The 121,157-nt window shown below is 42.6% G+C and overlaps 2 protein-coding genes across 6 annotated transcripts; both read right to left on the reverse strand.

The window, feature by feature from the left end:
- Positions 1–44,186: 44,186 nt before the first annotated feature.
- Positions 44,187–61,977, reverse strand: SNRNP48 (small nuclear ribonucleoprotein U11/U12 subunit 48). 2 transcript variants are annotated; one of them, XM_014842672.3, is made up of 9 exons: positions 61,758–61,977; positions 58,685–58,798; positions 58,374–58,434; positions 57,471–57,545; positions 51,895–52,083; positions 51,332–51,453; positions 47,930–48,018; positions 47,438–47,602; positions 44,187–45,369 (listed from the first exon to the last, which is right to left on the reverse strand). In XM_014842672.3, the coding sequence occupies exons 1-9, from the start codon at positions 61,911–61,913 to the stop codon at positions 45,321–45,323; spliced, it is 1,020 nt and encodes a 339-aa protein (XP_014698158.1). In that variant the 5' UTR covers positions 61,914–61,977; the 3' UTR covers positions 44,187–45,320. The 2 variants fall into 2 exon arrangements, with proteins under 2 accessions (XP_014698158.1, XP_070371741.1); XM_070515640.1 differs by lacking the exon at positions 61,758–61,977 and adding an exon at positions 61,299–61,683.
- Positions 61,978–65,763: 3,786 nt separating this feature from the next.
- Positions 65,764–105,987, reverse strand: DSP (desmoplakin). Of its 4 annotated transcripts, none has more exons than XM_014842676.3 (24): positions 105,456–105,987; positions 93,804–93,906; positions 91,707–91,855; positions 90,775–90,949; positions 87,544–87,672; positions 86,580–86,630; positions 85,494–85,655; positions 84,851–84,955; positions 83,876–83,971; positions 83,418–83,543; positions 82,726–82,878; positions 81,230–81,384; positions 80,289–80,415; positions 79,317–79,518; positions 78,844–79,070; positions 77,992–78,158; positions 77,416–77,554; positions 76,689–76,882; positions 75,468–75,630; positions 74,900–74,983; positions 74,367–74,474; positions 73,709–73,807; positions 72,451–72,948; positions 65,764–69,665 (listed from the first exon to the last, which is right to left on the reverse strand). In XM_014842676.3, the coding sequence occupies exons 1-24, from the start codon at positions 105,632–105,634 to the stop codon at positions 66,429–66,431; spliced, it is 6,828 nt and encodes a 2,275-aa protein (XP_014698162.3). In that variant the 5' UTR covers positions 105,635–105,987; the 3' UTR covers positions 65,764–66,428. The 4 variants fall into 4 exon arrangements, with proteins under 4 accessions (XP_014698162.3, XP_014698160.3, XP_070371743.1 ...); XM_014842674.3 differs by having other exon boundaries at positions 70,654–72,948; XM_070515642.1 differs by lacking the exon at positions 105,456–105,987 and adding an exon at positions 103,103–103,920 and having other exon boundaries at positions 70,654–72,948.
- Between the last annotated feature and the right edge of the window lie 15,170 nt (positions 105,988–121,157).

Below are 121,157 nucleotides of genomic sequence, written 5' to 3' on the forward strand. Positions count from 1 at the left end.
GGATGAAAATAATAGTGCCTTCCTCCCAGAGGCTGGGATAGATGAGGACGGGCTGAGTTAATACACGTGAAGCACAGGGAACAGAGACCAACACGTAGCACTCACTCAATGAACGTTAACGATTACTGTTAACATTACTATGACGGTCATTTTTGAGAATCTGCTTTCAATCTACTCATTCTTTTCCTGCTCTAACAGTCTCATGGGGCCTCACAGCTTCTGTTTGTCATCACAAATCAGCTTATGAGGCTGGTGTGCTTCCTGGTTAAATATCAATATCGTGACTAGCCATTTTTAATGACGTCTTAAAGAATATCAAATTATAAACAAATTTGTTCAGGCTATGAATAGTAAGCTTAGTAGTGGATTAAAAGTTATATGTACAGCATAATCTCATTCAAAAATATATTAAATCTATATAAATATATATCATAAAAGTATGCATATTATTTCTTTAAAACACTAGAAGAACAATGGTCCTTGGTTTCTCCCGTGGGCTGATGCAACACCCTCCTGATTTCCTCTGATTCCTCTCTGGCCTTCCCAGAATTTGCTCCTCACTCAGAAACCGAAGGTTTCAAATATCCAATCAAATTCCAGCTCACGGCCCTAGCCTACAAGGTCACCGTCAGCCTACCAAGGCCTGGACCCTCCCAAGAGCTCAGCCCTCACCTCTAGCCCTCTCCCTGGCTTCTAGAGAGCTCCTGACACGTCAGGTCAGCTTTGTTCCTGCCTTGGGGAGTTTCTGCCCGGAACCATCTCCTCGCTCCTCGTCTGCACAGGGCCAGCAGCCCCTTGTCAGTCAGGTCACAGCTTAAATGTCCCCTCCTCAGGGAGGTCTTCCCGACCTCCTGACCACAAGCCATGCCCAGTCAGTCACCATCACAGCACACTACTTTAACTGTGTGCACAGAATGTAGCGCCATCTGAAAGTTTTCTTCTGGGCTCATCTGTTTCTCGCTCCCCTCCACATGTGAGTCCCATGGGAGCAGGGACCTTGTCTGGCTTCTGCTGTCTCCCAGAACAGCGCACGGGCACAGGAGGTGCTCGATGCACGTGTGCTGAATGAGTGACAGAAACCAAACATAAGTCACTGTAGAATCTCTGAGTGGCAGAATTAGTCTACAGGTGATTTTCTTTTTTTTTTTTTTTGCTTGCCTCTATCTCTCAAATTTCCTATAATATGTAGAAAGTATGTTTTTGTAATTTAAAACATTTTTTGTATTAGGCAATCAAAAAGAAGTAGTTTGCGGGGCCAGCCCAGTGGCGCAGCAGTTAAGTTCACACGTTCCACTTCAGCAGCCTGGGGTTCACTGGTTGGAATCCCGGTGCTGACCTACACACCACTTGTCAAGCCATGCTGTGGCAGGCGTCCCACATATAAAGTAGAGGAAGATGGGCATGGATGTTAGCTCTGGGCCAGTCTTCCTCAGGAAAAAAGAAGAGGATTGGTGGCAGATGTTAACTCAGGGCTAATCTTCCCCCAAAAAAAGAAGAAAGAAAAGAAAAGGAAGTAGTTTGCACCAATTAACTGCTCCTGTGGCATAATACAACCGGAATAAGAAGAAAATCTTGAGAAATCGTGCAGCTAGGCCTCACCCACCTCCTTGGTTCCCTTCCTTAGAGTCTGTAACCTCTCCCATTCTCAACATCCGTGGGGCACAAACAGGGGCTTCTGCCTCATCCCAGGGTTCTGAACATCAGCGGGGACACCGCCCATGTCGACAGTCACTCATTCATACAGAAATGTGAACTGAGAATCATCAAAGAGCAAGACAAGAGCACTGGGTCTGTGCAGTGGTCACAACATCTCTGCTGTCTCTCAACAAATAGACATTGAAGACCTGTCATGCGCCTGGCACTGGAGCTGGGGAGGCAGCCCCGAGCACGCCAGCGGGATGAGGACATGTCAGAGATCATCTTCATTTGTGATAATTACAACACAAATATAGTGACCCAGCCAGGAAATGATTCCGGCTGAAATGATCAGGAATCATTTGAGAAGGCCCTTCCAGGATAGGTTATATTTCAATATTGGAGAGGTTTCCTGATTGTAATTTTTATTTAGTCAGATTTAGAGGGAGGTTGAAGAATCATTTTCCCCTGGTCACACCCAACACAATCTGAATATGGAGAATGGTGGGCACAAATGTCCTAGCGGAAGGACTAGAGGCAGGGAGAGACGACTGGCACTCTTAGCAGTCAGAGGGGGAATAGACACGCGTGTTCCCTTATCATGATGTGCCTGGAGCCTTATCAGGAATCCAGTCTAAACCCCTAGCTGTAAGAGTTCAATAAATCTGCCAAAGTAGTGTATGTGAGTGTGTCTATGTGTGTCAGTACACATTTACACATACACACATTGAAATGGTGCCTTGCACTAGGATGGGAAGATGAACTCTGAAAGCAAAGGGGGAAACATTTTGTAACCCTGGGTAATGTGTGTTTTAAATATTAAAATGAAACCAAACAATTACAGAGGTCGAGCCCACTCTGATATATAGGAATAGTGTCAGTAACTGCAGACACCTAAGGGCGGAGGAACAAACCGCGACAGCCCTCCGCCAGGAAGCAACTTGCCTTGTCATTGAAGCTGCCTCAAGAACTGTTTGATATGCCAGGAAGCCAGGAAAGAGATGGCTCATAAATAGAAAAAGTCAATGGTATCACAATCTTTTGCATTTTTTAATATGTGCGAAGAGTCAGACTCTGGCTACAGCTCCTGCTGTAGAACTTAGCGATTCTAGAACTCACGCAGTGAGGACATAATGGGGGAGGTGAGAGGAGAGATAGTAAGGGCGAGTGTAAGAGACAAGCCACATTTCCTCTCGTGTCTCGTCTCTGTTGCCACCACCATGACTCTGACCCCAAGAGACAAAGAATCTCTGGGATCATCGCCTCTGGAGAGAAAATCATTCCATTTTCATTAACCTCCCTCAATCTTATTTATCTTAACAATCTATCTGGAGCAAACCTAAATGGTCCTACCACCAGGATAGGATTGACTCGGGGGCAGATTTGGTGCAAACAGGAAAATATAGGTACAGAAAGTCGACCCTGACAGGCTGCGTTAGAGATCACGGAGCCAGCTTTCAGGTCTGGATTTTCGTTCAGTCATCTGAGACCAGCACAGGACTGTTTTTCCCTAACACAGGCCCAAATGCTAACCCGGGAACAAGACAAGGCAGGGGTGAGGGCCTCCACCACTCAGAAGCCTGCTGGGAGCCAGCCTGCCAAAGGCAGAGAACGCAGCCAGCTCCTGCCTCCTGCGGCAATGTCATCTCTCAGGATGGAGAGACCTCGGACTAGAGCCTGTCTCTGAACAGAATTCAAATCATCGGCTGAGGATCTCGTGATGGGGAAGAGAGGCCGTATCCTGGAGCCCACGGCAACAAAGAAGGGGGTCCTGGGCACAGACTGACACAGAGCCTTCACTTTAGGGACGGAGATTTCAAACACTTCAGAGGAAGAAATGTCACTATAATGTGGCCTGAGAGTTTAAAAATGACTGCAACTCAAGACAAACAGCAAGTTCTAAAAATGCGATTTTCATTTCACAATCACAGCACAAAGGGGCCACAGGCCCCACTCCCGGTGTTTCCTCCTGTGAAGGCACCACAGACTCCTGTCCCCTCCCACCTCCTGGGCGCAGAACTGACTGACAGGTGAATTGGGGAGGAGGACCGGCAGATTCTCACCTGCAGAGAACTGTGTTCTGTGCTTTCCTCTGCCGTGCGGGAGGGGGCCTGAGGGACAGGCACAGGGACACCGCCCAGCTGTGCCAACGCCTTGGGGGAAGCCTGGCCGGTTCTGGGATGAACACTGGGGTCCCTCATACTTCTTAGAGCTTTAGCACTAGTAATGCTGACAGGTCTCCATCTGGCCCCTCTGTCTATCCCATTCTGAATCTGAGTGGGGAATAGGGATATCAAAAATCAAACCAATTATGAAACAATGGAAACCTACAGAGACAGAAAAGCAAGTCAGTGCTTGTCAAGGGTTGGGGGAAGGGAGGAATGGGGAGTACTATTGACTGAACTGTGTCCCCCTAAAATTCACAGGTCAAAGCACTAGCCCCCAACGTGACTCTATTTGGAGATGGGGCCCGTATGGAGGTAATTAAGGTGAAATGAGGTCATAAGAGTGGGGCCCTGATCTGATAGGACTAGTGCCCTTAGAAGAAGAAACAGCAGGGAGCTTGCTCTCTCCTTCTCCCTGAGCATGCACAAAGAAGAGGTCATGTGAGCACACAGCAAGAAAGCGGCCGCCTACAAGCCCAGAGAAGAGGCCTCAGAATGAAACCGACCTTGCCAGCACCTGGATCTTGGACTTCCCAGCTTCTAGAACTGTAGGAAGTAAATTTCTGTGTTTCAGGGGCCAGCCTGGTGGCATAGTGGTTAAGTTCACATCCTCCTCTTCAGCAGCCTGGGGTTCATGGGTTTGGATCCTGGGCACAGACCTACACACCACTCATCAAGCCACGCTGTGGTGGCATCCCACATACAAAATAGAGGAAGATTAGCACAGACATTAGCTCATCAACAATATTCCTTGGGTGAAAAGACGAAGATTGGCAATAGATGTTAGCTCAGGGCCAATCTTCCTCACACATACAAAAAAATGTCTGTGTTTCAGCCACCCAGTCTATGGTATTTTGTTGTGGCAGCCCGAGCACACTAAGCCAGGGGGTGACTGCCGATGGGTACAGGGTTTCTTTGGGGAGTAATGAAAATATTATAAAATTGATTGGTGTAATGGATGCACAAGTCTGAAAATACGCTAAAACCATCAAATTGTACACTTTAAATGAGTGAAATGTATACTATGTGAATTATATCAATAAAGCTGCTTTTTAAAAAAGCAGTGATAATGTTTTATACACAGATCTCCTCTAGAATTTACAAATAGTGAAACGAAGTTGAAGTCAACACAGGGCGGATTCTCCCTGCAAAATGTCAAACGAGGGGGGAGGCACAGCAGTTAGGAGGTCTGGGGCTGTCAGTAACAGGGACTCACACTGAGGACACTTCACCTCACACGTTACGTCCGGAAGTGGGGCTCTTCAACACCGCCACCAGGCAGCGACGTCCTCCCCTGCCGCCTCCCATACTGCCGTCTTCAGCGCACTGCCTCATCTTCTCATGCTGATTCCACTCATGATCACAAACGGCCACCAGCGTTCCAAGCATCTAACTTCACACAGCCACGGCGAGGTACAAACATGGATGGTTCTTTTCTAAAGAACCTGTTTTTAAGAGCAAGGAAAGCCTTTCCCAGGAGTCCGCCCAGGAAACTACATCTCGTAACATTGGCCAGAACTGTGTCACATGGCCACCCCCAAACCAATTGCTGGGAAGGGGGGTGAGATCACGTGATTAGCTTAGACCAATGAGATTGAGCTCTGAGCCCAGGCAGGCCTTTGCCTGAGCATATGGGCTCTGTAAGCAAGAAAGGAAGAGTGAGGAATGGATTTGGATTTGCAACCAGTGGTGTCTGCTAGTGAGCTGAATGATCTCTAAGGGTCCTGCAGCTCGAATACTCGGTCACTATGTGAAAAGCCAACATGAAACCGTGGCTAAGCAGCGCTCCTTACTTCTAACATATGTCATAGGATTTGCCTCTTTGTCCCTTTTACACCAGCTCAGATCTTCCACCAAGAATCTCAAAAGTCATCTGGATTAATTCAAGAGCCCAGCCCAAGAAAGGTATTTAGTGCCATATTAAATGTACCCAGGGTCACTATATAGTTAGGGTAACCTACGATGTGCTGTGGTAACCAATCAGTCCTGAACTATTAATAGTGTAACATAACAAAAATGTATTTCTTCCTCACATTACACATCCAGTGTGGCTGGGCAGAAGGCTCTGCACCCCTCAGGAGCCCAGGCTGACAGGGGCCCCACCATCCTGTGATGCCACCACATCAACACAGCTTCAGGGTTTGATGTGACTTGGAGTATTAACATTTGCTCATAGTGCCTCTGATTGGAAATGACACTTGTCCCTTCTGCTCACAGCCCATTGGCCGAAACTAGTCATATGGTCCCAACAGAATTGCTAGAGATCCAGGAAGGCTTCCCACATGCTCAGGAAGTAGAGAAAAATCGAATATGATGAGCACATCTAGTCTCCATCATAGACACTTTCCTTCTCAAATCATCAGAATACGGGCCTTTACCTGAGCATTTCTAGGTTCCGGTTCTACGTTGCCGTCTGCCATCTGAGTTATCAATTTTGCATTTATACCTGATGATTTAACGAAATTTTTTTAAAAAGCAAAAAAAACCCAAAAAGTACTCCCTCAGTTTTATTTGCTTCTTCTTTTTTAAGGCATGAACGCACCATGTGAATAGAGCAGATGACCAAAATAAGTGGGCAACAAACAGTGAAGGTTAGGTATCCATGAACAGAGTATAGGACTATAATCAAATAATCATATATTAAATAAATACAGGTTGACATCTTCAACTACAAACACAATCATTATTTTGCTGCATGGTAATAAGGCATAATGGGTGAGAAGTCCATATAAAACATGATAATTCATATTCACTCTAGGCAAACAGTGTTCTGATACCAACTGGGTGTCCTGCAACGCAATTCTGACACTAACTACTTGGAGCTGGCATCGCCTAAAGACTCAGCCCTCCACCACAAGACTATCCCCACTTCAGACGCCAGCCACAAGGGGGTCCCCAGGCCACCTGCACTTCTGATCAACTGGCTATACATTTGGGGGCTCCCACAACGCCCTCAGATTCAGTAATTTTCTAGAAGGACTCAGAGAGCTCACTTAGACTTTCCCTCTGACTACAGTTTATTATAAAGGATACAACTCAGAAACAGCCAACTGAAAGATGCACAGGGCAAGGTCTAGGATGGCAGGGGCACAGAGAGCTTCCACGTCCCCTCCTCATGGCATCTGGGCACACCACCCTCCCAACACACCAATGTCTTCACCAACCAGGAAGCTCCACTGAATCTCAGTGTCCAGAGTTTTCCTGGGGTTTCATTACACAGCTGTGATTGGTTAAATCATTGACCACGAGACTGAACTCACTCTCCAGCCCCCTTCTTCTCCCTGGAGGCCAGGTTAGCCCAAAGTTCCAACCCTCTAACCATGTGGTTGGTCTTCCCAGGGACCAGCTCCCAACCTGAAGCTGTCTAGGGACCCTGTATGCGTCACCTCACTGGTATAACAAAGACACCTCTGCCCCTTAGGAAATTCCAAGGGTTTCTGAACCTCTACGCCAGAAACTGGGACAAAAACCAGATAGATTCTTTATCATACTACACAAAAAACCACATTTTCAGTTTTTCTCATTATGCTCTGTTAATTCTATAGTGTTTCTAATCAGTGATGATAATGACCGTTTTCCTACTGGGATCATAGACCCAAACTTATATTATTGGCAAGGATCTTAGAGATTCCCCTTTTGTACAGCTAAGGAAACTAAAACTCACAGAAGTGACATTACTTGCCTAAAGCCACAGCTGGTTGGTGACAGAATTGGGATTAAATCCTGAGTCTTCTGTTCGACCTGAGTACTTTATAGTAAACCATAACATCTCTTAGTGCCATGTAGCTAACACACATTTTTGGAGGGGCTCGAGTCCTCCAATCCTGAGTTCCCTCCAAACCCACTCCCAGAGCCCAAAGCTAAGCTCCTCTTGATCCCATTTGGTACCAGCCCTCTGTCCTCCAGCCCTAACTGGCCTGCAAACCAATTAACGGCACAGTCCCCACCGTTACGCACAGGGTGAGGATGAGATCCAGGCTTAGCTTCAGGGACGACAGAAGGCTGGATTCACAGTGGGTTCTTAGAGCCGAGGAATCATGAGGGAGGGAGGGGACCCTTTGGGCTCAGGCAGGTAGGCTCCAGGTCCCGACTACCTCTCAGAAGAGCTCTCTACTTCCTGATGCTCCAGCAGCCAAGTCAGCCGCCAACTTCTATCCTGGTCCTTTTACAGAAGCAGAGAGATGACCGAGAGAAGAAACCACAGTCCCCCCTCCACCCCTCAATACCCAGAATGTCTAAAGCAGGCTTGGAGCCAGCCTAAGCAAGGGCAGTGTGATTATTACTATGATATCAAAACCACCACCCTGAGAAAAAAAAACCTCCCTCTACCATCATCTGCATTCTGAGACTTTCAGTTCCTTTAAGGTAAACAAATCCTTTCATTTGCTGATGAGAGAGACATTTCAAAATTTCAAAACCCAGCAGAGGGAATACATTTATGCAAACTCTCCCTAGAGTGTGATTGACTGCTATCTGATGATGGGTTTTGTTTTGCATTTTATTTTAAAGTAAGGGAGCATTAACAAACACAAGGGCACTGAGTACATTAAGTGCATCCCATAATTGTACCCTGAGCTCACCTCAGCAACGCTGAACCTGCTTGTACTTCATTTCTAATCCCTTGCCCCTGCTTGTGATGGAAATGTTAATGAGAACGAAGTAGCCTATGGGAAAAGAAGCAGGAAGTGCATATCAACCGTAAATTGACTAATAAGGTCTTGAATTGCCTAATAATCAAGAATCATTGCCCTATTTCCTAATAATCAAGGACAACCAAGAATCCTCTTGAATCATTGCCTTCTTCCCTGGAAAACCAATGAATAAAGAAAGATACGAGCTTCTGACGTGAAAGTAAAACTCAATATTGAAATAACTTAAAAATTAACTCATCTAAACATATTTTTTAAAAACATAAACATATGTTTATTCATCTAGGTCCTTCATCAAGAGAAATCCTTTCTATTCAGTATACATCCCTTCCCCTCTAAGGAATAAATGAAATAATTTTTTTTCCTAGACAATTCTTTCCTCATCTTCCCCCAATCCCTAATCAAACTACTGCCTCAAAGACCACAGTTTTTTAAGGAAGGATGAAACGTTTTAAACCTGATTGCCTGAAGCTGATGGATCCAGGCAGTAGTTCTTCAACCCTGGTCTGTGAACTAGGACCAGGCTGCTTCGTCAGAATCACCTGCAGGCCTTTGTGACAATGAGTTTCTGGGGGTTCATTATATGAACATGTAAATGTGCTGCGCTCCTGTTTGGGGCGCTCAGTTCCATCTGTAATATATATATTAAATATATATAAATATTAAATATATTTTAATTGTTATTAAAAGATAACTGCCCTGCTGAGACAGAAGAGGGACGGGATTCTGCCCCTCATCCTTCACCGCCAGGGCCCCCTCCTCCCAGCCCAGCTATTTTGGAAGTGAGATAAGCAATCTTCCGACCGCAAAACGGCCCGCAGGCAATGGACCCGACTCCCGCATGCGCACAAAGCCTCGAGAGGACCACGGCGCGGCCTTCCTGGGCGGCGGGAGCGAGCAGCCCCGCCCTGTGGGACCGACTGGGCGGGCGCGGGGACCACGACCCCGACGGGGCACGCGAAGACGACACCACCAGGAAGAGGGAAGCGGAACGCCTCTGGAGGCGGAGAGGCATGGCACCAGTCCGCTCCTCTCACCCCGTAAGACTCAGGAGGGCTGCCCTCGGGGAACCAGCCAGAGAGCCTCCTCCTCCGCGCCGTCTCCCGGTGCTGCGGCCTGAGCCCCCAGGAATCCTTGTCGGAGACGTTGGCTGGACCTGTCGTCAGTTTCTGTTGCACGGAGAGTCGAAGAGCCCAGGGTCGGCATCGCTTCAAGTGACACATAGTTCATTTAATCAAAACTGACTTTTATTTCTTTACCTCTCTGCATTTTTTCTCAAAATAGTAAACTCATGTAACACTTGGCCATTATTAAATGGAAAGACCATAAAAAGAAACATTTACTGAGTATCTGTAATATGCCTAAACGCTGCGCCAAAAGGAAAATTCATAACTTTTGACCATGTTGATCTGTAATTCCCAAACGAATGCCTTGTTTCATTGCCAAATAAATATTAAAGAATGTCAGTACATCCAGAGAGTGATTACTTTAAAATGCTAATACTGGGAGTGGAAATAAAAGAGCAAAGACAAGTGCAATTTATCTCCCTTTTTATGTGCTAACGTTCTCTAATGTGAACAAATAGCTCCTTATAGTTATTCGATAAGACCACTAGGCTGTGAGTCATAAGAGCAGAGCAGCCACGTAATTTGCAGGGCCCTGAGCAAAATGAAAATGCAGGGCCCCTTGTTGAAAATGAAGGAAAACAAAAAAGATTTTTCCTTTCTTCCGTGATCTCTCTCTTGACCCATCATGGTGGTTTTCATTTGTTTTTAGTGTCACGCTTTCTCAGGCATGAGGATGGTCACAGGTTAAATGCTGACCTGCACAGAAACTCCACCAGTGAATTCGCCCGAGGTCCCACCAGGCCGGCGTAGGGCGTGGGGGGCTGACAGCCATCCCAGGAGGCGGGAGGTGGAGGGAGGCAGGACCACGCCTGAACCCCAGTACGTGTCCACTGTCCCATCAGACTACACTTATGAGACACAGATTCAAAGATAAAATCATTAAGACTTTCAAGACGGCAAAGGCAGAACCTTGAATCCCAGCCACAGGTTCCCCTTCGGAGCCGAGGGCTCAGTGTGACGTCCATGAAGCCAGCCAGCGCTCGGGTTAGAGGAATGTGCTAATGGTACCAGGACATCCAGAAAGTTGTCAGAATAAAAGCCGGAGGATGCTGTTACATATTTAAAAATACACATACAATTTATCATTCTTTTAGAAAAGATGGTAGAACCTAGTCCTTTTGAACAGGGGTGGGCAAACCTTTTCCGTAAAGGGGCAGATAGTAAACGTTCTAGGCCAGACTGTCTCAGTCACAACTATTCGACTGTGCTGCTGGAGCTCCAAGACAGCCTTAGATAATATGCGAACGAATGGGCAAGATTGTGTTCCAAGAAGCATTTTTCACAGATGTTAAAGTTTGAATTTTATATGATTTTCATGTGTCGTGAAATATTCTTCTTCTTTTGATTTTTTCCCCCAACCATTTAAAAATGCAAAAACCAATCTTAGCTCACCGGCTGAGCAAAAACAGGTGGCCAGCTGGATTTGGCCTGTGGGCAGTAGCGGCCACCCCCTGCCTTAGCACACAGTAGACTCAGTATGGAAAATTGAAGAAGCCTATGATACTCCCTCAAATCTACAACTGCGTCATTTTGGTAGTGTGATCAAGAGAAGCAATGTTTATGAGAATTCAGAAAAGGGAGTGGGAATAAGGGTCAGGAAGCTTAGATTCTGGACCCGGTTCTGTTACACACCAATTGGGTGCTATAGACTGAATTGTGGTCCCCACCCTACAATTCAAATGCTGAAGCCGTAGCCCCCAGTGTGACTGCATTTGGAGACAGAGTCTATAAGGAGGTAATTAAAGTGAAATGAGGGCACAAGGGTGGGGCCCTGATCCAACAGGATTAGCACCCTTATGAGAAGAGACTCGGGAGCTCTCTCTGCCTTGTGAATGAGGATTCAGTGAGAAGGAAGCGTCTGCAAGTCAGGAAGTGGACTCTCACCAGAAACCAGATTGACTAGCACCTTGATCTTGGACCTCTTAGCTTCTAGAACTGTGAGAAAATACTTATCTGTTGGTCGAGTTACCCAGTCTGTGTGTCAGCATCTGGACACACTATTACACTGGGCAGCCTCAGTTCCCTCACCTGTAAAATGAGGGGAGAAAAATAATCACATAAATTCCAAAGGCTTTTCTGGCTCTAAACATTCTAGGATGTAAGAAAGTCTTTAAGTATATATATATATATATATTTTTTTTTTTTTTAAACCCTCCTTTCACTCATCCTTTCCGAGGAAAATCCCTGAGGGTTAAGCACGGGGCACGGCATGTGTTCTCGCCTGCAACACGTGAAGCAGCCAGCTCTTCCTGTTTTTTGCAGTCTTCCCTCCTTACACGTCATTCACTTCTATGATTAGGACACATTGTGTGTGCAGGCAGGAGGGGTGTGTGAATGGTCCAGTAAAATAATCATAACCTTCTCACACCCTACTATCCTCTTTAATTAACTGCTCTTGTTCTCTGTCTGTAATTTCTAAATCCAGTTAGTCTGTAAGCTTAACTGACATGAGAATTATCTGGGAAATTTGTTGGAAGTACAGATTTCTGGTTCCTGTCCCAGACCTGGTGTCTTCAGCAATGGAGCCCCCAAATCTGTACTTTTGATGAGTCTCCCACGTCATCTTGACGCAGCCAGCCCAGGATAGTTTCCTGGGCCAAAATTTGGGAAGCGGCACCAAATCGCACAGGTCCAGTCTTCAGGGACAAGGACCCTAAGACTATACTAGCCTTTCTGTACATTGACACCTTGGATCACAGTAATGACCAAAGGCCATTCATTCAGTATTTACTAACAACCGACTGTTGGATCAGAGCTATGCCAGCCAGCCCACCTCCAGGATCTTGTAGGGAATTCTGGTTCTACCCAGAGATCTAGAACACGATGAGACATAGGCGGGAAGATTGTGGCTCTGCACCTCCATTTTCTCATCAATTAAGCAGAGATACGAACATATAGATGATCACCACACTCCTGCATGCACCCCCCCTGGGTGGGCCTGCCCCCGTGCAGGTGACAGTGCATTTTGGGGGGGAAGGATGGAGGCCCCTTCCTGAGGAGGCAGCTGCTGAGGGTCGAGAACCATGGGTATGTGGTAGGGTAGGTCACATAGGGCAGTGGAGGATGGGCTCAGCCAGGCAGTGAGGTGGAGGTCCAAGAGGGAGACGAGTAGCTCCCACAGCCCCTCTGCTGGGGCTGTGATGTTTCACCCACTTTGGGGCGATCAAGGCCAGGGGCAGAATTGTCTTGAAAAGAGATAGCCCTGAGCAGTGGATGGATGTTGCTGCATCACACAGCCCCCGTGACCATGCAGTGGGCATGCTCAGTGCCTCCCTGGGGGCCCGCAGGGAAAGCTGTGCAGGAGAAATTGATATATTCACATAGGCACCGGTGTTTGACTTTCTCAAGATCAACAAAAGAGGAGAAGTGACCGATGTGCACAGTGACTGAACGGTGGCCACGGCCATTGCATGACCAGCCCCCTCTTCCACTAGCGATGTCACGCTGCTGGCCCGGCCAGTCACAGGCTGTGAGCTGGACCACCAGAGGAGGGGGTCCTGCAAAGAACTTCTCACTAAACAGGCTCCTTTCTTTGACATTCCTCAAGATCCCCATCCACAGTCATAGGAAAAAGCAGCTACACCTGCAGTTTGTCACTGGCTTTACCTTTTTCCTGCAATAGTGTCCCCCTTCAGACACTAGGGGAGACCTCGTCGCCTATTGGAAAAAGTCATGTATCACCTAAGACCTCCAGGAGGTGCAGCAGTGCCCAGGCCCGCCCAGCTGGGGACAGACAGGTGTGCCTGTGTTGAGGCAGAGAGCCAGCCAAGCCCAGCAGGACGGCTCTGCAGACCCGGGAGGGGGGGACTGGAGTGCTGTGGAATACAGCTCAGCGCTGGTCCTGCAAGGCCAATGGCGCCCTCTGAGGCTCAGCAGTAAAAAGTATCGCACTTGTAAGGGCTCAGGGCCTGGAGTCAACGTTGGGGGACTTGTCACATTGGGGAGGGTCCTAGGGCTTCCCCTGCGTGTACCACAAAGCTGAATTCCCAGCTGCTCTAATCTCAATCCAACGTTGTAGCCCCCTCTGCAGCACCCTGGTGGCCCCTGCTCTTCTTGAACACTTACTGCCCGAACTCAGACAGTCCCCGCTGTTGGGGGACATTTTCAACTACGAGGAAGTCCTTCCTTTGTTTGAGCCATGATCTGTCTCCCCATGACGGCCATGCACGGAGCTGTGTACAGTGTGTGCATGTGCGTACCATCAAAATGTGTGGCCACCAAAATGTAAAGCGTGTATGTGTGTATGCCCTGACCAGCAGCCTCACATCCGGGACTCTGTCCCACGGAAAGATGAGCACAGTGTGCAAAACGGAAGCATCCAAGGGTTTTCACAGACCGTTGTGATCGTGCCCCCCTGCTGTTCAGCAGAACAAAGGCTGCTGAGATGGGTGCTGTAGAGGACATCCCTGCATTAAACAGGACAATGAACTCGACAACCCCAAAAGGTCTTCCTGGCCTCACTTTCTGTCTTCTCTACCTCATTTTTTTCTCCTCCCCTTGGGACAAACCAACAGCTCCATGGAGAGGGGATGAAGATTAGGTCATTTCACATGCTCTCCGAGGTGTCTCAGGCCACCTCTTCTGGCTGTGCTGGGGCAGGAGGGTAGGGGCAGGGGAGGGGAATCCACATGCCCCCCACACAGACTCTGCCCATGGAATGCCCTGTCTGTTCCCCCAGGCTCATTCCTTCCGCAGTCCCCGAGTTTGCAGTTGGGTCCAAACGGGCCACAATATGAGCAGCAGCAGCAGGGGTGACAACAGGCCCCAAGCCAGGGCCCTGAGGGCAGCAGCCCCAAGTCTACAGCCCAGGATGGGCAAACGCAGCAAGGACGGGACCCGCCCCCAGGCCCAAGAAGAGGTGGGGTGGGGCAGGAGCTGCTCCAGGTCCTCACTGTGTCCTAACGAGGTCCTGGTGGGTGCTCGCGTGTGGCCGTGGGCTGGACACCAGGCCCTCCACAGAGGGCTGTGGATGTGGTGATTGCAGGTGCAGAGACACCAGCAGGTCCATGGAGGAAACAGCTAAAGGCCCAGAAGCGGAAGCTTCCTCTCATCCTTGCAGAGGGAAGGTGACAGGAGCCATCGCAATGGCAGCCACAGGGCCTCCTGGCCGGTGCCGATGCCCAGGAGGGAAGAAGGCGGAGAAGGGAGAAGTTCCCATCACCATGGAGCAGGGGCTGACGTGTCCACCGCAACCATCCTCCAGCTGTACCCATGAGATGACAAAACTGCCAGCCCCGAGAGAGCCTGGACATTCCCCAGTCAGGGGGAGCCGACACAGCCAGCCCAGGCTCTGCCAGTGACAGCAGCAGGGCCGGCCCGCACTCTGCAACACACCACGGGCCCCCGTGAGCTTGCGGGTGGGCGTCTGTCTGAGGCCTCAGGGGAGCATCGGGCCATCGTGGAGACAGCAGAGGGTGGTGGGGGCCTGAGGTCCCTGCTGCTACTGTGACATCTGGGACCAGGGAGGCAGTAACCTGGGACCTCACTCTCAGCCAGAGCAGGACGCTGCAGCGCTGGGCCCAGGGCCCCGCAGCCTTCTTCTCTGAGGCTCAGTGGAGGAACGGGGACAAAGGAATCTCAGGATCATGCGCATCCTCTGTGGGACTCCACGCCCCACAGCCCAGCAGAGGCCGCACAATGGATTCCGTGGTGTCACCGCGCTGCAGCCCAAGTCTCCAGTCCCCAGAGGGCCCCTCACAACCTCGGTCAAGAGCCAGTGTGAGGACACCCCGCTCCTGCACTCCTGGCTTTGGGTCCCCAGGCTGCCGGTGGGGAAGGACCCCCGTCCCCTCCCTCTGTCCTCCTCGTCTCCCTCCTCTCCTCCAGGGCCCAAATGCAGACAGTCAGTGCAGGCCACAGACTCAGCAAGGACAGGAGTGCTGCCCCCTCGGATGTCAGGGAGGGAGGAGGGACGCATCCATCTTATCGGCAAACAGAAATGGAAAGTCTATCACGTCAACTTAGTGATTCCAGAGGTCGGAGCTCTGGAGAAATGCTCATACCTGCTCCAGGAGAAAAGTGGGGAGTATTCAGAGGAAAGTAGATTATAGCAGCAAACACCGCGAGCCCGAAACATCCCTGAACAGGGGACAGAGCAGGTGTCACACAGCAGGTACAGTCCCAGAGTGAAGACGGGCAGGGGACGGAGCAGGTGTGGACACGCACAGCGGGGACAATCCCAGAGTGAAGATGACCAGGGGTCAGGGCTGCACCTCACATACCACTGAGAGGAAAAGCAAGTCGCAGAAGAATACTTCAAAGACAAGACCAAAAATGTATGTGGAGGGCACTGGTCTGGAATAACAGTAGAGAAACAAGGTCATGAACACGCAGCAGTCAGGAGCGAGGGTGTCCGCATGGTGGGCAGGAGGGAGATGTGATCCTCGAGGCTCCGACAGAGTTGATACATGACCAAAACTTGTTCAGGTTGAAAGAACGCTTCCAATAAGATCAGAAATTCCAGGTGACAAGATAATATACACACTGTGCAGTGCTACTGAGGAGTAGAAATAGTGCACCTAAACAGAGGGACATAAATAGGTGCCCTGTCATGATGCTAATATCATTACTGTTGTCATTATTAATATAATGATTCCTTTCCTCAAAGGGGTTACAATCTAGGAAAAAACACACACATAAAAATATCAACTGGGCCAGCCCAGTGGCACGGTGGTTAAGTGCGCACGTTCCGCTCCGGCGGCCCGGGGTCCACCGTTTCAGATCCCGGGTGCGGACATGGCACCGCTTGGCAAGCCATGCTGTGGCAGGCATCCCACATATAAAGTAGAGGAAGATGGGCATGGATGTTAGCTCAGGGCCAGTCTTCCTCAGCAAAAAGAGGAGGATTGGCAGCAGATGTTAGCTCAGAGCTAATCTTCCTCAAAAAAAATAAAATAAAATATCCACTAAGTGTTCAATGAGATGACAGAGGTGGTGTTTTGAGGGTTCAGTGGAAAGAGAGAGCTGGAGTTAGCAGGGAAGCCCTCTGGGTGGGACTTAAAGAATGAGCGGGATTTAGTTAAAAGGAGAGACAAGAAATTTAATTTGTCAGGAGGAAATGAACATAATGTATTGTGGAGAAGTCAAGAGGCCAGACTGCTCACAGCAGAAAACTAAGAAGAAATGATATTTAAAAGATGCTTTTCAGATGACAACATAAAATGAAGTTAATTTGGAAGATGGATTTACCATATTATTTTTCCCTCACAAATATGTTGTACCAGAAACACACAGGATGGGCAAATAGCCAGGTGACCATGTAGCCCATTCAAGGTTTCCAGATAGGGGGACAAAGTGGAGAGGGTACGTACTGGATTTGCAACCCCCCTCCCCATTGACAAGCTGGTGAACTTGGGCAAGTGGCTCAAGTCATCTGAGTTCCTTTTCTTCAGCGGTGGAACAGGAACCAGTGGTGCCTGCCTCCTGGGGCTTTGCAGGGGTCAAAGGCAGCGTCCATCAGCTACTGCTCAGCTGCCCACAGAAGAAACCACTCTCGCTCCTTTAGGTAGAAAAGTTCCTCGGGAATCTAACCTAAGAAGTCGGTACAAAGTTCTTCATTAATAGAAAGCACTCGATACAGAGAAGCTGCTGTATTTCGAGTCTCAGAGGCATCAGTCATAAGAAGCATGCTATAATCTGAATGTCTGTGTCCTCCCAAAATGCATATGTTGAAACCTAATGCCCAGTGTCAAGGTATGGGGAGGCGGGGCCTTTGGGAGGTGATTAGGTCATGAGGGTGGAGCCTCATGAATGGGATTATAGAAAGAGACCACAGAGAGCTCCTGAGCCCCTTCTGCCATGTGAGGGCACAGCGCCAAGACAGCCGTCTGTCTGTGAACCAGGAAGCAGATCCTGACCAGACACTGAATCTGCTGGCACCTTGATCTTGAACTCGCCAGCCTCCAGAACTGTCAGAAATAAACGTTTGTTGTTTAAACCATCCAATCTATGGTATTCTTTATAGCAGCCCGAATGGACTAAGACAATGCATGTTATTAATTGAGGGATTAGGTGCTCACAAAATCATTGAAAGGGCTGCAGGAGTGGGCCCTGGGCTGGGCTTGCAGAAATAACTCCCAGAACAATACCCCGGAACTGGCCTGCCAAGAGAACTGCCACCTCTGCCACAACCAGGAGTCTGGGACTCAGGAATCTGCCCAGTGACAAAGATCTGAGTCACACAGCTTAGCAAACATCCATGATAAGGCCCTGCCACTGTGGCTCCAGGGACAAATGCCCTCAGCTCAAAGAACACCAGGAAATCTCCCCAAGAACCTCACCCACAAAGTACACGCCCTGCTTCCTGCCTAGGATGTCTGCTCCTGCTGCTGCAGAAAAAACAGCTCCTCCAACCTGGTCGCTACCAGCAGCAGTAGAGGCAGCAGCAGCAAGGCCCCCATGTCACTTCTGCCTGCCACATGGCCACAAGTTCATCTGGCTGACCCACCATCTCATCACAGACTCTTGCTGCAGTGGAACCCAGAAGTGTGGCTTTTGGCCTCCAACCTCTATAGTCCAGGAAAGCAAATGAGAAGGAAGGTAGATTGAGTGCCAACCCAGCACACCTGCCCAGGGAGCTTCCGTAAAGAACCCAGCACCAGGGGCTGGCTCCGTGGCCGAGTGGTTAAGTTCGCGCGCGCCGCTGCAGCAGCCCAGGGTTTGGATCCTGGGCGCGGGCATGGCACCACTCGTCAGGCCACATTGAGGCAGCGTCCCACATCCCACAACGAGAAGGACCTGCAACTAAGATATACAACTATGTACGGGGGTGGTTTGGGGAGATAAAGCAGAAAAAAAAAAACCCAGCACCATGTCTGTTACCTAGTAAGGGCTCCATGCATTCCTAGCAAGAGCAAACAGCCTGAAAAGTGGCGCACACATCAGATAAAAGGGGAAGGATAACCTGTCTCTTTTCTCCTGTGACTTTTGTCCCCAAACGGGAATGTCTCCCACTGTTATCTTCCCAGCAATAACACAGACGGCTTTTAGAAGTGGCTGGTTTGCCAAGTAGCTGAGAAAGTGAAATTCCTAGAAAAAGCAAGAAAAGGACACTCTCTTCAACGGAGACTGCTGCCCTTTACGCCTCCTGTAGCAGGCTCAGTGCAGAACTGTTTCTTTTCCTGCAAATACATTGCTCTTTCTGAATGAATAATTAAACCAATAAAGCCCTAGAAACTTCAGAAATTTTCTGAGATGTTTTACTTCTTGCTTCCCGTGAACAATTTTAAGACTCGTGACGCTCGTCTCTTCAAGAGCGAGGGGACAGGGATTCATCCAACCAACACCTGCCCTGCTCACCCGGAGTCAAAGGCCGGTGGCAGCCCGCTGTCTGTTACGAGGCCTTCCCTGGGATATGTGTGCGGAGCACAGGGATGAGGTGGCATCTCTGTTCTCTGGTCCTCAAGTTACCCCTCTGCATGATCCTGGGGAAATACCGTCTTCCCAGGCCTCAGTGTTCCCACCTCTGCAGTGGGGACTTGGCAGACTTTCTCTACCACCTTCCCTGGATATTAGGGCAAATCACACACCGGGTATAGACTGGACACATTTTAGAGCAGTAGCTAGTTTGCCTTGCCTCCCACTACACCACAGTAGTCTAAATCCTTGCTACCTCCTCAGCATTGTTTTGCTAAAATGCTCTTCTTACTGCTTTTTTCCATTCCAATAGAAAAATTCTGACTACAGCTGGAAACCACACATTGCCTTCTTTCTTCCTTTCTTACCTAACAACATAATATGAGATGCTCGGAGTCCAGCACCATGCCCCCGGCACTGGCAGGGAGGCTCTGTGCTTAAAAGCTGGGTCTTGGTGTCAAGATTGGATCTGAATCCTCTGCAATGGGCTGTGAGATCTCCTATGAGCTGGACAATCTCTCAAGCCTCAACCTCCTCATCTTCCAATTGGGGGTGACCATGACGGTACCTCCCACAGAGTGAAAAGTGAATGAGAAAATAGATTACAGTGCTTGCTGTGCTGTGCCACCCACATCTCCCGTTCAGCATGGAGGTGCTTTTCCCCAGCTGCCAAGCGTGATGGCTGATGACAGCTTCCATCTGAGAATTGCCCTTGGTCAAAGGGAGACCCCACCCAGGGCTACAGCCCATCTGGGTGTTAGCTGGAGGGTGGAGCTTGCCTCTAATGAATGGTTGATGTGGGAGTATAGAGACCTGCTGCCCAATTGCTCCAACTGGGGACAACTTTGAAGGATCATCCCAATCCCAGAATCCCTCCTCCCTATAGGATCAGCTAAGGCCTTTGTCCTGACTGCATTGTAGTTAAATTTCTCCCTCTGGCCAATGCCACTGCCGTCCCCATCTCACAGGTGCAGATCCCGAGAGCACTCCCCAGCAAACTTCCTGTGCCACAGCTTGGGCTCAGAGACTCCTCCCCGGGAACCTGACCTAAGAGGCATATGCAAGGTGCCTCATGAATAGGAAGCACTCAATAAAGGGAAGCTACCATGTGTCATGGAGTCTAAGAGCCATCAATCACAAGATGCCCATTATTTTACCTACCACTGAGAAAGAAAAAGTACCCAAGATGGGAAGTCTAATAGGAGACATCCAAATAGAGCTGGGACACCAACCAAAGGGAGCCCTCCCTGAGAATAGGACAACAAGAAAATGTGTGGGGCTCAACCACAGTTCTGGGTGAAAGAAGGGAGAAAATGGCCTTGATAATCTTCACTGAGCTCGCTTCAAGCAAAGAGTTGAATTTGAAGGATCTCAGGTCAGTAACACCCCCAGGACACTGGCAGATGCAAGCGCAAATCCTTTCTGGAAAAACTCAACTTCTGCTTTCACCAACAGTGATCATAAAACCCGCTCAGATTTCGAAGATGTTAAGATGAGAAGAAAGGTGTGTATGTTAGAATCAATGAAGGACAGCATCATTCTGTTCGCTAAGACATGAGCACTCCCAGCTGTCACTCTGCCGTGGTGGTGACTCCCATCGTCGCCCATGGAGTTGACCATAGTCAAAACTGACCACGGGAAATGACCAGGCTTCCTGTGGACCCGGAAGCTGGTGGATCCAGGTAGAAATAACTGAGATAAAAGCATAACCCACTATGGGCAGAAATAACTTATCCCAGTAAGACTGATAATGGCAGCGAAGAGCTCAGACTAGAAATTGGGAGAGCTGGGCTCCGGTCCATTCCTACTCCTAATTAATTAGCTATTCGAACTAAGGTAACCCACTTAACTTCTCTGAGGCTCATTTTTCTCACACCTTCCCACCAATAAGAGGAAAAAAAATGCTACTCATCCTGTTCAAGGATTATACTGGATGAACTAGAACTTTGAAAAGAAATAAATAATGTTATTATTAAGTATATATTTACTGAACACTTCCTACATGCTTTAGATCCTGGAGATGCAATATTTACAAATAAAACAACATCCCTGCCCTCATGGAGCTTACATTCCAGTGGATTCTAGTGCCATTATTGTAAATTGGTTCTTCCTTCTGTAGTAGGATTTGCCACATTCCTTATGGTTATGATGCCCAGAGAAAGTTCAGTTCCAATAGGCACGGCTTTGAACAACAGGAATATAAAGCACGGAGTATGGTAATCGCTGACTTCCACACATACTATTTAAAAATGTGTAGACCAGCTGCACACCTGAGTTCTGAGAATTTGGGAGGGGTGGAAGCATCCCAGTATACTACTCTGAGCAGGGAACTTCTCTAATCGGCCGTGTCCGGCTGCCCCCATCAGAGGCATCGGGATGAGACACACTCCCCACCCCTGAGCCCCTCTCCCCGGTCCCGTCCCCTCAGCTCACAATCCCTTTGACTCTGGACTGAGCTAAGCAAGGGATGACTTTCAGATAATTGCAACAGGAAGCAGTAGGTGCAGTGGCTGGAGCGGAGCTTCCAAAGGCAGACCCTTCTGGGTTGGGACCCCTTCGCTGAGCCTCAGCAGCTGTGCAGTCCTGGGCAAGCCACTAGAACTCTCTAAGTCTGTTTCTCACCTGTAGAATGAGAATGAGAACAGCTCCAGCTCATAGGTTGTGGAGATTCAGTGAAATAACTCACGTTAAGCGCCCTGTACTCCGACAGAACAAGTGCCCAGTGAGTGAGAGCTCTTATGGTTGCTGTTGTTGCTATGCTGTTGTTACCACCACCCCTCCAGTCTAGATGTGTGTCTCACTGAGGCTCCTGACGCAGTGTTTGGAATGTTCCCACAGCTGGAGAATTTTTAGCAAACTGAAGGTGCCAGAAGTTCTGGCCTTTTTCACGGCACCTTCCTGGCAGAAGCCCCATGGTTAACACTTCCACAGCCCCTGGGAAACACCAGATTCCAAGGCTTACCTGTCCCGCCTGCTCCCCGTGAGGGGGTTGGCCCTTCTCTGCCCACCCTCCCTCCCTCCATCAGTCCCTCAGGCGCCCAGATGACACCCGGTTCCTTCCACTGCCCAGGAAGAGGCTGGGCCCTAGGCCCCGGGTTAACCCGAGGGCTGACAGGTAAGGAAAGGTAAGCACAGGTGAGGCTGGCAAGGTGAGCGCACGCTAGGGGCAGGGATTCTCGTCATCAGAGAATCCAACCCACCAGCTCTCCCCCTTTCAGAAGGCCTGATTCTCTGAAATTGAGACTTGCTTCTCCATTTTGACTTTTAATGTGATTTCATCCAAAGAAGTCAGTTTGGAGCCAGAAAATCGTGGCAAATTGTTCCATTCATGTTTACATATTACCCACAAACCTCTGACCTCCTAGAATCATTTGAAAATTCCAAATTTCGATTCTTCCCCTGTCAAACAAAGCCACTGTCTTTTAATAGACTTTACTTTTAGAAGAGTTTTAGGTTCACAGCAAAATTGAGCAAAGGTACCTAGAGTTCCCATACACACCCTCCCCCCACACGCACAGCCTCCCCCATTAACATCCTGTGTAATGATCACCTCAAATAAAATGAACTATCCAAAGGAGCAGAATCTTTTTCTTATAAACCTCATGGAATAATTTGCCTTGTGTATAAATAAAGTCACATTCTAACATGGCACAAAATTATGGGGAATGTATCTTTTCTTGATAAAACCATAATTCAACAAAGCTATAGTTTTGCCTTCTTGACTCCAAATTCTTTTTCCCCAAAGAAATCAAATCAACTCTTTATACCTATGACAATGGTTTGTTTTTGGGCGGGGGGAGTTGTTGTGGTTTGTTGTTCAGATGGGTTGTCCACATGTATCTCCTGTAACAGAGAAAACTCTGCTTTCCTCCCGCCTCCCAGGACTCAGCATCCATCTCAGATAGGTGCCTCTGCCTTTGCTGCCTCAGAGTCCTTTTCCTTCTGCTTCTCTGGGTTATCATCAGCACTACTAGCTTTGGTACTTCAACTGCAACAGACTGCTACTCAAAACCATGACCCAGGGGCCGGCCCCGTGGCCAAGTGGTTAAGTTCACACGCTCCGCTTTGGCATCCCAGGGTTTCGCCAGTTCGGATCCTGGGCGTGGACATGGCACCGCTCATCAGGCCATGCTGAGGCAGCGTCCCACATGCCACAACCAGAGGGACCCACAACTAAAATATACAACTATGTACTGGGGGGATTTGAGGAGAAAATAAAGCAGAAAAAAAAATTGGCAATAGTTGTTAGCTCAGGTGCCAATCCAAAAAGAAAAAAACCACGACCCTCAGGGATAAGCCCACAAATATTCTTTGGGTGGAATAACCAAATTTTCTATTTATTCACCCTTACCAACTTTCCAGTACTTCTCAAGTGTGGGTTTTTATTCTCCCGATGATTTCCCTAAAGTGTGTTTCTTTCAAGTCCCCAGCACACTCTGGGCACACCGTGTGATTTCCAGCTAAGACACAGCTGCTCTAAACTGCCTCACACAGTCAGAGAAGAATCCAGAGTCCTTCCAGATTGAAAACCAGTGAGGCAGGAAAGCCCATGCTGCTTTGTTAAAAGGAAGGTCTCAGTTTTACACTCTTTCCCCAAAGGAGGCTGGGCTTGCTTCCCCATTCCCAGGGTGTGGCCGAGCATGCCTGGTCGCCAGCCTCGGCATGGCTTACAGCTGCCTGCTGTGGATGCCATACAACATGTTGAAGTGAACCACACCTGACTCCTAGTCACATGTGGCCTTAATTTATTTTTAAAGTTTATCTTGACTCCCTGTGGAGACAGGGAGCTCCTGGAACAGAGAAGCCATCATACTCTTTTTCTTTTTTCATTGCTAAGCATAATTTGAATATAATATAATTCACCAATTTTAAGTGTATGACTCAATAAGTTTTAACAAATGTATCCAGTCATGTAACCAACACCACAGTACTGACACAGAGCACTGCCATCATCCGAAAATGCTACTTTGCAGTCCCATCTCCCCACCCCCACAGCCCCTGGCAACCGCTGACCTGCTTTTACTCATTGTAGTTTCACCTTTTCTAGAATCTCAGACAAGTGGAAATGATGCGGGGTCGGTGAGCCGAGGAGTAGAAAGAAAGATTTCTTGGACTCTCAAGATCTGGCAGTAGTGCTCTTTTATTTAGAGAATAGTGTGGCATGGGGACAGGACCCATGGGCAGGCAGAGCTGGTGCGTGGGGACAGGACCCACGGGCAGTCAGAGCTCCTGCTGCTGCCCCGAGTTGAGGGTTAGGACTAATTTTATAAGGCATGGGTATGTGAGTCATTTCTTTACAAGACAAAGGAAAGAACATGAAAAAAAGTTAAAATGGTATCAGTGCAGGTGGGGTCTGGACATTGGGTGATCCCATGAGTTTTAGATAAGACTCAAATCGGATTAAGTAAAGGTCAGAAGCCACCACCCTAAATCAGTTACGTGAGATTGCCAGACAGTAACCAACTTAAGTTCTTGCCTTCCCCATTAAGAGTTTCTAGGGATAAGGTCATCTCTCTTCTTCTTCCTGGTACAGAGAGGGAGGCATCTACCTTTTACAGATAGAGATTTACCTTACAAATGTAAATGTGTCCCAACAAGGGCAAGTTCCATTCCCCAGAGCCTCCTTCCCTGTCCCAGTTTATCAAAAGCAATCAGCCCAAAACAATCCCGATGCCAAAGAGGCACATCCTGGGGTGGCCAATTTCAGGTCCCTACAAGGTCATCCTCCCTTCCTTCACAAATGCAAATATCTCTCAAAGAGCAAGCAAATTCCAGTCCTCAGAGCCTGCTTCTCATCTGCAGTTTTGTTTTTTTTTTCATTGAATACATATTTGTGTAATTGATTGGGCATCTGTCTCCCCAGCATATTGTAGTTCTCCAAGGTGGGGACTTTGCCATCTTGTCCATCTCGGTGTTCCTAGCACTTGACACAATGTGTCGGAGAAGCTGGGACCCAGGGCAGGGAGTCTGGGGCTTGGTCTGCTGCCACCTCTCTCTCCCCATCCAGAAAAACAGGAAGGCTTTGAGTTCTTCCCTTTAGTCCCTGGTCACAGCCTCAGGAGGTGTCACTTCCGCAACCCAGGGGAGTAGAGACGCCTGAGCCCCACACCATGCCATCCTGCCTGTCCTCGCCACCCCTCCTCTTGTGCAGCTCTTATGCCCTCCTGGCCTGGAACCTTCATCTGCAGTTTTTTAAAATTAACCAGCCTAAAATCCTCATCAGAGTCATATAGTAGGTCATCTCTTATGTGTGGCTTCTTCCACTCGGCGTGCTTTTGCGCGTCGTCCGCATCGCTGCACGTATCAGTAGTCCCCTCCTCTCCATGGCTGGGTGGCATTCGGCTGAATGGACAGATTCATCTATGGTTCCCCAGTTGATGGACATCTGAGTTGTTTCCCATTTGGGGCTACTATGAATAAAGCTGCTATGAATATTTGTGGACAAGTCTGAGGGTGGGCATGTTTTATTTTTGGTAATAGAGGAGCAATCTAAGAGTAGTCTAGGAGAAAGAGTGCTGGATTGTATGGTAAGTTTTTATGTTTAAAAACCAGTTTTCTAAAATAATTGTACAATTATACAGTGCCAACAGCAATAAATGAGAGTTCCAGTTGTTCCACAGTCTCGTCAACACTTGGTATTATCGTTCTTTTTTTTCTTCCCATAGCCCCAGTACATAGGTATGTATCCTAGATGTAGGTCATTCTAGTTCCTCTGTGTGGGATGCCGCCACACCATGGCTTGATGAGCAGTACGTAGATCCGCACCCAGGATCCCAACCAGCGAACCCCAGGCCACCAAAGCGGAGCGTGCGAACTTAACCACTCGGCTATGGGGCCAGCCCCTTATCGGTCTTTTTCTTCCAGCCATTATAAGTTGTCTAGTGTTATTTCATTGTGGTTTTAATTTGCATTTCCCTTACTAATGATGTTGAGCATCTTTCTCATGGGTTTATTTATCATTTGTGTATCTTCTTTTGTGAAGTGTCTACCCAAATCTTTTGTCCATTTTTGGGAGGTTATTTGTTTTAAGAGTTCTTTACATATTCTATATACAAGTCCTTTGTCTGCTATAGGCTTTGTGAAAACTTACTCCCATTCCATGGCTTGCGTTTTAATTTTCTTAAGTGTCTTTGAAGAGTCGAAGTTTAATTTGATGAAATCCAACTTAGTGACTTTCTCTTTTATGGTTTATACTTGTGTCCTATTTAGGAAATCTTTGCCTAATCCAAGGTCACAGAGAATTTCCACTATGTTTTCTTTCAGAAATGTTATGTTTTAGCTCTTACATGCAAGTTGACAATTCACTCCAGGTTGAGGTCTGGTATATGGTATGAGGTAAAATGCAAGTTTCATTGCATTCCATATAGATATCCTGTCGTTCCAGTACCATTTGTTCAAAGTACTGTCTTTTCCTCGTTTACCTTGGTAACTTGTCAAAACTCAACTGATCACATATCTGTGTATCTATTTCTGGATTTCTGTTTTACTCATCTACATGTCTATCCCTATGCCAATACCACAGTGTCTTGCTTACTGTACTTACTACATAATAAATCTTGAAATCGGGTAGTATAAGTCTCCCAACTTTGTTCTTTTGTCCGCCCTAAAGTGTTCTGACTCTTTTAGGTCCACTGCATTTCCATATAAATCTTTAAATCAGTCTGTCAGGGGGCTGGCCCCATAATCAAGTGGTTGAGTTCACGCACTCCCCTTCAGTGGCCCAGGGTTTCACCACTTTGGATCCTGGGCGCAGACCTCACACCGCCATGCTGTGCTCATCAGGCCATGCTGAGGCAGCATCCACATAGCAGAACTAGAATGGCCTACAACTAGAATATACAACTATGTACTGGGGGGCTTTGGGGAAAAGACAAAAAGAGGAAGATTGGCAACAGATTGACTCAGGGCCAATCTTCAAAAAAAAAAATCAGTCTGTCAATTTCTACCAGAAAAAAAAAGCCTGCTGGCATGCCACAAGATGGATGAACCTTGAGGACATTATGCTAGGTGAAATAAGCCAACACAAAAGGACAAATACAGTATGATTCCACTTACATGAGGTGCCTAGAGCAGTCAAATGACAAGAAACAGAAAGTGGAATGTTCATTGTCAGGGGCTGAGGGAGTGGGAATGGGGAGTTGTTTAATGGGCAGAGTTTCAGTCTGGAAAGATGAAAAATTTCTGGAGATGCACAGTGGTGATGGTTGCACAACAATGAGAATGTTCTTAGTGCCACTGAATTGTACACTTAAAAATGGTTAAAATGGTAAATTTTATGTTACGTATATCTTATCACAATAAAAAATGTATCATGCTTATTTTTTAAGAACCCTGCTGGGGGGCCAGCCCAGTGGCACAGCACTTAAGTTCGCATGTTCCGCTTCAGCAGCCGAGGGTTCGCTGGTTCAGATCCCGGATGCAGAGCTGCACACTGCTTATCAAGCCATGCTGTGGCAGGCGTCCCACATACGAAGTAGAGGAAGATGGGCACGGATGTCAGCTCAGGGCCAGTCTTCCTCAGCAAAAAGAGGAGGACTGGCAGCAGATGTTAGCTCAGGAGTAATCTTCCTCAAAAAAATTTAAATAAATAAAAAATTAAAAAGCCTGCTGAGAATTTATTGCAATTGCATTGAATCTGTTGTTCAATCTAGAGAGAACTGTACCTGAAAAATATTGAGTCTTCTGATTTGTGAGCATGGTATACCTCTTCATTTCTTTAAATTTTCTTTAGTTTCTCTCAGCAAGATTTGTAGTTTCCAGTGTACAGGTCTTGCACATATTTTGTTAAATTTATCCCTATGTATTTTATGATTTTTGATGCCATTTCTAATTTTCATTACTAGCATATAAAAATTACAATAGATTTTTGTATATTGACTATGTATCCTGTGGCCTTGCTCAAATTATTTATTAGTCCTAATAACTTTTTTGTAAATTCCTTAGGATTTTCTACATAGATGATTATGTCATCTGCAAATAAAGACAGTATTATTTCATCCTTTCCTATCTGTATACAGTTCTTTTTATCACATTACTGCACCAACTAGGACCTCAACACAATGTTGAACAAAAGTGGCAAGAGCGGACATCTTTGCCTTGCTCCCAATCACAGGAGGAAACTAATCTTTCACCATTGAGGACAGTGTTAGCTCTAGGGTTTTTGTAGACGTCCCTTATTGGGTTGAGGAGGTTTCCTTCCAGTTCTAGTTTTCTGAGAGTGGGGTTTTTTTCTTAACTATGAATAAGTATTGAATCTTATCATATGCATTTTCTGCATCTATGGAGGATCATATGATATTTCTTTTTTAATCTGTCAGTTGGGCAAATTATATTGATTGAGTTTCAATGTTATACTAACCTTAAATTCCTGGGAAAAGTCTCGCACGGTCATAAAATACATTTTAAAAATGTATTGCCTGGATTCATTTGTTTGCAAAAATTGGCCATATTTTTGTTAAGGTGTCTGTGTTCGTGAGATATATTGGTCTGTAGTTTACTTGTAATGTCTTGGGCTGGTTTTGGTATCAGGATAAAAATGGCTGGGAAAGTCTCCTTCCTCTTTTTATGAAGAACGGATATTGTTCTTTCTCAGCTGTTTGGTACAATTTACCAGTGAAGGCATCCGGGACAGGAGTTTTCTTTGTGGGAAAGTTTTTAACTATGAATTCAACATGTTGAATAGATGTAGGGTTGTTTCAAGTTATCTGTTTCTTCTTGAGTAAGCTTAGGTAATTTTTGTTTTTCTTTCTTTTTTTTTTAATTTTAAGTAAATTTATTTTTTAGGTCAAATGGTAAGTTATACTTATTATAGACAAACTGGAAACTATTGAAAGTGTGTAAAAGAAAATAAAAATCACCCATAATTCCACCACTCACAACAGACATTCTTTATATTTTAGTATATTTCCTTCTGCTTATTTAAGCATTTTTTTAATTAATTTATTTATTTTCAGATGTACATTATATTTCAAGTTCTGTGTAGATTACATCGTGTTCACCACCCAAAAACTAATTATAGTCCGTCACCTCACGTGTGAGCCTCATCACCCCTTTTGCCCTCACCCCTCCCCCATTCCCCCATGGTAACCACCACTCCACTCTCCAGTGCTATGTGTTTTTTTTGTTTTTTTGTTTTTTTAAAGATTTTATTTTTTCCTTTTTCTCCCCAAAGCCCCCCAATACATAGTTGTATATTCTTCGTTATGGGTCCTTCTAGTTGTAGCATGTGGGACGCTGCCTCAGCGTGGTTTGATGAGCAGTGCCGTGTCCGTGCCCAGGATTCGAACCAACGAAACACTGGGCCGCCTGCAGCGGAGTGCACAGACTTAACCACTCAGCCACGGGGCCAGCCCCTGTGCTATGTGTTTTTTTGTCATTGTTTTTATCTTCTACTTAAGAGTGAGATCATATGGTATTTGACTTTCTCCCTCTGACTTATTTCACTCAGCATAATACCCTCAAGGTCCATCCATGTTGTCACAAATGGCCAGATTTCATCATTTCTTATGGCTGAGTAGTAGTCCATCGTGTATAAATACCACATCTTCTTTATCCATTCGTCCCTTCATGGGCACCTAGGTTGCTTCCATCTCTTGACTATTGTGAATAATGCTGCAATGAACATAGGGGTGCAAGCATCTTTATGCCTTTGTGGGGTTTTTTTTGTTGTTGTTGTTGTTTTTTAAAGATTTTATTTTTCCTTTTTCTCCCCAAAGCCCCCCAATACATAGTTGTATATTCTTCGTTGTGGGTCCTTCTAGTTGTGGCATGTGGGACGCTGCCTCAGCGTGGTTTGATGAGCAGTGCCATGTCCGTGCCCAGGATTCGAACCAACGAAACACTGGGCCGCCTGCAGCGGAGCGCGCGAACCCAGCCACTCGGCCACAGGGCCAGCCCCTATGCCTTTGTGTTTTCAAGCTCTTTGGATAAATACCCAGCAGTGGGATAGCTGGATCATATGGTAGATCTATTCTTAATTTTCTGAGGATACTCCATACTGCTTTCCATAGTGGCTGTACCAGTTTGCACTCCCACCAGCAGTGAACAAGGGTTCCCTTCTCTCCACATCCTCTCCAACATTTGTTGTTTCCTGTCTTGTTAATTATAGCCATTCTGACCAGAGTGTGGTGATACCTCATTGTAGTTTTGATTTGCATTTCCCTGATAGCTAATGATGTTGAGCGTCTTTGCATATGCCTGTTGGCAATCCGTATATCTTCTTTAGAGAAATCTCTATTCAGATCTTTTGCCCATTTTCTAATTGGATTGTTGGTTTTTTGTTGTTGAGCTGTATGAGTTCTTTGTATATTTTGGATATTAACCCATTATCTGATACATGGTTTGCAAATATCTTCTCCCATTTGTTAGGTTGTCGTTTCATTTTGTTGATGGTTTCCTTTGCTGTGCAGAATCTTTTTAGTTTGATGTAGTCCCATTTGTTCATTTTTTCTTTTGTTTTCCTTGCCCGGTCAGACATGAGACTTGAAAATATGCTGCTCAGACAAATGTCAAAGAGCATACCGCCTATGTTTTCTTCTAGAAGTCTCATGGTTTCGGGTCTTACATTCAAGTCTTTAATCCATTTTGAGTTGATTTTTGTGCATGGTGTAAGGGAATGGTCTACTTTCATTCTTTTGCATGTGGTTGTCCAGTTTTCCCAACACCATTTATTGAAGAGACTCTCTTTTCTCCATCATATGCTCTTGGTTGCCTTGTCGAATATTAGCTGTCCATAAATGTGTGGGTTTAATTCTGGGCTCTCAATTCTGTTCCATTAATCTGTGTGTCTGTTTTTGTGCCAATACCATGCTGTTTTGGCTACTATGGCTTTGTAGTATATTTTGAAATCAGGGAGTGTGATACCTCCAGCTTTGTTCTTTTTTCTCAGGAATCCTTTGGGGTCTTTTGTTGTTCCATATAAATTTTAGGATTCTTTGTTCTATTTCTGTGAAAAATGTTGTTGGAACTTTGATAGGGATTGCATTGAATCTATAGATTGCTTTAGGAAGTATGGACGTTTTAACAATGTTAATTCTTCCAGTCCAAGAGCACAGAATATCTTTCCATTTCTTTGTGTCTTCGATTTCTTTCAACAATGTTTCATAGTTTTCGGTGTACAGACCTTTCACCTCTTTGGTTAAGTTTATTCCTAGGTATTTTATTCTTTTTGTTGCAATTGTAAATGGGATTGTATTCTTAATTTCTCTTTCTGCGACTTCGTTGTTAGTGTATAGAAACCCAACCGATTTTTGTACGTTGATTTTGTATCCCGTGACTTGACTGTATTCCTTTATTGTTTCTAAAAGTTTTTAGTGGAATCTTTAGGGTTTTCTAGATATGAAATCATGTCACCTGCAAAGAGTGATAGTTTCACTTCTTCTTTTCCAATGTGGATCCCTTTTATTTCTTTTTCTTGCCTGATTGCTCTGGCTAGGACTTCCAATACTATGTTAAATAAGAGTGGTGACAGTGGGCATCCTTGTCTGGTTCCTGTTCTTAGAGGGATAGCTTTCAGTTTTTCTCCATTGAGAATGATATTTGCTGTGGGTTTGTCATATATGGCCTTTATTATGTTGAAGTATTTTCCTTCTATATCCATTTTATTTAGAGTTTTTATCATAAATGGATGCTGTATCTTGTCAAATGCTTTCTCTGTATCTATTGAGATGATCATGTGATTTTTATTCTTCATTTTGTGAATGTGGTGTATCACGTTGATAGATTTGCAGATGTTGAACCATCCCTGCATCCCTGAAATGAAACCCACTTGATCGTGATGTATGATCTTTCTAATGTGTTGTTGTATTGGATTTGCTAGTATTTTGTTGAGGATTTTTGCATCGATGTTCATCAGTGATATTGGCCTGTAGTTTTCTTTTTTTTGTGTTGTCCTTGTCTGGTTTTGGTATCAGGATAATGTTTGCTTTGTAGAAGGAGTTAGGAAGCCTCCCCTCGTCTTCAATTTTTTGGAAGAGTTTGAGAAGGATAGGTATTAAGTCTTCTTTGAATGTTTGGTAGAATTCACCAGGGAAGCCATCTGGTCCTGGACGTTTATTTTTTGGGAGGTTTTTGATTGCTGTTTCAATCTCCTTACTGGTGATCAGTCTATTCAAATTTTCTACTTCTTCTTGGTCCAGTTTTGGAAGCTTGTACGTTTCTAAGAATTTATCCATTTCTTCTAGATTATCCAGTTTGATGGTGTATAGCTTTTCGTAGTATTCTCTTATTATCTTTTGTATTTCTGAGGCGTCCGTTGTAATCTCTCCTCTTTCATTTCTGATTTTATTAATTGAGCCTTCTCTTTTTCTTGATGAGTCTAGCTAAGGGTTTGTCAATATTGTTTATCTTTTCAAAGAACCAGCTCTTGTTTTCATTAACTTTTTCTGTTTTTTTAGTTTCTATTTTGTTTATTTCTTCTCTGATTTTTATTATTTCCTTTCTTCTGCTGATTTTGGGCTTTATTTGTTCTTTTTCCAGTACCTTTAGATGCACTTTTAGATCATCTATTTGGGATTTTTCTTTTTTGTTGAGGTAGGTCTGAATTGCTGTAAACTTCCCTCTTAGAACCACTTTTGCTGTATCCCAAAGATTTTGGCATGTCGTGTTTTCATTTTCATTTGTCTCCAGGAATTTTTTGATTTCTTCTTTGATTTCTTCATTGACCCAATCGTTGTTCAGTAGCATTTTGTTTAATCTCTACGTTTTTGTGGTTTTTCCAGTTTCATACCTTTGTGGTCAGAAAAGATGCATGGTATTATTTCGATCTTCGTAAATTTATTAAGACTTGTTTTCTGGCCTAACACATGATCAATCTTGGAGAATGTTCCATGGGCATTTGAAAAGAATGTGTATTCTGTGGCTGTTGGATGGAATGTTCTGTATATATCTACTAAGTCCATCTGGTCTAATGTGTCCTTTAAGGCCAGTGTTTCCTTATTGATCTTCTGTTTGGATGATCTATCCATTGGTTTAAGTGGAGTGTTAAAGTCCCCTACCATTATTGTGTTACTGTCTGTTTCTCCTTTTATGCCTGTTAATAATTGCTTTATATATTTAGGTGCTCCTATGTTGGGTGCATAGATATTTACAAGTGTTATATTTTCTTGTTGGATTGTTCCCTTTATCATTATGTAGTTCCCTTCTTTGTCTCTTATTACAGTTTTTGTTTTAAAGTCTACTTTGTCTGATATAAGAATTGCTACCCCTGCTTTCTTTTCTTTGCCATTTGCATGGAATATCTTTTTCCATCCTTTCACTTTCAGTTTGTGAGTGTCTTTAGGTCTGAAGTGTGTCTCTCACATGCAGCATATACATGGGTCTTGTTTTTTTATCCAATTGGCCACCCTATGGCATTTGATTGGAGCATTTAGTCCATTGACATTTAAAGTAGCTATTGATAGGTATGTATTTATTGCCATTTTGTCACTTTTTTTTTCTGGGTGCTTTAGTAGTTCCTCTCAGTTCCTTTCTTTTTCTCCTGCTCTCTTCCCTTGTGGTTTGATAACTATCTTTAGTAATATGTTTGAGGGGCTGGCCCCGTGGCCGAGTGGTTAAGTTCACGTGCTCCGCTACAGGCGGCCCAGTGTTTCGTTGGTTTGAATCCTGGGCGCGGACATGGCACTGCTCATCAGACCACGCTGAGGCAGCGTTCCGCATGCGACAACTAGAAGGACCCACAACGAAGAATATACAACTATGTACCAGGGGGCTTTGGGGAGAAAAGGGGAAAAAATAAAATCTTAAAAAAAAATAAATAAATAAGAAAGTAATATGTTTGATTTCTTTTGTCTTACTTTTTTTCTTGCTTGTTATAGGTTTCTGATTTGTGGTTACCATGAGGATCCTATTTAATATACTATGCATATAACAGTCTATATTGAGTAGATAGACTCTTTAGTTTGACCTCTTTCTAAAAGCTCTACTTTTTCACGCCCCTCCTCCCACATTATATGTTTTTCAAATCATATATAGTCTCTTATTTAGTGTGTGTCTATCCATTACCCTCTTATCATTGAAATAGGTGATTTTAGTACATTTGTCTTTTAACCTTCATATTATCTTCACAGGTAGTTGATCTGCTGCCTTTACTATATTCTTACCTTTACAAGTGATCTTATTGCCTGGTTTTTTGTTGTTGTTTTGTTTTTTTGATAATTTTTTTAAATCTCTGTGGTCATTGCTTTCCCACTTAAACAAGTCCGTTCAGCATTTCTTGCAGAACTGGTTTCTTGGTGATAAACTCCTTTAGTTTTTGCTTGTCTGGGAAGCTCTTTACCTCTCCTTCCATTCTGAATGACAACCTTGATGGATAGAGTATTCTTGGCTCTAGGTTTTTTCCTTTTAGCACTTTAAATATGTCATGCTATTCTCTTCTCGCCTGTAGGGTCTCGGCTGAGAAGTCCACTGATAGCCTGATGGGCTTCCCTTTATATGTCACTTGTGGCCTTTCTCTTGCTGCTTTTAGGATTCTCTGTATTTAATTTTGGACATTTTGATTATAATATGTCTTGGTGTGGGCCTCTTTGGGCTTATCTTGTTTGGAACTCTCTGTTCTTCCTGAATTTGGATGTCTGTTTCCTTCCTCAGGTTAGGAAAATTTTCCTCTACTATTTCTACAAATAAATTTTCTGTCCCTTTCTCTCTTTCTTCTCCTTCTGGGACCCCTATAATCCGAATGTTAGCATGCTTGATGTTGTCCTAGAGTTCCCTTACAGTGTTCTCATTCTGTCTAATTCTTTTTTCTCTTTTCTGTTCTGCTTGGGTGATTTCCTCTAATCTTTCATCTAGCTCGCTGATCTGTTCTTCTGCTTCCTCTACTCTGCTATTGAGTCCCTCTAGTGAATTTCTCATTTTGAGTATTGTGTTGTTCATTTCTGATTAGTTTTTTTTTATATCTTCCAGTTCTTTGCTGATGTGCTCACTGTGTTCATCCATTCTTCTCACCAATACTGTGAGCATCCTCATGATATTTTGTTTGAACTCTTTGTCAAGTAGGTCACTAGTTTCTGTTTCATTTAGTCCTTTTTCTGGGGTTTTGTACTGTTCCCTTGCTTGGAAAGTATTCCTTTGCCTCCTCGTCATACCTTTCTCTGTGCTATTTTCTTTATATTAGGTGAGTTGGCTACGTGTCCTGATCTTGGAGAAGTGGCCTTATGTATGAGATGCCTTATGAGGCCCAGCAGTGTGCTTCCCTCTCATCACCAGTCCATAAGAACCAGGAGTGACCCCGTTGTGGGCTACTTGTGTCCTTCTGCTGTGGCAGGGTTGCTCCCACTGCAGGTACCTAGGGAGTCTAATCTTTCCTTCCCTGGCCAGCTGTTTGTAAATCTGGTTTGGGGAGCCTCAGCACTGTTGGCTACAAAGACTATCAGCACACTCCTATTGCAGTTTTCCTCTTAATTGGGTTGGTACCCATTATAGCTGGTTGCTAGGCTCAGGGGCTTACAGTTGTGATAGGCCTCAGGCCTACAAGGCTGTTGTCAGTTCTCTTAGGAGTGCAGCTGAGTGGGGCTGGCCCTTGGCACAGGGACACTCAATTGTTTCAGGTTTTAGAAGGTGGGGCTGATCCTTTTATGGCTATTTGTGAAGCACAGGTCTTCTGCTACTGATTAGCCTCAACCCCCACAGGACCACATACACCGTCAACACAGTCCTCATCTGTGCATACTTCTCAACCCCCTGGAGCATACCCTGATGCCACACTGCAGAGACCCCCACCTCTCCACCAATGTCCCTCCACAGTTCACCTGCTCCTCACACAGGCCCTGCCCCACAGAGGCAGACACCCTTGCGTGCCTGTAGAGGATCAAGACACCAGTCAATGCAGGCTGAAAAGTAGCCTGAGAGCTTGCTGCTAGGTGGGGCCAGTCCCTAGGGCAGGTTGCCTGCCCTGGCTGAACTGGATTAAATCTGTGCTCTAGTGGGTGTGGCAGACCCCTGGGCTAACAGGCCAAGGGATGAACCTCAATGGCCCCCACTAGGGTCTGTGCTCTAGTGGGTGTGGCAGACCCCTGGGCTAACAGGCCAAGGGATGAACCTCAATGGCCCCCACTAGGGTCTGTGTCAGCACACCTGAGCCAGCTCAGAACAATGGCCCCCACCAATGTCTCAGCCTCCTGAGAGGTCCCTCCTCTCACCAAGATGCCCCCAGAGCCCACCAGGTAAGTCTTGTTTCACCAAAGGACTGTCAGCCTTCTCTCTGGTGATTTTAGGTTGCTGCAACGAGTGAGTTTGTGCACAGGCCCTTTAAGACCTGGGTCTTTTTGACTTTCTGTCGATAGCTTTTCTGGGGGTGTCCTCGCTGCAGTCAATAGCCAGCAAAGCCAGACAGTAAGACCCCCGTCTCAGTTTAGCTGAGTCTGAAGGATGCTTATAGCAGTATCGCCCCCACTCCGGACCTCACTCCTCCAGGGAGGGCTGCGTACCTTAGGGTGGCTCCCACCTGGCCAGGTGAGAAGCTCTGCTGCTCCCGAAGGTGGCTTTTTTCCTCTCCAGCAGGAATTTCTGCCTTTGTCAGGACTGTCCCTTGTTGTGGGGTTCTTTTTATCCAATTTTCGGTTCTCAATCCGGGGTAATTTTTCCAAAAATTGTGGTAACCTGGTTGTGTTCGCGGGAGGAGACGAGTTCAATGTCTGCTCACACCGCCATCTTGACAAAATCTTAGTTTTTGTTTTTCAAGGAATTTATCCATTTCATCTAAGTAGTTGAATTTATTGGCATAATATTACTCATAATATTCCCTTTTTATCATTTTAAAGTCTGTAGAATCTTTAGCAACATCTCCATATTCATTTTTTCCCCAAAAGATTGGCACCTGAGCTAACTGTTGCCAATCTTCTTTTTTTTAATTTAATTTTTTTCTGCTTTTCTCCCAAAATCCCCCAGTACAAAGCTGCATATTTCAGTTGGGGGTCCTTCTAGTTGTAGCATGTGGGACACCACCCCAGTGTGGCCCGACAAGCAGTGCCATGTCCATGCCCAGGATCTGAACCGGTGAAACCCTGGGCTGCTGAAGTGGAGTACGCAAACTTAACCACTCTGCCATGGGTCTGGTCCCATATTCATTCTTGATATCAGTAATTTCTATGTTCTTTTTTTTTTTTTTCCTCCTGGCTAGAGTCTGGTTACATCCATCTGCCTGGAAGCTTGTCAATTTTATTCATCACTTTTAAGGAATCAGCTTTTGGTTTCATTTATTTTCTCTATCGTTTTTCAGTTTTCTATTTCATTGATTTCTGTTCTTTACTGTTTCCTTCTTTCTGCTTAATTTGGGCTTAATTTTATCTTCTTTTTCTAGTGTTTTAGGGTGGAAGCTCAGATCCTTAATGTGAGACTTTTCTCTTTTCTAGTACCAGCATTTAATGCTACAAATTTCCTTCTAACCACTGCTTTGGCTGCGTCCCACAACTTCTGATATAGTGTGTCTTCATTTTATTTCAGTTTAAAATATTTCCTGATTTGCCTTATGATTTGCTTATTATTTTGAGGAAGATTAGCCCTGAGCTAACATCTGCCACCAATCCTCCTCTTTTTGCTGAGAAAGATTGTCGCTGAGCTAACATCTGTGCCCATCTTCCTCTATTTTATACGTGGGATGCCTGCCACAACATGGCTTAATGAGCAGCATGTAGGTCCACACCCGGGATCCGAACTGGCACCCGGGCCGCCAAAGCAGGGTGTGCAAAGTTAACTGCTACACCACTGGGCCAGCCCCACCTTATGATTTATTTTTGACCCCATGAGTTCTGTAAGCTGTTTAATTTCTAAATATTTGAGGATTTTCCAGATATGTTATTGATTTCTAGTTTAATTGTGTTGTGGTCGGAGTACATACATTGTATGATTTCAATCTCAAATGTAGTGAGAGTTGTTTAATGGCCCAGAATATGATCTATCTTAGTGAATATCACAGGTGCATTTGAAAAGAAGGTATTCTGCTGGTTGTCTGGGTGGAGTATTCTATAGTGCCAGTTAGGTCAAACTGGTTGATAGTGCTGTTCAAGTCTTCTGTCTCTTCACTGATTTGCTGTCTACTTGTGCTATGAAATATTGATGGAGGAGTGTTGAAACCTCCACCTATAACTGAATTTGCATATTTCTCCCTTCGGTCCTGCCAATCTTTGTTTCCTGTATTTTGAACCTCTTATCAGATATGCATACATGTTTAGGATTGCTCTGCCCTCTTGATCAATTGAATTCTTTGACATTTTGAAATGTCCTTCTTTATCTCAGGTAATATTCATTGTTCTGAAATCTACTTTGATAGTAATAGAGTTTTCTTTTGATTAATGTTAGCATGAAAAATTTTCCCCCATCTTGATTTTAACCTATTTGTATCCTATATTTAAAGTGGGTTTCTTGTAGACAACATATAACTTGGTCTCGCCTTTTTATCCAATTTGACAATCTCTGCCCTTTGAGTGTTTAGAACATTTACATTTAATGTTTAGTAAGGTCAATACAGGTGGGTTTAAATCTACCTTCTTGCAATTTGTTTTCTATTTGTCCTGTCCTTTTCTTCTCTTTTTCCTGCTTTCTTGTCTTCTTTTGGATTATTTTTAATGATTCCATTTCCTCTCTACTATGGCTCACTAGCTGTACTTCTCTTTTATTTACTTAATGGCTTCTCTAGGGTTTATCATATACACTCCTAATTTACTATAGTCTATACTCAAATATTATACCATTGCATGTATGGTGTGAGACCCTTACCACAACATACTTCCAATTCCCCCTTCCACACTTGTGCTACTGTTGTCTACAGAGAGCTCTGGTGGATTCAAGTGTGTATAACCACGGATTTTTATATCTTCCTCTGGAATCTTGCTACATAAAGTTGATCAATGCAATGAACTTTGGTGCATAACTAAATGGTATCAAGATACAATGCAAGTTCATTTGTGGATCAGTTGAACAAAATGGCAGGTGGTAAAATGTTCACTTTTTTGGATTTTATAAAGGAGTTCAGAGCACTCTGGCAGATATGAAGAGGCTGTTACAAAATGATGTAACCATCTCCATGACCAGTATTCCCACAATACAGCAACCTGCACACCGGGCCCCTCTATACAACAAAGCAAGAAGTGGAATAATATGTCCCATGTTAACAATGACATCATTACTTGGGAGAGAGGGTGACTGCATAGTCACCAATTAATCAGAACAGCCATCAACCAGCCTTAGCCTGGAGCAGGGTGCTCCCAGGACCCCAGCTGCACCAGTCGTTGGCCCTTTATTTGCTGGATCATGGTGGTGCCTAGGATGGGGTGATTTCCAGGGCAGATGGGAAGAAGGGAGGTAGGGCTTGGGACAGCACTTATTTACCAATGAGTTCAGGAGTATTTCAGTATTTCTACACTGGTAATGTGATGCACCCCCTATACTCTTCCTTATGGAGTCTTCAATAATGCATGGCATGTTTGCTAATACCATAGTATGAGAGAATTCTCTGAGGGCATGAGAGAGCTATCTAGGTTGGTCCATAAGCAAAGCCAGATATAGGAAGCAGAACAGAAAGGAAAAGCTTACAACTGTGTTACACCTCATAATAATGGCAAGTATTTCGGACTTTCCATCCATCAGACACTATGTGAGGCAAGTCACATTCATTCTCTCTAAACCTCACCGCTACCCTTTGAGGGTGTATTGTTATTTTCAATCCACAGATGAGGAATAGGAGGCATGGAAAGATTAAGAATTTGCCCAGGGTCACATTGTGAAGAAGAGGCAGACCTGCATTATCTGACTCATCCTGCCTCCTTTGATCAAGGCCACTCCTTTCAGTAGGTGAAGAATTTATTATTTAAAAGTATTTCATTTGTATTAAATTGTGTAATACCAAATAAAGCCCAAGCTCATGCTTCATCTCTCCGTGTTCTTGAAGCTCCTTTAATTGCCTTTCTCATTCTAGAAGAGGAATCATGGCTTGGAGCTGGAGCAACATGGGTTAGAGAGCTCCACGATTATGGGAAGTTAGCCTCATAAACATAGTACTCAAGCAACCCAACCCCATATCCTCGAACTGATGCCACAAGGTGTGATGCTCCTAAGGCAGGACTTGCCGGCACCCACAGCCTTTCTTAATCTAACACTGTTCAGATGGTGTGTGTAGCAACTCTTCAAACTGGAAGTGCCTCCTGCCTTGTATTACTAAACCAAAGGACCAAAAATAAGCTTAGTTTATATTCTATTTCAAGGCAGCATCCTTTCTCTTAGGAAGCCTTGTTTTTAGAATGGGAAAGTGGCTCAGCTTGCTCAGTAAGGATGCATCTGGCTTGCAACAACTCCAGTCTGACAAATCTTATTTTTTCTTTCCTGAAAAGGAGCGCTAGAAATTACTGGTCCCAATCCAAACATCCAAAAGCCGTGAGGACTTTCCATAACACCAAACTTTCAAATTTGTGACCAGAGTAGGAAGTACAATAACTAATGGAAAAAACAAGTGTGGCTTAAGAGCTTTAGTTTAATAATTACAACACCTATCAGCTCAATTCCATCAACTCAAAAGCAAGCTACATGAAAGGAAATTAGCCTCACAAACATACTCAAACAACTATAAATGGATTTATTTTTTCATACTCGGAATGCAACAAAGCTTTACACCAGAACCCCGGGACCTTTATGAATTCACTAAACATAAAAAGAAAGCATCCTCAGGGGCTGGGCCTGTGGCCAAGTGGTTAAGTTTGCGCGCTCCGCTGCAGGCGGCCCAGTGTTTCGTTGGTTCGAATCCTGGGCGCGGACATGGCACTGCTCATCAAACCACGCTAAGGCAACGTCCCACATGCCACAACTAGAAGGACCCACAACGAAGAATATACAACTATGTATTGGGGGGCTTTGGGGAGAAAAAGGAAAAAAATAAAAAATCTTTTAAAAAAAAAAGAAAGCATCCTCAGAAGACGGGGGTACATTGTTATAGTATTAAAATAATATTTCTGTATGATAGAATACATAGATGATTATAAAATAGTTTTCAATGCCAATTTAAAATATTTTACCTCAAATTTGCCATTTGACAACTAATTTTCACTAAAAGGTTTCAGATTATCCAATCAGCCTTACTTAAAAGTGGCAAATACTTGGAGATCATTGATCTAAGTCAAAATTCTGAGTGATAAGTTCAGTTTCTTACTGAATGTAATCAGTGCCTTGGGCTCTGCACAGCAGCCACCTTGACAACATGTAAATTAAAGTGACTAAGGTCAGGCTAAATATTTGAGAAGCTTCCTTGATTTCTTTTTGCTCACAAATGCCTCCTTTTGTAAACTTCAGGGAGCACTGTTTCCTATGACAGACGGAAACCACAGCTACATCCTCTTCCTCCAGATGAGCGGAGAACGGGATGCAGTGGACTGGAGAATAAAGCAGGTCTGAGTTTCTCCTCAGCTGATTCCAACTTCCTTCTGTTCAGATTCCTCCAAGAACCTGGTATTTAATTTTCAAGCAGTCTTTATTTTAGCAGATGCTCTGCAAAGGATTTTTATATCTTCCTGTGGAATCTTGCTATGTAAAGTCGATCAATGCAATGAACTTTGGTGCATAACTAAATTGTATCAAGACACAATGCAAGTTCATTTGTGGATCAGTTGAACAAAATGGCAGGTGGTAAAATGTTCCCTTTTTTGGATTTTATAAAGGAGTTCAGAGCACTCTGGCAGATATGAAGAGGCTGCTACAAAATGACAGACACTACCATGAGGTGAACTCGTTAAAAAGGGCCCACAGTTAATCAATGTTTATACAGTGGGTAAGAGCAGGGCCTCTACTTTCAGTCTCTGTTGTACTGTTTGCATGACATTGGGGAAATAACCACGCATCTCTATGCCTAAATTCCCTCATCCACAAACATTTATCACCTCCATCATTCAAGAGCTGTACTAAGGACTCTGAGGGTTCAAAGATAATCATCATAAAAATTTAAAAACCTAGTTGAGGACAGAAGCAGTAAGTAATTATAATAAAGTGGGGGTGGGGGGAAGGCAAGAATGTGGACCCTGGACTCTGGAGCAAAACTGCCTGGGTGGGACTTCCTGCTCCACCACTCTCTTTGAGAACTGGAGCAAGCTGTTTAACTCACTGAGTCTCAGTTTCCTCATTTTTAAAATGGAGATAATAAGAGTGTTTACACTTCAGTGTCTTATGAGAATTAAATAAGTTGAATATAAAGAGCTCATCAAAACCACTGAGACGCTACTTTACCCTCATTAGGATGGTTATTACCAAAAAACAAAAGATCACCAGCAAACAGCAAGTGTTGCCAAAGATGTGGAGAAACTGGAGCTGGATCCCTGCTGCCTTGCTGGTGGGAATCAAAATGGATAAACGCTATAAAAGACAGTATGGCGGGTTCTCAAAAAATTAGAGTTATCTCATGACCCAGCAATTCCACTTGCAGGTATCTCTCACAAGAATCGAAACCAGGGGCTCAGATATTTGCACACTCATGTTCACAGCAGCACTATTCAGAATAACCAAAAGGTGGAAACATCTCAAATATCCAAAAATAGATGAATGGATGAGCAAAATATGGAATATACACACAATGGGATCATCAGCCTTAAAAAGAATGAAATTCTGACACATGCCACAACATAGATGAACCTTGAAAACTCTATGCTAAGTGAAATAAGCCAGGCACAAATATTCTATGATTCCACTTATATGAGGTCCCTAGAACAGTCAAATTCAGAGACAGAGAGAACAGTGGTTACCAGGGGCTGGGAAAAGGGGTAAGTGGGGAGTTGCTGTCTACTGGGTACAGAGTTTCAGTTTGGGAAGATGAAAACATTGAGATGAACAGTGGTGATGGCTGTACAACAATGTGAATGTACTTAATGCCACTGAACTAAAAAATGGCTAAAATGGTTAAATTTTATGTTATATATGTTTACAATGGAAAACAAAAGGCTCAGAACAGAGCCTGCACATAGCTAAGTGCTCAATAAACGTTAAGCATCCTTAGTGCTTTTAAGAGAGTTCTCTCTTCAGGAGAGAAAATTACTTACAGCCAGTAGATCAGAAACATAGGTGAAAAGAAGCCAGGACTTAATGGATGGGTAAGATGGGTAGCCATCATCGCAATTATTAACATCAGCACTTTACAAAAAGCAAAAATCAGATGTTGGGTGCAAGGGGCGTGCAAACGTTTTTGTCAAAATTTAAAACAACAAATATTCTGTGCTGGCATGGGAGTTACATTGTTGAAGATACAAACCCGGCTCTCAAGGAGCTCATAATCCAGTGAAGGAGTCCAAAACACAAACAGAAGCACGGAAAATGAACACATTCAAGGATCAAACAAATGCCTCTTATCTAATTCTACATTTTATCAGATAGTTTAAAAAGCTGGACTTAAAAGAACTCTGGTTGCACCTTCCATCACCTCCTTTTTCCATACTATGCGATTTTCCCCCAATCCCACCAACTCACTTCTCCTTTCCACTTATTTCTCTCTTCTACTAAAGACCCAAGTATGCCTTTGAATTTTAATCTTTTGTTTCTTCTAGTTAGTAAAATCACTGAAATCATAATAAAAAAACAAAATTATAAATTGAGTTATACTATATAAAATTGCTGATAATTCAAATGGTTTTGATGGTTCAATATTATGGTAACACGAAAGTCCTTGCTTTAAGATTTTTAAATCCGAATTTTACATATGTAGAAATTAAGCACAATGGGAGTAATGGGACTTCACACCGGCAAGTGACCTGCTGATTCCCAACTTATAACTCTGAAAGCTGTTTTCCAGACCTGAGGCCTAACAGCGATGCTGATCTAAATCCAGTTAACCTTTGTCATTTCTGTCATTGTCAGTTACCTATTAAGGTTTCAGTTCTATTTGGAACCCACCTTGGAATCTTAAACCTGGGTTTCCAAGATTCAAGATATTGCTATTCAGCAATGAGATGCTTAACATTTAATGCCAAAGTTTCACCTTAATGATCCATCATACAACAGAATATACTACTAGGAACAAAAACAAACAGACCACTGACACACACAACATGGCTCAATCTCAAAAATATGCGGAGTGGAAGAAGGTATATATTGTAGTATTTCATTTATAACTAGAAAAGATTCATCTAATCAACCGTAACAAAAAGCAGATCTGTGATTGCCTAGGGCTGGGGCAGAGAAATTGATTGGGTAAGAGATATACGGGAACTTTTGGGGGCAACGGAAATATTCTCTATCTTGATTGAGGTGATGGTTACACGGGAGAAGGTAAAAGTTTGCCAAAAGTCAATGAAATACACACTTCAAATGGGTGCACTTTATTTCATGTAAACAGTTCCTCAATAAAGTTGATTTACAAAAAACAGTATATTTTAATTAACAAGTGAAACATGAATACCTTATTTTAAAAAATTAATGTATTATGGATAAAGCTAAAGCTTCCTTTTCCTCTCCCAATCCTGGTTTTCACCCCTTCTCTCTCCCATCTATATCTCCTCCCCCAAATAACCACTGTTACAAGTTTGGTATGGGTTCTTCCGAACCTTTACAAATATATCCAAATACATACATAGCCAGAGAAAATGTATGGTTTTGTACATAAATATAACTGGGACATATCTTCCCATAACTTACTATTTTCACTTAGCATGATGTTTCTGAGACCTATCCATGTTAATATAAAGTTTCTTTTAAATCCAATATAGTAATCTATCATATGACTATTCCATATTTTATTTATTTAGCCAGGCCATTCCCTTTTTTCCCCGCCTCCCTTGCTGAGAAAGACTAGCCCTGAGCTAACATCTGTGCCAATCTTCCTCCACTTATATGTGGGTCACCGCCACAGCATGGTTGACAAGTGGCAGAGGTCTGTGCCTGGAATTTGAACCTGTGAACCCGGGCCACCAAGGCAGAGTGTGCCGAATTCAACCACTACGCCACAGGGCCGGCCCCAAGCCATTCCCTTTCTGACAGACGTTTAGGTTGTTCTCCCCTGTTACAATTCCCCAGTGCAGCAGTAAATAGGAGTTACTACTGGGGTAGCCACAGGGATGGCAGCTGGTGTTCCAAGGGGACTTTAGCCTTATCTGCAAGGTTTCATTTTTTACAATGAGAACATATTCATGTATTATTTATATAGTTTAAGTATTGGTTTTAATTAAAGAATTTTCTGATACACAAATTATCACAAAGAATGAAACAAAATCAGAAATAGGAATCAATCATCTATTAAAATATAAGGAAAACAAAGTTATAGGGCATCATAGTGTATTCACGGTTTGAGACATAAGTATTTACTGAAAAATAATGATCTGAGCACTAAGCAGATCACACAAACACATCCTCCTACTCAAAGCAGTTTTAACTGTAATACCAGCATGTGGGTCATCACGGCATAAGCACACTTAATACATGCACGAACACTTGGTTCATGTTTTTTGCTTTCTTCTTCTATGACTGTGGTGTCTCTCCCCATCCCTGAAATGAAAGGAGTGAAAAAAACGATTATAACTCGTGGACATTTTAAGATCAGACTTTAAAATAATAATTTACCAGTAACAGACTTACATCAGATACAAACCAGGACAAGTTAAAACAGGCACTTAGAAATGAACAGTGATTTCTTTAACAGCAAATATGAAAAACATATTAAAACTAAGGGGCAAAATTGAAATGGGGATAAGCAAAACGGAATTTTTAAAAATTGCACTTGGAAGTTCTGCTTTAAAATTAACTCTGAATATATGTACATGATTGATGACCAGAGAATTCATTTCAAATAAAATATTAAAGTCATAGAAGGATTCAGAAATTGTCTAATTCCCTTATCCTGGCTCCTATCTCAACTCCCTACAATTCATTCCAACTCAGGGGTGATATCAAAGGTTAGCCTTGCCCTATTCAGAAGTATTTCCTCCTAATACTCAGTTTATCTTCTCTAAAGGAAAATTATTTCATGTTTAGATTTTGAGGCTGTCTAATGTATTCAAGTCAACAGGGACTAATGAGAGATCCCCAAAGTTACTAAATGGAAGAAGCACTAACAAACCAGAAAGAAGTGAAAGAGCACAATTTCTGATAATCAATTTGTGTATAATTGTTACAAAATATCATTCATTATATGAATCAAAAGGGATTATTAAGCAAATATTTCATTTTTATACGAGAAGGACTAACTCACAGCTAGCTTTAAACCTGTAAATGAATGATAGTAAGATGAGCCAAATTACTAAACCAATAAGTATTACTAATTCCTGATCACCAGTGGCCCTGGACAGATGTCACCTGAGAGCCTATTATTAGACAAACAGTGTGCACATGATACCTGCCTTCACGGAGCTCACAGTCCAGGAGGGAAAGCAGTAACTTAAGTTCAATAAAAAGTATGCACTAGGTAGAGTGGTAACAAAAATGGAAAGAATCAGCTCTGTTTGAATGAGTGAGAAAAGGCTTCACGGAAATGACTAAGCTGGGTCTTAATGAACGACGAGTTTACCAAGCAGGCTTTAAAAAGAAATTAGGCAGCAGAACATAACATGGAAGACAGAGACGTGGCACAGTGTGGATGAGGAACTGTAAGTAATCCAGGCTGGCTGGAACATAAATTATGCATTTCATGGGGCAGTGGCAAAACACAAGGGCAGGTAGGCAGATGCCCTGATCCTGGAGGTCTTAAGGTCTAAAGAATGTGAATTTTGCCACTGAAGAGATTTAAGAGGTGAAAATTCACTCCGGCTGTAGCGTAGGAAGGATCCCTATGGGACCAGCTTAGAGACAGGTAGAACAATTAGGAAAAATACCATCTTCTTCCAGAGGGACAGCACTAAAGAGAGCGAGGAGGAGGTGCACATGCGGTATCTTCAGGTACAACCGACAGCAATTAAGACCAGATGGTAAGGAATCAAAAAGGCATATCTAACATGACTCTTTGATTTCCGGCTCTGTGAACAAATGATGGTCATCCATTAACTAGGATGGGAAATGCTGGGGAGAGAGGAGCAGACTGAGAAAAAGCTAAGTCCCACTATGGACCTGATAAACTTGAGATCCAGGCAGATGCCCAGTTAAGCAGGTGGAATACAGGAAGAGATCTCAATTGATTCAAATTCATTATTTTAGTGTTAGTTCATATGTCTCCAGCTATCAAAATTTTATCAGGGATATTTAACAAGGGCAAAACTGACTGACATTAAAATTTGGATCTTCTCTCTGGCCCTATACTCCCTTTAACTGAGGAATTAGCAAGAGAAAGAAAGAATGAGAAAGAACAAGAAAGAGGGAGGAAGGAAGGAGCAGAAGAAAGAGATCTAGGCAAACATCTTGTTTAACATAGTTAACTTACTACCTAGACATTACTTTCATATGTCCTGGTTAGAAAACAATTAAAAAAGGGAAACCCATATCCAACCAGGCATATAGAGAACTACGTCACCAGAGCTGAGGTTATCTGAAGTGAAATAGCAGGAATGTTAAGAATCTGTTCAAGGCACTGTTTACTTTTCAAAAGCAAACAATTCAACATTGGATGTTGCAGAGTTAGACTTACCTCTCTTTCCTTCTTCTTGAGTCCCAGTTTTTGTCCTTATCTTTATTTCTTTTCCGTTTATGTGGGCTCCTACTTCGATCCCTTCTATGTCGTGAACTCTCAGCATCCAAATAGCTTCCACCAGACTGCCGTGAGTCTACTGAAGCTGACCGCCTCTCTTCGTTCCTGAAACATAGAAGAGAGCATTAGCCACTTAGTTTTAACCACTGGTCTCCAGTTTAGACCAGCCTAAAGCCCAATATTCTGTATCAGACCAATGATTGATAGAGTCTAAATAAATGTGTACAACCTTACATTCCATATAAGAAACACAGCTCTTGGAATATGTTTTGCAACTCTGGTATAACAATCCTGAGCAATAACAACAGGAAATAATAAACATTCTCATGAATTATACTGTGCTACTAATCGTATCAGAAATGCTAAAATTTAAACCATTATGGGTAACAGATTAAAAACAGAATATTTTCCCCAATAAACACAATAACATACTTTTCAGCAGCATCCTCTGCTTTTTCCTGCTCTTCTTGCCATTGACTACTGAGTTCTTCCATGTGCACATTTATCACATCCCGAATCACCTTAGAAGTAAGCACCAAATTTCAGATAAGAAAGCAGCTCAAAAACTTACAACTATAAAGCTAGAAAAAAAATCACTGCTAACAACCAATCAAATATTTACTAAGAGCTATGATATGATGGACTGTGGGATGTGTGTAGTTTACAGACCATAAAAAGGCAATGATCAAGTTGGAATATGAATGGTATAAAGTACTGTTATCAATGTTACATTTGCTCAAGTTGATAACTATACCATGATTAAGTAAGAAAATATCCCTATTCTTAGGAAAGATATACTAAGTATTCAGGGATAAAGGATCATGATGTAACTTACCCTTAAATAGTTCAGGAAAAAAAATTATGTGCAGGTAGTAATCAGAGAGCAAAAACTGTAGAGAGAGAGAGTGCAAATGGCAAGCAAATGGGGCAAAATGTTAAGAGGTGGTCTAGGCAAAGGATATTCAGCAGTTGTTTGTATTATTTTTAGTTTTGCAACTTACTGGTATGTTTGAGATTATTTACAAATAAAACCTTTTTTTCCAAAGCTTATAATTAAATCAAGATGACACACAAAATATGAAACTTAAGAGTCACTCCACAGATACTTTCCCAATGAGACTATAAGTTCCTCACCTAAGAACCACTTAGAAGTGTTTTTCTTTATCCACATCATCAGGCACAGGGCTAGTGACTGGCGAGGGACAGGTGACACTAAAGAAGCTCACCCTTCCCTCAGGCCTAACCAGGAGATGCTTTACGAAGGCACGGGGGAATGGGGCAACCTCAGAGACGCGCACTAGAGTTCAGGCCTGTGTCTCCCCCATCTCCAAGAAACTCTCAATAGCCCCCAAAGTAAAATGGAACTATGTTCAAATTCCTTAGGAGAGTCTTTGAAGCCACCCACAATTTTGCTACATCGCATCTCTCTTTTTCTGGATAGTTCATCAGAAGCCCTAAGTTCTGGCCACCCTGGATTACTAGCGAGTCTCTGGAAAACTCCCATACTTTTATTTACTTTTAGGAATACCACCCCTTCCACGTGAAAAATCCTCATCCACCATTTCCCCTCCTCCACTGTATTCTCCTGTGGAAAATCTACGACACATCAAGGTCTAACCCAGGGGAGTGACATGAGTCACACCCACCTGAATTCCAACTCCAGCTCCTGCAGTGCTGGAGCAGCCCTACCTGACTCCCTGACCAGAAGCTCTACATGAGCTCCGTGAAGCCCGAACGTGACTGGACACGTCCAGAGCCGACCTAGCACAGGTTCACCACATAGAAAAGAGCCAATAAACAGCCACTCCCTTACCCCTCCCTGCTTCTCCTTTTCTCTCAAACACTATCTTGTCTGTGAAGCCTATACCAGTGCAACCTTTTAAAAAGAACTGCTCCCTCCTCCCACATACTTTGATCTCACCTTATGCTAGTACTTAACAAAATCTGTATTTTGAAAGTCTGTTTCATTTCTTAAGCTAGAAGTAGCTCCTTGAGGGGAGGGTCTATGTGCATTTATCTTCATAGCCCACAGCAGTGTGTCAGGCAAAGCAACTACAGTACGTAATACAGTTCTGCTGAAGTTTGTCAGGTTCTAATCCAGAGCAAACAAAAATGATACAGGATATAAATGAAGAGAGGAATGCATAAAATGCTGAAAAAGCCATGACCAGAGGTATGCTAAAGCACTAAAAGACTTGTAAAGACTGAAGTATTTACAGATGAAAGATATTTGGGATCTGTTTCCGAGGTTACCAGGTGTCGGGGTAGGGGAAGTAAGCGGGGGTATAAATAAAACAAGGTCATATGATGGTAATTGTTGAAGCTGGGTAATAGGTACCTAAGGGGTCATCAGACTATTCCATTCACTTCGGCATATGTTTGAATATTTCCATAACAAAAAGCTAACCACAAAATTGTAAAGAACACTAGCAGCAACACTTAATCTTGATTACAAGGTTATGAGACCGGAGAAGAAACAAATGACGCCCCATCAAGTATCTGAGGGACCACGCATCACTAAAGCCTGCACGGCCCTGGCCCTCTACTGGGAGAGGCTGGAAGAAATCTGAAACACATATTTTAACTGTAAAAAGAACGGCATAAAATTAAGGGCTAAACTGTGTGAGACAGAGAGTAAGAGCAATAATTCAGCAGATGGCTCAGAGTTAACGAGCAGCTCATGGAAACAGTGGCATCAAGATTTAAAACAGCAAAACAAAGAGCATTTCAGATGAGAAAATAACATATATTAGGACTTGGAGGTAAGAATAAATCTATGTAATCAGATATAGTTTGAGAGACACACTTGACTAAAGTGAAAGAAAATGCTTGACAAAATGAGGCCAGATTACGGACGGTCTTTGAAATCATAGAGAGAAGTAAGAAATAATGTGGGAACAATTAGAGATTCAATGAAGAAACTATTTACAGTCTGCGCAAGGTAATTCATGTACCAAAAAATTCATCAACTCTATCCACTAAATGACATCTGAAAATAAATCCAGATATGTATCAAGAGATTAATGTAATTATATAATTTTATAATATACATAATTTATAATTATAATTTATAATATAAATTATAAATAATTTATACCAAGAAATTTCTTAAGCCCACATATTTAGTAGAATGCACGAAAGGACACTAAAATTTCTGCAAAAAAATAAGAAAGCTATCAGGGCCGGCCCCATGGCGTAGGGTTAAGTTCAGTGCGCTCTGCTTCGGCGGCCTGGGTTCAAGGGTTCAGCTCCAGGGTGCAGGCCTACAGCACTTGTCAGCCATGCTACTCAGATGTTAGCTCAGGGCTAACCTTCCTCAGCAAAACAAAAATAAAAACAAAAAGATAGCTATTTATTTAGCAGTTTCTGTGTCCACATGCATTATTCCAATCAATTCTCATAACAACTCTGTAAAGCCTTATAAAATGCAAAAGTATCATAAAATGAAAAAACTGAATCTTAAAAAGCTCAGAAAACTTGTCTAAGTCAAAGAGTCAGTGATAAACACCAGAATCAAAACTCAAGCCCAGGTCTGTCTAAAGCTGTCTGTCCATGCAGTTACCACGATGTAACATCACTTTCTCAAAAGTACGTATTCTTTTTTTTAAGATTATACAACTTCTTTATACAAGGTTTGTGTACCCTGAAAAGTCTCTGTCTAGTACAGGACGGTTGTGAAAATGACAGAGCAAACACGAATCAGGTAGCCACCTCGAAGACACTTTCTTTCTAAGCACCTCTAAGGAACTGTAGAAATCCACAAACAGACTTGGAAAACTACCTAACGGAAATTTCTGTTCTCAACAAAGCTCTACAAGATTATGTAAAACTTACCTCAGTATACGATTTCTTGGTTATGTGAACATTCTTAGCTCTATAGGATTGGCGTCTTCTTTTATAATCTCTCACTTCTGCCAGGATTTCAAGGTACGATTTTGGACTTTTTCGACTATTATCTAATAAAAGTATAAAATTATTATATCCTTAGAAGCTTTTAAATTCTTATGACTTAGTAGAAACGAACAACAGAACCATCCTATATGTCAACATGTTTCAATGCAGCACACAAAAATATTCTAAAAATTCTATATCATATAAATGGGCTAAGTTTTATATCATTCCTTTTCTCTAGCCATTAGCTGAACATAAGTGTGTTCAGGTACATAGATTAAAGTAATAGCACAGCTGTAAGTAACATTCCTATAGAAGGAAGGTATGCGTAATGTAAAAGTCAGAGAGCAAAATTTCATGGTACTGAGTAAACATCTTAATATATATGTGACTATCAGATGATAGAAATCATCCCATTCCAACTCAAAGTGGCCTAACAAATGATCTTAACAACACTCAAAAGACAGAATGACAAGAAATATAAAGCTACGGTATTCATCTCAAACCTTGATTGACTTTGGCAGCCAAGTCTACAAAGAGATCACTGTCATTTTCAATAATTTGAGAATCAGAGCGCTTTTTCTTCGTCTCCTCGATTACAAAATCATAGAGGGCAAGACGATCAGCTTGGGTTAGATCACAAACACATCGTTTGTGATTCAGAGGAACTTCAACAGGCAATGAAGAGTAAGTCCCTAAAGTAAAAATAAAACCACAAGAATAAACAATACATGAAGCATTGTGGACTTAAACTCTACTACTTATCTTTAAACATGCACTGTAAGAATCCAACATTCACACAATTTTTTTCACAGTAATCCCTAAATATACAAAGTATCAGTCTACGCAATAAATGGCAAAATAATGGCTCTACGCTGAACGCTCTATCCACAGAAAGGATGTACTGTGCATGTTCGCTATTCTCTCCAACAATGTTAAGATCTGTTAAGACAGATCTCATGAAGGCAGGCAGTAAATAGCCATACGACAATTTGCTCATAAGAAAACCTTTTGGGTAACAATTTTGAAAAGGCTACCCATATTATAAAAATAGACATTAACTTTCTTTCTGTTTATATGCTTTTCTCCATAAAAGTTAGGGAAAAAATGCTTTTAATAAGTAACACACATTATATAGTCCCTTTGAAAATAAATTATGGAAGTATGAAAAATGTGCAAAAAATGTCTTTTTTATGAGACATCAAGCTAAATGTTCCATATTCAAAATATATCCCACTTGTGCGCTGACTTAGAGCTAGGGACCAAAAAACAATTAAGCAGCAGAAATCCCACACTTCCTCAGACCAGAGAAGGACACACTGAACTGAGACTAAACTTTTTAAAAATTTTCTGAAGAGGAAGCATATTGGTTTAACCAAATTAATTGAAAAAAGTTAAAAGCAGTGCCCCCCGACAGTTACAGAACTTTCTAAAATCTGCTCTTTAATGGGAAAAAAAAAAAGTAAATACAATACCTTGATATGATGTATTAAACACTGAAGAAAATTTTTGTTTTAAGATTCAAATTTTCTCAAAGAAATAAAAAAATTACTGTAACTGTAAATAAAACAATTTAAAACAACTCTTTCCATACTTCATTATTCACTAATGCAAACAAAGAACATGAGTTCCTAACGGACTTCTTGTAATGTTTGCTAGGTTACCCTAAAGGAATCACTCCGGTTCACAGAACAATGTAACATCAGTAGCTCTTCCTAGATACTTAAATTTGCTACAGTCTAACCTTGTTGACTTCCTAGGTAAAGAGGCAAAAGAAAAATTCAAACAAGAGCATACTATGAACCAAGCATTACAACACAAAAAAAAGAGATGACTTTGCACTTGTCTACAAATTAAGAGGAGAGCTACACTGAATCTCAGTCCATGGTTTAGCAGTTACGGATAACAATACACGGCCATTTGTACTAGTCAAAGGGTTCTGAATTAGTGAGGAAGAAGGGTTCCCTTTCAAGTCATTTGATTTTACTCTAATTCTGGTAGACACTAGGGAAAGTCTTTTTTGTCAAAACATTTCATACTATAAAAATGAGTTAGCTTTGATTAACCTAATTCATTTAAATCTAGCTATAAAAATCTGGGAGAAGAATACAATGATTAGAAAACACTGATGTATTACAAACAAGCTTCACATAAACCTTTGCCTGTTATTTTTAATAAAGAAATATAATTTCCTCCATAAAATATTTTAGAGATTTCCTTATTCAGCCTAAATTTCTGCATGGTGAAGATCTATACTTAAATTCCTTGAAATTCAACTAAAATTCCAAATCAAGACTGTAATATTGTGACAGTGATTAAGATAAAGTTTAAAAATTTGAGTGATACTTTTAAAAGGATATCATTTGCAAAAAGGATACTGCATATCTTTAAATAAGGAGTACATTCAGGTTCCTAATTCCTCTTTATACTCACCCCAATTACTGAAAAAGAAAAAGTACAGGAAAAGTTAAACAACAAACTGCATTTAAATCATTCAGAACACAGATATTTCTGACAAAAAAAATGAATATACACACTTACATATGCTTACATTTCCATAAAATTTAAATTTTCAAACGAAAGTTTCTATACGATTTAGAGATACATCTGAATGTGTTGTCATCATACTAATTCTGTAACCCTCTGTCTAGCTTGTTTTACAGTTTAACTGTGGTATGATACACCTAATACAAAATTTAGCATTCTAGCCATTTTCAGGCGCACAGTTCAGTGGCATTAGTACATTCACACTGCTGTGCACCCATTACTTCTATCCAGCCCCACAACTCTCCATCACCCCAAAGCCAAACTCTAACCTACTTTTTTAATAACTCTAATTCTCATGCTTCCTTGTTAGTGACTTTTGCCATCATGGGGCATCTTAAACATATGAGATACAATATCAAATATTAATAAGAGGTAGTATGTCAAAGATACAAATTCAGAATTTTAGGGAAAATTCATAGTCAATTTCCTAACATTAGAGATAAAGAAATTAAGGCCCATAGAAATACAATGACTGGCCAAAGTTTCACCAGTGGTAGGAACAGATTAGGTCCAAACCATTACATCCTATCTCTTTAGCTTTCTTTAGCATAGTCCACTGAACTTCAAATCATAGCCACAACTCAAACATATGCCATGAAATTGAAGTACAGCAACATGAATCTTTAATATTGACGGAAAAAGATAAACCACTAAATATAAAATGATTGTCTATGATTGAAATTAATATCTTAGTTATAAAATTAACCAAAGTAACTATATCTGAAAATAAGTAAATCTAATGTTTGTTCAAGCTTTCACAAAGATTAATGAATTGAGAATTATGTACGTTGAGTTTAGACCTGATATGACCAATGAAATGAAAACATAAATACTACCTCAACAAAAAACTTACAATTTAGTGCGTAACAAACAAAATATTAATTAAATAGGAAAATGCAAAATTGTTCATGTTAGTCATTCTTCCTTTAAAGTAAATACATCAATAAGACGACACTAAGAGATTTTTCTCCTGGTGTAAAAGATTTTAAAATGTCTAAGATATAAATGGACCATAAAAAAATAACCTCTGTTGAGAAACTGCAGAACTCTACAAAGGATGAAAAGAATTTTTAAAAGAGGGTTACAGATCATATAAAAAGTTACAATTAAATCTTAGTGCAAAAATTCAAAATCAACTAAAAGTTTGTCTTAACTATCTATTGAAAGAATTATTCAAAGCAATTCTTTGCTTTTGTAAAGAATTAAATTCAAAGTCCAAATTTGCCTTAACTCAGTTATATAAATGAAAAACTTAGAATGTTTTCTAAATTACTTACATATATAAAATTCTCACCCATTTTGTTACCTTAATATTGCTTTCTATAAATTAATTTGCTTAGAAATTAAACTGCTTAGACAATAGCAGCTACCAATTATTAGAGTCAGGGCTAGTGTAGCATTCATTATCTCTATTGTTCTAACCACCACCACAAGATAGTTTTTATTACAGATAAGGAAACAAAAATTCAGAAATGTCATTTGTTCAAGGCCGAGCAGATAGTTTCTTTCTTTAAAATAGGTTTACACAAAGTAGAACAAACAATGAACAGTACCACTAGCAGCAGTGAGTATGCACAGATTTGAAGTTTCTGATATTCTACTTAATCACGACAGATAAACATAAAGAACAAATACATTTCAGCAATATCTAGAATCTCAGTCCACAAATTTCACTAAATGTAGAGTTTCTAAGAGAAAGCAGAATAACTCAGCTCAGAGTTGGTGCCAAAATTCAGAACCTAGTTCTCAATCCAGCTTTCCTATTATCCAACAAAAAAAGTGTTAATTCACTTCTATACACCTCTATTTTTTCACCTAATATGGAGGGGGAAATAGTTGCCCAAACTATCGAAAGTCTGTTGTGAAAGCGAAATGAAATATACAAAACAACTCTGAAAAAATAATCTCATTTAAGGGGCTGGCCCCGTGGCCGAGTGGTTAAGTTCGCGCGCTCCGCTGCAGGCGGCCCAGCGTTTCGTTAGTTCGAATCCTGGGCGCGGACATGGCACTGCTCGTCAGACCACGCTGAGGCAGCGTCCCACATGCCACAACTAGAAGAACCCACAACGAAGAATACACAACTATGTACCGGGGGGCTTTGGGGAGAAAAATGAAAAAAAATAAAATCTTTAAAAAAAAAAAAATTTAAAAAATAATCTCATTTAAAATATAAAAGGATTGAGAACCTTTAGAACAAACACCCCAGAACCTTATCATCTCTATCAGACAGGGTTTGTTTCCCTATCTGTAAAAAGCAGACGCTGGATTAGATGATCTCTAAGTCCTCTTTCAACTCTAAAATAAATTCAGTAAATCTATCTAACTGGCTTTGGTCAAATAAAGTCCTTTAACTTTTAATCTCTCCAAAAAAACAAAAACAAAGTTCTCTACTTTTTAATTGGTTCATTAAACACGGCAATGGTTAGAACCAATAATAGAGCCAAAAACAGGCTTGCTTGATCACAGCTCAGTCATTTCTGCAAATGAGACAGGAGTCAAATGTGTCCCTCAAAGAAAAAACCTGGAATTTAACACAAAAGTACACAAAAATGGGAGCTTCAAAACAGGACATACAAGAAATGTGCTTGTTGCTGCTCTAAGGAGCCACTGTAATATAGACTCCGGGTAAGAGACCTCCTCCTCCTGAAGCCACAGAGCCACTGGGGGAGGAATCAAGCCCAGACACTGGCTTAGAACAACAGGTGAGACCCTGAACTTCAACAAGGGAGACAACAAATCATAACGGGGTGGTGGAGAATATAATTCAGCTAGAAAGAAGAGTGAGGGAGGAAAAGTAAGATGTCCAGAGAAAACTATCTCCAGAAGGTTCAACGACAGCTCAGAAATCCTTATAAAAGGAGGCAGTCATGCCTTGATTAGATGGTATACTTAGGTTCAGAAGTCCATTAACTCTAGTTACTTGTTTACCTCTATGTGTTTGATGGATTATCTTTCAATTTTCTAAAAACTCATACTTAAAAATTCTATCCTAGTCTTTGCTGGTCAGTCCCAGGCAGAAACTCTAAATCCAGCTCCGAAGCTGGGCATGTAGGGATCCACAAAGCCTCTGAAATTGTATGTACAACTCTGTCTGTGCTTTATTCTGCAGGGCAGCTGTGCAGACTCATCTCTTTTCACCTAAGCCTTTCCTTTCACACTGCATTTCAACATTCTTACCTTTAACACTGGGCTAATTCTCAAGGCAGGAAATCTCAGGGTAAGACAGTCTCAGTCAATGAGATTTATTTATTAAATAATCATAATAAAAATAACTATCTATATGGCAATCTCACCCATTAGGTAATTCCAAAGCACAAACCCCTACCTAAAACAGTGTCCCAGTGAGACTCTGGTGCATTTGAGCAGAAAATATCGCACAAACGAAGCTGACACCAAGAACATTAGTCTAATGTTAAATGTAAAATTTAACCTTACCACTGTTTCCACGAGATTTTTCCTGAAAATTTGTAACAATGTGCTTGTGGGAGAAAAATAGTTTGATTCATTAATTAACTCAAACTATGATGCCACTTACTTTGATTATAACAATCACCATCTTTTCCAACTGCAGTTCTAGCTTGTTTAATTATCTGGAATTGTGAGTCCTTATCTGTCCAAAAAAAAAAAAACCCATAACCACAATATGAATCATCAGTGTCCACAATTAATTTATTAACTGGTTTCCACTCCAAGCTCTTTGGGCACATTGACAAACCTTCCAGAATCTTAAGAGAGAAAACACCCACATCATTGCCTAGGTAATCTGAATGCAGAATTCTTTCAGATCTAGCTAGAGCCCAGTAAGTAACCAGACTTCACTATAATCAGGCATGCAGCAGTAGCCTCCACAAATTTTAGCGACCAATAATAGCTAACACTTCTTGAATGCCAGCTAGGTGTCAGGCACTATGCTAAACATATTACATGTATACCATTTAATCCTCACAAAGGTACTATTACCATCATCCCCATTTTATGGAGAAATTTAGGCAACAAACAGGTTAATGACCTTGTTCAAAGTCACACATCTATTAGTGACAAAACCAGGAGTTGAATCAGGGCATTCTGATTTCAGAGCCCAAGATTTTAACCTCTACGTAAGCTGTGAACACTTGGAACACATTTCCATCCTCAGCCCTCTCTTCAAACTGTGTTGTGTGGCCAGATTTTTGTCACAACCAAGAAGGAAGGCATCTGTCTTACTGTGCAGAACTCCGCAGTTTTCACTGCCTATTGATACAGGCCTGGTCTCGAAGTTTAGAATTAAGCAAACCAATTTCACTGTACATTAATTAATCCTACATTCTTTTAAGGTACAAAATGTCCTTCTTAATCATAAGCATACTTATAAAGTCCACTCTTTTGATAATTCAAAAATGAAATATCAACACCTATCCTAAGATATTTTTAAATTATAATATCTTAAATTAATACTTACTCAAAGTAATTGAAGGTATCTTCACATTCTCATAGAAAAAATCAGAATTATACATTTTATCCTAAAGTCAAAAAAAAAAAAACCTTAGTGTTCTTGAGTAACAGATAATTGACTATTTTGAGATTTGACATAAACCAACAATAAATTAGTATCATTTAAATATTTCTTGCAATAATTTGTGAAATTAGGCAAGTACCATTCTACCCCATAAATGACTATTACTTTATGTCCGAAAACCTAACACTATTCCTTCCAAATATTCTGAACTTTATTAATGCACATATGACGTGTACAGAGAATCTACGTGGTACCTCTTCCTCTTTGGTGTAGCCCAGTTTCCTCAGCTGACAAGACACCATGTGCTTTGCTAAAGACGATTTAGGCATGTGATGATTGGAGTCATAAGGGCATATCACAACTTCATCCTACAAAAATCAAACAGAAGAAAAAAGGTTCATGACATTTAAAGAAATGATTATACCATTAAATGTTTACTACTTAATTAAGTGGCATTATCCAGTTCTCTCCTCTTATGCAGGCCTCTCCCAACTGTGTGTGCGAGTGTACGTGCATGTTAAAAAAAAAAACCTCCCCCAATCTCCCTCCCCGATAGCCTCTGCCCAGTCTCCACCCCTTCAAAGCCCCATTCTTTGAAAGGTTCACATTCACTGCCTCGACAACCTCCCCTCCCCGTCAGTAGGTCACTAACAACCTTCTTGCTACCACAGCCAAGGCACATGTCACAGTCCTTATAATATTTGAACTCACAGAAGGTCACAAGTGAATTGTTCACTTCTGTCATCCTGATACACTCTTCACGTTCCTTCCACCTCTCTGGCTCCTCCTACTTGGTCTCCTCTAAAGGTCTGTCTTCCTTGTTCTACCTGGCCCCATTTAAAGGTTGGTGTTCATGTAGGTCCAACCAGTGATCTTGTGCCATTTGATATAGGCTTCCTGGAAGATCCCACGTCTTCAATTTTCACTAGATACTGATGACTCCCAAAATGTGGATCTTTACTCCTTGGTTCTCTCTTGAGTACCCTATACTAAAGACACTAAAATTTCAACATGACAAAAATAAATTTATTATATTCATGGTCTCCTGACCCCCCCAACCTGTTCCTCTCATGTTTTCCTACTTCAGTGAAAGGAAGGTCCCACTTGTTAAGCAGGAAACAGCCTCTTCTCTCTCGTCATCCACATCTGATCAATCACGTAGGGCTCTTCACTCCTAAATCACTCTAAAATCCCTCCACACAATCCATCCCCACTGCCACCTCCCCACTTCAGGATATCATCATCTCTCTCCTGGATCACAACAGCCATTGCTTAACTGCTCTCGCCACTTCCAGTCTCGCTATCCATTCCATTCTCCAAACTGCAGACAGTTTGAATCCCAGGTGTGCCACTCACTGACTGTATGAACTTAGCCTAGGGACTTAACCTTTCTCTGCCTCAGTTTCCTCATCTATAAAATGGTATCATAGCAGGACCTCTCTTACAGAACTACTGTGAAGATTATACAAGTTATACATGAGTTCATATACATAAAGCAATTCAAACAGGGCCTGAGATATAGCAAGTGTTCAAAAAATGTAAGCAATTATTATTTTATTAAAAGGCAAATATGATTATGATATACCCTGGCTCAAAACACTTCCATGCCTCCCCCACTGCCCTCATTAAAAAAAAATCCAGATTCTTTAATATGGCTGACACAGGACCTTTAACATCCAGTGCATACCTACCATCCTTCCCCTCCTCCTCCACATCCTATGCTCTAGCCATCCTTAACTACCTGAGGTTTTCGGGACACACCCTGGTCTCTGGACTTCTACACATGCTGTTGCTGCTTCCTCTGGCTTCACCTAGCTAATTTAGCTCACTTTTATTTATCAGCTTAGAATTCACTTTATCCTGCAAGTCTTTGCCGTCCCACCACAGCCTACAATAACCTGTACCACACCAATTCCAACCCACCCTTCATAGACTTTATCACATTGCAATGTAATGGCTGATTTCTCTGAATTCCCCCTCACCAGACAGTAAGCTCTATAAGGACAAGAACTGTGATTTTGTTCACTAAACTTCAGCATTAAAACACTCCAGCAGAAAAGCGAAGATTCCTTAACCATCTGGACTGCATCTATTCTGGGAATTACGGATGTCAATTACCAGGATTTTTAAACCAGCCACCCTCTTGAATATCAGACGCTGGTTTTGCAAAAGTTAGACGTACACTCACAGGTGACTGTCAGAATTTTGGAATTTTACAAACGAGTTCTACAAAGGCAGCATAGCAATTAAGCACACAGACTCTCAAGAGCCAGAAGGCCTGAGTTCAAAACTCTAACTGCTATTTACCAACAGTGTGTCAGTGGACAAACTACATCTCTCTAGGTGTGTTTCCTCACATCCATAAAATGTGGCTAAGAGTACCCAGCTCATAGGGTAATTATGAGTATTAAATGAGGTAACTAACATACAGTAAGTGACATACACAGGCAACGTGCTATTTAAGTGTTAATATAAGAAATCCAAATTTACTACAATGCTGAGCAAACAATGATATGGAAAGGTCTGGCGGGCCTCACTCAATGAATTCCCTCCAAACGAATAATAAATATATTTTTAAAATTTCCACTACACTTTTAATATAATAAACCCAAACCGTTTGTATATAAATCAAATATACTTCCAATGCCTCTGGGGAATCAGTCACGTAATTTAAACCTGAGTTAAATTATTACAGCATGACAAACCCAGAAAGAATATTAGAGACCATGAATTATCCCACGTTGGAGCACTTCCCTTCCACCCATCCCATTAAAAAAAAAAAGTCAGGACTGTTCACTCTATTACACTTGCCTACATTTTTAAAAGCAACTCTAATGTCCAGGAGAGTTGCCAGTCACCATCACTTACTGATGTCCTTTAATAATCCTGGAATGCGTGCTGTCCCAGGCAGAAGTGGGCAATTCTGTGGCAGAGGAAGGTGAACTGAACCTCCAAGCTCCCCTGACGCCGAGTCGGCTGCAGCTGCGGGATCCATGTGACGGATGACAAAGCAAACCGCCACCGCCTCCGCCGGCAGCCCCGAGACCCGCTCACCCACTTCCTAAAGGAGCACCACACCCGCCGCGCTCTCCCGCCCACCGCACCGTCTCGTTTTCCTTACGCCCGAGGCTCCGCGGAGGGGGCGCTGCCGGTCCAGGAGCCAGGCGCGGGGCGCCCCAGCGCGGGGCCCGGAGGCAGCAGGGTGCTCCACGCCGGGGCCCGGGCACCCCATGGCCCCGCAGACGCGCCGCCCGCCGCGCCGATCCCCGCGGCCAGAGAAGACCGCAGGCTGAGCGCCTCAAAGGCCCCCGCGCGCCCGCCCCTCACCTCTGCCGCCTCCGCCTCCCCGGGGTCCAGGCGATCGAGGCTCCAGCCCAGGGACGCCGTCACCTCCTCCAGCGTCCGGCAGCAGCTCTCCACGAACTCGCTCAGGTCCTCCTGCAGCCGCCGCCGCTCCTCCACCGGAGGAGGCTCAACCTCCATGGCGGCGCCCCTCCCGCCAGCAGGAAGCAGCGAAACTGCCGGCGGTGCGCGCGGGCCTCTGGGGGCTGTGGGCGGGGCCTCGTTGTCACGTGACTGGAACCGCCTATAGGGAGGTGTCCCGGGAAGGGCGGGGGCTGTCGTTTTGAGAGGTGTTTTCCGGCTCCTCTCTGCGTTTGCCGCTGCTTTTGGACGCAGTTGTCCCTGGCCTTACCTGAACAGCATTACTCTCCCCCACCGGACTTTTTAGAAAATCCAAATTTACTACAATGGTTTACGAAAAATGGTTTATGTGTACTGAAAAGTTTAAGGACTAGTACAGTGAGCATTCGCATAGCCGTCGTCCAGCTCATTAATTGTTAACAGTTGACACGTTTGCTTTCTCCTACTTTCTCCCCACACACAGCCTCACACTTATTTTTGCTGAATTATTTGAGAGTAAATTGCAGATGCTTCACCCTCAAATATGTCCGTATGCATCTCCTAAGAATAAGGACATTTTCCTGCATAACCACAATACATGATCAACCCTAAGAATGTTCATTTCATAGTATCATCTAATATACAGCTCATAATCAAATTTCCCCAGTTGTCCCCCAAATTCCTTTTATAGCCATTTTATTATTTTTTCAGCCCATGAGCTGTAATTGGCTATTGTCTCTTTTAATCTATAACAGTCTGCCCCACTCTCCTTTGTAAGTTGTCATTGAATTTTGTCAGGAGCCTCAGTAAGTTGTCTTGTAGAATGTCCCTCTTTCTGGATTTGTCAAATTTTTCCCCCTTATGACTAGATTCAGTTTAAGCATTTTTGCAAGATGTGTGTACTTCTTTATTACATCTCATAGAGGACACATGTCTTAGATTCTCCTGCTATTAGTAATGCTAAATTTGATCATTGGTAGAGGTGGTGGCTGCACTGCTTCCTTGTAATAGTACATTTTCCTCTAGTAACTGGTACATAATCTGTGGGTGATGCCTTAGGGCCGTATGAATGTCCTGTTCCCAACAAACTCACACAATCCTTCAGTGAATCTGTTATTACATTAGGAGTTATAAATGATGATTCTCTAATACTATCATGGCCTCTACATTTATTAGCTGGAATTCTTACCACACTTTCATTTTATTTATTTCACTATGGGATCAAGGGTGTTTTTTTTAAATTATTGTTTTAAGATTTTTAAATTCATTACATACTCCATTACCATCATAGTTCTTGTTAATGCTCAAATTGTCCCAAATTTGACCAGTGGTAGCCACTTTAAACCACCTTGTGTCTCTTTGACATGTCCCCATTGGTCCTTGAGTACTTCCTTTTTTTTTTTCTGGGAAAGATTCACATTGAGCTAACATCTGTTGCCAATCTGGTTTTTTTTTTTTCCTTCCCAAAGCTCCAGTACATAGTTGTATATTCTAGTTGTAAGTCCTTCTAGTTTTTCTATGAGATCCTCTGCCACAGCATGGCTACTGACAGATAAGTGGTGTGGTTCTGTGCCTGGGAACTGAACCTGGGCCACTGAAGCAGAGCACCCCAAACTTTAACTCTAGGCCATCAGGGCTGGCTCATTGACTACTTCTTTGCTTTGATTAACCCAAGTTTACTTTGTACATTTCCTACCCAAGACCTTAACTCCTCTTATTTTTTTCAAGCCTGCTGCCAAATGTTTGCTTCCCTTTGCACTTGTTTCCACCAGATGAAGAAATGGCAGAAATTTTTGTAAACAACTATTTCCAAAGGCAAATAGCACAGATCTCTCACTTAAAAAAAAGGGGAGGGTGATAATAAGAGAATAAGGTAGTACCATAAAGTACAAAAATAGGCCAGTAGCTGCAACTGGATGTATGGTAAGAAGCAGTTCTTACTCTGCCCACAGCATCCTTACTTTTTATTTGCATTTACATAGTAAGCCAAGCATCCTGGAAAAAGTGAGACTACTTTTGGATGTGAAGTGATGACTGTCATTGAAAAGTTATATATGTATTTCCTTTTCTGTGGATGCACCATAGACGTGAACCAAATCAAAACTTAGCCCAGGTCACGTAGGTCCCAGGTCAAGTATGTCCTCTCTCTAGGTCTCAGCCCTATCTCATCTCAGAGTTCAATGACAACTTCAGCAGCAGTTCTGATGGGGTGTAGTTTCAACCTGAGGAACTCCTTTGCATCGATGCTTGTTCATCTCAGTTTAATCATCATCAGGAGACCCTAAGGGTCTCCTCCCCCTGTTCTAGCTTAGGCCTCTCTTATGGGCTGAACTGTGTCCCCCCCAAAAAAATTCCTCTGTTGAAGCCCTAACCCCCAATATGACTGTATTTGGAGACAGGGCCTTTAGGGAGATCATTAAGGTCTAATGAGTTCATAGAGGTAGGGCCCCAATGCAATAAAGGCAGTCTTCTCCTAAGTAGAGGAGACACCGGAGCCGCTCCCCACCCCTCACTAACCGCCAGCCAGGACGAGCTCTCACCCTAAACCAACCCTGAGGGCACCTTGATCTTGAACTTCCAAACTCCAGAACTCTGAGCAGATCAACTTGTTTAAGCCCCCAGCCTGTGGTACTTGTTATGGCAGCCCAAGCTGACTGATACAACCTCCCAGCTCTAGCATGAGGATCCTCCTTCATACTTCCCAACTCACTATTTACCACATATTTTTTTTCTTCCTATTACAAGGGCTATTTTTGTACCATCTCTTTCTACCATGGGATCCACAGCTGCTGGCACAATGCATGGCGCATGAAAGAACTCAATATTTAGTGAATGAAATTAATTACAAGTCCTCCAGATCAGGAAGGGAGCAAGAGGAAGAGGTGAGATAGGAAAGAAATGGGTGCAGCTCCCAATAATTTAAGTGTGATCTTTTTTGGTCTACACAAGTAGCATTTCATTTGTTTTCCTACTTTCTATCTGTACTATTTGTTTGATTGTATCAATATATACTGCTGATATATGAAAGTTGTCCCACTGGTTGCTTCGTGTGTGTCTTCTGCACCTATCCAGATTGCAAATGCCTTTAAGTCAAGGGGGCTTTTAAATTCCACTGAATCCTCACAGTACCCAGCCTAATACTAGACATAATCAGTATTCAGGAAATTCATATTAATTTAATGACAAATGTCTGAATTTCAAAAGTTTCTCTTTGATCCAAAGAATAAGCTTATATCTCATCATCCTTCAATAGAGCTAAGAACTCTTCAGGAATCATTTTCATAGATTCAAGGACAATTCTTTCCTCTTAGGGAACAAAATGAAACATGTGTTTTGAAGATACCCAACACAGAATCTTAGCCATTTCATGTTTTTTAAATGGTATGATGGTGACTTTTGCCCATGCTACTTGGTACTCACTGTCCAGAATAAACTAGAACCGTACTGATCTTTGGCCTGACCTCTTTACACAAGCTTCTTTCCAAGGACTCTACCTGGTCCAGAAATGTTGAGAAACTTACCCCAAAAGATCAAATTTCTAACAAGAATTCAGAACTAAAATAGTTGGTGTTTGTTTTTTTTAGGAAGATTAGCCCTGAGCTAACTGCTGCCAATCCTCCTCTTTTTGCTGAGGAAGACTGGCCCTGAGCTAACATCCGTGCCCATCTTCCTCTACTTTAGATGTGGGACACCTACCACAGCATGGCTTGCCAAGTGGTGCCATGTCCGCACCCGGGATCCGAACCAGTGAAACCCGGGCCACCGAAGTGGAACGTGTGCACTTAACCGCGGCACCACCAGGCCAGCCCCTAATGGTCTTTCTTAATAGGTATTTAGCAAACAGATGGTTTTAAGACATATTTTACAATAAACAGAAATATGCTGCTAAATGCCCTTGTGTATAAACAGTATTAAATAAAAACACAAAAACTTCAAAACTCTAAAAGTTTATTGCCAAACTTCATAAAGACACCTTTTTCAAGTACACAGAAAATGACAAGCAAAATACACAGAAAACTTTGACCAAAGAAAAGCAAAGATTGCTACTATTATGCAAATACAGTCAAATTAATACCAAACCAAATAGGCACATTTAGGAGTATATGGGTTATACAATCCACAATCTAAAACTAAAGGAGACTCATTCCAAAATGCTTGGGTTTGGGGTGGGTAATTTTATCCTAATACAGAAAATGGAAATATTTAGATGAGAAACAGAAATGATGATTAAAACACCAATGATCAATTTAATTTTTATCTCCAAAGAATATGAATATGTATTATACGCCAAAAGATGTTCAAGAATGTAAAACCTAAACACAGAAGAGAAGAAACAAATTCTAAATTCAATTTGTGCTATCCTTACAACTGATTATCACTTCATACACACTACATCCAGTGTATTACTATGGTGAGCTAAGAAGATAAAAAGCCAGAACAGCGCCTACTATTTGATTTCAACCATGACTATGCTTTCTTAAGCAGAGAAACTTCTATCACTATATTGCAAGCACTAGGTTTTCTCTTTTTATTATTTAATAAAGTGAAAATTCATATAAATGAAACCGAGGTATAGCAACCATTACCAACTGACTACTAGTGCCCAATAGAGCTACTGCTAAAGGAGTAGGAATAAGAGTAGGAAGAATTCCCTGTTGCATCAAAGCTTCCTCTCCGGGACCCACTTCGGGAACCAGAGCGAGAGCCGGAGCGAGATCCAGAGCGGGAGCCGGAGCGGGAGCCTGGGGCAGAAGACACGTTATAAGGGCTAGGCAAGCCCTTGGATGAAACAGAGGCGGCCTCCAGAAGGCGGAGGCCAGTGATGTCTTCCACCATGGAGCGATTTATGGCATCCTTGTAGGATATTTTCAATTTGGTTTTGGGGCAGGTCAGGATTTTGGCATAGCTGCTGGTGTCTTGCAGCCTCTGAGCTGCTCGGCCATCGATGAACCCCTTTCTGATGGCTTCTTCTGTGCTTATCCTCCCATGCACTTCCGGGTCAACAAGGCCTCCAGTGAGGTACTGGAACTCCAGGAAGCGCTGACCTGCCTCATAGGGGAGCCATTTTTCTTTCACTGCTTCTGCTGCTGACATCTTCTTCTTTCCCTTCACACCTTCAAAGCCAATGAAGGCTTTCTGAGCAGGCTTCAGCCTGGTGGCCATATCTTGGTCAATCAGGCCCTGGGAGACCGCATCCTGAAGCGACAGCTTCTGCCCAGTGGTCGGGTGGATGATGCCACCTGTGCAGGCCTGAGCCTCCAGAAGCCTCTGACCAGTGATGCTATCCACAATGCCCCTCTCTATACCTTCTGCAATTGAGATTTTCTCCAGGTTTTCTGTGTCAAAGATGGCTGCAATAGGGCTCGATTCTTCCAGGGGGTCAGACAGAGAGCTGCTCCTGATGGTCAAATTCCTGATGCTGGAGATGGTAGAAATCTTACTTACTGACTCGTGTCGGGAGCTGCTGAAAACATCATCGCTAACACTACCACCTATGCCACTGCTGTTGCCAACACCATTTTTCAAGGAGATCATATCAGCAAACTGAGTGAGGCTGAGGCTGCCGGATCGGTACTGGTCAAAGAACTTCCTGTCAACAAGGCCCTTGTCAATAGCATCTTGAATATCATACTGACTGCCTGTCTTCCTATCGACCAGGACCACCCTGGTGGAGCCGTCGGATCCAGTGATGGTTATTTCTTCCCACTCACACTCCTGCTCACACAGTTCTCTGAAGGTTTCATAATCTATAAGGCCCTTCTTGTAGGCCTCCTGAACAGACATCTCCTTGTTGGTTTCTGGGTCAACAATGACCACTCTACGCTTCCTGAGGGTATTTTTTTGTGATGTCTGCACTTGCTTCTTCTTTTCTTTCAGGGGCAGAAGATAGAGCCCCGTTTCCTCATCCTTAATGCATCTTTCTTTTAGTTGCAGATAAGTAAGATTTTCTTCAGTGTTTGGGTCAAAAAATCCTTTTGTATCATCACTTGGATCTGACAGAATCTCATTGAGCTCCTCATTAAAGTAGCCCCTCTTGTACGCTATGTCAACTGGTAAACGATGGCTCTCCTTCGGGTCGATGATTCCACCGGTCGCAATCTGTGCTTCCAACAGGCGAATGCCATGGCCCTTTTCAATGAGTTCCTTGTTCATGGCTTGGAACAAAGAAATGATGTTTCCTGTTTCAGGATCATTATACCCGGTGACAGCTCGTTCTGCAGACAGGAGCTTCTCTTTGAACTCAATACCCACCAGACCTCTTTTGTAGGCTTCCTCCACAGGTAACCTCAAGTTGCTAACAGGATCCACTATAAAGCCAGTAGCTGCTTGGGCTTCTAGCAACTCCAGAGCAGTACCAGGTCGGACCAAGCCAATTTTCATGGCCTCATAAATGCCAAGCTTCTGTTTGGTGGTCTCATTGTATATGCCTGCTATGCAGCTTGAACCCTGAAGGAAGTCCTTAATTCTCTCACCAACCTCATCATAAGAAATCTGACCTGATTCCAGTTCATTTACAGTGGATGGTCTCAATATACCAGAAGCTACTAGCTCAGAGATGGTCACAAGTTGTCTGATTCCTTGGAAGGACATACTTCTCTTCTGTACCGACAGCAAGAGCAGACCAGTGTGTGGTTCAATTCTGCACCGATCCCTCAGCTGCATGTAACTGACCTTCTTTTTTGTGACTGGATCCACAAAGTTTTTCTGACTATCTCGGGGATCGTTCAGGGACCGATACAAATCTCTGTCAATCAGTCCACGTGCCAAGGCTACATCTTTTGGCAAAAAGACACTGTTCACGGGGTCCACTACACCCCCTGAAGCAATCTGGGCTTCTAGCAGGCGCATTCCAGTTTCCCTATCAATCAAATTTTTCTTGATGGCTTCCGAAACAGATACTGTCTTGCCTGAAAATGGATCATCAAAACCAGTGATGGCTTTTTCTGCGGTATATATCTGTTGACGGTCATCGAAGTCGATGAGGTCCCGAGCTATTGCACTGTCAACAGTCAGCTTCTCATTCCTATGGGGATCAATTACACCGCCTGTAGCTGCCTGGGCCTCCAGAAGCATGACTGTGGATTCTGGGGTGATTAATTTCTTCCTCTTCGCCTCTACCAAAGAGTACTTTTCCTTAGGGGAAGCAGAAGCTCCTGCGATAGCTCCTGCACCCCGAAGGAAAGGCTGGATTTCAGAAGCAACTTCTTCCACTGACTTCTTCCCCTTCAACAGTTTGTCCAGCGTTGTTTTGTCAATCAGCTGGCACTCATAGAGCTGCATCGCCGTCACCTTCTTCCTCAGTCCATCAAACACCAGCTTTGAGGAGTCCACAGTCCATTCGTACTCAGTCTGGGTCTCCCGATGGGACCCATATGGGCGCTGTTTCAGTTTGTCGATTTCCCTCTGAAGTCGAGAACGTTCTGTTTCCAGCTGCGACTGTGTCTCCCGGGTGGAGTCCTCCAGCTTCCGCCTGTACCTCTCTTCAATCCTCTTGATCTCTGCTTGGAGTCTTTCGATCTCACTCCTCAGGCTGTTCTTTTCTCGCTCGCTCTTTTCTCTTTCTGACTCTATCTTCCTGATAGCTTCTTCCTTGCGGGAATATTGAGTTTTCCACTGATTCAGGTCATTCTGGATTTGCTGTTTCTCACTCTCGAGGCGCTGTTTCACCCTACTTTCTGCTTCGAGAGTCGTCTTAGCGCGATTCAGCTCATCCTCCAGCCTCTGCAGCCTGGTCTTGTCTTGCTCCAGAACTTTAATTTTCATCAGAAGGGTCTCTCTTTCCTGCACCACCTGCGTGCACTGATTCTTTGATTCCTGAATCCGATTAGACGCCTAGAATGTAAAAAGAAAGAAATGGGGAAAAATAATGCTTTGATCATATCATATGACTATCATAATTTAACCTCTTTTCCTACATTAAAAAAAAAAAATTTGATTACTCATTTGCCCTTTCTTTCTTTTCCCTGGATATATTGCTATTTTACTGTCTTACACATTCATGAAAAAAATTCTGTAGATAAATGTTGCCACTTTGATAAATGGCTTCATACTTACTATTTTTTTCCACAGAAGGAAATAGAAGTTGAAGATCTGTCTTACTCTTAATGGTAATTATGGTTTGAAAAATATGGGGAGTTTTGTTCCAGGTTATCACACCTGCTATACCTACATCTTACCCATGACAGCTATACTACTGTATCTAATAAAGCGATGTAAACCTATGGACATATATGCACCCAACACACAGCCCCACACAAATATTGTCTATAGAAGTCAAATGTATTAGAAGTTAAAGAAGTTATTTTTAAGTTAGGGGTTAGAAGAAGAAAAGCCAAACAAAAAGAAACATATTAGGGCCGAGATCAAAAAGGAATAGAAGAATGCAGGTGGAAAAATCGTGTAAGCAAGCAAGAAAAAGTGACTTAAAAATTGCATAGAAAACCCCCTTAATATGGCTTTTATTTAGGGAAATTTTAATTACAAATGTAGGTAACAGCTCACTAAGTAAGAGCTATCTCACAGAAAACAGAGGGGAACATTCAGAGGAAGTGATCTCAGATGTCATACCCAGGCTACAGTTCTCAAAGCAGGTCACACACAGGTTGACGTTTGATGCAGCGATAGAACAGAAGGGCAGACAGCACTGAAATTATGTGACAGCAGTCATCTGGATTATGACAGACGGTAGTACAGCAATAAAAAGAAAAGTGAGACTTTCTGTTAGCATCCATCCCAGTAGCAAGAGCACAGTTCAGGTTAGATGACAACGGAGAGAATTATTTGAGAGACAGTGAAGCTGTGATCAAATATTTGTGAATACCTCTAAAGCCTGCTTTTGGAATTTCTCAATTTCCTGTCTCAAATTTTCCCTCTCTCTCTGTAAATCATTAATCAGCCCCTGCAGCTCCAGGGTCCGGTTGTTGCTGATCTGCAGTTGGCTCCTTAGTTCCGAAATAGTTGCCATTTTATCGTTATCCGCCTCGCTTCGGCCCCTTCGGAGGTCATCGTACTCCAGCCTCAGGTTCCGGAGCTCTTCCTCCAACATCAAGTGCTCCTTGGTCAGGCTCTCTGTGAGAGACTGCAGCCTCTCGATTTCTATTTTGCTTTCATTTAAGCTTCGGCTTTTATCTTCTATCGCCTTCTGGAAATGCTCATTCCTCAAGTGAGCCTGTTTGACATTTTCTTGTTCCTGCAGCAGCTGCCGCCTCAGGGCCTCGACCTCCAAGGAGAGCCTCCTCAGCTCCTCCTGGGTCCTCTGCTTCTCCCTCAGGTGGCCATCCAACACGTCCCTCTGCTGCCGGAGGTCGTCCTCGCTCTTTTTCTTAACAATGGACGCCTGCTCCAGCTGCTGTGTCAGGCTGGTGATTTTTATTGCTTGCTCCTTCAAAGACCTCCTCAAGCCTTCCAGCTCCTCCTCCAGCTTCTTCCTCTTGGAGGAGTCTTCTGAGGCCGTCTTCTTCAGCCGATTCAGCTCCTCATCTGCTTTCTGCTTCTGCAACTGCAACTCTTTCAGAGAACTCTGGAATCTGGTGATATCCTGGTCCTTCACAGTCCTCTCCTGGGAAATCCTTTCATAGTCGATTCTCAGGCGCATTAGTTCTTGCTCCTGAACCTTCAATTTACTTATCGTCTCTGTTGCACTATTATTTGCCTTCTGCAAATCATACTGGGCCCTTTGTAATTTAGCATTTTCATCTTCCAGGCATTTCCGTTCTTTGGTTTCTGTTTCTATCAGTTGTTTTAACCTTTCTATCTCCTTGTTTTTATCCTGGATCGTCTTGGCAGCATCATCAAGAGACTGCTTATATCTCGTGCTCTCTTCTGTTCGCATCTGTGTAACCTGTCTCAGCTCAATCTCCAGCTGCTGTTTTCTCTGAGACATCTCCGAGCCAGTGGCCTTTTGCTTTTGGATGTTTTCTTCGACCCTCCTGAGATTCTCTGTAGTCTGGGCTAAAGTGTTCTTCAGCCTCTTTATTTCTTCAGATAGGCTCCTGTTTTCTCTGGTGAGGTTGTCTATCTGGGCTCGGTAGCCACTGGTGTCCTCTTCCTTCTGCATCGTGAGCTGGTGGATGGTTGTCTTGGTGATGTTGATCTCCGTCTCGAACTGGTTTTTTAAGCTAATGATTTCCTCATCGTAATTGTTTCTTACCTTAGCCAGTTCATTTTCATATTCCCAGCGGCGCTTGGCCTCCTCCTGAAACTCAGCTTTGAGTCTTTCAATCTCCTTATTTTTGTCCTGAATGGTCTTTGCAGCCTCCTCCAGGGACTGCTTGTGTCTTGCATTGTCCTCGGAGCGCAGCTGGATGACTTGCTTAAGCTCTATCTCCAGATGCTGCTTCTTTTGCATCATCTCAGAGCCACTGGCTTTTTGCTGCAAGGCATCTTCTTCAGCCCGCCTTCGCTGCTCAGTGGTCTGCAATATGCTGTCATTTAGCCTGACGATTTCATCCTTCAGATCTCGATTTTCCCTTGAGAGTCTATCAAGCTGGTTTCTAAGATTTTTGGAATCATCCTCTTTTTGCAGGGATATCTCCTTGATGGTGGTCTTCGTAATGTTAATCTCTGTTTCATACTTGTTCCTTAAATTACTCATCTCCTCATTATAGTGGTTTCTTACCTTTGCCAGCTCACTCTCATATTCTCTCTTCCGGGCGCCCTCCTCCTGCAGAAGAACCCTCAACCTTTCTATCTCGTACTCCTTCTCCTTGATGGCTTTCTCAGACTCTATCTTTTGCCAACCAAGGCTCTCCTTCTCACTTTGCCTTGCTTTCTGCAATTGGTCATAGTCATTCTTCTGTTGGTCAAATCTGTCTTCCACAGTCTTTCTTCTTCTCTTTTCATCTTCGATCTCATAAGTCAGTCGGGTGATCTTCTCATTGAGCTCTTTTATTTGGCCATAGCACTTGTCTAGGTTCTGCTTAGCTGACTTTCCATCCAGCTCAGCTTGTCTCTTCAGCTCCTCCAGGCTCACAAGCTTTGCTTTGAACTGGGAACACTCCGCCTGGTATTTCTGCAGGTTCTGATCCAGGAATTTGTTCTTATTGCAGTTTTCAGAGTTGGCATCTCGGGCCAGTCTGAGCTCCTCTTCCAAAACCTCGATCTTGGTATTTTTCAGCTGTGGAAGTGAAACCAGAAATTACGTTAAAAGAAAAACAACTCATATCACAAGAAAGAAAGTGTACTTTTTCCCTCCCAGACCAATGTGCATTCTCCCTTCTCAACATACCTACACATGCACACACCCCACACACACAGGCACACACATAAAGAGTGATACAAGGCAAAAACTACCAGACAAAAATTCAAGAATTCTGCATTCTCGTCATAATTCTTCCATCAACTGCTTGTATGATCTTAGCAAATGATATCACCCTAAAGTGTCAGCTCCCTCATCTGTAAAAATGAAGTAATTTCTTCCAAGGTCAAAAGCTTATGATTTCATAAAGTGTTTCCTTTATTTTAAGGTATAAAGTAAGTTTCCATGTAAACTCAATTCAAGTTATTAGAAATGAAGAGTAAATTAAACAATCATTCAACATGAAAAATTCAAATCCAGCTAGTCCAGAATGTTCTAATCCTTAATGTAACACAAAGAAAGAAGGCAAATTCCTGGACCAAACATTGAATGAAATTACTGGTTTGGGGCAAGGTTAAAACAACTATAATTTTGCAAATATTACCTAAGTCCACCTAGAGCAGTATACTGGAGCATGGGACTAACCCTGGACTTATGAACAAACTATATTATGTCAACTGTCTACAGGAAATACAGTTTTACCAGTGAGTATGTCTAAATCTATGTTATATGAGGTGGTAATAATAACATTCTATTCTATTTTTTTTGATGCTGCAAGGAAATAAAGTAAGTAAATTACCTTCAGATCTTCCAAACTCTTCAGCATCTCACTTAAGAATCTGTAATAGTCTCCAGACCTTGTAAGTAGCTCTATGTACCGAGCATGTACGTCTGCAGCCTTGGAGAAAAGGTGTGAAAGAAAAATAAAAGATATTGCACTCAAAAAATAGTCCTTTGCAAGGTGACCAATTTTGTTTTCTAAAACAATGAAATAGTGAATTTATAATTTAAAGAGTGACTTCCCTTTTTTCGTGTACACTTATTCCAAAATCTAGACATACAACCAAACAAACGGCTAAACACCTTGTGTTCCATGCTCATCACTACAGGGTGCTTCCGCTAAACCATCTGACAGGTGATGCTCTCAACATCTTTGGGAACAAGTTGTCTTTTAGAAATCAACTAGATATTTTCTACTTTTTAAAAGTCTCCCTCACTAAACCCAGAATTTAAGCCCAGTTTCTGCAAAGATTCCAATACATACACCACAGATCCTAACTTCCACTGATCATTTCCTAAAATGCATCGTATATTGATGACTCACACTAGAGGGAGCAGAACCTGCTAGTAAACCTTTTTGAGTGGATATCCTACAACAAGGGATAAATTCAGGGACGGAGGGAAGCCAGGAAGGGGAAGGGGGGCAGGCTCTAGGAGGTATGCAATGACACCCATACCTCTTGCAGAATCACCCCAGAAGGAGACTGAACCATGGTTCTCTTGATAGGTATGTTCAGTAGAGTTTCCAGTCCTGAGGTGTATGACGCCAGCTGGAGTTCATAATCCTGCAGAATAATAAAATTTAAGAAAAACATAATTAACGGACTTAAAAGGAGTCATTGATAGCTACAATTCCACAATTTTAAATCATCAAGCTGTATTTCTAATGACCAACACCAAAGGCAATCATGTGCTGCTAGTGTTCAAGCAGCTAATACATTATTAAACTAAGCAGTACATCTTGATATGCTCAGCAGAGACATGCCCCCAGTTTAAAGAATGAAGACCAGCCCATTCCCACAGGTGCTGTCAATGTGTAATGAATTCAAGTTCACAGATAACAAACTTTTATGGTTTGTTTAGGAGAGAACATATAAAAGCCATAATCACTAACCTCAAGAAGCTTATAATCTTTAAAGTGAATCAGAAAATAATGCAATCAATATTATTCCTGATGAAACATCAACATTTTTTGTGAAACTCAACATACCTTGATGGCATTTGCACAAAGTTCGGCAATCTTTTGTACTTCTTCTGATTTGTCTCGTTTGCCACATATTTCATTGTGCAAGTTCTATACAAAAAATAAAAATACTTACAAACGTTAACATGCATAAATATTTTTAAGTAAATGTTATTTCACTCTTCAACCACTGTTATTTGTTTTTTTCCCCTCAGTTTATTACTACACGTACTGACCTCATACTCTGACCATTTAACCTTAGGAGATGGGCATGTTTTCTATTCAGAAAAGAGAAGGAAGATCTTCAAGTTCTGATTATCTAAGAGGTCATCCTCGAGTCGGCACTCTTTTCTGGTCCTATGACCTCAATTTACGAAGATACTTCACTACAATATTACATTATTTCTATGTTCATAATTGCATTTCTTTGCAAATATCTCAATAATTATTCCTATGGGCATTGTTTAAACAGTCACAAAATGAACAAATAATATTAAATATTTATCATTTCAAAACTAGGTACTGCTATGAAAACCAAAGGAAAAACATGGCTTATATCCAGTGGAATCTAATGGAATGGCAAGTTGGCTTATACCTTCTGCTCATTCAAAAATCGCATGACCGTGTTGGAATCTCCAAACTTCATAGATTCTAAGGAATCCTGGCGGCGTTTGGCATCATAGAGCCACTTGCAGAAAGCCTGATAGTTATCACGATAATTCCTCAGTTGCTTGATTTGTTTCTCCAGGTCCCATAATCTGGGGAAAACAGACATAATAAACATAATAAAGCACTGCTATTGTTCCTCAAAGTGTTTAATACAGACTGACCATCTGACCCAGCAATTCCACCTAGTGCACGCTCAAGAGAACTAAAAATATACACCCACACAAAAAGCTACATGTGAATGTTTCTAGCAGTATTTTTCAGGATAGCCCAAAATTGGAATAACCCAAATATCCATCAATTGACGAACGAACAAACAAAATGCGATATAGCCATACAATGGAATATTATTCAGTCATAAAAAGAAATGAAGTCCTGAAACATGCTACAACATGGACGAACCTTGAAAACATTATGTTAAGTGAAAAAAAAACAGTCACAAAGGATCACATATTATAGGATTCCATTTATATGAAATGTCCAGTGTGGGCAAATCTACAGAGACAGAAAGTAGACTGACGGTTGCTTAGGGTCTGGAGGGTTAGGAGGTAATGGGGAGTGAGGCAGCGGGTATGCGGTTTCTATTCTTTAGGGTGATGAAAATGTTCTAAACTTAGACTGTGGTGATGACTACATAATTCTGAATATACTACAAACCACCGAACTATTTAACTTTCAATGGGTGAATTGTACGGCACATGAATTATCTATCAATAAGGGTGTTTTTAAAAAGCACTTCTAATAAAATGAACTACAAGCAAGATTCGGGAAATTTCTTTAAACCCTCATTTGCATTAAGACACTTTTTTTATATAAGATCTGCTTTTCATAAACTTTTGGAGAACACTCAAAGTACCTACTCCTTCCAACAGTCATAACAAGAGTTTATGGGTCACAAAAGAGCTTGATCAATGGCTTCTGCTGTTTCCCCAAGACCCTGGATGGCACCTGGCACAGGTTAGTTCAAGCTTGGCTATTCGGCTGGACTATTTCTATTTCCAACAAAGCTGCCTACAGGCAGTCCACGAATAGAGCCCCTATTACACTTAACGTACACACAAAACAAAATCACTCTTTTTATAGTGATTACTTTAAACGACATTATCTTGGGAACAACCAAATGGGAACAAAGTAAAAGAGGTTGGCATACCTGTAGTCTATCTGTTTATCTATTCTCTGCCAGCGATCTGTCAACTGTGTGACTTTCTCACTGAACTTGCCCAGATCCAGGTCATAAAGTGGATACTGCTGTGAAGTCTGGGAGTGGATCTGCTGGGCTTTCTGCAGCTCTGTCTTCATGGTGGCCAAGAGTGACTTCTTCAAGTTCAAGTCATTTTTAATTTTCTGTCACAAGGAAAAAGAAAGTACAAATTAATCTCGTCACCCACTTTAATGCTATACAGCAAGTCACCAAATAAAAAAAAGTTTACAAAACTCTTCAGAATATTTATAGTTTTAAGTGATAAACATCAATTCACAAAATATATTTACTGATTGCATTTCCTAAAACGGATACAATGTATAAAATACTTTGAGAAATGCTAAATATCACACTCCGTTCCATTCTTGAATACTTGTAACATATATTAGCATATTACAGGTCTGAGAAGTCCTATAGTAAAGAAGCCTGTGTAACTATGTTTAACTCAGCATTCTCCATACTGATCTCAGCACAGATGACTTTCTCACATAGTTCCGCGACACACTCTGGAAACAGTGTGCTAGAGCTAGAGATAAAGACTGACAGCAAGCATGTGTGGCCAACGAAATCCAGTAATCATCGAAACTCATGAAAACTTAGTGAGGCTTCATAATTGGGGACCATGTCCTATATTACTTCCCAAAAACTGGGCCACTGTGACAACCCTTCACATTACCTTCAGTCCACATCGGTACGCTTCCACTTTATCCAGATCCAGGCAAACAGTTTCCTCTTCGGTGAGTCTGGCTTCATAAACCTTTAACATGTCTTCTGTTTGAAGGATTGCCTGGAGTAGTGCTCTCACTGCGCACAAGCTGTCAGGAGCAAAAAAGGCAAAGAAAATTGCCGGGCACATAATTAGACTGTGCACATTTGGCTCTTGCCACTAGTAATGAAAGAGAACAATATTAAAGCAGATAAAAATTTATTTTGCCTATTTTATAAGCCGTGGGAGCAATAATTTTTTTTCTCTCTCTACCATGATTCAGACAGCCATTTTGCATTAACCGAAGAATTTTAAGTTCTGGCCCTTAACATACGTTAGATTTCAGAATAGTGGAATTAACACCCTAGGCTCGAGGACCCTCTCTCGAAAGCTCAGAAGAATGTAAGTAAACCTGTAGTGAAAAGGGAAGCTGGAAGGCAAAGACTCCAGTAAGCCAAGAATATAAAGCAAATGAAGTCTGACAAAACGAAGCTCGAGAAAAGCAAAATATCTTGAGGTTAAAATATCTGAGTTAGCGGCATTTACCTATTTAAGTAGCCATCTGTAACGCCATTGATATTTTCCAGTTTCTGAAACAGTCCAAATACTTCGTTCTGTAAATAGCAATATTTTTCCGAACCTCTGAAGTTAGCTAGCATATCTTTAAGCTGGTTGAGAACTTCAGCAATTGCTTGAGAATCATTCTGCACACTCTGTCAAAAAGAGAAAGAAAGAAAGCTCTTTTGATTTAGCTGTGTGATTCTTATGACCATTTTTGTCCTTAAAAAAGTCCACTAAATGTAAAGGGGTCAAGAAAGAAGCTGGACCTTCCGGTTCCTTCTTCAGGGAGGTTGATTAGCACTATGGAAACGTGGCCCTCTTACTCAGAATGTACATCTGGGACCCTTCGGTCCAGGGCCCAGGCTTGGCTGAGCAGAGATCACTGAGCTGGGAGCTAAACCACGTGAGCTGTAGCCCCAGCTCTGGCGATGGCTCTGAGCTCTTCCCCCACCAACCAAATCTCTCCATGCCGACTTCCTGTCTATAAATAAAGGTAATTCCACCTGTCTAGCCCGCATCAGAGGTCATTTGAGGCAAGAAGCCAAGTTAATATTTGTGAAAACTTTTCAGATAAACAAAGTACTAAATTACACAAAAGAAAAAACACATAGCCTGATTCAGCGACCCACAAGCTAACAGCAAAGGTGGAATGCCCAGCCTGGTAACCATTTACACATTTGGAAGCATTGGAAAGAAAAAAGAAATCCTGCCAGAAGCCTGCTTTCTTGCAAATTAATGTTTCTTGCCTATAAATATTCAAACCAGGAGGTTTTTTAATTAGCATGTGGACAAATATACACATACCTGGAATCGGGCAAAATATGAATGGATACCTACCTTTAGTTCATTTATTTTCACCGTGATATGGTGAGAAGACCCTTGGTCTGCCAGAAGGATGTTTTTCAGAGTCATTCTGGCTTCACAGTGCTCCATCTGCTTGCGAATCTTCTGGAGCTCTATCAGCATCCATGTTTCCTGCTTGTCATTTTCTCTGTTGGTTTCAATCACTTTATTATGGTTGACGTCTTGGCAGGGACCAACATGAGTGATTTCAGTTTTGGTTACTGTAAAAACATGTCAGGACCACAAAAATCAGAGAATTCCTAGCCAGAAGAGGACTACGCTTCAGAAAACATCCATACTGCATAAAATTGTGGATATTTTGATTTGATTCTGAAAATTTAGTGTATAAATGACTTTTGACAACTTATCTTTCAAAGAAGTGACTCTAAAACAAGTTTTATGCAAACTATTTTCCTTTAAAAACCACATGGATGGTTGATACAAAGAGAAAGATGCTCCAAACCAACCTGTCTGGTGGTGGGGGTAGCCAGGGAGCTGTATGACCAGCGTCTGGTAGTGCTTCTGGGCATCCGTGAACTGAGACTGGATCTTCCGCTTGTCATCATCTCCAAACATCTCTGAGCCTTGGCTGTTCCTGATGAACTCTTGGTAATGCAACTCAAGGTCAGATATTGTCTTCATGTAATCTTCCTGCCGCATCGTTTTCAGCTGAAAGTAAACAAGGCAGGAGTGTTCATGACTGCCCCCAGAGTGTGACCAAGAGGAGTTTGCTGGAAAATGCCCTGTGCTAGATGGGGCTTGAGGCAACACTCGTCATAGGTCCATTAAGATATCAAAGGTCTTTGAGGGTTTAGACATTGCTCCTAAGAACCATAGCAATGGGTTGTCAATTTTCTTTCCCACAGAACTTTATTCCTCAAAGGAAATATTATTCAGAAGCCCCAAATGTAAAGCAGATCACAGCAAAGCTGTTCTGACTGAAGAGAGAAAGGGGGAAATAGAGGGGATCCAAAAACTTATCCATTCCAGGCCCCTCTCCTCGCTGCCATCCCTGGGATTCTTCAGACCACAATCCGAAACCACTGATCTAGAGGAACTGATGCTTTGGGTGTTCTTCTAAGAATTCTATACCACCTTTCACTTCTATGATATCCAGTCAATAATTTATGACCTAACTTCCCGCTGCATCTAAGGAGAATGAGATCCAGAATATCACAGGACCAATGCCTTTTCCACTGGTACTTCTGGCTCATCTGGCATTTTTAATTAGTATTTCCGTTTGTCTCACAACCAGCCCCACGAGAATTCCTCCCATTCTATATTGGACAAACCAGAACCTCTAACACAGGCTCAGCCCACTCTCTTGATGAGCTACAAAAGCATTAGCTGCACACTAGAAGGTTTGCCTGGTAGAAAGGCACACTGCGGGGAGCAGCTGGCGCCTCCTCCAGGCAGCCTGTGTGGACCTAAGGACGTACCTTGGCGATAGTCATGGCCCTGATTTTCTCGATGTCAATCATGCAGTAGTGCCAGGACACCAGGCTCTTCATGTTGATGTAGAGTTGGTTCCACAAGGCCAAGATGGCTTCATAGTACTGTTCGATCCTAGGAGGGGTGGGGGGATAACACTCTAGAGCCCAGCTTTTCATCCCGAACAGGGAACCTGGGCTTGCTTGTGTAAGCTGCACAGAAAACTAAAACAAGAACTAACCAAGTAACGGGTGTATGTGTAATTTTCAAAACACTCAACATTTCAATGGATTGGGACTAATTTGGGAATTTGAACTTATCCCCAAAAGTTCATTCTCAATGATCTACATTAGTATAGATAAAGGTTTTTGCTGTTGTGCTGTTTGTCAGCAAACTTTTTAATTAACAGAGGTCCAACACTGTGCAGGACAGCAGATAGAAACTGGTCATGAAACACAGAAGGCTGCTGGAACCCAGAAACGAGCCCATGGGGCTCATTATGCACTCTCCCTATTCTGTGTGTGGTTGAAGATTTCCACGATAAAAGGTTTAAAAGAATCTGCCACGGACAATCCGTAAAACGAACGCTCCACCTAGTGATGAGCAAATACTGATATCAAGGGCATTTTATACTTGTGGCTACAAGTAAAATTACTGATTATCTAAGAAGGAAAGAAGAACTTTGAAACAATGCCTTTAAAGTGCATGACAAGAATTATTTACTCTGGCCCTCCTAAACAGTCAGACATTCTTTTTTACACTTCAATAATAAGTATGGTATCTTCAACATAAAATTGCAAGACAACACAAGTGGATGGTCATCAGGTTCCTTTTGGGGGGGAGGGGATCATAGTAAGGAACAGCGTATCTAAGTTTCTTGTATAAGCATTTGCCCTGTTTCTCTCTGCTCATGTTCATGTCGTGGTTATTAAGAACTTCACCAACTTACTTGCAAGACAGGTCCACGGCCAGAGGATTCGGAGGAGGAATAATCAGACCAACAGAAGGAACGAGCATGTCCACGCCTCCTGGGCCCGTCACATACCACTTGCTGCGCTCATTGTTGTCCTTCAGGATGCACTCGTCCCCTTTGTGCACGATTTTCTGTAAGGTAGGCAGCCCCGTGTTTTGGTTTTATTCATAAGTACACATTTGCATCTTTTTTCTCAAAGAGAGAAACAGAGATGACAACATGCAAACTGCTTGAGCTTTCTCTTTTACTATAGTCATGCGTTGCTGAAGGACAAGGATGATGTTCTGAGAAATGCATCGCTGGCGATTTCGTAGTTGTGCGAACATCATGGAGTCTACTTACACAAACCCAGATGGTATAGCCTACTACACACCTAGGCTAATCTTATGGGACCACCGTCGTATATGCAGTCTGTTGTTGACTGAAACGTCGTTATGTGGCACACGACTGTATTTTTTTCCTCAAATGAAGCTGATCTTTACACAATGCAACAATACCGATGCTTTAAATAATACACGTGAGCCTAAAAGGTATGTATAAAGTGAAGTAACTTTCCAAAGACAGCCTGGGGAACCCACCAACAAAGTGAGAAATGCTTTTGTAAAGCAAAAACGAATTCCGTGGTTTTTCTATTTTTGTGAGTTCATGTTTTATATATTAGATTTTAGAATGTTGGAGTCACTTGTCTCATTCATTTGCTCTTACAATTTAAAAATAAAACAAAAAAATTCTGGTATCAGGTCCCTGTAAAAATAACTTTGCAAATTACCTAGCATCTAAATAGCTTCTTAAAATGGGTACTTAAAATATGACAACCATCTTAACTATAAAATATAACAAGCTGGATACTTACGTATTTCAATCTCCACTTCAACTTACTTCTTACTTCTCTCCACACAAGTTCTTAAAACAGTTCCACATGGTAGAAGAAACTCCATTGTTTTGTGACATTTATCTAACCAACTAATGACATTTTACATTTCTTAAATCCTCCATATTTGTATAAGAAAACAGAGCTGTGGGAATTATATAATTACTAAACACAAGTCATCATCTATAGAAATGCTTGTATTTGCCTGCAGAATTGATATGCTCAATTCCCGCATAACATCTGCAATGACATTCACTTTCTATGCAGCAAAACGGTCTCACGTCTCATTTCTTTTATGTCAGAAATTTAAGATGAGTGATCACAGATAATGTTTTGCATATTAGAAGAAAAGAAGTATTAAGCCTTAAAATGGAATTAGAATAGTTTAAAAAATACCTAGTGTCCTAATTATTGACCACTATCCTACGATTCAGAATAGAGCTGTGGGATTTCTTCAGCTGCTTGCTGCTTTGTATACAAAAGAAAGACATTTACTCTGGCGCTTACTGAAAGCTAGGTTAAATTTTGCTCTCAATTGACAATAATCTCTGTGTAGACAAAGGGAAAACTTTTGCATCGTTCTGAATAACTGAGTCCACACCTGGTCTTGTTTGTAGTCACAGAGAGCCCTGAGAATGATGGGCTTATTGCTTCTGTAGTCCGGGTTACGCGGTTTCAGCTGCACAATCTTCTTGGACTTGTTTACCAAGTTCTGTACCTGACGCTTGTATTCAAGGATTTTCTCCCGTTCTTTCTGTAATTGCAAACAGCATCATGCTTTAACATAGATACCTTGTGAATTTTAGATAAGATCTTCAAATGACATTACAAATTAGACATCGCTATAGTTGTATTAGCTGTAAAAGGTCACAAATTCCTATCTGCAGGGACTATGGGAACCTTTTCTAATAAGCTACTCATAATGAAGCCACTTCATAATAAAGCTACAGGACCATGAATTAAGTGGGCAGGAAAGAGTATCATTGTGTGAAAGGACTATGTTGATAAAATTTGAAGTGTTTTTCCAAGGGAATTTTTATGTTAAGTAATCAGTTTTCTCCCCGTTTTTGTTTTGGCAATAGTAATTACTAAAGCAAAAGTAATTTTCAACAGTAGTTGGGCACGTAAAGAAATTCATTTCGAGAAAAGCCACTGAAAGAGGAAGAAAACGCTTGCTCAAGCTCCGGGCCTGTGTGTCCTGTACAATAATAGAGATGGGCAGGGGAACCCCATTGGCCGGTGCATGTTATCACCCCTGGGTGAGGGTGCTGAGTGCGGGGTCTGAGACGATACCTCCAGCTCCTTGATCTGGTCCAGCAGGCGCTGCAGAGGCATGTTCTTGTCACAAGGGTACTTCTTCCTGATGGCGTCTTGAAGGCCCTTCAGGTAGGCTTCCGTCGACTGAGCCTCTTCAAAAAACTAGGAAGGATGAGAGTGACCCCACATCAGTGAGAAGCAACTCAATAAGCGGTGCCATCTAGTATTTCTATCTCCAGGATTATCATCCCTGAGAGTCTATTTGACAGGCAGCTAAAGGAAAAGATTCGAGCAGCAAGTATATTAACTTATGTGACAGCAAGAGACTATCTGAGTAGTAACTAAGTTACCAATCTATGCTCCTCTAAACAAAAAACCAACAAATAGTATTTATGCAATATTTTGAAGATTGTTTTTCGTGCTTTGTAAAATACATTCCAAAGATAAGGTATTAAGACCTAAAAGACAATTAAATTATTACTAAGTATAAAAACCTGAAAGTAGGCAGCATTTTCTTTGAGATGAACATCAATGCACTTGGTGATCTGAAGAATCCAGCTCCACTGTGTCTGGAGAGTATCCATATACGCCTGAAACAGGAAAACATGAGCTGACTCCCCACCTCCAGCCAGAGAGAGGCATCCATTCTTCACACACATGTGAGCGGAATGAAAGCTATGACACATTTTCTATCGAATTGCAAAGCAAGCAAACTTTTTTCTAAAAATTGAAAACAGACTTTCCCAACAGGAACTCTTGGCATAGTAGAAATTAAATTTTAAAACCAGTTTTAACAAGTAGATACCATTAGGAGTATTAGTCAAAATATTCACCCAAATGGCACAGATCCTGACCAATCAGAACAGACACCGGGGACAGCACAGAAGCAGGGTCAGCACCTGCAGCCTTTCAAACTATACCTGTTCCTGCACATCTGCTAGACCGTGGGGCGGTCCCAGGCACCCATGCAGAGGGCTTGAGAAGCTTAAGGCAGTGACTCTTACTTACTGATACGGAAATACTTCAATTTTTTAAAATCACTATAGCCATACCAGTGCTACCAGCTAATGGCAGCCTTGAGCACAACCCACAGATGGCAGTCTAGGGCAGAGGTCAGCAACTACAGCCCAAGGGCCATATCTGGCCCACTACCTGCATTTATAAATAAAGTTTTATTGGAAGAGAGCCACACTCATTCATTCACCTACTGCTATCATTGCTTTCACACTATGATGACAGAGTTAAGTAATTTCAACAGAGAAAAAATGGCCTGAAAATCTAAACTATTCATTATTTGGTCCTTTCCAGAAAAAGCTTGCCAACTCCTGGTCTAGGGTGTTGATCCCAAAATATAAAATAAACTTGTCATGGCTTTATGATGGATAAGAATCATTCATTTGTATAGAATGAATACATGAAAAGTTTCCTTTTTTTCCATAAAAAAACAAAATAAATCTCATGAAGCCTACCTCAATTTTGTCTGAAGCTGGATGCTGATTGAGGACAAGTTGGTCGCTTTCTTGTTTAAGCTTATTGAGCTCTTTTTCCTTAACTTCCAGTTGACTCATGCGTATCTGTGAATGCAAGAAAAACAAATCCTTCAGAACAAGTCATCATTAGCCTTCTATCACCTCCACCGTTTTTAAAGGAAGTTAAATACAAAACTGCATTTTGGAAATAAACAATGCCAAAGAATTGTGTTATGGTTTCCTCAATAATCAGAGCATTTTTAAACCCAGAAAGGACATCTGAGATCATCCAGTATATGGCTGAGGCCAGACTGGTGACACGTCTTGTCCACTCACATGGGTAAAGCGGCAGGGCTACAACAAACACTGAGATTTTCTAACTCCAGGTTTTAATCTGCCATACTACTGTGCTACGCATACTCTGGACTGTCTGAATGAACCAATTCTTACCCTAGCTACTGTCTTTCCGGGATGTTAACATGTCACCCCTCTTAAACCCCCATTTCATAAAGGAATGGTTTTTCAAGACCATTTTCACCGAGGCTTAATTATAAGCAGCTGATTAAATTATTACAAGGCCATTCATCCCCACTCCCAGGTGCCCTCCAAGGAAGCATCCACGGCTGCTTGGGGGCGGGCTTACGGAGAAGGCCTCCTGTTTCTGAGCGATGTTGGTGTTCCTGTCGCTCCAGTCATACAGCAGCTCCTCCTCCTCGCAGTCGTTGATCCACATGATCTCTCGGGACGTGGCCTGGATGATGTTCTGCAGCTGTCGCAGGTGATCCATCCTCTCAAAGGATGCTTTCTGCACAGCAAGTTCAAAATCAGCATTAGGATAATATGCAGATCGATGGTGCTCTCTGCAGATTTCATAGATAAACCCATGTGATCCTTTTTACCAAAAAAATCACAAGAATCAGTGAAATGTTAACCTCTTGCATTCACTGACCGCCTGGTTTGTGAAAGGGACCCATCCAAACTTGCCACGAACAGGTGAGCAATTTTAGATTCAAGGAAACAGCCTGTTCCAGAAGGGTTTTGATTCCGATATTGATGTTTGGGTTCAATCATTAGTTTTAGACTATCAAGGGAAAAATGGATCCTTAAAAAAGATAAATCAAGCTTTTCCAGCTCTCTCCCACACCCCAAAAATTCAAGGTGCCATCAGTTAAATCCCAATTTTCCGAGTAGGAAAACTTTTGTGCCACTACTAGCACGTGATTTAAAAAGCACCACTGCCAACAGGGAACTAGTGAAAAAGTGAAGACGGGGAGACACAAATAGGCAGAAGAATGGAAATATCTCTTCTTATGAGTCAAGTAACCGATTCAGAGTTTGTCATAAAAGGCTGATAGTGTGCTAAACATCTGTCTAAGGAAAACAAGTCTTATTTTTGCTTCTACTTCATAAAAAGGCTGCAATTCACCAGTGGAAAAGCTTTACTGCTTAAACTGCAAGTATTTAACAAGTGCTATTCATGTGACACTTAACTTGCAAATAGAAGAGCACTAGGTACTGTCTTCAGAAAAAAAATCTTTTAGAATTCACTTCTAAAGGAAATGCAGGAGTAGAAGCAAAATGAGCATCGGCAAGTCCCCACGTATCCTTCCAGGTGCTTCCAGGTTCATCAGCTGTAACAGCTGGAGGTGCCTTACCCCCCAGCCCATGCCCCGTATCTATGGAACGGAATGGAACTGAACACCGGAGCTTCAGGAAGCAGTCAGCTTACCAGCAGGTTTTCATACTCCTCCTCCAACTGGTAGATGGCTGATTTCTCACGCTGGAAGAGGACATCAGCAGGTGATTATTTCCTTCCCCTCATGGGTTTGTACAGAAACAGCAGCCCTTCTAAACCTCCTTTTTGTCAGACACTGACTTCAGATCCCTCAGTAGAAAGAAACATTTCCTCTAGAAACTCTTCTGCCCGCGGGGACCTTTTCCCAGCTGGTTTAAAGCCAAACGCTCCCTGAGCTGGCGGTGCCACCTCCACAAAGGGCGGATCACTGTCACTTACAGACTCACCGTTATAAATCTAAAGGTTTAAAAATACAATTTAGGACTCCCCAGATTTTAGAGAAGAAATGGAGAAATTTGGTTAGATACTCAGGTGGACAAAAGGCAAAAAGAAAGGTGGAAGAAGTGAGGATGAGTATCTCTGGTCTAAGGAACAAGTTGATTTAAAAGTATAGAGATCCGGGGGAGAGCAAGCTCTTAAAATCAGATGAAAATAGTTTATGCTCTAATTCTTGACCCAGCGTCAAGAGAGTCCTTTCAGCAAAGAAGTGTCAGGATGAGACATGACTTCCTTTATGAGAAATACATTTTAATTACCACATAGGAAAGGATTCACCAAGGACACAAAACCATAGGACTGTCGCACTTTCTCTATTTGAAGAGATGCTCTGCTTTCTGCAGAAATGAACTACCACCCACAAAAAGAGTCACTTACAAACTGCACACAAATGTGTGTATATGCCCTTAGCCTTCTGTTGAACTCCTCCTGAGTGTTAACACAATCTCTAATAGGTCTATCAGGTTCCACTTCCCCATTTATACAATGGGATTTTTAAAAATTTCCAGTCTGTTGGGGAAGAAATCAAACTAATGTTTCAGACCAAACTCCCTGGATCGAGTAGTTACACAGTCTTTCAGTATGCTTTTTGAAGACTCCAAAATGAAACACTTCAAAGTACCAGGTCGGCTTTGATTTTGTCCAGCTGCCAGCGATAGTCTCCAATGGCATTGTGGATGCTCCTGTGGCTGTTGATATGCTGTTCCACTGAGGCCAGGTCCACGCCCCAGGCCACCATGTCCATCTCCGCCTGTGGAGGGAAAAGAGAGTTTCCTCCAGTTCCGGTCGTTTGCATCTGACTCATCTCACCACAGCATCAGGGTCAGAGAACCGAGGGACACACACAGCTTCTATTTAGATAAAGCTGAAGACGTAAATAGTCAATATTTCTGAAACCAAAAAAATTCTGTAAAGGCTTGAGATTCCCAAACAGCTAGCTAATGGGGGCTGCCAAGTACTTCCCTCAACTTGTCTGACCCAGCTCAAGATGGCCTGAGATGATTCAGAAACCAGCTCCTTGAAACCTGGATCATGAAGGTGATCTGAAGAAAAATAAAAATCTCCCTGTGTACATCTAAGTGGCTTGTGCCTATGGACGGTATGTGTGCATTCCTGCATATGACACAATGTTACAAAATGTGGATAGACGTTTCTATATTCAGTTACTTTAAAATGTGCATCAAAAATAGTTCATTAAGCTCCATCAAGTACTACTTCCCAAGCTAAACAGCTGACCTAAAAGTATTTCTCATTGCTGATTTCTTTAAATTGTTTTGATTAATGTAATTGTTGACACTTTAAATCTGGCATTTTCCATCACCTTTCAGGAGGCAACACTCCCTAGAGCCCACTTCAAAGAGAAGTTACGAATATACTCAATGCCTTAATTTCAATTAAGGTTGGCAATATTATGATTATGGGTTTATGTGAGCTTTTTAAAAATTAAGTGTGACTAACTTCCTAATTTGAGTCTTCACTACTCCAAATGTAGGACTGCCACATAATAAGAATCAAACATTATTTCACCAGTTTCATACCGTGGCAAGTCTGTTATCTCGTCTTTCAAAAGAAAGCATGAGCTCATGTAAATTTCCAAATCACCTGTGTCATCTCTTGGACATGCCAAAGGCAAACATTCCAGTCTGTATTGCAGCAAGAACATAACAGGCATTGTTCTACGCCACGTCCATGTTCTAACATACTTGGCAAGCCTTCAGCAAGGGGAGCCATTTCAGAGTCAGACAACTGAAAGTTACCCGGGACTTTGACCCTCCCCTCCCGCAGCTCATCTCAGCTTTTAAACAGAAACAGGTGAGCACACTGGAAGTTAATGAGATGACCAGGCTCAGCTCACGCCCCTCATTACCAGCCAGGTGGATGGTATCTGACTCGTCCATCAGCAGAAACACAGATCAGGGAAACCAAACAAAAGCCTGGCACAGGCGATGTGTGACTGCCTCCTGATTGTACTGCTGGGGACACTGCTCCCTTATCAGCGGGCCCTGCAGCTCAGTCTCCCGGGAGCGAGAGAAGAATGCAGGCTATGCTTGAGGGAAGAAGGGATAAGAGAGACTCCCAGAGCAAACCAGCAGTAAGTGATAAAACTGCTTTTAGTTTGTTTGAAACCATGGGGCTACCTGATCTGAACAGCACCGCTCATCGACTGCATCTACTAGAAAATGCTCCCAACCCAATGACAGAACACGGAGTCCATGTGACAATGCCATTTTCCCAAATTTAAAAATGTTGAGCCTTTGCTACAAAGGATTCTTACAAAGCTACACCCAATATGAATACAGAAAATGATGAATCATGAGCTGCCATTTTATGTAACTGTCATCCTGACTAAGAAGAAATTAGGGGATTTGATGTTTCATAAGTAATTTGGTTCAAAGGTTGTTTCACCTAACATCACTGATCGTAGGATGTCCTTCAAGCCCCAGCAGCTCTGCCAAGCCTTCCTTTGCTGGCTCCATTCCAGAGGGCCGGAGCACCACCCCCTCCCCGACTCCTCTCTGGGCAGGATTTTATTACAGCTCAAACATAGCAATTGACCTCGAACTGCTCTGGATAGAAATTTGACATTTGGGTGTATGTATCTTGTTTTCTTCAATAATACTCATTTTCAGGGCTATGGAAGAAATTTTTGAACCCTCATTTTCTGGCATAGTACCAATACATATAAAACGCTCAAGAAATGTGTGTGCCAAGATTAGAAGGGAATTTGAAAACATGCAAATAGGTTTCTATTTAGATTTCTGGGATTATAACTGACTTTTCTCCTCTATAAGCCCCACCTTCTGTAACAGCATTACAAAGTCTTTACAACATGTGGGAGAAAAGGTTAACTAAGTGATGGAACCAATGCTTAGTCCCATAAGCCCTCGACACTTAGAAAAGAACACATACAAAAACTTTTGAGTGGTTGAGACACTTCAGAACCACTGCTAAATTGATCCAACAACAAGTAGTAAAACCAACATTCCTTACAGCCACAACCACATGGGCACAACAAAGGACCTCTGCGCAACTCACCGTCCTAACACGGCCACCCTCCCAAGAGCAGGAGGGGTCATTAGGATCGGGTTTTCATTATAAAATTCCTATCTACATGATTACGGCACATTTCTACTGCCACCTGTTCATTATGGCGCATAATTACTACATAAAACAAAACAATAATTAGCGCTGAAAAATGCTTTGTGAAACTCCAGTTGGAGAAGGCTCAGCACTGCTTTGTTCCCATTATTTCAGTGGACTCCCACACCACTGACGGAGCGGCTGCACAATGGACGACTGACGCTTCCCAAATAGGAGGGGAGCAACCAAGGAGCACAAACTAGAATATCCGGTTTTACTGTTTCCAGCTCTTCCAATTTGTCAGCGTTTTAAAAGAACCTCCACAACCTTCTTTTTTCTAAGTACCTATCAGTCACACAGATGAGGTCAGTTACCACTCAGGGGGAACAATGAAGTTTTTTAGCACAGAAACTCCCACAACAGATTTTCCAGTTGTGAATGGTAAGAGCTGTAATTCAGAATCTAATTAAATCATACCTGTTAAATATTACCTGTGTAATGAAGTAAGATTATAAAGGAGTGAGGCTGATTCTCTAAGCCACAAGAGGGGGAAAAAAAAAACAAAACCTGGCTTCATTTATTTCAAAATAGAAGCCTTCATTTTTCACTTGTATATGAGGAAAATTCCAAAAACAGCAAGTTGTTGCTGCCAGCTGAGGCTCAGGCCACTCTTTGTGGCCAGACCACTGGGGGTGATCCTGCACCTCTGCACAGCTGGCTCCATAGGCTCGGGACATTGGGGCCCTGCCCTCTCCCCTTGGCCGCTGCTTACCCTCTGCTGCCTCATCCACCCCAGACACTCGCTGGTGAGGCGCTTGGTGAACTCGTCCCACCCGGAGCCACTCTGACAGGTGTACCCTCCACCACCCTTGGAGCTGGCCCTCCGGACTCGAGGGACACTGATGGCTTTATAAAGGGCTCGCATTTGCTCCTGGAGCTGAAGCAATCTGAAAAGAAAGGAAAACAATAACACCATTGCAGGAAAACAGCCTACAAAAATGCGTTCTGGGCCAATTTCCCCTTTTCTGAGTCTCCTTTCTATCAGTAAAGAGGTCATAAATGTTTACAAAAACTTAAAGAATTTTTTTCTTTACCACATGACTTGAATCTTGATCACATACAAAAACTCAAATCTGATGATGCTCAAAGCCTGGGTCACCACAGAAAGGGTCACTGGCTTTGCTTAGCCTCGTAGCACCTTTTGCTTTCTCATGATCTTCACCCCTAGGAACTTTCCTAGTATCCTGGGCCCAAGGCACCACGAGAGCAAAATCAGACTATACATCTCGGCTTTAAACTGCATGGCCAACTCTACGGGTCTCCTTTGTGTATTCACTAAACTGAGCTCGACTTGATATTAGCCTCTTAAAAGTGAAATGCTGGCCAAAGGCCTTTGCTGCCCGCTAAATGGAGGTCCAGTTAACATGCCATAACAAACTCAACTCCTCAAAATAAGGACCCGCTTTTGGGCAGGTGCACTTAATTCTTTTCACGGCAGCTTTGTGATTCCACAAAAGATGAAGGGAGTGGTCTTAGTCCATTTGTATTAGAGATAGGCAGAGCTGCAAAATAGCAAGTGAGCGAGCCCTTCCTCAGGAATAGCTGTGCCCGCTTCCAGGGAAGGCCTGGGTCACGGGATTTGGTGTAACGAGTGTATTAGACTCCTCACCAGGCCTGCCTGCATTCCTGTGCTGTGGGCAATACCTTTTCTGATAAGCATCACAAGGCTGGCCCATCTGCCGCATCTCTCGGATCAAGCTATCCGTGATTTCCATCTGCTCGTTAGCCTGGGCAAAACACTCATCCAGCTCTCTGCTCCGAGCCAGCTGTATTCCATCTCCGTATTTCAGCTCCTGAAAGAAAGAATTCATATGAAGGACACCCACAACAGTGGAAGGAAAAGCGTCCTACGTGTTAACCGAAGCAAAAGCTTCCGCTGTCAACTTAAATAGTTTCCATCTTGCAAATAACTGCAAAAAAATTCTAACTGAAAACTATCTTATTAATTTGAGACAGACGTAAATATAGGGAGATTCATGAACCAACGTTTGTGGACTGTATTTTAAATTTTCACTAGGCTTTTAAAAGCACATTTACAGAATGCTGATCTTTCCCTTGTTTCAATATGTTACATGCCCATCTTTCAACTTCACACAGAACTCTCACCTAATGGGAATTTCACTGTGCTAAGAACACTGGACCGTTAAATCGGATAAGGTCTTTTACACACACAAATTGAGCTTTCCTGCATCTTACGGGAACATAACTTCTCAGTTCTTAAAAAGAAAGCCGTCTAATTCAGTGTATTGGGTCAATCAATTTCCTGGTTTTGATGATACATTATAGTTACGAGATGTCACCTTTGGGGGAGGCTGCTGGATGGGTACACAAGACTGCTCTGTACTATTTTTACAACTGCTTGTGAGGCTATAATTACCTCAAAATAAAAAGTTTAAAAAAAAAGAAAGCTTTCTCTGTTCACATGCAAAAAGCTGCCACTTCAGTGCCATCTATGAGCTTTCTCTAGAATTTTCCAACTGCTGCTTTCATTTGGCTTCTGCCAAATGAACCTTATTTCTCTAAACAGAAACGATAGCAAACATGGTACATTTCCCTAACATTGTTACACTTTTATGCATGTAAGAAAAAATAAACTGAGAACGTGATGCCATGGAAACTTTTAGAACTACATGTAAAACGCATCCACAGCCACTACAAATCGCATCCAGGTCTGGGTGTGTGCTCACTATTAAGACACCACGCCTCCGATTTTGCTTTATGTAAAGGAGTCCCCACACGTGATGAATATTTGGAGGAGTGTATTTCAAATCAGAGACTGGAAACGACCGGAACTAGACCCAAGCTCGTTCACTGAGCCGCAAATACATTTGTATGTGGATTAAAATGAAGTTATTTTTCTAAGTGGGTGGACTAAACCAGAACTAGAAACCACACATATCTAAAATTAAAGAAATTGGAACGTTAAGACATCCTCTAAACAGAACCCATAAACTCGCTTGGTTAAATCCCTCTGTATATTTAACAGGATTACTTTGTGCTCAGCCAGTTGCCAGATTTAACCCCACACTGATGTCGGCATTGGGGAGACTCGACTCAATTCCTTTGCTGAAGAGACACAATAAACCGGGACAGGGAGAGAACAGGTGGCTATGGGCCCCCTACTTTCAGTCCATTTCCAGCAAACTCAGAGCAAATGTGAATGCTACACTGTTTTCAAATAAAAACTTGACACGTGAAATATCACGGAATCTGTGATTTCTAACCCTCTTTCAATGAGATCCTAAGCTATCTCAGTAATATTAAGAAACCTCACAGGGCTTTCATAAATGTTACCATTTTCCCTCAATTTTCAATTTCTTATTTTTCCATATTTTTTTGTTTCTCAAACAGAATTGTTCTAACAATACGGTAATTTTTCCTGAAAAAAAACTTTATAAATTGATGGTGTACATCACAATCCAGTGACATAAACATGTCAGGTTGCATTTCTGGGAAGACAAAGTATACAAAATCACCTAAGCGCATTTCCAAAAGGGTGGCAATCTGTAGCATACAGATTTGTTGAAAAAAACTTTGTGTGAAACTAGTTTCCCATGGCTAAGCCAACATTACAAATAGGTTAAGAAGATATACATCCCTCTCTAGGCTGTTTTGCAAAGATCAACTCTCAGTATGCAGAGAAGAGCAGTGAATAAGGAAGCACAGGTCAGGCAATGAGTCTAAGCTGGCCGGGAACACAATCAGGCGTGGTTGGGGGTACGTTAGGACAAGAAGGCTTACCGGCTGCACAATGAGCTCCGCCCGCATCAAACAGTCGGCGCAGTTCTGCAGGAGGTCCTGGATGGTGTTCTGGTTCTGGTGTCTGGACATCGTACCGGTTTGACTGGTGGGGCAAACACAGAGAAAGCAGACACAAAGTTTAATTTCAAACTTTCAGAAAAGTTGCAAATAGGAGACAAAAACATTCCTGGCGACCCTTCGCCCAGACTCCCCAACTGTTGACATTTGCCTGTTTCCTTTCTCCCCCTCCTCCCTCTCTCTGTATGTGTGTGGATTTATGTATATATGTATGTTTCTGAACCATTTGAGAATAACCATGCCCCTTTGCCCCAAAATACGTCAGCATGTATTTTCTAAGAATAAAGACATTGAATAATACAACCACAGTATAATTATCAAATTTAGGACATTTAAAATTGATAGAACACTATTTTCTAATCTACAGAACTTTTTCAAATTTTCCTAATTAGCCCAATAATGACCTTCACAGCAAGTTTAGGGTTTTTTTTCCAGGTCCAAGATCCAATCCAGAAATGGTTCCTTGAGTTGTGAAAACATATATCCCAGCAGCTGATCTATTACGCCCCCCCCCCCCACTTCATCCCACAGTGGTCCAGAATGCCGAGCCCCCAACACCACAAATCCCTCCCAGGGAAGACTCATGGCATCAGACCCAGGGCACGAAAGTTTCACTGGCCAGTCTGGCTGAGGAAAACGGTGGGAGACAGGAGAAAAGCTTATTCTACAAAAATATTTTCTGCAATCACAGTAAAAGACAATAATGATGTGAAGGAAGTGACGGGAAATGTAATTATCTTTAACGCAAAAACAAGCGACTTTCTTTTCAAGATGACCCTAGAATATTATTCTCTACAATGATGTTCATCCAAACGTACCTTTCAAACGAAGCACTTTTCTGGAAGAAAACCTTAAAAGAACAGTGGTGTTTAAGAAGAGCGTTGTAGATGGTCCATATTTTAAATAAAAAGATTACATGAATTTAATTTGCTCCAGATATAAGTAAAAAAAAGGTATAATAAAAGTTTTACTTTTTAATTTGCTAAGATATATTATGGTGCAGCACGGCCTTCTATAGCTTAGTTTAAGAGAGATTTAAAGCATATTAAATTATTGTTTAATGTTTGAGAAAAGGCCTCATGAATGTGCGACAAGAAGCCTGCGTTCCTCCCAGGGCTTCAGAGCCACCCAGCCCTTCAGCTGGGCCAGCCTGCGCCTCCCATGAGGCTATTTGATGCCTGTTTGATGTACTGGACTTTCTCTTATGTGTGTGCGTTTTCTGTGTGGGTGGGTGGGTGGGTGTGTCTGCGTGTGTTTTAAAGAAAGAATTTCATTGTTTAAAAAAAAAGTTTGAAACACACAGGCTGTACTATGCACAGATGGGATAAAATCACAAGAATGTGGGAAACTTCTCCTAGGGCACCTGATTCTGCATCATCTCACGCTGGGAAAGCTCTGACTTTCTCTCTCTGCCACCTATTTGCGGTCCCTCCCTGCAAGTGAGACTCCCCAACAAGCCAGCACTAGCTGAACGTGGGTGGGTGGGGAACCAAGCTCTCCCTGGGAACCACTCCCAGATGCTGACAAGGTCCTCCAGGCAGGCCCCAGCCTGCTGCCTGAACTGCCCCCTATCAAAACCAGGACACCCCACTCCCACCCCCCATGAATGCAGGCCTTCTCTTCCCCTCAGAATTACACAGGAAATCTGGCACCCTTCTCCTACTGCTGAAATATCAACAGGACTACATCAGCTGTCCAAACTTGTGCAAAATTCCAACTGTCTTAGAGTCAGAACACTTTCCAAAATGTACCTATTGTAAAATAGAGGAAAGAAAAAAGACAAAGGAAAAAACTCAGAAATGCAGAAACCTCATTTAGAACCCTAGGATAGATAAGGAATTAGGAAGGAGCTGTGTAATTGTATTTGCTTTCTTTATCGAAGGGGCATCAGAGTACCGGACGTTTCTTCTGAAACATTTAGTAATTCTGTTCAGCAATTTGGTTCCAAGGGTGATTCCCACAAAGAATGCCAGTCCCAAGCACATAAATGAAGGGGCTCTCTCTGAGCACAGTGGAAAGCCTGAGCTTCTTGATTTAATGATTTAATGTGTGATGAAATGATTTAATAAGGTGTGCTACTATCAAACCCCACAAAATGAGCTCTAAGACAGAGGCAGATAGGGGAAACTGGGTGAGAGGTATATGAGAACTCTCTACTATCTTTACAACTTTTCTGTAAATCTAAAATTATTCCAAAATAAAAATGTTTTAAAAGAAAACGGAGCAGGGAGGCCAAACTCAGTTGCGAATGAATGTAACAAAGTTTACACACAAGTCTTTTAAAAGTGAGTTCATGAAACTAAATTCATTTGATAACAAAACACGAAACTCACCAGCTACTTTTTACCCAAATACTAAAGTAGTTAGTTACATGACACTTAAATGAATGGTATCCAGGAAAACGAGAGGTGAGGCAATTAAAAGTTGGCTTAAAACATTGGTGGACCTTCTACATTTTTTTGTTTCCTCCTACTTTTAGAAGACATTCCTATTTCTGGAGAGCAGTTGGCATCTCTATAAATAAGACATCTTATCTGCTTCCCCTCACCTACATAATCTGAACTTAAAAAAACCAGGTAACTTCATATGTTGTTAATACCAAAAAGAATTCTTCATGCCTTACTAAAGTATTTGCATATGTTCACCATACATGCTCTTCATATCCACTAAAATCTATGTGTTTTGCCTGGCATTTTAGTAAACAGATTAACAACTGTTTAGGAAAGAGGAATGCTCAAAATATAATCTCTTTAAGGGTGGGAAAAAATGAAAAGCTGAAGTGTTACAATAACGAAATCAAGAAGCTTTGATATTGCTATTTGTCTATAGGAAGTATGATCTGATCAACCAAATTTCATCTTATACACAACTTTTCAGGACTGCATCTGGTCCTTAAAGCAAGATCTACCTATCCTATCTTTTATCTGTAAGTCTGATGTGTGGCCAAGGACACCCTTTGGGAATAGACCTAGTGAGAAAGGGAAGCAGGTGTACACTGTTCCAATAGCTCAGTCCATCAAAACGAGATGGAGGAAGGGAGACACAGGCCCCCTGAGGTTTAGTAATGGGGGAAAGAGAACCTGTCTTCACAGTTCATTTGGCTTGCCTTGGCTGGGTGAAGAACTCACACAGAACTCTTTGTACCTAAATCAAGGAGGAAGTGCAGGGAGAAAGGATTCTGACCCATCGGGTGAGTCCAAGATCAGATACTCGACACTGTGCAGTGCTGGATTCTTTCTCAGGAGGGACAGGAGAGTTTCCTTCAGGGATCACGTGCATTTCTTAAAAGTTGTGTGTCATTTAAAACTTTTAGGTGAAATCATACTTTTTATTGGACCATATAATTTTAGATTTTTTTTCTAATCTCAGCAATTTTCTAGCTAAATGATATCTAAGATTTCTTAGCTACTTGTTCTGTAACTCTATTGTATGAAACCACTAAACTCACTCCTCCTATTGAAAATAATACAAAAGTCTGTTCTGACTAATGATAATGAAGGTTCCTCTTCAATTCATACAGTACACTTTGGGAAAATGCAAAAATTGTATCATACCCGAAGAAATAACTTTTAAATAAGTGTACTTAAGAAGCATATAAGGATTTTAAAAATGCCTCGCCTCAAAGAAAATTTCAATACTGGTACCTATAAATGTTAGGGGTGCAGAGATTTTAAACCATGTTAGGAATTGGACTGACAAGGTCAAAGTTCAATTTTTAAATCTCCACTTCAGTGGCATGGAGGATGAAAGATATGTGCTCTAAAAAAATAAATAAGAAAACAAAACTCATTTGGGTCAATCAAAAGACTTCTAAACTAAAATTAATAGCTGTTCTTGGAAAAAAATTTGTCCTTAAAGTGACTTTTCCAAAATTGTTTCATCTTCAAACTCACGAAGACAAATGATTCATACTACAAAGAACCTGCCTCCACAAACCTCTTTTTTTTTAGTTCATTCTAAAACTTGTTTAAACAAGTAGGTAATAGTCCCAACAGTTTACAGAACAAGCCCTTCAGCAGCAGCTAAAAGGAAAACACGATCTGGATTTTCATCCAAGGATGGACTACAGGCCCGTGTGAGAAACATTACAGAGCCTTCCAGGTTTTCTTTTACTACCTCCAAATAACACTCTTTTCTTAAAAAAATAGGAACTCCAAAATTAGCCACCTTAAGGCATTAGTTTAACCCTTGTTGCCAAGAATGTTATACAAAAAAAGACAAAAAATTTTGAAGAGAGGCATGCAGTACTACACAGTAAAAATATATTTTACATAGTTACTCTGTTTTATAAAAGTAATTTTATAATAATCTATACTGTTCAATAGACACTTGGCCCATGCCACCTAACTCTGTATCTCTTGTGGTGAATATACTTTCCCTCCCATTGGATTCCTTCTTTCCTTCCTTCTTTCCCTTCCCCTTTCTCATTCCTTCTTTCTCTTTCTCTCCCTCTCTCTCCTCTTTCTTTTGTTCATTCCATCAACATAGGGTCCTGCACCTGTGCCAGAAATATCGTCTTACGTGTCTCTGTATTCAGGCTCATGGGATAATGGCCTCAGAACAGCTCAATAAATATTTGTTGGAAATTATAATTATGTAATGCATTAATATTGATCTTAAAATCTATTTGCTTAGCTCTTCATAATTTTCAAAGCATTTTCACATATACTATCTTGTTTGAGTTTCTTTAAAGGATCTTAAGTAAAAACAAAAAAGTGACCTTTGTAAAAAAACTACTTTTACTTTTCATTTAATGACAATACGCTACCCCCAAGACTCTAAGCACACTCGGTTGAGTGGGAAAGTCATGTGTCCATCCTCAGGAAGTCACAGACCAAGAGCTGCGTCTTCTGTTGCGCTTTCCTGATGGCAGCTCTGCCCTCACTCTGCACTAGCTATTTACACACCTGTTCACCCTTCTCCGGGGGAGCAAAGTCCCACCTCACAGTAGTCACCTTCGACTCCCACATGCGCCTAACAACAGAGCTTTGCACACAGAGGGTACTTAATGCATGTTTGTTTGGTTTAGTAAAGCAGAAGAAAAACAAAGGCAAATAAAAGGCTGATCCGAGGCCATCAGAACTCACCTCACTACCGGCTCAACAGGCAGGGCAGGATCCTCCTCAAACCCCCATTCCTACCCCAACAGTGAGCAAACCAGGGGGGTTTTTCCTGTAACGTTTAGAAGGAGGTCCTCCTCTGACCCTTCATCGTGTCCTCACCCAGTAACTTTGGACGCAGTACTCTAATAAAAGTTCCACTTCCTTCCCATGTTCATTATTTTCACACCGTTTTCAGTGGATGGGGGGCGGGGCAAGCTGATCACATATCATTAATTTCAAAAAGACTCCGACGTTTGCAGACTTGGGGTGCCCTCCCTGCTCAGCCGCTTCCGGTCCTACAGCCTGTGGCTTTGAGTAAGTTACTGAGACTCATTGTGCCTGGAGTTTCTGCGTCCGCAACCTGTAAGGACACACCCACCTCCTGGGGTTGGCCTGAGGCTCAGAGGAGCCAGCAACGCCGCAACCCCCGCAGAAACTAAATCCTCATGGCCAGAGGGCTGCGCTGCCGCTGCCAGCACACCATGCTCAGATTTCACTTTTATTTCCATTTTGTGTTTTTTGCCCCAGTTCATAATTTTGAACTTCACCCAGTTCATAATTTTAAGTACATCCTGCAACAAATTGGGAGTGGATGAGAAGCAAAAAAAAAAAGGAAAAAGGAGAAATGGGATTGGGTATTAAGTGTGAGGCATTTCACAGGTTCCTAAAATTGCCTACAAGACCTGAAAATAACGATTTGAGACAACTGAAAGAGGGCGATACAGTGTGACAGCATGAAAGAAACTTACTGAACAGGACAAGAAAATTCAGAAAGAGATGTGTTCCTTTCCTTTATTAACTGGGATGACATATGACTATTTGATCCTTACAAATTCAATGTCCAAATTTAGGGATTTCTGTTTTAAATTACTTCCCTACACGAAATTTCACATTCCTTCTGAAGCCTAAAAAGAATCGTTGACAAGTTATCTGGTTATCCACCAAGAAGCCAACACCCTTTTCATTTTTTTCAGGGGCCAGAGAAAGCAAGGGATGTTACATTTGTGTGTCAAGAATTTTAATTCCAAGCAAAAACTTAGACTTTTTTGCAGCAGCATCTTACCAAAGTGTCATCATTTTCCTGAAAGGTAGATTTCACACACTCAAAGTCTTTGAAGGTCCTGGACCCTTCCAGCCCAAGGTGTTGGTGGTAAGGTGTAAATTATTGGACTGTGCTAGGATTTTACAGGATGTTACCTCAAATGAGTGGCTCACTGAGTCTTGGGGTCTGGGGAGGTGGCTTCCACAGCAGAACTACACCCAGCCGTTTTCCCATGGAGCGCAAGATTTGAGAAAAAAGAGCAAAGGGTGGGGCAGTGCTCCAAGTGCCAAGGCCTCAGCACTGCTTCTGGAACCTCCCCATCTGGAAAGACTGGTTAGCTGAGAGCTGAGCTGGACTCCCTGGTCACACCCAAGCCCTCCTGTGCTCCACCCTAAGAAGTCAGCATTGAGGCATCATGGCCATCAGCAGTTTTTTCTTTCCCAAGATATTTCAATCACCTGACAACAATGAAATTATGTCCATATTTAGAGAAAAAATTAACTGCTGTTTAAAGCTGTTTTGTAGATCTCACCAACAATTAGTCGGCTTAATGCAGCATCATATTTCATATTGTGTTTTTTTCCCTAAGCAGATGGAAAGTCCATGAGAGTATTAATGAAAGAATACAATGGTGATGAAATAACTATTTTATAGGAATGCAACAATTTAAAAAGAAGTAACTCATATTAGACAGAAGAGTTGACAAGTAGTAAAGATGAATTCTAATAACTAAGGTGAGACCCTTTCTTGAGCCATGGTGGTATACTGGGTTCCAATATTAGCTCAGCCACTAACGAGCTGTGAGACCTAGGCCAAGCCATTTTACTACTCTAATCTGTTCCCATCTGTAAAATGGGAAGTTTGTCGTGAGGCCCGAGATGACAGACATAATGTACCTGGCACATCATGGGTGTTTGCCAGGTTATGATAACTATTATTAACCACTGATCTGATATTTTTATAAAATATATAACTTACCCAAACTTAATAACCATGTAAATGTTATCTACCATATATTAAGCTGAACTGAATCTTACTCTGCAATCATTTCCCAGAAAAATACTGGAATATACATTCTGTGAGTCACCCAACCCTAAGCCTGATTTCTCAGACTCTCCTTGCCACTCACATCCAGTTCTTAGCTGAAGTTGCCACTCCACCTGGCAATATCTACTTTCCTGTCCCACTGCCGCCAGCCTCAATCAGACTTTCATCACTTCAATCTCACTGCAATTGCTTCCTTAAGCCAGCTCCCTCCTGCACTCTCCCCACTTCATGCTACCCTGCACCCTGAGGCCACAGAAGGAGTCCTCAAGGTCACTTAGTTAGGACAGTCTTATTTCCCTGCTCCTTCCGGGGAGGAGACCTTGCCTGGCTTCGATGTAAGCAGTGGTTCCCCTGTGCCTATCCAAATTCCCCACCATGGATTCAGGGTCTCCTAGGCTCTGGCCCCAACCTCTCCTTCCCCCTTACATCTTAATGCATGCCCACTTAGGGTGAACGCTCAGAAAGAAGACATAGGCCTTGAATTTGCTCCTAATTTTCCACCTCTCTCACTTTCTCATGCTCTTTTCTCCCCCTGGACTGCTCTCTCTGCCCACCTATCGATACCAGCGGCAATACTCCAAAGTCCAACTCAACACTGTTTCCTTCAGAAAGTCTTACTAGTTTCTCCACCGCAGATGTTATCTCCTTATGAAGCTGAGTCACCTGTACCCTCTTGTCCAGCATCCTTTTCTATTACAGTACTTGTGCACTTACCTTTCTTTAGAGCATCTGCTCCTTTCAAGAAGTCTGTATTTTCACCTTTGAATCTCCCCAACACCTAACACACAGCAGAAGCTTAGTAAATATCTGCTGGATGGATGAATAAATGGAACTGAGATACTCTCTTCATATAAGTATAGGACAGGCCAGTCTAACACACAAGGGACACAGTCTAAAGGCCCAGGAAGGGGGCCGGCTCATGGCCTGGTGATTAAGTTCTGTGCGCTCCACTTTGGCAGCACAGGTTTGGTTTCTGGGCACAGACCTACACCACTTGTTGGTGGCCATGCTGTGGTGGTGACCCACACACAAAAATAGAGGGAGACTGGCACAGATGTTAGCTCAGGGCAAATCTTTCTCAGCAAAACAATAAATAAAATAAGTAAATAAAAAATAAAATAAAACAAAAAAAATAAAGGCCCAGGATGACAGGAGGGCAGAGGTGAGGAGCCTTGGGTTCTGGTGCCAACTCAGCCATGAGTGGACTCAGGGATTTGGGGCAAGTCTTAATCTATTTGTCTCTAAAAAGGAAAAGTGAGATTTCTGTACTCCTTGGCATTTGCTCCACTCTAAAATTCAGTACAAACGGACCTTCTTATTTCAGGCTAACAGATAGGCTTCTTTTAAAAGGTAGTGTAAAACAAACTTTAAAATATATATCAAATAGTGATCACATGCATTTTGGTTTTGAAATCACGAGTTCTGGACAAAAGTAAGCATTAACATAATAACCACATATTTCTGAAGCTTAATGATTGTATTCGGCTTTTAATCCTCCTACAAAATCCATACTTTGATCAGTGAAAGATCTAACTAAGACTTTTTCACTCGGCCACCAAATTTCACTACAGATTTGCAATTTTTTTTTAAGTACAGGAATAAGGCTAGAGTAATTCACAAGAAGAAGTCAAATAAAATAGTTGCAAATTCTATCCAGCCTAAAATAAAATAAAGAAGACACAAAAGACAGGTGCGGGAAGGAGGGAGAATTACAAGGGAGACATAATACTGTTCTAAAAATTGACCAATGTTATTAATGCAAAGGACAAAGGGAAGATGCTTTAAAGTCACTTTAAAAGGAAAGAGTATAAAATGTCAGCTCTCTACAAACTTGTTAGTTTATTTAGGTAAGGGCTAAATGCAAACACTGATTACTTCAAAAATCACCAATCTAATTCAGCCAAGAAAGTGGCCGTTTTAGAAATAAATGAGTTTAAATTCAACCAGTAGTTTTCATACCGCTTTTTGTGCTTTAAAAACAAAACAAAACACCTTTACTTAGAAAAGCTTTTGGTCAGAAAAGTACTTACTAAACTCTTAACCATCATTCATTGAGCAGAGGGCAGTCGGGTCAGAGACGGTCGCCTACTTCTACAAAGCGCAGACATCCCTCCGCGCAAAACCAGAAAGCCACCAAGAAAGCAGGCGGGGCCCTGTCTCTGCAGTCGGTCGCCATTACTTTAAAAGGCAGCAGCCAGCAGCGGCAGGCCATTCCGTATTGTGCTAATTCTTCCATTCAAGAAGGGTGAGCAGCACCCCCGCGGGCAGCGGCAGCCTAGGGGACACTCCATTACCAGGACCCGGAAGAAGGACCGCAGGCCGCCCCGGCAGACAACATCCACGCGCAGGAAAAACACCCTTCCTCAAAGTTAGGCAATTTTTCACCTGAGTCTGTTTTCCCTTCCCAGAGAGATGTAAAACTTAACAGGTTTATTAACAGCCTTTAGCTGGGAAAAACCGAGCACAAGAAATGATGCTATACTAGAAGAAAACAGTCTCCCCAAAATTTGTTTCAGTGAAGAAACTTAAAAACCATGTATCTTTATGCAGTTCAACAACCAATGTATTAACTACAAATTTACTTCAACAGGAAGCCAAGGGAGCGAAATATTCCATTAACAGTAATGTTTATTGTCACTTTAAAAGATAGGTATTCTAGGATAACAGAGCAAATTAAAAACAAAATTCTCGGTTCATAATACGCCGAAAAGAAGAGCTGCTCCAGAATCCTTGCAAATTCAAACTTGGATTTAAATGTGTGGATTAAAAGAATGTGCTTTCCAAACAGTGGAAGACTGGGAGGGAAAAGGAAAGTTTCAGATTTAAATGGTTGACCAAGTTTTAAAACAAACTTAAAAACCAAAGTGAAAACTGGCAAAAATCTCTCCCCTTCTCCCTATTGCTTGGTACATTTTTCCTGGAAATTCCCAGGTGCGTTCTGTTCAGCAACCCAAGAGCTCCAAGACTGAGACAATTCTTTGCTAACTCAAAAAGGAAGTAAATTATCAAGATGCTGCACGAAAATAAATAAATCCAAGCAGAAAACAGGTTGCAACTCGAGCAGCCGCTGCCTTCAAAAATGCTGGCAAAACAAAACCCCCCTGAAGTGTATTCAGCTTGTTCCTCCCCAGCCTGAGGCCGCGGGGCCGGGCAAATAGTGTTCTGCACTCGAGCCTCTTTCCCGAAAGCCCGGCACGGGAAGGGCTTGCCGGGGGCGGGGGGGCGAGCCGCCAAGTTCTCACGGCTCACATGGGCATCCCGAGTCCAGCTCCGGGGACCCGGCAAATGCAGGTTCATGATCTTCCCCCACCCAGCAAATGACCCCTCGATCGGTTATGCGCTGACTCTGAGAAGCAGACCGTGCCCTCTTCCCAGTGGGCCTGCCTGGGCGCACCTTGAGCAGGGCTGGCCCCCGGCGTGGCCGGCCGGCGCGGGTGGGTCGCAGCGCCCACCCCATCACGGGCCCCTGCCCACACTCGCCTGCCCGAAGACCAGACCCTGCGCCCGCGCTCCGCCGCCAGGACACGGGGATCGTTTCTCGGGCGGTTTTTAAAAGGGGGAAACAAAGGACGCAGGCGCGGGGCCACAGGTGCGCTCCCCGCGGGGTCTGCGGCACGGCGGACCGAGGGGGACAGGTGTGTCCCGGCGGAGCTCCGACCCGGGCCACGCGGCCGCCCCTGCGGGGAAGCTTCTTTTAGGTGGCGGGGGAGGCCGAGGCGGAGCCTTCTTAAAATGGGACCCCGCGCCGCCCCGACGCGCAGCCTCCACACAAAAGCCCTTGGGTGGCCGAGCAGCCGAGGCGCTGGCGCGGACGTGGCCTCGGGGTGACCAGGAATTTGGGATGAGCCAGTAGGGACCGCGGAGGGCCAACTCGGACCCTGGCCACCCACGGGCTGCTTGACTTTTGGTTACAGTTAGAGAGGCTGGGTTTTGTTGTCGCAGCCACGCCTGCCTGACCCCGACCTGCTGGCCGGGACAAAGGGGATGCCAGCCCCGCCCGCTGCGCAGGGGCAGACCCGGAGGCAGCCGAGAGACCGGGGCGGCCGGCCTGTCCCCGCGCCCTGCCTGGAGCCCTGGCGGGCCTGCCCCCGGCCCCGGCTCGCGGGAGGGGAGCAGGGTGGGACCGAGTCCCCGCCAACACGGCGAGAGCCGCTCCCACTTCGGTCCGCGCCGCGCGCGGGGCGTCCGGACACCGGGCTCCTGCCCCAGCGCCAACAGGAAATGCTTTCCTGCCCTCGGGCACAAAGACTTTCCCCTTTCTGACCCTGGGTTTCCTCGTCGGTCAGAGGAGGGCGGTCCCTCCCTGCCCGTCGTGCGGGGAGAGAGTGCAGACCCCGCAGCCGCGGCCAAGAGCCCCGTGCTCGCCGCGCGCCCGGTACCCACCCGTAGCCGTCCGAGTTCTGGTCGGTGACCGTGTAGCGCCGGGAGTAGTACATCCTGCTGGTGCCCCCGCCGCCACCGCCACAGTAGGCCGCCTCGTAGCGCACGTCGGGGCCGGACTCGGCGCGGGTCATGCGGCCCAGCGTGTTGATCCGCGGGTGGGAGCCTCCGTTGACACTCATGTCGGCGCGCGCTCAGAGCCGCTCAGCGGCGCGGCATACGCGGGGCGGCCGGCTCGGAGGAGGCAGGGGCCTGGGGAGCCGAGGCCAAGCACTGGACAGGGGGCGGGGGCGGCTCGGAAGGGCCGGCCCGGCCGCTGCGAGCGCGGCGCGGCGGGCGGAGGGCGCGGCGGGGACGGCGACGGGCCGGGAGCGGAGCGGGCCGGAGAGCTGTGGCTCGGAGGGCGGCGCGGGCGCAGAGGAGCTGGGTCGCGGCTGGGTGTTGGTGTTGGTTGGTGGGGGCGCGAGTCTCCTCCCCGCTGGCACCGGCGCCGAAGCCACACCTGGCCGCTGGCTTCCCAGGGCGGGGTGCGGCCGCCGCGCCTCCCCCGCCCCCCGCGGGTGTCCCCGCCGCGCCCGGCCGCCCTCCCCACCTGCGCCCGCCCGCAGCTCCTCCCTGCGCCGCCGAGCCGGAGGGGGACCCTCCTCCGCGCGCGGCCCCCAGGGGAGGACAAGCGCTCGCGGGGCCCGGCAAAGCGGGGCGCCTGCATTCGAGGATTTCCCAGGTCCCCAGGGCGGAAATGAGCTGAAAAATCAGGGCCATTCGATGGGACAATTAACTTATTAAACGTTTACTTTTGCTCTTCTCGGGAAACGGTGCCAACGAAGTTTTGACTAGACACATAATTGAGGAGGGAATGCTTAGATGATGAGGTTTTCTTTAGGGGCTTGTTTGACTTTTCTATTACTCCAGTAAGCGAGAAAATGGCCTCAGATGTCCAATTCCCGACGTGTAAAACGATTTTTACAGAGAACCACCACTTTCTGATGGTCTTCACCATAAATAATTTCTTTGGCGTGAAGATGAAAGGAAAACACTACAACCTTTTTCATGGGGTAACGTGAAAATATGAATTGCAATGCCTTTTATTTTGCCTATTGATGGTCATTTTCAACGAAAAGTTGCAAAGACCTCCACCCCCAGACCCAGTGTCCAAATTTCGTAGAAGAATCTTGGGAACACTTGTCTCTGGCGCCCCCCTGAGCACCTTCTCCCTTGAGAAGACTCGGGTCTCCCTGGGACTTCAGTCTGTTGAGAGCAGCGAAGAACCCTGACAGAGATCATCCCCTTGGTACAGATGAGTAACTCTGAGCCGGAACATTCCAGCGACTTGCTCCAGGGCCCCTCCCAGTTCGTGGCTGAGTGTGAACTGCACCGTAGTCTCTGACCCGGGTTTAGATACAGACCCAGTCACACCATCCATAAAAAGCTGTTTTTATCATTTGAAAAATTGCTAAGTTACTCTATTTTAATAAACACCCACTTAAAGATCTTTATAATAAATATTTGTCATCTTCCCAAACAATGCCAGTTAACTTACCTTTTTATACGATATATTTCTGAAATGTTTATGAACTGAAAAGAACAAAATCTAACTATATTTGCAGGTTGTAAAGGAAGCGGGGGAGTTTTCTAAAAATTCCCATATTAAAGTACCCCTAATTAAACCTCACTTTTCAGTCACAAATCTTTGACAAACGGTCTTGTTCTTTTTCTTCACACTCGGCCACAGAGTTGACCAGTTAAATGCAACGGGTCAAACATACAATGAGATAAATGTTTACCACTTTTAGCACACCCAATAATTCCCATAATTTTCTCAATTTCCTCTCCTTTTTAATAAAGGTAAATGCAGTAAAGTGTTTAAGTGATTACACAAACACTGATGTATGGATAAGAGCAGTGTTTCTTCTGAAACTGATTCAATGGCTGGAAGTCAGCATCGGCACAAATGGCCCAATATCCACTGGTTGGAGGGGAGAAAAGCCATTTGGTGTGTCAGTGCATAATATACAAAATTTGATTTAGGCTGTTTTGCCTCTATGCATCTCATCTGTTTAGCAAATAATTATAACCTACTATATGGAAGGACCAGTGCTAGACTTTGGAAAATACGAAAATGAATAAGGCACAGTCAGTGTCCTTAAAAACATCGTATTAAATCTTCAATTTTAAAAATTCAGGGATTCCTTTATTTCAATAATGTGTAATAAGAAGGTCATGCAATTGCACAGTAGAATTCTCATTAAAAACAACACACATCGATGAACCACCTCCCAGTGATGCCGAAAGCTCTGCTCAGCCAAGGGGCCCTCTGGGAGCTCACATTGGGTAGTAAGGAGCCTGGCTACACAGACCCAAACACCACCCAGACTCACAGAGCCTTTCAGTCTGTTTACAAAACATGGGAAGAGGTGAAAAGTACAACCCACCAATTACACACTTCTGGCAGCCATTGCTTCCTAGCCTATCTTATTGCTTCCTGCGCTCCTTCAGGTATTCCCAAGAAGGCAAATGACTGCCAGCTAACCAAATATGCCAGGTCTGGGAAGAAAATGACTTTCATTTATCTTTTTCTAAGGATGATAAAGGAACATAATAGGATGAAATAAAAGACATGCCAGATGGAATCCAGACCTGCCGGGAGCCATGGCTACATCATTTGATCGGCTGTTTGACAGGGTCCAGCCGATTAACGCCGAGGGGGTGCAGGGTCGCCCCTTGGTGAAGAATAACCGGCCGGCCCCTCACATAGTTCTGAAACCTGTGCTGCTTCTAATTGCCCTTCATTCCTTTTCCTTTCTTAACCTCCAGTTTTCACTCCTTTGGGCGGCTGCTTGGGAGGCACTACCTCCCGGGAGAATTAAATATAGTAAGAGAATGTGACCACCTGCATAAGCCTTCAGAATATCGCAAGGGGCAAGCTCCTCCTGACGCACAGAGATAGTGGGAGAACTTTCCTCCCTAATGAGGGGTTCGTACTGAAGAGAGTATTTGGATCAAAACAGCTACTTCCTTCTGGTTGATGTTTTGCTCTTCCTCCAGTTTCCCTGATAAGCATAGATATACTTCCTCCTCTGTAGTTAAGTAGAATTTTCTTCCATGTGTTAGTTATTGAAAAATATATTATTCCCCTGCATGTGTTTGGCAAAATATTATAGAAGTCTTTTCTTAATTGCTGAAGTCGCCTTTGTGCAGGAAAAGATAGTTAACCTCTGCCTCTCTAAAAGTTAACTCTGTTCCCTGTAAGTATATACTTAATCAATGAATGCTTTGTGGTTTACTCTGCAAGAACATCTGTACTGCTATATTTATCCCCTGCTAAAAAAGATATAAAAACACTGTATAAACCAGTAAAGACAGACTTGCTTTGTACTTCCTTATCTCTCTCAGAATATTTGTAGAGCTATTTCTGTACTAATGCCGAAAAATATAAAAACGACACTTGTGCACAGTAAAGTTGGACTTGCTAACACCAACCCAAGTCTCACGTCCTCTTCATTCCCCTCATTGCACCGACACCATCCATCCCTCAGGAACCTGGACTCAGCTGGAGCTGGACTCCGGCACAGACCTACACATTAATGGTCTAAATTGGCTCATCTCATGAAAGGCCCCACAGTGAAGGTTGAAGATCAGAAGACCATAGTTCTGATCTTAGTGCTACAATTTACTTGGGCAAGAGCTCAACTTCCACATGTGCAAAATGGAAATAATACTACTTGCCCTGCCAGCTTTCCAGATCTACAGTGAGGATCAAATGAGATAAAATGTGTGAACATTCTTGAAAACTATGAAACGTTATGTAAAGCTAAGCTACCATCTATTGAACCAAAAGCTCTTTGCTGGATGTGAAGTTTTAACCTTTAGTGTTTTCATGTTTATCCCACGTGTAAAGCAGTAAAAACCTCTCTTGGAGACATTTATCACTCAATCATTTAAAAAGCAGTTATTAAACATCTACTGTGTGCCACACGATAGGCGTAGGGCTGGTCACACAGAGATGAGTAAGGCTCAGCTCCTGCTCTGAAGGGTGTCCAGTCTGCCACAGGAAAACGAATGATTACGCGACAACCTTAGGCATGCTATTAGAAAGGTGTGTTTATAGAATTGTGGGAGCACAGCAGAGGGGTTTAAACATAGCTTATTTCTTACAACTAGAGTTAAAAAAATTCAGAAGCCAAAGTCTGGCAGAGTACTCATGAGCTGCCCTAACTGAGGTCAGCTATTTTTTCCCTGCCACTTGTAGATACCTCCCCTGGTACTGTTGGAGACACATCCCTGACATGTAACTTTCTCTCTGGCTGACCTTAGAAATGACCTTGTGGTTAGGAGAGAGGTGTCAATCATACCCTGAGCATATTTTTAAAACTAAACAGAGCACCAGATTTCAATGAGATTAAGAGGAATCATTTACTTGCTTAAAATCCCATGGGAACTCTCTCACATCTCTTTGTTGGTAAATGATATCCTTTTGCCACAGAAAAGATTTACAGTCCATGAGTTAAAATAGCTATTCTGCCTGCCAGGAGCGCACTATTTTAACAAATCAGAACTACAGCGGCTAGGATTAGAACCATAATGTGAGGTAAAGAGAATGCCTATTAAAGCGGCACACAGTTTACTTTTTAGGCTTTATATATATCTCTCTTTGCTCTTTCTTTCTTACTCTTTCATTTGTATGAATAAATTAGAATCTTTCAGAAATAATGAAATCTGGTTCTCGATAGCACAAAAATAAGATTGATCTCTCCTAGTTAAAGTTGTTGAAACTATTCAAAGCTTTCATTGAAAAAAGCAGTTTGATAAACCACACAAATTCCATTTCAGAAAGAGGAAAATGGTTGTGAAATATATACATTAGCCCGGAACTATGTTTATTTTCCTTGGTTCAAGTGTCCTTCAGGAACAGGAGAATTTTCCTGTTTGTAGCGGTTTTTCATTTTTGCCATAGGAGGTTGATTAACATTTCAGAAATTAAATAGCTGAGAGAAACATCTCAAATAGATTTTCTATGGCTATAGTGATGAGATGCCACCTGTATTGGTTTTTGCACAGGCGATAGCTACTAAATTGTGCTATCCTTTGTGTTTTGAGAGTATGTTTTTTGACTGCATTAAATTGGATAGTATAGATATTGGGGATTCATACTTTCCTGCCTGATCCTCTGTTTCATTAAGAGCCCAAGTTTGCAAAATAGCGGGGTTGGAGGCTAAGGATGTGGATGATGGCGAGCTCAGGTGTGGGCTACACTGGGGCCACCCCACCCTTAGCTGAGTGACTTCTGACCCACCAAGCTAAACAATAACCTACATTAATTTTAGTGGCCAAGCCACACAATCAATAAATGTAATACAGGAGCCAATAAGTTAGCCTTTGTAGTATACTCAAAGTAACTTTTTCAGTTCATGTAAAGGACTGTCAATCTCTTGTGCTGGGATTGCAACACTCACTCAAACTTCTGTAAATATGAAGTCAAGGTGCAGATTGTTGCTGGTAAACCCAGTTCGCAGCAAACACCACATGGATATATAATGTGCTAATAGCTTGTGAAGAAAATTATGACTAGCTACTCAGCCTTTACTGAAAGAATTCCAAATTTATATTCCATAGAGAATTTCAGAAATGAAAGCTGCCTTAAAGAACTTTTATACCGTGGGGCTGGCCCCCTGGCCAAGTGGTTAAGTTCTCGCCCTCTGCTTCAGTGGCCCAGGGTTTCACCAGTTCGAATCCTGAGCGTGGACATGGCACTGCTCATCATCAGGCCATGCTGAGGTGGTGTCCCATGTACCGCAACTACAAGGACCAACAACTAAAAGATATATATATACAACTATGTACTGGGGGACTTTGGGGAGAAAAAGGAAAAATAAAATCTTAAAAAAAAAAAACTTTTATACCAGTTGTTTTGAGAACTTTTAGAGCCTTGAAACTCTTTGTACAAATGAAACGGATGAGGACAGCCAGTAGCCAAAACAGATCCTGATGGTGGCGGACTGTGTCCTGGTGGGAGCCCAGCCCCACCCACTGCACCTAGCCCAAGCCTGCTGATGCTCTGGCCCCCTGGAGCATTTCCCTAGCCAAAGCACCAAGTAATCCAAAAGCCACACTTCAATAAAACAAAAGAATGAGTCCCAGGGAGGTTAAGAAACTTCCTTGAGTTACTTAACATCTAAAATATCAGCGTTCTGTCTGTTTCTAGCCTCATGCTCTTCCCACTATGTCAAAATTCCTGTCAATCAGGCACAAAAGAACACCTTTCTGAGCAGTGATTTGGTATCAATGTGAAACCAAGAAACCATCCTATCAATTGTTATTTTCCTACACTGGACACATAAGATGTCTGGAAATGCAGTAACTGTAAAGTAATGAGCCTGCTTTGCAGGAGTCACACCAAAAAAGTGACTTCTATTATTTTTAGCCATCTTCCTATAGGTGGGTGATTATCTTTCTTGCCATCCTTAAATCACAGTGCATGTTTCTGTTTTGGTTGGTTTTTTAAAAAAATTTAGCTTCCATCATTTAGGAAAAGTGAAATTAGAGATTCATATACAAACAACATAAAATCAGAATGGAAACAAAGCCGTAAATGATCTGACTTCTAACTTTGGGTAGAGTGTAATACAAAGGAAATGTCACTTGTCTCTGAAGTGACCACCTTTCAAAATTGTAGACTTTCACAGGCAATCGCAAGTTCCTGCCATCCTTACCATTTTCTCGTCGTGAAGGATTCCTTGCGCATACATGGGTTCCCTGCTGCAGAAAGAAGTGTCCGCATAAGGGAGCTTAAAGAACAGATTCCTGTCTTCAATTATCTTGACATCTAAAGCATCTAAAATATGAAACATAAACCAACCAAAAGTATTAACCAAAACACAAAAAGTGAGCCTCTAAAAGCAGCAGGAGCTAGGAAAAAGAAAACAAATCCATCCTCAGCATCACATGAATCTCCCCCCTAATCTTGGGTTACACTAGTTTAATTTTGTCAGAGACGTGGTAAGATCACAGATCATGGGGAAGAACTCAATTCAAACTCTTCATTGTCCACAGAGAAAACTGAGGCCATGAGAACTCACGTTACTTGCCGAGGTCTCAGCCTGTGAGGGACAAAACCCAGCTCACCTGAGAGTTTACTAGCAAATCAAGTAAGAGGCTTACTTAGAAGGAGGAATCTAAAATTGGAGTTTTTCCCCCTCTGATTATAAAAGTATGTATGTTTGCTGTAATATACTCAGAAAAGGTAGATGGGAATGTAGGAAAGCTAAGAAGTTTTCATCTATAGTTATACCATCCAGACAAGGCGATCATGCCAAGCATTTTGGGTAGATTTCCTTTCAGATTTTTTTCCAATGAATTTTTTTCCCAATTGATGTCAGATTATAAATACAAGTTTGTTTCCAGCTTCTTAATTTATATCATGAGCATCTTCCAATCTCATTTAAAATGTCCCTTTAGCATTGCTTTAAAAGGTGCATACTATTTTGTTGTTTTTTTAAAAAGCCTCTTTTAAAGTGGCGAGGCGCAGAATCTAGAGCTTTCCATGCGAGTGATCCACCCCTGTTCTAGAACTTTTCACATCAATAGCAAATAGCATTCACTGTGATGGGAAATGAGAGGGCGAAGCAGAGCTGAAGCACTGAGCAATGCTTCATGGAATGCAGTTCCAACCACCACCAAAAGGTGTTCAGGACAACAGTGCTGCCCCGGGGCATGCAGGCGAGTCCTTGTAGGGTCTTCCCAGCAAGCCTTCCGTAGCCCTCAGCTTAGGGCTGCAGACGTCAGAAACCAGTTTTCTCCTTTGGTAACCCACAGACATTCCACTTAGGAAGCTCCAGGAGACTGGGCTGCTTCTGGCTCCTTTATCCTCGGGATTCGGCAAACGGACTGCTCCCCTCCAAATGAGAACGCTTCCTTTTAGCAAGAGTCGGATTCAAGAAAGAGCCATGCAAATCAGGAGGAGAGCCTAAAGGATTGTTTCTTCTGCCATGAATTAATGTCCATGACAGCAAATCGAATTTTATTTGATTTGTGCATTTTTTACTGACTTGCAGAATTTTAACCTGAAACATTTAAACCATGCTGACATCAGACAGAAACGTTTCAAGTTTAGGAAGAAGTCATAACACAGATCCACAGCAGTTCTAACAAATCTAGGAAGCAGTTCTGTCTTGCAAAGGTGGGTGTGGAAAGGGACACGTCATTCTTGTCAAACCTGTCTGACGGCTCCCTTGAGTTTTAACTGCTTAGCAATTTCGCTTCAGGTAGAATCGAGCAAAGCATCTGGAGTCCTTTCCCACCAAGGGACTCAGAAGAAATGTCATCTGTCACCTCTAAACAATCTTTTACTTTGCTTTACTGAATAAGGAAAAACTAATCTCGTAATTTAAAATTGGAATTATTGTTCTTAAAACAAAAACCAATATTCCTATTTAATGTAGCCCTGAGAAAATATGTAATATGCAAAAGAAAGTTGGTTTTTTTTGCTGAGGAAGATTCGCCCTGAGCTAACATCTGTGCCGATCTTCCTCTACTTTATATGTAGGTCGCCACCACAGCACGGCTGACAAGTGGGTAGGATCCAGCCTGTGAACCCCAGGCTGCCAAAGCAGAACAGGCCAAACTTAACCACTATGCCATGGGCCAGCCCCAAAAGGAGGGTTTCTTAAGCTTCTTTTTTAACTACAGAGAAACTTGTAAGAGGTACTTACATTAATACGAAATACATCTTGATCCCAGAGTTATCACTAAAAATAAATGTTAAGAAAATGGGTGTGGTTATACAGACATGGATGTAGAAAGAAAGAAAAGTATATTGTAGAGTAAAAAAAAAAAAGAAAAATTTTAAACAAGATACTATATAGTTGGTCACATTTTTTTACATTAAAAATTATGTGTTAGAAGAGACATATAAAGTGATCCTAAAGCATGGCAGTTATCCCTGGAAGATGGGAATGTAGGAGACATTTGTTAGAGTATACATTTCTAACAATAGATCTTTAAAATAAAGGTATGCAATTTTGTAAGGAAAAAGTAGCTTTATACTTAGTATTGAAAATGAAAGTGAGATCTCCAACACCCGGGGCTTAAAAATCTGATATTCATCAGTCTGAGAAAAATAATTATAATTTTATTCATTTGTACAGCACCTTACAGGGTTCTTTTCTTTTTTCATTTTTAAAATCATGGTAAAATATACGTAACATAAAATTCACCCTTTAAATTGTTTTTAAGTGTGCAATTCAGTGGCATTAAGTTTATTTATAATGTTGTGCAAGCATCATCGCCATCCATCTCCAGAAATTTTTCATCATTTCAAACAGAAACTCTGTACCCATTCAATAATATCACCCTCTTCCCCTCTACCCCCAGCCCCTGGTAACCTCTATTCTACTTTCTGTCTCTATAAATTTGGCTACTCTAGGTACCTCACATTAGTAGAATCATACAGTTTCTGTCCTTTTGTGTCTGGCTTATTTCATTTAGCATAATGTCTTCAAGGTTCATCCATGTTGTAGCATGTAAGAGAATTACCTTCTTTTTTAAAGCTGAATAATATTCCACAATGTGTCTATACCACATTTTGTTTATCCATTCATCAGTTGATGGACATTTGGGTTGCTTCCACCTTTTGGCTATTGCGAATAATGCTGCTACATTGTTGTTTTGTTTTGTTTTGTTTTAAAGATTGGCACCTGGGCTAACAACTGTTGCCAATCTTCCTTTTTTTTATTTTAAGGATTGGCACCTGGGCTAATGACTGTTGCCAATCTTTTTTTTTTTTTTTTCCTGCTTTATCTCCCCAAACCCCCTCTGTACGCAGTTGTATATCTTAGCTGCAGGTCCTTCTAGTTGTGGGACACCGCCTCAACATGGCCTGAGGAGCAGTGCCATGTCCACGCCCAGGATCCGAACCCTGGGCCACCGCAGCGGAGTGCACGAACTTAACCACTCAGCCACGGAGCCAGCCCCTACATTGTTTTTTAAGTATAAAATTATTATAAACTTTTCCTTTCATTTACAACTTCCCCTTCTCCCAGAGTCAGTAACTGTCCTTTCTTTTTACTTTTGCTTAGTGTCTGTTACTATCATTCATTTACCCCCAAACTCTCCTGTATTGAGTAAATATTTTCTCAACACAAAAACTTACATCAGGTTCTGTTAATTTCATCTGCTTAAAGAAATCTTTCCTAGTGGGGAATGGAGGGGTGGATGAAATGGATGAAGGGGATCAAAAGGTACAAACTTCTAGTTACAAAGTAAATAAGTCACAGAGATGTAAGGTACAGTGTGGTGACTATAGTTAATAATACTGTATATTTTATCTTTCAAAATTGCTGAGAGAGCAGATATTAAAAGTTATCATCACAAGAAAAACAATTTTTGTAACTATGTCTGGCAATAGATGTTAACTAGACTTATTATGGTGATCATTTCGCAATATATACAAATATTGAATCATTATGTTGTACACCTGAAACTAATATAATGTTACATGTTAATTATGCCTCAATAAAAAAATAAAAATGAAAAAAAAAAAGGTGTTGCAGCCTCCAGATAAAAAAAGAAATCTTCCCTGGAATCTTCTGACTTGCTCTAATCTGAACTAATTGCTCTCCAGACCTGCTCTCCACTGTTGACATGGGACCTCCCTTCCCCTTCACCCTAAGGGTTCCCTTTGCCTGCTCTGTGTTGGTTGGACCCTCTGTTTTCTGGATCCCATGCCTTACACTCTCTTGATTTGCTCTCTCATTTTGGTGGCACACATCTTCCACCAGCTTTACTGAGAAAAAGTGCATGAGAGATGAATTTTTTGAGAACCTGTGTGTCTGAAAGTGTCCTTATTCCACCATGTACTTAACTGATCATTTGGCTAAGTATAGAATTCTAGATTGGAAGTAATTTTCCCTCAGAGTGCTGGAAGCATTGCTCCATTGTCTTCTGTTTGCAGTTGCTATTGAGAAGTCCAAAGCCACTCTGGTTCTTTGTACATTTTATGAAACCTTCAGTAATCAGGATGCTCTATCATTCTCAGAACATAAAATTTAGGGGGTTCAACCTGCATGCCTTTCTTGCATGGTCCCCAGTGCAGGAGAAAAAGAATATATTACAGTTAGCAAAGAGTTGCTGCAGCAACAAAGTCAGCAGTCAGTAAGCATGGTGGTTATTGGAAGAAGAGGAAAGTAGATTTTTTTTAATTTAATAAATATGGTAAGTGAATGAATGAATTCCCTTTAAGAGTAGGAGAAAAGAGGGCCCTTTTCTTCCTTCCTTCCTTCCTTTCTTTCCTTCCTTCTTTCTTTTCTTTCATCTGTATTTCTTTCCAGAGATGGTTTCTTTATCTGGAAAGAATAACTTCCTCCACAGAGAGACAGATCTCGTTCCTGGCAATATAATAAAAGCAGGCAGCCTGCTCCGGCTCCACCTGCTTCCTCCTAGTCAGGTGAAAGTGGAGAGCCAAGGGGTGATAAGGTCCCTAGGTGACAGGAGAAGGGGGAGTGGCCAAGTCTGGCTGTTATCCTGCCAGGCTTCCCCTGTGCTCTCCACCACCTGGGGAACCATCCAGACCTGCTCTCCATCTCCTCAGTCAGTCTGCCCTGTCCCCCCTGCCCCCCACTGGACTCCCACGCTACCTCATGCGATTCACCTTTCTCCATGCAAGTGAGTCTCTCTCCTTGGTAATTTAGCTGCCTCAGTTCAGTTTCACATTTCATAGATTAATCCATTTCCATTGCCCACCCTAACCCTAACCACTGTTTATCTTCCCAAGTCTCCAAGAAAAGAAAACCAAGTTGGTCCTCAAATCACCTTTACTTCTTAACTCAGTCTGTGTCACGTGCTCCACACCCCTCATCAATCTAAACCTCCAGTTTAAGCTTGTCTCCTCTCTGGGTAAACGTTCACCTGCAATGATTTTCAAAAATGTCATCTCGTATATTTCGAAAGCATCAGCGTGCATATAGGTAAATGGTTTAAATGATCACATTAAGAATTCACAGCGAATGGAGAGGATCCAGGGACTACTGCCCTCTCCTTATTCTTTTTTTTTTTTTTTTGAGGAAGATTTGCTCTGAGCTAACATCTGCCACCAATCCTCCTCTTTTTGTTGAGGAAGACTGGCCCTGAGCTAACATCCGTGCCCATCTTCCTCTACTTTATATGTGGGATGCCTCCCACAGCATGGCTTGACAAGTGGTGTGTAGGTCTGTACCCGTGATCCAAATGGGCGAACCCAGGGCCACTTGGAAGAATGTGCAAACTTAACTGCTGCACCATTGGGCCAGCATCTCCTTAATTTGACTTTTGTCTCTCTTTACTTCCTGTTATAATAGCTGTTACGATGATCAGGGACTTGACCACACTCCACTTAGAATGGATTGTCCCGTTCCTTTCCCTACTCCAAACCACACACCAGCCTCAGATTTACCTTTGAAAACCCCTCTCCTCAGGTCATTCTCCTCCTCAAAATCTTCACTGACTCTGCACTGTCAGCAGATAAGATACACACTCCCCAGCCTGGCATTCAAAACCCTCCACAAACATATCCCAATCTGCCCTCTATGCACATCATGGTTTCCTGCCTGTGTACTTTGGTTCATACGCATCCCCCATTGCAATGCCCTCCGCTTTCTCCATGCATTCTGCTAGATTCACTCAAGTCTTGCTTCTCCATGCGACTCTCCCAGGTCACCATGGTTCATTTTTTTTTATTCATCCCACCATCTATCCATCCATCCATCCTTCCATCCATTCATTCAGCAAACTTTTTTTTTTTTTTTTTGAGAACTTATGAACCAGGCACTGTTCTAGATTCTGGGGGAACAAAAATAAATAAATCATCTTTCCAATGCTGGTGAAATTGACAATCCAATAGAACAAATGGTAGCTTCCATTTAGTTTGCACATACTATATACTAGGTGTAGTACAAAGCATTTAAAATTATCTTCCCAATAACACTGTGAAGGGGGTATTGTAATCCTGATTTTATGGATGCTAAAATGGAGGCTCAGTGAAGTGAGGTTGTCATGGTCACTCAAATGGTAATTAGCAGAGCCAGGAATAAGCGTCTATAGAAACCTGTCGTAATGTCCAGACTCCTAGGTGACACTCTCTCTCACCACACCGCACACCTTTGTCTCTCTACTCCCTCACTCTGAGCTCAAAGCATTTGCCAATTGATCATGTGATATATGTTTTCTCTTTGCATTTTCTTAACTTGTTATTTAATTTTTTTGTGTGCCCAATTAGATTTGTAAATGCTGAGAGACTGAGGGAGTTAAGAAAGGAAGTGGTCAAGCATGACGTGACTTTTACAGTGTAGGATTCATGTACTTGTTCCAGTTACAGCAGTTTTGTAATGTCAACACCTCAGTATTTGATGGAGCTAGGAGAAGGTCATCCATGAGTTAAACATAGATCACTAACACTCTCAGATGATGACTCCCAAACTTCTAAATTATGAAGACTATTTCATTATTAAAAAATTGCAAATCTACACATAAGCAAAGTTATGCTTCAGACAGCAACCGATGGAGGAAATGCATAATGACAAGCAAACTCCCATAAATTTAACAATGCTTTTAACAAATTGGCATTTTATTAATCACAGTTGCACGTCTTCATAATTTTGAAAAATAGTACATGTAGATGTGAAACGTAACTCATGCACTTACGGACAATGCTCGCACACCCATCAGCAATCTCCTCATCTTCCCAGCTATCCACATCCCATAGGCTGGAAACCACCGACCTCTGAGTTTGCCGACCCGGAGCCCAGAGTGGACGGTGTAATGTCGCCTTGTAAAGGGGCATTCTTCCCTTGTGAGTTCAGAACTCGCTGATGGAGAGGAATCTTAAGTAAGGCAGAGCTCTGGCGTCCATCTGTCTTCTGTATTCAACAAGAATACCAAAGGGGGGCGGTTCTTGGCTCACTGATTATGCAGTATAATTACTATAGATGTTAATGGGACTTATAGTAGTGGATTCAGGACAAATATAAATACGATTCAGTGAGCTCATTTTACCTGCTGTTACCTCTCTGCAGTCGAGATCTCAGAGAAATCTGAGCTAACAGATATGAGTCAGTCAAAGCTGGAAGCGTGCAGGCCGTCGACTGATAACAGCTTCCTTGCCACAGGAAGAGGACAATCGCCCTCCCAGCCCCGTGCCATCTGCTGAAACTTTGATTGTAACTCTTCTCTGTATTTTATCTACAGCGAGGCTATATTATCTGGTTAGAGCATTTCTGGATGAGCCTGCGAGAAATCATTTGAAGCACAAGATATATGACATCACATAAGGCAAAAGGCTACTCTATTTTCTTCATCCACCTTCCTAGGCTTCCTTAAAAAGGCCTAAAGTCCTTCTGACAGGACACTTTGAACGGAAGGCAACACACGGATGCAGACTGTGCCTCTCATGTCATAGTAGAGGGGAAGGGCAGGGGCAGCTATCACCCCAGAAACAATCAGGCCCAGAAGGACTACAGGACAGTGTTGCTACTTAACTGGCAAAGAGATTAGGCTTAATTTAAAAAGTAATAATGATCTGAATTCATTGAAATCTAAACAACCCAAAGTTTGTACTGATTTATTATAGACAAACATGCACAATACTATTATCTTCATCCCCCCAAAAACCACTTAGATGTGCAGGGCATAATTAAAAGCCATAATATTCTATTTTAAGAAATTAGGTGTTTCTCGTACTCTAAAGGTCAGCCCTATAAATACTCCATTTGGGTTTCCAAGTCTCCCTCGGGTGTGAGGAACAGACGTCCTCCTTGGACAGTCCGGCCTCGAACTCAGTGCCTGGCACATAATAGGGCTCAGGAAATGAATTAAAGGATGAGTTAATGAATGGGATGCCTGTGGCTTCAGCAAACAAATGTGTAAACACAGACATCCTCATTCAACAAAAACTCAGGCTCCAACCTCAGGCTGATAATCAAAAAGTCACACATTCTGATAGTTGGTTTTACTATTCATTTTCCCCTTCCAGGTCTAGATTTCTTATAGTCTTTACACCAAAAGCAGAAGTGAAAAAAGGATTCTCTGATGTTGTATGTATGATACAATTTTGTATGATAAATACTAAAATCAGTTCAGGGCAGTGTGTGCAGTGGCGACCAATTCTGAAGAGCAGGATGTGCCGAGGAAGGTTTGTATGCAAAGATAGCATAGGGTGGAGAAGGGTGTCTACTGAGGATAAAACAAGAAAAAAGAGAAATCGAGGCAGGAAAAGAACAGGAAGCTGTGTGTGTATCAGTGCACGCATGCATATTCTGTGAGTGCACAAAATAAAAGTATGCAAACTTATGTGTCTTGAATTTGATCCCCAAATAAGCGGTGAAATGTACCAGCTGCTAAAGAGAGATTCACAGCACATCTTGCTTCCTCAGCGGTCAAACGATTAAACCAAAAGACTGACCCTGTCTGTGGGGAAGATGCTTCAACCCTTGAGCTCTATGGCTTTATATCAAGCTGGTCCAACCACAAGGCACTGAGGGAAAAGGTGAACTGAACAGCATTCCTTAGAGTTATGATTGCCGAGATAAAAATATTAACAAGGAAGCTCTCTGGACATTACAGCAGATTTAAACTGTTAACTGTGAAAATGGAAAAGTTCAAAAACAGACAGTTTTAGCCTATGGTGTTAGAATTAGTGTAGTGGTTACCTTGGGTGAGGAGTGACTGGGAGGGGCTGAA

The sequence above is a fragment of the Equus asinus genome, chromosome 8, assembly GCF_041296235.1.
Source record: "Equus asinus isolate D_3611 breed Donkey chromosome 8, EquAss-T2T_v2, whole genome shotgun sequence".
Taxonomy (NCBI): Eukaryota; Metazoa; Chordata; class Mammalia; order Perissodactyla; family Equidae; genus Equus; species Equus asinus.

Coding starts and splice junctions, on each gene's coding strand:
- SNRNP48 (XM_014842672.3), bottom strand. CDS start 61,913: ATGGAGGTTGAGCCTCCTCCGGTGGAGGAGCGGCGGCGGCTGCAGGAG. Junction 52,084..57,470: donor TGGTGATTGTTATAATCAAA/GTAAGTGGCATC, acceptor TTTTTACTTTAG/GGACTTACTCTTCATTGCCT. Junction 51,454..51,894: donor GGCTGCCAAAGTCAATCAAG/GTTTGAGATGAA, acceptor TACTTTTATTAG/ATAATAGTCGAAAAAGTCCA.
- DSP (XM_014842674.3), bottom strand. CDS start 105,634: ATGAGTGTCAACGGAGGCTCCCACCCGCGGATCAACACGCTGGGCCGC. Junction 77,555..77,991: donor ACAGATGGCTACTTAAATAG/GTAAATGCCGCT, acceptor TGCTCCTGACAG/CTTGTGCGCAGTGAGAGCAC. Junction 75,631..76,688: donor GATAAACAGATAGACTACAG/GTATGCCAACCT, acceptor TGTTTTCCCCAG/ATTATGGGACCTGGAGAAAC.